We start from the raw sequence: 111,656 nt of genomic DNA on the forward strand, positions 1-111,656 counted from the left end.
ACTATTGATTTCTGGCTTACTTACAGTTTCCTGAATCAGACTGCTTGCATGAAGGATGTCATCCTGAACTTGATGATTTGAACGATCAACTTACGAGCTGAAGCACTGTGGCGCGTGTCTAATCTGTTGATCAAACGTTAAATTGTATACATGTTTAATGATGTACTTATTTCCCTCCTTAGAAAACATTTATAACTTTAAATATCTTGTTTTAAATTTAAACAAAAGTTATTTGTACAATAAATGTTAAGCTTATTAAATCAAGTACTCGCAGATATTTTAAACACCAGTGAAGTTTTAGAAATTAGGTATTTTTTTATGTTATTTTACGTTTAATTCAACTAAGAAGGTATTTTAATATACTGAGGTATGATTCATAAATTAAAAAGTTTAGAAAAATATTTATCAAAGATTTAGAACTTCAACTGAAATAGTACAAAAACAATTATGTCAGAAGCAAACTAATACCAGTTACTTACAAACAGTAACAGAATCTTTTTTTTACAAGCTCACATTTCGAGATACAGCCATTCTCTTTCTAGCCTAACTGATAACGTATGTTTACACAGGTAAGCTAGATACATTTTATCAAGTCTGTATGGTCTTTACGACATACTGATCTTTACACAAATCACGACATTTATAAAGCACCACAGTTGCTTGTTTCAGCTCTTACGATAATTGAAATAAGCATCAAAATTCACAACATAGGTTACAAAGAAAAACAATAATCGGGGTTGCATTGGCATAAAAGATTGGTTTGTTTTGAATTTCGCGCAAAGCCACACGAGGGCTATCTGCGCTAGCCGTTCCTAATTTTGTAGTATAAGACTAGAGGGGAGGCAGCTAGTCATCACCACCCACCGCCAACTCTTGAACTACTCTTTCACCAACGAGTAGTGGAATTGACCGTCACATTATAACCTCTCCACGGCTGAAAGGGCGAGCATGCTTGGTGTGACGGGGATTCGAGCCCACGACTCTCGAATTACTAGCCGAATGTCTTAACCACCAGGCCATGTGCATAAACGTACGATCCATTAGTTGTGATGTGGCATCTAATATAATATAGAATCACCTTAAACATACTGGGGCCCAGCATAGCCAAGCGTGTTAAGGCGAGCGACTCGTAATCGCGGGTTCGCATCCCCGTCGCGCCATACATGCTCGCTCTTTCAGCCGTGGGGGCGTTATAATGTGACAGTCAATCCCACTATTCATTGGTAAAAGAGAAGCCCAAGAGTTGACGTTGGGTGGTAATGACTAGCTACCTTCCCTCTAGTCTTACACTGCTAAATTAGGGACGGCTAGCACAAATAGCCCTCGAGTAGCTTTGTGCGAAATTCAAAAAAATAAACATACTGTACTATAAATAATCCCACCTACTTAAATGTTCTATATGCCAAAATTTTATTTTTCTAACGAAGCTTTTTGACTGATATAGTGCAATAGTATTGTTACACCAACACAGTCTTATCAAGAAAAATATTGAAATATTATAAGTAGAAATTATTAAATTGCATATTTTCTTTTATCTATCATTAAAAAGAATTATTTAAGAAGATGTACTAACGGACTTATTTTGCATTCTTCTTTTTTATTTATTGACCAGATAGCCCTTTGTGGCTTTGCTATACGAAAAAAACACACACAAACACACTCTTTTTTTATTACTACTAGTTACGATTTTTCAAATGGTACTACGAAGATAAAATATATCATAAAGCGAACTAAAAAATATGTAAGTCAGGAAACTGACATTAAGAAAACTTTCTTGTAAGAAAAGCTATGAGCTTATCCTTTATTTTCAAATCTTCTTCTCAGATGAGTAAGAAAAACGGAGTACTTAAGCAAGAGTGATATTTTCAACAGAGAACAATATTATTATATTCATTTTTACTAGTTATTATATGTATATCAAATTTTAGGATCAATTTCCAGTTAACAGAAGCCTTTATTTAGTTAGCACTACTTTAAGGAGGCGTTTCCAAAGCTGAGAACATAACACGCACTTTAAAATTTATACTTTAAAATATATATTTGCATCTGCTGTTATTCAATTTAGGACACGATACAGTTGTACTTGTAATATAATAAATAGATATGAAATGATTATTAACTTGAACTTCAGTTGAAGCTATATATTTGCGTGTACATATATAGAATTATGTGTATTTTTATGAATTACATAATGGTAGTAATACGTAGCGTGACTGTTCGTGTTAATTTTTTGGGAAATGAAAGATGTCAGGTGAAACTTTTTTCAGTACTATATGTTCTCAGGAAGAGTTTAGAGAATAAGGTTCATCTATGATGCGGAAATAGCACTTGTGATTTCCTATCACGTGCATCTGTCTAATAAAATATAAGACAGAACTTGAAGAATGACACTCTCAAGGTCTTAAGATACTTAAGCGTTCACATATTCTCTAGATCCTAAAAAAAATCTAGTTTAATTTTAGCAATGAATATTATAATGTATATTACTGTGGTATTCTTTTCACCTATTGTGTGTCACGGAAATTATCAAAACTCTACTTACATAAACAAATCTATCAAACATTTTCAAGCAGATATAGTAAGTATTTTTGTTACAGATTCGGAATTACCTGTAAGTTTGGAAATTATCAGGCCTACTTTAGAACTTGCAGCGATTGAAATTAATGAGAAGTATTCCAATATTAACTTTAACATCGTCTTTCGCAATGGCGCTTCTTCTTGCAAAGCAAATGTTGCTGGCGCATATGCCGCAGAAGAATATTTCTTGAGAAGAGTTACTGCTTTCGTCGGTCCAGCTTGCACCCTAGCACTTGATCCTGTAGGGCGGATGGCATCCTACTGGAATATTCCAATTTACACTGCAGGAGGTATCGATACCACAGTTTCTGACAAATCCATTTTTACTACTCTAACTAGACTTTCTTTCTCTTTGGAAGGAGCGGCTAATTTTATTTTAGAAATCCTCAAGGAATTTAACTGGCATCACATCGCTATTATTGTGGACGAGACCAACCTGCAAAAAATTCTAATGAAAAGGAGCTTGGTGGATATTTTCAAGGACATAAATGATTACGAACTTTTTTATTCAGTAAAAGAATTTTCTAACAAATCGGTGGTAGATGCTAACTTTACAAAGCTATTAACAGAAGCCAGTAAAGAAGCCAGAGGTAAGTATTTTATTCTAACCCTTAACGTTATATTAATCAGGATATTCTAACAACAGTTTAACTTTAAAGATAAAATGCATAACTTTGAATATATAAATTGCTTTAACATAAATGAATGGTGTGTAAAAAAATCATAGGTGTTAGCATAATATAACCATAATCTTCCAAAAGAAAGATGTTAAATTAAAAATCAACATCTCAGTAAAAGAGCTTTAAAATTTGAGATAAATAAGTTATTTAGCATTTAAAATTATGTTACTGCACATACATAGACTAAGTAATAGTTGAAACAACACACCACTTATAGTAATAAATAAAAACGATTAATTTACGTTACCGGAATTATCATACTTACATTGAAATATTTAATATCTGAAAACGTATTTTGGAAGAGGGCCAAGAGTACAAACTGTCGAAATATAGTAACTGAGATAGAATTGCCTCTAGAGTTAGAAACATCTACTCATCTACAGATATTATTATTACAAAAATAAAGACAAATCTTTATTTTCTAAAGTCTTCAAAGCATTTGCATTTTTTGTCAATTCTGTTTTCATATGATTAAATAACTGAAATTATCATTTACTAATTTACATTTTGTTCTTATTACAAACTATATGCCCTTTTACTAGAACTTTATGAACTGTAAATATCAGATTTGTTTGATGTATAACCATATTCACCAAACTTAAAAAAAGCAAAAGAGAAAGGTTACAACATTTAACAACAGCAGATAAGTTATATATGTTTTTAATCAGTTCGCATACTGTTCTATATTGATGTTATTGTCTACATGTATGAAATAACTATTAAATTAATGATCGAATAGTAAGACAGAAGGCAGAGTATTACTCGGACAAATATGTACGACTTGTCGTCCTGGTATGTATAAGATGTTTTGAGTATTTGTTTGTTAAAACACACATACGCATCTATTTTGTATAAAAGGGTGTGCTTTTAATATAATTTTTTCGAAACAAATAAAAGCTTTATTCAAACAATTTTTCTATAGTTGGTGTACAGTCATGGCTCGTCATGAACCAAAAGTTAAAGGGCGTCAAATAGCTCGACTGTTCAAAAATGGCATTAAGCAAACGGTAGGGTACCCAAGTGTACTCAAAATCCCGAAACGTCATCGGACTACAGGAAACTTTGTTCCAGTAAAGTCTACTAGTAGATACCGAAAAGCCACTTCCAGAGATGACCGTGTCTTGATATGATTAACGCGTCCAGGTAGAAAGAATTCTTGCAATACCTTACGACAGGAACGACAGCAACATTTTTATTCCAGAGTATACAGAAGAACAGTAAACAGGAGACTGACACAATAATGTTATTTTGCAAGAAGGGCTATTTCATCGCCACCACTGTTATTTTGGCAAAACAGCATGCAAACTTAAGTTAGGATACTGCTGACATGTTTCCAACTTGTTAAAGCTGATGAAAGGATTTTTTGTTTGCCGTTTGCTTGAAAAACAGATGAAGATAGACTATTTTTCTCATACGAAACACCAGGAGATGGTGCAGTACACGTCTAGGCTGTTATTCATCATGGTGGAAAAATTGCTTTTCATATCCTCCTGGGAAATGTAAACGGCCCACATACAGACATCATATGCAGACGATATTTCTGTCATAAGCTAGGAAAAGGCTTGGCAGCAACTTTGTGTTCCCATATGACAGGGTCACTGCCCACAGTGCGCGTATAGTACAGAAATATCTCGACCACGAGAACGTTACAAGATTGCCATGACCGATATATTATCCAGATTGTAAATTCATTGAGAGTTGTTGGACAGAACTGATACAGAAAATTTCTAACCACGATCCTAAAACAGTTGAGTTGCAGCGCCTTTTATTAACAAGTTGGAATAAAATCACTATGAATTACATCAATAATTTCATCGATAGCATGCTATGTCACTTTGTGGAGGTTATTAAAGTAAGAGGAGGACCAATTAAGTTTTGAATATTTGGTATGAACGTAAATAACGTTACAGACGCTATTCATAATAATCTGATGTTATATTTTGTCATTATATATTGTTTACTGTTCTAATGAGTCGTTCATGATGTTCATCGAACCTGTCTCATTATACAAATTACACATGTTGATGTTTAATATAACATCCATTTCTCAGTGTGACAACGCTAAGTATATTTGTATTCCATCTTAGTTATAACTATCTTATTTGTTAGAAAATATACAAACATTTTGGCTAAAACAGTATTTACAACGTCTGTTACTTAAGAATAAATGTCCTATGCTTTTTTATGCGTAATGCAAAAACAGCGATTTAGCTGAGCTCCCATGTGAAAATAAAATAACTGATAATGTACACACACATATATATATATATTTGAAATAAAACAAGAAATTAAAAAAATTACAATATCTGTATATTTATGATTAATAAAAGACTTGAAAATGAAATAACTAAAACATCATAGCGTTGGTAGTCTCAGAAATATCTTTTCCATGTCGTACGGCGCCATTGACGGTTCCCTGGAGGATATGAAGAGCAATTTATCCACAATGATGAATAGCTGCTTAAACATGCACTGCACCACTTTTTGTGCGTTTCCTGTAAGAAAAAAGTCTTTTATCATCTGTACTTCAAGCAAACGATGAACATGAATCCTTCCACCTGTTTTAACAAGCAGGAAACAAGACTCCTCTGATAAGATGATATGTTGCTAGTGTCCTAACTGTAAGTTGGCATGCCGTCTTGCCAAAGCAACACAATAACAGCAATTAATCTGGTTAATATCAGTTTAAAGACATCAATTCTTGCAAAATAACCATTTTGGTGAGTTTACTGTTCACTCTTCTTCAAGATAACCTGAAATGAATGATTTTCTGCCATTCCTATGGTAAGATGTTGTAAGATTTTTTTATGTAGATGTGGTAACCTAATCAAAACAAGGTCATCTTGGTTAGTAGTTTCTAGGCGTCTACCATCATACTTTCCTGGAACAAAGTCTCCTGTAGTCCAATAACGTTTCCGGATTCTGAGTACACTGAGGGTACAATACCGTTTTCTTAAAACCATTTCTGGACAGTCGAGCTATTTGACAACCTTTAACTTCTAGATCATGAGGAGCTATGACAGTACAGAGAAATTGTTTGAACAAAGCTTTTATCTATCTCGAAAAAGATCATATCCAGAACATGCAGCTTTATACAAAACAGACGTGTATATGTGTTTTAACGAACAAATGCTCAAAACAACTTACACAGACCAAAATGACAACTCGTACGTTTGTCAGTTGATACGCTACCTTCTCTTTTACTTTTTGGGCATTTACTTAATAAATGCTCGATACATGTAACAGTAAAATCAATACAGAAACGTATGCAAATGTTTTGGCCATGACTGTAAGCAGGTCCTAGAAGCAAATGCATTTGTTACCAAAACACACTCGTACATTATGACGGACGGCAAGTGTCTGGAGCCCCCCCTCCATATGATATGAATTATAGTTTTAAAATAACTTCATAGGCAATATACGACCAGCATTTCCCTCTAGCTTTCTGAAATCCAATATTTTAAACATTTGAGTTACCAAATAGCTTGATGTCCTCTCCAAAGTCTATTGGGGATCAATACTCCTTACCACACTCCACTGTGAAACTATATATCGAAAGAGTCATGTTTATGGCTCTAAATTTCTTGTGAGTTATCTGCCAAATAAGGTGATGTATTTCTCTTTATTTGGCTGATACATACTCGTGGACTATTGTAACGCGTAAGGATAACAATATAACTCCCTTGATTTTATATCGTTGGGGTATTTTTGTTTAATACGCCTATAATTGTTTAATTCTATATTACGGTATTTTTCAAGAAAGTTGTAAACTACTGTTGTGTTCATAACAAAATTCTAAATGTCTTTTCTTCTTTTATTTGGGTACGTATTGCCTATTCTTGCTTGAGGCGTTCATTTGGCTTGAAATAGTGTTTCGGTATTCCAAGTAGCGTTTATTTTTGTCGTCGTTTCAAAGACATATTTTTATATTGTGAGTTTTGTAGCAGTCTAGATGCTCTTTTCAGTTTGTGTGTGTTTGAGTAGGTCAGCAAATTAGATACAAGCGTTAATACACTATAATACCTTTCTAGCTATGAAGGGAAATACATTAAACGACTTCAGATGTTTTTGGAAAACTTATTGTATATTACATCAGATTTTGTACTTGTTATACAATTTTTATTAGATTTTGGTATATTTTGAAACCTATAACGCAAAGCTACTAAATAATGATGGCTGGCATAAAAACCATCATGTGGAACATTTGTTTCTAGTGTTTAAGCGTGATTAGAATCCTCTAGCACTGACAATAAAGCTCACATGCTTATATTTTATACACAAACAAAATTAGTTGCTGAAGTAAAAAACTTTTAATATTCATTACTGACTAAACAAAAATCATTCACTAGTTAGGGTTCTCGAGTCCCAATTTGAAGGGCTGGGTTTCAATCCTCGTCCCACCAAACATGCTCGCTCTTTCAGCCATGGAGTCGTTATAAAGTTATAGTCAATCCCACTATTCGTTGGTAAAAAAGTAGCCCAAGGGTTGGCGGTGAGTGGTGATGACTAGATGCCTTCCCTATCGTCTTTCACTGTTTAATTAGGAACGGCCTGCGCAGATATCTTTCTGTAGCTTTGCGTGAAATTCGATAACGAACAAACAAACGATTAACTGGATGTGGTATGGTATGGTGGTTAGAGCAACTGAGTTGCAATCTGGAGGTCGTGAGTTAGAATCTCAGTTGCAGTAGATGTTCGTCCTCTATGACTGCTGTCTAGACTGGCCACCCACGTGTAAAAGTTCTTGTTTTCAATAATAACCGTCCGTACCTCAACTAGTTATGAAATAGAAGAGTTAATTCAGTTATGTGGGAAGCTGGGGAATATAATATGGAAAATGTGATCACGAAATATAATGGAGAATAGGAAGGGCAAAAGAGACATGACCAAAAATGGAAGAGATACTGAAAAATTGTAAAATGTCTAATGAGATAAAGCTAAGCGTTTTGGGTTGTTATATTACATCACTTCTCAAGTATGTACCATAATGTTGAACAATACCACGAATTCTACAAAAGAGAATTGAAGGAATTGAGTTGTGGGTTTTTAAATCACACTTTGAAGGTATATTGGATAAGTCATACCTCAAATGAAGATATTTTGCAGGAGATAGATGCTGAATAACTACACAAAGAGACAGTTAGAGTTATTTAGACATGTTGCGGGGAAAGATAAATTGAAAGTCTGGTCGTAACTGGAAAGACTGAAGGAAGGAGATACTGTGGAAGAAAGAGGTTGATTTTTGTCAAGAATTTATCTAAATGGATGAATACACCGACACTAAAAATTCTTTTTGCCTCAAGGAGAAGAGATCTGTGGAAAAAATCTTTGTTACCAACTTCCTGTTTGGATATGGTACTTAGAGAGAGACTCGCTCTAACATTCTTACACGGACATCTAAATTTAAATCAGCTATATTCATAATATTATTATACCCTTGTACAAAGCTGCACGAGAATTACCTGCGCTAGCTGTCCCTAATTTAGCATTGAAATACTAGATGGAAGATAGTTAGTATCACAACCAACCATAATGGTTTTACTTGTAACTTTTATGATAGAGTTGTACATCGATGAGAAGTTGGAACACCTTGCGGTGTGTTTCTCATACTCTGCCTATACGAACACTACTTTCAGTAACACTCTTCACCTTTGTAAAACTATAGAATTGATAAGATTAAAATAACAGCTTCATATTTTACTAATAAAGTGAAACTGTATATACTAGTTGACGAAACTAAATTAAATTATTAATTTTAAAACTTTTTAATATGAAGTTAATTTCATGTTGAGCTACGTTTTACAAATGTTTCTTCTGGTGTCATTTCTTAGTCATAGCAATATAACCTCTGAAAGCAAACAATTTCCGCTTAGGAGGTCCTAACGATATAACTCAAGCTACACGTTATGTGGACAACTTTCGTTCTAATGACAGCCAAGTGACGAGCCCTTAGGTTCCACTTCGTGGAATTATGACGTCATCGTCTCTCTTGTGTGGTACCATGGCATCATCATTTTTATTCCCCTCCTTTCCCTCTGAGGTAGCCAATCAACGTGTGTCTAATGTATCCTGGTAACTACTGATATATGTAGAGTTTAAAGTTTCAACATATAATTGCGGATGTACCTAACCTTTCTTAATGTACAGAAGTATTATGTCTATAGTTATAATTTATTGTATCTTCTTCAACAAAAGCGATTATTATAGCTTAGTGGGTAAGATGCTTGAATCGCAATCTGTAATTCGCAGGTTCGAATTCCTATTATACTAAACACACTCACCCTTTCAACTGTGGGGACATTATGATGTACAGTTAATCTCACTATTCATTGGCAGTGATAAGTAAGTAGCCCAAGAGTTGACGGTGGGTGGCGATGACTAGTTGCTATCCTTGTAGTCTTACACTGCTAAATTGTATCTTTGCGGAAAATTGAAAAACCAAAAAAAACTTTGGGCAAAGGATTATTTGATATTGTAACTAACTATATATTGTAATAATGATACACATGAGTAGCTTACTCATATGGTTCACGATGACTTGCTGTAGCTATTGGCTATTTGCTTGTATCAGTTCGAGGTGTAAAATATCAACTTGCAACTGGAGATTGCCATGAAGATTCGTTTTAGAATATAGTGAGCATTTATAGTTTCCGTGTAAGTAAGTTATCTGTATACAATGCATAACAATGGACAAATATACGATTAGAGTGAGGCGCAACATTTACCAAGCGCAAATGAAATTTTGCCAATAGAAAAGCAGCCTCTTAAAATAAAATACATATATTTAAAAAAATCACTTGAAATAAACCTTCATTAATTATTCTACGACTGTGCGCAATCACATTTAATATTATGTTGATTTTTGATCCTTTACATCATACATAATACGGGAGTTGACTCTCTAAAGACATCGATTGAATAGCGTACAAAGCATTGAGTATCCGCACGTTACAGTCATCTAATGTTCATCTATTACTGACAACTAATGTCTGTTTCATCTTGTATTTACGCTTTTTTTAAAGACATCAGATGTTCGTATGAAAGTTAACTTCAAGGGATAATGATAACGTCGTCTGCACTAGAATTAATATTTTGTTTGGCTTATGTAACATTTCGAAGAAATAATTTGACTTTTCAATTCCCCTACGTCCTTTCTACGTCCAGTACCTTATATACTGCAAAAGATTTAAGTTTAATATACTAAGCTGTTTTTGCTTTATTGTTTGTTGTTGAATTTCGCACAAAGCTACTCGAGGGCTGTCTCTGCTAGCCGTCCCTAATTTAGTAATGTAAGACTAGAGGGAAGGCAGCTAGTCATCACCACCCACCGCCAACTCTTGGGCTATCTTTAACCAACGAATAGTGGGATTGACTGTAACATTATAACGCCCCCACGGCTGGGAGGGCGAGTATGTTTGGCGCTAGGCCATGCCGGGCCTGTTTTTGCTATATACTGGTGAAGGAATAACAATAACAATAATAATAATAATTTCAAATCGGCTATTTTAAGTGACTTTTTTCCCCCTTATAAATCTAACATACGTGATTTTTTATAAATGTCTATATGTGTGCAGCATTAACAATCAATAGCAAAGGTTTTAAAGTGGTATTTGAAGTAAATCTTTACTGTTTAAAGTGGTTTTTTTCCCAGAAGTTCTATTAGAGTTTTGTGTAATTCCTTATGACAGAGGTTCATAATATCTGCAATATGTATGTGTTCTAGCATGATATTAGATCAAATAGAATAAATAACCATGGCATATGTAAAATGAAATATTTACAATAAAAGTCATAATGTTTCTAAGGACAGCTGGTATGGGTATTAAAATAATTAAAATAAAGTACAGAACAACGTTTCAATCGTCTTAGGTAATCTTCAGGTTAACAACGAGTGTTTGCAAATGATTGTTGCTGGGCACATGTTTTAGGGATGAAAGTGTGTATGGGTACGAGAATGTAGGGGACATTGCAGTTAGATGTTAGGTTATTAATTAATATAAGTATAGGGGTGTTCCTGGATATTAGTTTAATTTTGGTTTGCGTTCTTGTATAAGTAGTGCTTCTATGATTTTGCGTTTGTTCTGTACGTCATTTTAATTAAAGTTTTAATACCCACATCAGTCATCTTCAGAATGCATTTTTACTTCAAGTGGGTTTCTCGTCATCATGAATAAAGGGCACAGTTACATTGGCAAAGGAATAGTATATTTTGTCTATAAAGTCAAAAAGGTGAAACTGCAAATTTGTGTGTTAAAGTATTACATGGTATTTAGAGATATAATGAAGTGTCCTTTTTAAACAAATAAAGTAAAATAATATTGATTAATTAATTATCCTACGAACTACTCAAACACTGTCCCGGGTATCATCATCCGTCTGTAGGACGTTAATGACGCCATCCTCCTATAGAAAAACATATAATACAGTTAGATCTGTACGTAGCCCTACATAAGTATAGTAACACTGTAAAACATTTGTAAGAAAAATTATATAATTGATAAGATTGAAACAGTAGATAGTTTTATTTATATGAGTAAGTTAAAGGTGGTAAAAGTTTATCGAACTTAACAGTGGTCGTGAATCTAGGCGAATACAAGGCGTCAGTTACCCTCAACTGCTAATAAAGAAGAAAGTTGTGTTTATAAAATGTACTTTAAAACTGTAAAGTTTTATGAATTTTAATTGATTTGTACTTCAGTATTGGCCCGGCATGGCCAAGCGTGTTAAGGCGTGCGACTCGTAATCTGAGGGTCGCGGGTTCGCATCCCCATCGCGCCAAACATGTTCGCCCTCCCAGCCGTGAAGGCGTTATAATGTGACAGTCAATCCCACTATTCGTTGGTAAAAGAGTAGCCCAAGAGTTGGCGTTGGGTGGTGATGACTAGCTGTCTTACACTGCTGAATTAGGGACGGCTAGCTTTGTGCGAAATTCAAAAAACAAACAAACAATACTTCAGTGTAAGTATTATAGAAAATAGTAAGCGTTAGTATTTTAAATAATTTCTATAATGGTAAGGTGATTGGCTAAACAGTAAATTATTCATTTGTTTCATTTAGGTGTTGCAAAATGGGGAAGTTAATTAGTTTCAGGTAGAAACTAAAATAAGACTCGTGTGCCATTAGCTCCAGTCATCTAGCTCTCATCAAAGAGGAAGCAATAATAACTGTTATTTACTTAGATCCTTTAAACTTTAGTGATCAGCTTAAAACTAAACATGAGATTTAATTAAATAAGCGTCTTTTTCAGGATGTTATATATTAATTATAGAAATGAAAGCATTTTACATATAAAACGTCAGGAAATGCAAAAATATGATTAGATGTACAAGCGAAAACTGTAATCAATATAGATAATAAAAACATAATCGACTTTCTTGTTCAATATTTATATAAAAAATATTAGTTACGATAAAAAAAATCAGCAGCAAGTTAAACGCATTAGTAACACTGTCCTTCTACGGATATACATGTAAAATGTAAATGAAAACGAAAACATAATGTAAGTTAAAGTGTGTATGCAATCCTACCGAAGTATAGTAGCACTGTTAATCTATAGAACCTTTAACCATTAACCTTTGTATAATACATGTATGTAAAAGATATAAAGAAGCATGAGCAAATTGAAATATATGTTAAGAACGATAAATATCATAGTTATATGTACACAGAAATAGCACATTTACCTTGTAAATACAAATAAGTTAAACAGAATTATTGTCCTCAACATAACGGTTTTACTTGTAACTTTTATGACAGTTAAATAAATCTGGACTTTGATGAAAAGTTCGGACACCCTAGTATGAGCTTATCATCCTCTGCCTATACAAACACTACCCTTAGTAACTCTGTCCACCTTTGTAAAACTTACGTGAGAGGAAATCTATAGAGCTGATAAAGTTAAACTAACAGTTTAAAGTTTTACTTATAAAGTGAATTTGTAAACACAAGGTTATGAAAGTAGATTAGATTATTAATTTTAAAACTTTTAATAGAAACTTAATGTCTTGTTGAACTACATTATTAAAATTTCAATGGAAATGTTTTAATATACCAATAGATAGTTTGGTTATGGAAAATATTTTATGGTTGACTACTGAAGAAGGATCGATATTTTGGTCTGGTAGTAAAGGTCCTACACTCAAAATCTGTCGGTCAAAGAATCAAATCGAACAGCTGAATATTCCTCGCCTTTTCAGACGTGGATGTGTCATAATACGACGATCAATCCCACTATTAATTGATAAAATGTAGCCTAGCAGAAGTTGATGGTGTGTGATGCTGATTAGTTGCTAAATTTGATTTTAGTTATAAAAGTGGAACTACCAGAACATGCATACAAGCAAATATACAGAGTTTAAAGTTTCACAATATGTAACGTAATATTAAACTTTACACATACTTTGATCACTCTTAAAGATATTTCAGTTTCTTATTAGTGGTTTTTAATTCACTCTTTAAACCTCTATTTCTTCAGTATTTGTCTTAGTTACTGAATGGGAAACTATTCGTAGCCTTCTTCTTGAAGCTTATAACCTAGGGATGGGCAATGGAGAATACACTTTCTTCACCTTCCAACTAAACAAGAACAAAAAGAAGTATGGTGAAATTTCCTGGTACATACCTGGAGATTATAGAAATAAGGTAATTTCAAATGATTTTGATCTTATCAAGTAAGATATTTTAGGTGTATATGGGATTATTTTACACTTAAATATCGTTTTATAATTTGTAGAGCAAGGAATGTTTGTAAATTATTATTATATGATTGTTTATGTTTTCAATTAATATTTTCCTGATACTTCTTGATTTACTTTTAACTTTATGATGTTGAAACAATCTTACTCACAACTAACTTCTGGTCCGATTACACAACAAAAATTGAACTTGACAATTCTAGCATGCAAATTCATCTATATTTTGAAAACTTTTTTGAAATTGGAAAATACATCTGATTTAAAAATAGGCATTATGTTTACTACAGACATGGAACTAAACACTAATATTCCCTTGGTTTTTGGAATTTAAATACAAAACACTTGGACATTCATATCCAATTTTTATATAAGTAGTACAACATAATACCGAAAATATGTTTAGCAAAGAAAAGATTTCCATAAAACCAAACGTTTCGTATATTCTTGAAACTCCTCGTTAAATTATTTAAAAGTAGCATAAGTTCTGCTAGGTTACTATAGGATAGTTTTATGCGTCTTATTCAGATTTTAAATACAGTGTATAACAAAAGCTTTATTGTGGCACGTTTCGATGGTTTATTATTTTCAATCCTTAGGAATTTAGCTTTTTTATTTTTAAATTTTTCTCGATTATAACGTGAATACTTGTTTTTTTTTTATAGTGCATACTTAAAAAAAATTTGGGCTACCTTATAGGTTTCAAAACAATGCTACACCACCATAACTCAAATAATAACACTAACATGTCGTCCACGTCAGTTTAAAGTTCAACGTGTTATGTTTGTTTAAATGTAAAGCTGGACAATGGGTTATCTGCGCTTTGTATGCTGTAGTGATCAAACTGCGAATTTTTGCTATAATTAGCTTTCAACTATGGTGCCGAGTCTATAAATGTCTAACCTTAGTAAATTTTTATATTTTTTGTTTGCTATTTGTCATTGATGCTGTTGATAACTTACCTGCTCTTATTTTTCAGTACAATATGTGGATATCTTGGGGGTTGACATTTTTTCCGGTTTTCATTCATTATTAAAGTAAACTTTTGCCTCCAGCTTCAACTGATCAAACATACTTGCCACGCCTACAAGGAAACGTTAAACAATAACATATATTATTTCGTTCACTGGATTGTTCCAATGAAAACATCTGTGATACCAATCAAACAAATCAGTTGTTTACAGTGTGCAAGATAAAGTTTTAAAATTTTGTACTATTTATTATTAAGTATTTTCTGCGGACATTTGAGCTATTTAGCTTTTTTTTCTGTAAGATTATAAACGTTTAGATAATAGATTAGCATTGTTATAACTGAATAAACAATATATCTATCTCGATATTAGATTTGTGTTTTTGTTGGTAATGAAACGCAATTATTACTTCAAGATTTAAAAACGAAGATTATTGGTACTTTTTAGGACGCCCGAAAAATGTACGAAGCTCTTATGGTAGTGACTCTCCGGGTTCCAGCTACTCTACAATACAAACAGTTTTCTGCAAAAGTTTTAGAAAATTCTCGACTAAAGTATAATTCAAACGCAGATGAAACTATGGTGAGTAGAACGGTATTTTGTGCCTAATAAACAATACTATAATATAGTGATGTATAAGCAAGTAACGTACATCACTGTTGTAAAGAGAATATAGCATTATGGAGCATAAGACCACGTGTGAAGGTGAATAATAATAATAATAATAATAATAATAATAATAATAATAATAATAATAATAATAATAATAATAATAATAATAATAATAATAATAATAATAATAATAATACACAGCGTTATAGTAAAAACACAAAATCTTATTTCAAAAAATACGTAGTCTTGGGGTGAGTTGTTTCTATCCTTATATTTAGAATTTTATCTTTTTAACTTCACAGTTTACATACAGTTATAGAGAACGATTCTTAATTTTAATATTCTATTTTTTATCACTGCATTAGATAACTTAGCTGAATGTACGGTTATATACTTATAAAAAAGAAGTCGCCGTACGTTACAGAGTTTATCCTATCGATAAACGTGTATGCTATTTTAAATCTTTGTGTTACTAAGGACGAGGACTCCTTGGTCACAGTGGTATGTGCCATCTTGGATTTCCGTTCAGCATGACTTTACGAATATTTTTAATTATGACTTTTGACATTTATTTTCTAAAATTAAAGAAAAGTTAATTTTTCACAATAATTAGCAAAATATGTTCATGCTCAGCTTATTAGCATGCGTCGCCTGCTTGCTGAAAATAGTCTGCTTCTGTACTGTTGTCGTGATATATATGAATTTACCTTCCTTCAAGTCAGGATAAAGCTCTTTCAAATTTGATTGAATATTTTATGATTAAATTATTTCGTCGTTGGACTGATTGAGGTAGTTTGTTGTTGTGTGTTACAATTTACGCTTAATACTAATAGTTTGATCGCCATTATTTTTTTAGCACCGAACGAGCAAAGTAGTTAATTTTACTTTATGTTTAGCCAGCCTTGCACTAAATAATTCACCAATTCATTGCGGAGTGGACTATCATATTTGTGTTTTGTATTTGGTTAATTATATTATTACCATTCATTGCTATTTTGTTTATTTGCTGTTGTTATCAGTTAATCAGATTATGTTCTTTGTCTTAATTTTAAGCTTTAAATATTTTATTAATGCTGCTTATATGGATAAACGTAGAATTGTATACTTATTATTCAAATTTTGGAATAAACTTGTGGGAAGATTACAGAGTTATTTAGGCCTTGAAAGTCCTTTTTATCAAAACCTTAACTTGGAGGTTTTAACAGCAGATTAAGATTATTAAAAGAAAAGTCACCTGGGCATATTCTATATCTAGCTCAAACCTCTAGCCTCTCTATTACCATTTTGAATTATAATCTTAAATTCCATTTGCTTCTCTCTCAGTCTAAAGTTGAGAAGTATAAGTTATTTTAATTGGAACATTTGCATAATATTTAGCTGTCATTACATTGAAGGTTTTACGAGAACGTAAGCACCTAAGAAATCATGGGATAGTAGGATGTTATAATACTGATTTTATTTGTTTTATTTGTTACAACTTATTAATATTAAGATGGGCCATGTAATTCACATCAAATATGTAATATGCTAGGAATCGTTATTTTCCTTATTTTTTGTCACTAAAATTTACAGAGATGGTAATTCATGACATGTTGGAAGATTAATTTGGTTTCGTACTTTCAATTTTTCAGACATTTCACACTTTTAACTTTCCATTGGTTAATATTGAATGAAGAAGAGACCATGCTAAGACTGGTTTCAAATACCTAAAGTGTATAACACTAGAAGTAGGAGTATGGTATTAAATCATCTTTTAGTTACTTTGAATACTTTATGTTAATAAATATATAAAATAATAAAAATGTTAAATAATAAACACTATCATATTAAATAAAATGAAATAGATATACATAATGAATAAAGAAGTAAGTGTTGCTACCAACTAGTTATCCCACTGTGATCATTGGTTCAGATAAAGGATGTTTTTTGTTGAATTAAATTCAAAACTACTCGAGGTTTACTTGCACTAGGTGTCCCTATGTCTGAAATAATAGACTAGAGGGAAGGCAGCAATGCTACACCAGCTACCAACGTAGCTTGGGCTACGTTTTATCAACAAATAGTGAGGGTTGGCTGCCACGTTTTAGAGCCTATATGGCTAAAAGGGCGAGCTTTCAACTTCATGGTATAAGATTGCTGGTTGAGTGCTCATTATGGATGACATCATGTTATTTGAACTGCACACTGACAGTGTACTGCAATGTGACTTTATTATTGGAGTTCTATTATTAATCACCTGTAGTGCCTAGCTGTGTGCAACATCAGAGTAAAGATGAATCTCTGACATGAGATTAAGCAGGGCTGATTGATATAACAGAGGCTTGTCGACAGTAGAAGGATATTTTTATATTCTACTTGCTAGTGTGCACCGACATCTATGACAGCCTTGTCCAGTAGGTTAATGGCGAGCCATTGTTCACCTACCTAGATAGGTTGGACAGAGCTGGGAATTGGAGTTTTGACAGCGAGTAGTTAATGTATTGCCTGTACATAATGATGCATTATGTTAATGGAAATCAATCTCATATTAAGATAGATTATTGCAACGACAAGATACACAGAAGAAGTCAAGGTAGCAGTACCTACTATGAATATTATAAGAACCATTAATGTAAGCTACAAGTTATTAAGATGTCTCACCAAAAGTTATCCACACACATTTGATTCACCGTTCTGAAAATGTTAGGTAATACAGCATGCTATACTTAAGAATAAAGGTTTCTTTGTAACCTGTCTGATAATTGCTTATGTAACCATGTTTCTGGTATTTATCTAGGATCCAAGTGAAAACACTAATGGCAGAGATAAACTCCCTATTCTACACGGTATAACACGAACACAACTAAACTCAGGTGGATCAAAAAGAATTGTTAAGTGCCAAATTGACAGAGACTCTTATACAGGCCTTGCGTTTGGTAGATTCCAGTTTCAGTGTGAGTTCTTTCTGATACAGAGGACATAATGTTTTAAGTAATAACATCGTGTGTGATGTGCACATGAAGATCTATGAATAACTGTTCTTGTCTTAAAGACCATCAGGTCATCATCCTGCAATGTCCCAGAGACGGCTGTAGTAATATGGCTGGCCAATAAGATTAAATTAATACCACTGTCGACATTATTACGTGGCTATCAAAGTGCAAGAGAAACCTGGATCAATGTTTGTGAATTTACAACTGATACGTGGAAAGCTTTTAAGTTAATCAGAAAAGGCTCAGAATGCTCACCAGTGTAAGATGCTAATAGCTACACTATCAACCAGAAAATGATTCATGAAGCATAGAAATAAGCATTTAAACTGGATTATAATCCACACTAGTTTGCCTCAAAGATCATCATTCATCCAAGCCTTCAACATCCACACCATGAATTTAGCCAGTCTTGAAATCGGAACCATTTGCATTTGCTAATATTTTCTGATGACTAAGTCCTGTTGAAACATGTTGGTGCTAATAGTTTCATAAGAAGGCGTAGATTGCTCTCAAGTCTATGGAAAATGTAAAAAAAAAGTATAAATCTTTTGCAATTCAATGAATTGTAATTGTACAAGAAATGAAAGTATTGCGTATTGCCACATTACACCAATTTCAGAAGCATTAACATAATAATTTACTATAGAGATTTAAAAACTATAAGAATTTATTTAAATGAAGTATATTCGGGCTCATATCTTGCATTTGCAGATTTCATTGCTATGCTAGTTGCATTTCTGTTTACAGAATTTGATAAGCTATACTTATATTACTATGAAACAACCTATGAGGCGATCACTCGTAAGGGAGGTGGCTTTGTTTTAGAAGAAGTTTTCAGTTTTTCGTGGAGTAAACAAACCGTTGTTTTTAGTGTGTTAACAGGTAAATATATTTCTTACCTACATACGGTCATAGTTATTTCACTGTCGTAAGCAATTACAAATTATAGTTTCTCCTTTAATATTTGAGTGAGATTTAGTATTTATTTTTCGGAGATAACATATTTTGAACTGCTATTTAATCTGTTCTTTTAGAGCATATAAATGACATAGTTAGAAATAACAGAACGTAGTCCTATTTGGTGCAATTATGAGTTAAACGAAACTTTATATCCACTGTCTCAACAGACACAGCAGGACACATGGTGATATCTATATTATTAGATTCTTGTTGAATAGAATCTGTTATGATTAATTAATTTAACTGCCTTTTTCATCCAGTGTGACTTAGAAGTATTATTCTTTTGGTAAATTTTAGGTAAAATATTAAGCAGAATTTGGAGAGATTCTTCATAGATTCTGTCTGGACATGCTTTCTGAACTATAGTAGAAGCACTAGCGAAGCTGAAACCAAAAACAAGATGTAACTATTTTTTAGTAGTGTAGGTAAATAATGCAATAATACAAAAATGGTTATTAGTGTTGTCAAAGTCACACCTATGCTTTATATACTCAACAACAGGACACGTTGATAAGGACAAATCATCATGCTATCCCTCTGCAAATAAACAATGAAGTACCCAGGAGTAGAGTTGGGCAATTATTAGTATTTGCTGAACGGTTAATCAATGGTTCCATCAATTAATCAAATGTAATCAATTGGTAAGTGTTTCTCAAACCATGTTACATACAAGCGAGAAAACAAAAGAAAAGAGAGTATTAGTAACTGGTACTGCTAACAAGTTTCCATCCCTTTAGCTAGAAGCTGTTGGTTGCAGGTATTGTCAAACAGTAGTTCACATTAGTAAAAGTGATAAATAGCCTAAGAAGCTTTGTCATAATAAAGACAGCGTGAACAAGTTTGGTAACGACTGAAATAAAACATAAGGCCATCGAGTCACGAACTTTTCACCTACTGATTCACCAGAGCTGATTACAGTAGAGACAAATAAAAAATCAACAACATCCGCTTACAAGGCTAAAATTGGATTGAGAAGAGATAGTCCGTTATGTACTTTTATGCTTAGTAACATACGTTTTTCGACCACTTGGACTGTTCGAATAATTGAAATTAGTAATAATTGTAAATTTCAATTTTGATTAGTTAATTATTACTGTGACAATAAGTGTAATCGAAATTTGATTAATCTATTTTTGGGATAATCAGAAACACTAATTTCGATTAATCGGTTAGTTTACATAGCACTAATCATTGCAATTGCTGCTTATAGGTAGTTGATTATGTTTCTTAAATGTTTAACGCACCCATCTGTATCTGAGATTGGGTGTAACATGTAACAGATGACAAAACACGAAATTTCACCAGCCATATTAACACTAATTATGAGAACTATTAAAGACATCAATGCACTAAAAAGTTGCAGCAGAAAAAGGAACTGAAGAACATCATCTGCCTATGTTCCAAAGTATTATTCATCCCATTCTTGATTATACAATATTAGTAGAAGAGCTATGCAGCTAGGTTAGACTATAAAGACGAAAAACGCATTGATTATCGGATGTATGTTACCCATCTCTACAAAACTCCTCTACACCTAACAAGCCTCAACAGTAATGGAGGACACCAAGAACGATTACAAACAATGTTGTTTCCTAATGCCGTAAAATGTAAAGCTCAGTCAGTGTAAGTAAATAGTGCAATGATAGTAAATAGATAATTGGTCCTGCCAAAGTCACACCTATGCTTTACGTACTTAATAACAGAGCTATTGATAAGGACAAACAACAAGGTAACAACCTGTATCACCAAGGAAAAGGAGAATCAACCGAAAAGAAGGTCATTGGCGAATTCAGCAAAGAAACTTTTTTGCATTCTGTGATGATTATCTGGTATTCAACTCCTTAATGAACCCTCGTTGTTATAATGAGCTTAAGTTAGATTTAAATAAGTTGTTTTACAATAAAAACAAATTCTAGTTTTGAATAAACTGCTGGGTCATGAGAAAATAAATTTCCCTAAAGCTTTCTTCTCATCACCAATATTGAGATGTAAGAGATTTTGTGAAATTCACTTCGAATGGAGAATTTTGTGAGGCTAATAAGACTGTATAAAAATGAAAATTACATTTCATGAAGACCCAGATGTTTAAGAATGTCATAACTGTGTTTAAGCTTTTTTTGTGTTTTATGAACGAGGATTTCACTGGACAGAATAAATGCTCTATGTTGAAAATTATGTCTATATCGTTTAAATATCCAAAATATCTCACAGAAAAATAAAATCGTCGGGTGATTGGGAAGCCAAATATTACAACAAAAATTTACAGTCTTGGAGAGTTTTAAATTCTTTTGGCTTTGATAATTTCTTTCAGAATATATTTCTTTAAGGCAAGTAAATTATTTTTGAGATAAGACGTTGGATATTACAAAAGGACCTACCTAGCAAAAAATGTTTTTAATTTTCCTGATTTATGATATTTTCAGGCAAAGTCGCTTTAAAAAATTTTTAAGGAGCGTGTTTATATGAATATATATATTTAATTATCACATTTGGTTCTATACTTTGGTTATCGCATTTCTCTCTACAGGTTGACCCTATCCTTGGAGCGTTTTACGACTGCGTCCTGCTCTATGCATATGTTTTAAACAAGACACTTGTAGAAGGAGGAGATCCACTTGATGGAAGAAATTTAGCGGAAAAATTATGGAATAGCACATTTTACGGTGGTAGAGTCATTGTTTTTCAGTGATTACATGCTCTATGTTTTATATAGTTCAGTCATCTTACATCATTGAATACAACCAACAAAACACTCCGTCACTAAAGAAAATTGCTCAAACATACTCAATCAGTAAATATTTTTACACAGATAAGGCATCTTTCATCATTGAAACAATTATTCATATACTTCAAACACCCTCTATCACCGAAGACAACTGTTTACTCAGTGCACTATACCTTTCATGCTTGATGATAATTGTTTACTCAGTTCAACTATAAATTTCATGCTTAAAAATAATTACTTACTTAGTGCAACTAAACTTTCATGCTTTCAGATAACTGTTTAATGAAGTCTATAATGTACCATGCCAGAAAATATTTATTTAACTAATCAATTGCCTTCTTGTTTGAAAACAAGTGTTTACATCCTTTGGTAGTAGAAGATTCTAGTTAGTGGATTATTATGTTTAATAAGAATATCTGTGATGTTAGTAAACAGTTAAAACATTTTACACCATAATACTTCACCTTCTTTATTGTCTTCCAAAGACTTATATAAATAACGTTTCAGCTAAGACTTTGCTTTGAATTCTGCAGTCTTGTAGATCTTTCTAGTTGTCCCCCAGTGGCTCAGCGGTATGTCTGCGGACTTACAATGCTAAACACCGGGTTTCGATACCTGTGGTTGGCAGAGCACAGATCGCCCTTTGTGTAGCTTTATTACTGGAAATCTGTATTGTGCCAATTAAATATGAATATAGTTCAACTACATTCCATAGTCAAAATCTACTACTGACTCAAATTTTGTTATTTTAGGCAAATTAGTATGAGTTGCGACAAAGACGAAACAGAGTCGTTTGTGGAAAATTAAAGAGGAATAATCATAATGAAATTCTATCAGTAAATAAAAAATAACCATTCATGATTTTACAAGAAACTCGCGAGACAGTGCTAGTTATTTTCATAACTACATCTTTTGTTTTCGAACACTGAATTTAATGGAAATCAAATTAATTTAAACTAACTTTGTACAATGATTCATTTTTGTTCCAGCTATTAATATAATTTTTCCATTCATGTTTAGTAATTCTCAATTATAATTCGTGAATTATCATAGTTTTTTCCTTTGTTTACATATGCATTCAAAACAAGGACAAAAAATCGTAGATGGTTTTGTAGTTTGAAAAATTAAGAATCAGTGGAAGTTTTCATTTTGTATCACCATCACTTCAAAGCAAACTTCAAGAACTTAGTGAGAATATTTTGTGGTAGTAGCTATAAATGTAGAAGTTACCTACACTGGAGTTCAGATATTCATTTGTACTGAGAAAAGGCTCAGAATACTCACCGATGTGAGTATTAAAGAGCTGCACTCTTTAACAGAAAATGATTGATGTAGGATTCATGAACCATGTAGCTCTAGATCTTTTTATATTTAAATATGATAAAGTTACAAGTATAAGATAGTTTGTGAATGTTAACATTAATGTATTGTAGACTCTTTTAAATTTCTTCAGTCGAAAGAAATAGATACAAAAAGCTGTCCATGCCTGAATTAATGAAATAACAGTGACAATGTGAATTTAAGATGAAAAACATTTAATTTGCTCTGAACTAAAATTATACAGATATCTTAAAAAAAGGGCCCGACATGGTCGGGTGGGTTAAGGCGTTCGACTCGTAATCTGAGGGTCGCGAGTTTGAATCCCCTTTGCAATAAACGAGCTCGCCCTTTCAACCATGGGGGCGTTATAATGTGACGGTCAATCCTATTATTCGTTGGTATAAGAGTAGCCCAAGATTAGCTGCCTTCTCTCTAGTCTTACACTGCTAAATTAGAGACGGCTAGCGCAGATAGCCCTCGCTTAACTTTGCGCGAAATTGAAAAAGCAAACAAACAATCTTAAAAAAAAGACTGGAAAATGTTGGAAAACGATCTATTTTTAAACAGGTAAATTCCGATGAAACTTTAAGTCATTATCGAAATTACATTTCAAATCTTAGAGTTAGACAAACTATTGTAATGATCATTTGGGATGTCTGTGTGAAATTATTTTATTCCCTTTCATATTTCTTTTCATTGCCTCAGGAATGACAGGGGATATTTTCATCAATGCTAACGGCGACAGAGAGGCAGACTTCACGCTAAGCGACCTGGACCCTGAGACTGGAATCATGAGGGTGAGATATTATTCCTTGAGAGACAGTATTGATGTTGGACTAGAAAAAATTAAAGCCAGTCCTTATCATTCAAATATTTGTTTAGTTTTTCTTAAACTCTCTTAACTGAAATGCACATTTTAATGTAATTCGTTTCAAATGCTAACTATATGTTATAACTAGCATATAACTAACTTCAAATGCTGTCTTAGCTGAAGATGATTCCTTCTCTGCCAAAATTAATATTTTGTTCTTTCAGCTTACAATTCTTACCATTATATAGGAAAATGAATGATGTATCAATACTACTGATTCCCTTAATAATATTAAACACCTCAATCAGATTGCCCAATTTTTCTTTGTTAGAGAAGAAATGTTCAAATATTTTTAAGCTATCCTCGCATGACAACGTTTTCATCTCAAGCCTGCATGCGTTACTCCAAGTGTGGTAGAACCAGTGACCTATACAATCATATTATAACATTTTTAGACTTGTGTTCAATACTTTTGTAGATATAACCTAAAATCCTATTATTCCCTGCCACTGTCAACAGCATATTACTTGGATGGTCTGATAGATTGATCAACTAGAACACCAGAATCATTTTTTTCCATAACATTGTTAGGTTATTTCCATCAACAGTATACTCATAATTCAAACTTTGATATACCATATGCATTACATTACATTTAGCTTCCCAGTGACAAAGAAGTATGTCTGCGAACTTACAATGTTAAAAACCAGGTTTCGATACTCGTGACGAGGTAGCTTTGTGTAGGTTTGTGCTTAATTCAAAACAACAACAACATTGCGTCTCTTGTAATTAATAGCCATCTGACATTTATTCGTCCATGTCACCACGTGATCTAAATCATTTCGCAAAACAGAAGCATTTTTTTAGAACTCTATTCCTGTTAAAAAACCTAAATCTCTGTATCTCAAATAGATTCCTGTCATCAAAACTGTCGACATTTCGTCAGGTTTTAGTTATTCTCATTGCTTTCAAAATTATTTGTTCCAATCAGTCGTTTAAATCATTCATTTTAATTTCTATACTTCTAGCATTACAGTAATAACAGTTATGACTACAATTAAAACTAACTTCTATCTTGCTCCTACACCATAACTAACCCTCTCTAAGTCTGTTCTTTTCTTCATTATTCTGACTCTAAGCACTGTTTAATCGTAGTTTAAAGTTACATTTACAGTCAGGTTAATAGCTCTTGCAAGCAAACCAGCCCCTTTATTTGAAAGTTAGTTATCCTTTTCAAGAAGCTCCTTTTTCCTACAAAATTGAAGTCACAAATCCAACTAAGAAATTTTCTCGTCCTTATAATAGTTTTGTTATTGGACATTTCAATTGACACATTCATTCTAACTTGTAATATCTTTGCTTTTGTAGCCTGTTGCAACGTATTATGGAGTCCGAAGGCGTTATGATAGGATTTCACGTCAATATATCCATTGGCCGGGTGGGTTAAAAGGCCCTCCGCCAGATATTCCTTATTGCGGGTTTACCGGAGATGAATTTCACTGTCTACCACAGAGTAGGTCTATCTTAACGTTTTAAACATTGTTTAAGTTGTTTAAACTTGGGTCAGTTATATTTCCTCATTGAAAGCTAGTAATTACTTTTTGTCTGACAATAACGTTTTCTGATATTACACGTATAGAACCATGAACTTGAGATTAAATTTGTTACTTACTGCACCTATTATAATTCTAGTAGTAGGCAACATTTTTTACTAAGGCCTTCAATATTTTTCTCTGTACAAGCACCAGCGGATCTCTTTATGCAAAAGCATTTAAAGTCTAGACGAAATTGTGATGCAACTTGAAAGATTTCATCTTTTCTTATAACTGTTCAATGATATATTTCAAGATAAATATTCGACATGGAAAAATATTGAATTAAATCCAAACTTATATTCATGTATATAATAAAGTTCCAAGTTTCACTCGCCTGTAGCATATTCTCCTAATTGAGTCCTAGAAAGAACGACAGTTGGTAGTGAAAGAATCAAACTATTCGTAATACAGCCTTAAGTTTAAGTTTATGCTGCCAGATTAGTATCAGATAAGGACACTTATTAAACGTTATATAATATTACTTGCTTAAGATAACTCTTGAGAGCAAAAGACCAACAAAAGAAAAGAAAAACAAATACATTTTGGAAGACGTTGTGATTGTTTTCAGTTGCATTTTACGCGAAGTATGTTTCCTCGAACTTGGAAATTTGGTAATATTTCGATATATTTTATCTAAGTCCCTCAGTGTATAAACTATAGTTCTGAAAGCTGTTAATGTTATCAACCGATTTTCGATATCCGTGATTGGCAGAGCTATGAAAAGTGTAGCTTTGTGTTTAAACAAATCAAACAAAGCTTTAACCGGTGCTTATTAGCATTTTATAACATTTTCTATAAATTAAGCAGCTACAGCTTACATAAAACTCCATCATCAATCATCTTACTTATTAATAACCATAGTTATTTACCTCTTTTAGAAGATATGTATTTGTAGCTTTATGGTTAACTTGATCGGTTTGTGAATCTAAGGGTTTATGGCTCTCGTGTTGTTTCCGCAAGAAATATCTTCGCAATTTTGGGACATGGCTGCGTTACAAAGTTGGCTATTCAGTACCATTATTCAATTACAAACTAGTATTCCAAAAATTTTACTTGCTTTTAAATTTTGCGCAAAGCTACACGAAGACTACCTACGCTAGGCGACCCTAATTTAGCAGTGTGGGACTAAGGGAAAGAGAGGTAGTCAACACCACCCACCGCCAACTCTTGGGCTACTTTTTTATCAACGAATAGTGTTACATTATAACGTCTACATGGTTGAAAGAACAAGCATGTTTAGTGTGACGGGAATTCGAACATGAGACTCCTCTCAGATTGTGAGTCAAGCGTCCTAACCACCTGGCCATGTCAGACCCATCTCAGAAGTTGGTAGTGGATACTATTGATTAGCTGCCTTCTCTCTAGTCTATCATTTCACAATTAGGGACGAAAATGCGCAGACGGCCTTCAGCGCGGATTTCCTCGAAACTTTAAAAGAAACAAAATTCTTTATAAAATATATCTTTTTCCAGGACCTCTTTCTCTACATCTTTTTACGTAATTAATCTTTGATAGTTTTATTATCTGGATGTAAAGAAAAATCATATTTCTTGCTAGATGGTATCCCATATAGAAAATTCATACTATTTGATTTATTATTGACATTCAAAGTTACTTGCAGTACACTGGAGGACTGGAAAGGAAAGTACTTGAGCAAAGTTGAAATAAAAGTTAGCTAAGTATCACAACTTCAGTATGAACTTGATGTACAAATATAAACTAAAGACTAAACAGTTGATGAAGAAAGAAAATGTGGACGACTTTAAATTGATGAACATTTTAAACATTTCAATAAATATTAGTCCTCATTGTCTCAGCAACATTTGGGAACATATTTGTGCATGACAATAAATTACCAAAAATATGCAAATCTGCATTAAACTCTTTTAGGTTCATTTTACTTAAGAACATTTTACTTGCCTATCACCAAACATTTGATTCATAACAAAAATACTTAATGGAAATAGTGTGATAGAAATCTAACTAAACTAAGTTATTCATGCAGCTCATAAATTTGTTTATTTCAAAGAAGTACTTCATTAAAAAGAAATTTAACCTAAGACTATGATTACTCTAACTTAGAAACATTGAGGCTCAACTGTATATTTCCTTGTAAAGGATCGAGTTGTATCTATATACCAGCTTGTAATGTGGATATTTGATGATTCATTTCTGGTTAAGATTTCTTATAAGTAGCAATTTAGAAATGAAAACGAAGAAATACTGAATTGTAAGAAACAAGTTGTTTTTAGAAGAAAACCGCATGCTAGACAATCTCTGCTCTGTTCCTTGCAGGCAATCGGACCCCGAATTTTAGCGTTGTAAATCCGTATACTTCCGCTGACCAACCATGGGTCTTTCTTGTATTTCATTCTCATACATAAAGGCTTTGAACTAAGGATTATAATTCGGTTTGGTTGCTCCTTATTAGACTGTTCGAACTATAAAGAACACACAGGATAGTTTAGAACAGTCATTATAGACAAGTTAGGATATCCTGCTGCTGCCCAATGTAGTGTATATGTTTGCATACCTCCTTTGTGATCGAATTGGGCTATCAGTTAATTTGAAAAAAGAATTAAACGAGTACCTGATTCGAAGTTAAGAGCTCCAAAACATGATAATGGATTACAGTTTAGATTTGCAAGCTCAAATTTGCTTGTGTCGATGTAAAAGATGTGCAGTTCGTTTTATATAATATGCACATTACAAATAAGAAATACAGAAGTGAAACTGGAGCAAAATAAAATTTTATTTATTAGTTGTATTAGGAATAAGGTGCAATACTATTGCGAAATAGGTAGGTCGAATCCAGATTAAGCTAATGGCTGAAACACTGGTCTGTAATATGTTTCCTTTAGAGTGATTTTGACATTTATATAATATAGTACTACAATTTTGCTTGTCAATTAACCATTTACGAATTTTATTTTGAACGTCAGGGGAATTTAATTTCTGAAATCTGACAAAACAATTTCTTCTCATATCACCAGAAGCCTGAATTTTAAGGAAAAATATTATTCTTTAATTCATATAAATAAAATCATTGAACAATTAACAAATAAGCTCATAGAATAGCATTTAATAACTTAAACCCTTCCTTACCACAGATTTATATCAAAGAGAAGGCCAGTTACGTCAAAGTAGCTTTTCTCCTCAACCGAATCTAGTAGAAATTTATTGATTGATTATTACATGAGAAAACCAAAGCGAAAGATGTGTATTTAAATATTACCATTTAATGAATGTTGCTCATTGAAAAAGGTATACTCGGAATAAATGGTTTTGTGTTGGTCCAAATTACTTTTTCTTCTGATATGTCATTGATAAAATGTATATGTTAATTTCAAAACATGGATTGTAGAAATCATAATAATTGTTTGGTACAATTATTATTTGAATTATTCCATTAGATAGAATATAAAGTAATTAAGTAATTTGTTTTTCATTTGTGGAAATAATACTTTGGGAGATGACTTGAGATACTGATTACAACATTAAAATATAAGAAATTTAGCAATGTGATTTATATATTATTAATTTAATATGACGGTAGCTGTTTTGAAATAGTGATATATGAAGTAAGATGTGTTTTCCTTACCATTGGGTATATTTTGCTTTTAATTTTAGAAAGTTTTTCGGTTCTTGGATCGGTTGGTATCACAGTTTTTGGACTATGTGCTATTGGTTCTATTGCTGGAGCTTTATTTTACAAGTAGGTATTATTCTTATACATATTTTATGTAAGCGTTTTCCAATAAGTAAAATGATAAATCATAAAAATAGAAATTTAAGTAGTTAACCGTCTTATTGAGATGTTCAGAATGAATAAGAATCAGGTAATTAGTTGTTGGAATTAATAGCTAGTACATGACACACAACAATACGTATTTTATTGAATAAAGGTTGAACAGGTTATTCGAAAGCCGATAGTTGTTCTCAAAACGTATCTAAGGTTCGAGGATTCCAAGTAGAACGTTACGGATTTTTTCGGGGATCATATAAGAGGCAACGTATGACGATCTTTACTAGAAAATGCGTTAAATACAAAAACACGTTAGCATTAACAAAGAAATGGCAATTCAAAACGGTATTCAAAGTACTTACTGTGCAGTTTTTAGACGAGTTTCAGTTATGAACAAATAAAAAAAATTAGCACAATTATTTCGCACTAAATTTTACCAGAATTCTTGATTAATTGTGCTTGTTATCTGTTTTTATAAGAACAATCTTCACCATTTTTGTCTAATAAGATCTCTGATCTTTATGTATTTTAAACATGTTTTTTTCTCTCATGAAAGCAAGCTAGTGCTAGAATTTCACAGATGAACTTTTGCATAGCATTCCATTGACAATATATATTACATTGTACACTTCAATAATGTTAGTCATTTCACCATAATCAACCATATTTTTTGTGTTTGTGAAAGATTTAAATACCTATTCTGAAACAAAGCATGTACTAGGCAGACTGCAACTTTAATGTGAAAGAATGAATAATCCGTGTTGTGAATATAATAAAATACTGATATTAAGTTGTTGAAAAATTACATAAAATAGCAAAAAATGAAAATACTTATATTTTCATAAAGTCGACACATACAATGTTTTCGCTTAGTGTTATTTAGATAAAGTTTCTTTCCATCAACTATCTTTATGTCTTGAAATTCAATGGGTAAAAAAATCACAAAAAACAAACACTGATAATCCGTTGTGCTTGATAGTCTACAATAGAGGGAGAATTTTTCTGAAATTTTAATACTAAATTTTCACATGAATGTTTGGGCCTTTCTCAGGATTTACTGATTATAGAGCAACAAGTTCATATTTTTTGACGCAAGTCTTAATTTAGTTTTTTTTGTTACTTAACAATCGCGGATAAATGGTAACTTCTCCAGATTTGTTCTCTAACTTTGTAAGACTTAATTGATAATTCAATGATACTTCTGAAGAGCTCTTTTCGAGCAAAATTTCACAGATATTATAGTATTATTATTGGTTTTCTGCATAAAGAAAGACAACAATTTGTTTTCGTGCTACCGTAGTCAATTTCATACATTTGAAGATTCTTCAGAATATTAAAATATTTTGCAATTAGTTTATCTGTTCTGACAATAAGTTGACAAGAGTTATTTTATACCATTTTTGAATGGCTTAGAAAACTATGCTTAAATTATTCAGAAAAGGCTTGTTTTTTAAATCAGGTTTGACAAATCTTGTAGCGCTCAGTTCTAGAAATTTTATTTTTGTTTGTTTATTCCTTCCTTATACAGGCTCTAGAACAATGCGTTCTGGATTCATATATTAGTAACTTTCTATAAGTACATAATTAGTTCAAGAAGTTATGTAAAAGTACGAGTCAGAAACACTCACGATCGAAGCTGTTATATAATATAATCTCGTACATATATTTTTTCGTAATTGAGTTTATCAAAACTACAAGTTTTCATACATTCATATCAAATTTCCTCACAGGATTAGAACTTAGGCCGTCTTTGTAATCCTCTTTTTGAAGCGTTTCTCCTCCTTAATCTTCTCGGCGAATTGTAAAAGAAACGTTTTGAGGAATAGTTTTCCACACGAGTGAAAATATTTCTTGGCCATTGATCTGTTGACATAGTATTTTTTGTTTACTCTCTTTTTCAAATTCTAAATAATGTGAGAGGAATATAGTCATATCGCCCAATTGTTTTCTGTTTTGCAGATCCAAAGTTGATGGGATATCTCAGCAGTAGTTTTATTTTTATCAAATGTTAGAACGAACTACATGAAGTAAATATTTCCCAAAAATATTCGCATGCAAGTTTATATTTCTTGTTAATACGTTATACTAAAATTAACTCTGTAACCCAGAGTAACGCAACACTCATTTTAGGACCATACCGTTACTTGGTTTTTATCAATGCAAATTCAATTTATTGTCACATATTTTCACATACATATGTGTATCCTAGTAATAGGGTTGTTAGACTCAACAACATATTTGAGTAGAACTATGAAAGATGAAAATACGAAAAGGGAAAATAAAATTAAACTTTTTTAGCATTTAGCATTTAATATAGATATAGATCCCATATATATATAGTTCATGGATGTGTCACCACAAACAGCCTATCAGATAAAAAAAAAGATTTTATGCATTACAAAGCAATCTTAACCCAATAGAAAGCTTGAGTCATTTTCGATTGTATCCGCCTAGAATTGCTGAAGAATTTACAAGAGTAGCGATTCGTGAATATGATAGATATTGTGCTAATGTAGGATTAGATAGAGATGATGGCGATGAACCGAAAAGTTAAAAGTCAGTGCGTTCACAAACAGTAAGATTACCATTCATAGAAGTTAACCTGAAGAGGACCTAAGAAGGTCGAAATGTTGTTCTGTGCTTTACTTTAATTAAAGTGTTAATACCCATATAAGCCGTCTTTAGAATACCTGTAGGCTTTTTGCAGACTAAATACGTGACAAGTATTATTTACCATATTGAATACGTTACAAGGTTCTGTGGAGCAGAAAAATAGCAATGGTAATTATGTATTCTTCTTAAATTAGCGTCAAATTATGTTTATATTATTATAGTTAAAGTGATTTCTGTGTAAGATGTTTTATTAGTTTCTTTGTAGTGTCTTTTCTTAAGAGATGAGCTGTAACCTTTTATGAACACTTGATGCAAATGTTTGCTTCGTAGCATAATTTTGAATTCTTCATTGTAATTTAGAGCGTCAAGTATTACAATAAACAATAGTCAGTACTGGCTAGAAATAAAAGCAAAATACAGTGTATTAAAATTCTATACATATATAATTACTTGTAGACGCATCAAGGACAAGTCCACGTTGAGTGAACAATGGTGGAAGGTAAGATGGCAAGACATTGTGTTTCCAGACAAAGTGAGTAAAAAATCTGCTACAAGCCTGCCGCTTAGTGATGAATTTACAGCAAACGCAAAGTCTTTGGTAAGATATATATAAACCTTACTTAATATTAGTGAAATAATTTTATGGCTCAGTAAAATCTTGAAATCCAGTCATACTGGGAAACAGTTATTGGACAAATGATATCTTTAGCTTAATTCAGTATTTTCTTAAATAATGAAGCTAGTAGTTGAATATTTGTGCAGACATACATTATTCAACAATTTATTTATTCTAACAATTAAGAAAATAGAGAAAAATGTGAGGGAAGTTAAAGCCTGACAGATAAAAATGAAGGAATAATAGTAAAAAAGAATGACATTACAGTTGTAAAATGACTATACGCAAAATACTATGAAAAAGTAACAATATACACATTCTTCACCCTAGTAATATTTTATAATTGCAAAGTTAATTATAGTGTTTTTGAAAGTAAAGTTTATTTTGCAATTCGCTATTTTGATGTTTTATGTAACAAATATTGTATATCATCTCTTTACTATTTATATTGCTTAAAGATATAAAAGTTTGGTATTTTAGCTCATGTAAACTAGCTATCTCGTTTAACTAAATCTAATATTCATGTGCATAACATATAAATAACATGATAAATAATATATAACGATAAGAATAGTCTAACTAATTCATTATCCATCAATATTTTTAACTTCCACTTTAACAATGGACACACAGCCTCAAGTTGCTGAGAGCAATTATTATTATTATTTTTGGCGATGAAGGATGGAACATTAGCTTTACAACCCATCAGGCTGACCACAACAACTCACTGAGCATTCATGTATCTGATAATAACATTGTTCATTCATATACGGCAGCTCAACTCATCATATTTTATCAGTATTTGACAGGAATGGGATTATGAAAATGTGTTCTTTGTCAAAAAATTAAACACCATTGGGAATATTCTCATCGAACGCAGGCAACCTGTTAGAGTTCGTTTGTTTGTTTTTGAATTTCGCACAAAGCTACTCGAGGGCTATCTGTGCTAGCCGTCCCTAATTTAGCAGTGTAAGACCAGAGGGAGGGCAGATAGTCATCACCACCCACCGCCAACTCTTGGGCTACTCTTTTACCAACGAATAGTGGGATTGACCGTTACATTATAACGCCCCCACGGCTGGGAGGGCGAGCATGTTTGGCGCGACGCGAGCGCAAACGCGAACCTGCGACCCTCGGATTACGAGTCGCACGCCTTACGCGCTTGGCCATGCCAGGCCCAAGTCGTTGTTACCCATTATTTACTAATGACTTGAAGATTTTAAATATTAGTAAATATTTTATTTTCGATGAAAAGCTAATTAAAAATTGTTTTCAATTGTATAACCAGTGGCTTGGGAATTTTAAGACACAGTTTTTAAGAGATAAGTTTCAGATCAACCCAGAGTTTATGTGAAGTTTTAATAGATAACGCTTATCAACATGTCACTTACTGTTGCACTTGTAGCGCCATCTGTCTTGAAGAGACTGACAACTGAAGCTATCTCTTAAAATATATCTCCATTGCTACAACAACTTGTCTTGCATCATTCACTAAATATTTTGATCCATTAGTAATCTTACCTCCAGAAATTGTTGTAACAAAAGCGCTTAAAAGAATCACGAGAGAAAAAACACCGAATTCGAAAAGATGATGTAATGTGTGTTTTTCTTATAGCAAAGACACATGGGGCTATCTGCTGAGCCCACCGAGGGAAATCGAACCCCTGATTTTAGCATCGTAAATCCGTAGACTTACCACTGTGCTAGCGGGGGGCCAAGATGATGTTAAGAGAGATCATATTACTTAAGTATATACGAAAAATTACTCAGGATAACAGCAAGCAGTTAATCATAAAAAATAAAAATAAAATAGCTCACTGACGATCCCTTGTTGAAAAACTACACGAAAGTTGTGGTTTATATTTACTAGTATCGAAACCTCTGCCAGTGGAATAGATTTATGTTTATTAGTACTGACACCTCTGCTATTGGTATAGGTTTATATTTTCTAGTATTGGCACCTCTGCCATTGGAATATGTTTATATTTTCTAGTATCGGCACCTATGCCAGTAGAATAGGTTTACATTTACTAGTACCGGCACCTCTGCCAGTGAAATAGGTTTATATTTACTAGTACCGGCACCTCTGCCAGTGGAATAGGTTTATATTTACTAGTACCGGCACCTCTGCCGGTGGAATAGGTTTACATTTACTGGTACCTGCACCTCTGCCAGTGGAATAGGTTTATATTTACTAGTACCGGCACCTCTGCCAGTGGAATGTTTAAGTTAAAACTAGGCGACTTCACAAATGCTGCAATTATGAAAACTATGTAATTTACTGTCCATCTTCTATACTAAAGAGTAACCTACTCGGATTTCAAAAATAGTTTTTACTGTATGTTTTCGCATATTACGTTAAGTCGTATATATAAAAAGATTAGCGAAAAAGACCACAGGAAGAGATTGTAAACATATTTTACAATATTGCCTAAAGCCTCAATTTTTTCACTACCATTGCCATGAAGATTTTAAAATCTTAGTTTGATGTAAAGAGATAAAAGAGAGATTTTTCTTTAAAAAATATATTTGTGCGTAGTACATCTACCACACAAATCACGTTTCATACGTTTAGTTATTTAACTAAACTATTTAACTACCTGCACTTGAGTTTACTCCAAATCGTCTTATGTCTTCTGCCTACTTATTATCTAAAACCACCCGGACAACGTTTAGCTGTTTTTACTAGTTAATTTATCATACGTACATATTTTCCATTTCTATTAATTACATATTATGAACAATATTTTGTTGCATACATTCTCTTATAACTTTTAGTTTGTTACCTAGATTTGGTTTGGTTTTGGAATTTCGCGCAAAGCTACTCGAGTGCTATCTGCGCTAGCCGTCCCTAATTTAGCAGTGTAACACTAGAGGGAAGGCAGCTAGTCACCACTACCCACCGCCAATTCTTGGGCTACTCTTTTACCAACGAATAGTGAAATTAAACGTCACTTTATAACGCCCCTCCACGGCTGAAAGGGCGAGCATGTTTGGTACGACCGGGATTTGAACCCGTGACCAACTGATCACGAGCCCAGTGCCTTAACCATCTGGCCATGCAATTTGTTACCTGAGATACTAAGTATTTACTGTTGTTAATTATGTTATTTTTACTACAGTTGTTCAAATAGGAATTATTTTAAGATATGCAAAATAATCTGTTTAATCAGACATTAACTCACATCGTAAGAGAAACCAAAAAAAAAAAAAGAACAACATCAGCTTAAATACTTACTAACAAACAAAAATATCTAACAATTAAATACATAAACACTTACTTGGAATGTAATATTATAAACTGTTTACAGAAATTTTGACGTGAAACGATGAGAAGACAAGGTAGTTGAATAATGTACATGAGTTAATATTAATCAGCAGCATGTTTACGGACTCACAGCGCTCGAAAACAGGTTTCCATACCCGTGGTGGACAGAGCACAGCTATCCCATTGTGTACGTTTGTGCTTAATTCCAAATAGTACGTCAGTAATTGAGTACTAGTGTGATATGTGAGAATCTCGTCTTTTAAATTACTTATTAAGTTTATTATTCTACCAGGATATCTTTTCCTAATCAAATAAAAATATTCATTACGTTTTAGTTTATCTTCCTAGGTATAAGCAACTTATTACGCTTTGAAGTTAAGCCTTCATCACTTAAAAGTAAACTTTAAATATTAACTATAAGGTTATAATAATTATATAATTAAATATAAGCTTCTAATCGTGCGAATGTTACTTTTAAAGTTTTATATTTTATACACAAATAGAGTTACATATAAAATTTTATCTCTCTTCATCAAGCCCAGGGACCGGCATGGCCAGGTGGTTAGGGCGCTCGATTCGCACTCTGAGGGTTGTGGGATCCTAATCCCCGTCACACCAAACATACTTGCCCTTTCAGCTGTGGGACATTATAATGTGACGATTAATTTTACTATTTGTTGGTAAAGAGTAACTTAAACGTTGGCGGTGGGTGGGGATGACTAGCTGCGTTCTCTCTAGTCTTACACTGCTAGATTAAGAAAGACGTAGCTTTGTGTGAAATTCAGAAAACAAACAATCAAGCCCAACTGTGTAGTTCTGACATTAAGCTTATAAACTTCTGTGCAGTGACTTGTAAGAGAGAAAAACATATGTATTTCAAATACTGTTTTAAACACCTACGATTTAATATTTGTAAAAGGCAAATTAAGTGATATGTGAAATAAACAGACAAAAACAGTAAAAACAAAACCAGTCAAGTTTTATCAGAAACCTTTATCCTTTTTGCAATATAATGGCAGAACATTAACCTTGTATTTTTTGCCACAATTTAACAAGCAGGTCAAGTTTGACTTTATAATAGAGATTCTTTTGTATGTGTGTTTGTATATATATATATATATAATATTTTTATTTTTGTAAGATTGCTTAATGCTCCTTTTATCTAGGTGTTGCCATATGAAATACATCCGTTACCAGCTTAAGAATTTCTCAGTTTGACTGTTGTTTAGCGCAAGCTGCAGAATGAGCTATGTGCTGCGCTATGCTAATCACAAGTATTAAAACTCGATTTATAGCGTCAAAAGTCTAGAGACTGCTGAGAATCTAGGAGTAGGGAGAGCTCAGCGATAGGCCTTTTTACTTATGATGTTAAAACACTGATTTTATTTCGTGGTAGCAAAGCACAAAGGGTCCATTGTGTAGTTTTGCGCTTAAACATATGTTAGATGGTTCCTTTGTGTTGAATTTATTTTAGTGTTTTTTATCATGTCGATTGATCAAACAATCCTTATGGATATGTATTTATTTAGTAATCACATATTCAAAGGAAAAAATAAGCATAATTTAAACAACAACTTTTAAAATGAACAGAAAATTATTTGGAGAATCACAAATAAAAGTACGAAAAACAACAACATTGTCTTTCATACCATCATTGTGTCCATATAATTTCTGTTGACACGTTATCTTTTAAATTAATTTGAACATGCTGTTTTAATAGACTTAGTTTCTTAACAGGTTTCATTAACATACGTTAATTTCTTCTTTATTACTACGGGTAACTACTTTAATGTATATTTTGTAACCAAATAACTATATTTTAAATAAGATGATTAAATGCAGCTTTTAATTTGTCGATAACCTTCTAAACATGTGCAAAAGTGTAGAGGAAGATATCTGATCTGGATAGGCACTGAAAATCTATTATCTGAACAAAAACTAAGCATAGGTCACAATTCAGTTTTTTTTAAACAGTAGGAGACTGCTTTGCTATAGCCCCATCCCAGTGGTACAGCGGTATTTCTGCGGATTTACAACAGTAGAAACCGGGTTTCGATACCTATGATGGATAGAGCATAGATAGACCATTGTGTAGCTTTGTGCTTAACTTCAAAGAAACAAACATATTCAGTGATGTCGAGAAACCCACTTGTTGAGAAATTTATATGCAAAAACGGCTCGTTTGGGTTGAGAAAATATTTTACATAGAAAATATTTATGTAAAATATTTTCTCAACCCAAACGAGCCGTTTCTGCATATAAATTAAACAAACATATTGCTTTATTCTGTTAATGTAAAGAAACTCACTTGCGTTTATGTTAAACATCTCTATTGACTATAATCTAATTCTTGATGTATTTTGTTTTTCTAGTTGAAACATAAAATATAGTACTTAATTTTTTTAGAATCCAACAATATCCAACGCAAGTTCTCCATTAGAGCTAGCTGCAGTGTTTGGTGTGATTATTGGGTTGTACAAGGTAACGTTAACACTAGTCTATTTGTTGAAATATGTATTTAAGGTTAAGTAATCGGGATGAAAAACAATGTGCTTGTATACTGTGTTAAAGCACGTATTAAGCTTATTTCGCAGTTTCGTACGTTAACTTGACTGAACGTGGCCGTCGTAAACGACATAATAGAGTTTTACTGCAACACAAATGTATAATTTTCCTACACTGGAGCACGAAATAACTTTTATACTTAGAGTATCATTACAAACCATAAATACATTAAATTTATTAAGCCACCTCCGCTGATAAGGTAAAGCAACAATTTTAGAGTTTCGTGTATTCTTTAATCCAAACACTTTTCTATTAATAAGGCTATTCTTATATTCTATATTTTTATAACATTATGAAAAAATAACTTTTAGGTAAATTTAAGAGCTTATAGTTATAGAATGAATTATTAACTTAAACTACATTTTGTATAATCGAGATATAAATATAAACATTTTGTGTTGTCGAAAATGGATGAGAGTAAAAATTTTCAATAATGCCAACGAATTTATGACATGTTATTTATATAGCGTTTCTTTCCTTATCACTTTTGGTTTGAATGTTTTTATTGTGATATTTTTATTACAGAGTTGATTTTGCATTTTTTAGTTTAATATGTAGATTTAAATTAACTAAGTTTTCCTGAGATGACAGAACCGCTTGAAATATTATGTTTACGGCCGTAAATTTCGCTAATAGCGAGAGTACCCAACGAATAATACAATGTAATTTTTATAATTGGTTACACTAAATACTAAGTTAATTTTTATTTTTCATGTCATTAGATAACTTGCTTTAATTGGAACTTAATAATGATTTGCTCTCTGTTGCAATACACATTGTATCTGGATTTTTGCATCGTAATGGCCTGGCATGGCCAAGCGCGTAAGGCGTGCGACTCGTAATCCGAGGGTCGCGGGTTCGCGCCCGCGTCGCCCTAAACATGCTCGCCCTCCCAGCCGTGGGGGCGTATAATGTGACGGTCAATCCCACTATTCGTTGGTAAAAGAGTAGCCCAAGAGTTGGCGGTGGATGGTGATGACTAGCTGCCTTCTCTCTTGTCTTACACTGCTAAATTAGGGACGGCTAGCACAGATAGCCCTCGAGTAGCTTTGTGCGAAATTCCAAAACAAACAAAGCATCGTAATATTGGTCGTAACGCCATCTCCCAGATAATATTCATTTCTCTAAGAAGTAAGGTAACTGCTGTCTATTTTCAAACTAATGTGGAGAGGGGACAGCTGATTATAACTTAGCATCTACTCGTGTGCATTTTTGTAATTAACATTATGAAATTCTAGATTCTATAATTTCATTCGAATGCTGGCACATGTAAGTGACGTATTTAAAATTATTGTCGTTATCACTCATATTGATCAGTTAGAATTATTGTATCTCAGGACGGATGGTATGGGTATTAACAGTTTTACCAAAATTAGCAAAGAACAACGTTTCGACCTTATTCGTTAACCTGAAGATGACCTAAGAAGGTCGAAACGTTATTCTCTTTTATATTTTGGTAAAAGTGTTAATACCCATATCAGCCGTCCTGAGATACGTTTTTATTTCAAGTGGGTTTCTCGTCATCACGAGTTAGAATTATTGTTCTGTTGTTTGGAGGAAAAAATTATTATGCATGTGCGACAGCTAGAATGACGAGAAGGAAGCCTTATGGTGCATGCATAAAAAAAGGAGGGCGAAAAACTATAGTTCATCATTAAAGGTACTTTAATAAGAAATTATTAGTATGTGTGCGTGATTTGTTTGTATAGACATCTTGTTAGAAAAACAAACAAACAAACATTGCTTTTAATTTTTCTCTCCTTTCAGGGAAATAAAGTTGTAGTAAAACCATTACAAGTTAGCAAACTGAGCTTGTCTCGCCAAGTTATGGTCGAATTGAAACAGGTAAGTTTACCACTGTTTAACGTTGACATATATATTTCAAACTTAAGTAACAGCATTTTGTCTTTAAAGATAAATTTAATATTAGTAAAAATAAATATATCCTTTTTATATATAATCAGTGAACTAGATAATAAGTTATTTCAGGGTATAATGTTTAAGTTTATAGTAACCAAAATGGTAGGCATTCTGAGGAGTAGTGTCACAAGGTTGGAAGGGATGGAAAATTCGTTTGAAATGTTTGTGAACAAAAATGATGGGAAAGAGAGAATTACAGTTAAATCCAAACCGTTGAACCATTGCTGTATAGTGTGGGAAGTGAAAGGGCGATTAGCGCATGCACATGCTTACCAACACACACACAGCTAGCGTACATCTGCAAGCTGTACATGTTCTATATGAGGTTTTACACAATTATATTTACCCTAACAATCACATCAGATAAAGTCAGCAAGAAGCCAGGAAAGTAGACAAAAAAAGGAAATAAAAAAAGCAGCCATTACTGCTTCTTACCAAAGCCTGCTGGCATAAAGCTAAACTTGAGAGTTTATAACGTTAAATTAGATCTTCACAGTGGACAAAGATAGCTCATCGTACAAGTTGGGGCTTTACAACAAGCAAAATATTGTAATTTTACGTTAATTATAACATTCGAATCCATAAAGTAATCTTCAAACTGAAATTAAGATATATGGAAAAATAATTTAAACTAATCTCGTTTTTCAAACTACTTTTTTCTTATTTTTTCTTTACATTCTGATGCTAGTTTTCTTTCAATAATAGATCTGGTGTTAAGTCCAAGCATTCATGACAAATATAATTTAATTCTGTAGCGATATGTTTGCTGAATAGTATGAAACTTTAAATACAAACATTTTTGAAATTGATATTTCTTTTGACTTTCAAAGTTAAGAATGATATCTTAAACCTTTTTTTTTTAGATAAGATAATTTTTCCTAAACCAATATGTTTTTATACTCTATTTCTCTTGTCTTACGAATCTTTTATAATTTTCTAACAAAATTCTTGGACAGTAATAGCGTTTATTTAAGCTATTTCAATTGTGTAGTTGATATTTGATATCATTCTTGGTGGCATATGATGTAAAATACATTCTTTCAAAATTTTGTTTCATGGTTATTCAAGAACCAGAAGATGTTCATTAATACTACAAGAAACTCAGACTTGAATACGAACAAAACGATAATCCAGATTGCAAGCAACACCGAAATGTCAAAGAAAATACCGATGAGCAACACAGAAAACATCAGGCTCAGATAACATCGACAAAAATACTCAAAAAATTAGCATTAACCTTGATTGTTGAAGACATTAAAATATCAAAGACTTTTCTGAGTAATGGTCACATAAAAATAATAAGTTGAGTTCTGACTAAGTATGTCAAACGTCCTCGATCAGCGCAAGTCATCGATGATAATTAAAAACCACATTCGGTCTTTATAACTTGGATACACTGAAAGGTCCAAGACAGCTCTATTACTGGTTATACGGAAAGACCAGAGTCAATACTAGCTACGATTACATCAAGAGTAGAACCAATAATGACGATTAACTAAATGAAAAAACAAACAAACAGATTTCAAAGAATATGGAAAAAAGATAGTAATTACTGAATTTGAATTAAATATATATTCATGCACATTCTTGACTACCGACATCACTGAAAAGCAAATGCTTGTTAAAACATCACTAACTGCTGGTTGCAATGAAATGCCAGGGTTAAATAACTAACGAAAATATGTAAAACTATTTTTGTTGTCTTCGTAACTTTTGTTTTTGCTTACTTTACAGATGGGAGAACTTTCTCATGAAAACCTTGTACGTTTCATAGGAATGTGCGTTGAGGAACCAAACTATGTTATTCTCACAGAACTTTGTATTCGAGGAAGTCTTCGGGTAGGTGTAGTTTCTTTACATCCATTCACAAAGTAAATTAACTCTAGTTTCTGAATACATTATTGTGGTTGATGTTATCAAATCAATGAAAACTTAAATCAAGTAATGAAGCAAGACTAACTATTGAAAGATGTTTAATTATACTTATTCATTGTTAAAAATTATGATGTGCAAATCTTGCTTAATCAACTTTTGTTTCAGAATAAGAATCAACTTCTGTTAAAGGTTCAAAGTTACCTTTCTTTTCTGCCTAACGAACCAAATGTTTCTAGGTTTCATATTAAACTCTCTTTTTGGAACAAGTAATAATAAAGTTAAAGAATCAAAATTATATTTCTTCTCTGCTTATTTTTTCTCCTTTCTCTGGAGAACATTTATGTATTGCCTGAGTCTATTTCTTCCCCTTTCCTAAGCCCAATCTGGAGTTTGATTCTGTGCGGTGACTTTGTTTTTGTTTGTTTTTTAATGTCGGACAAAACTACACGAGAGCTATCTACGCTAGCCGTCCCTATTTAGCAGTGCAAGATTAGTGGAAAAGCAGCGAGTCATCACCACCCGCCGCCAACTCTTGTAATACTCTTTTACAAGCGAATAGAGGGATTAACCGTGAACTTTTAACTCCCCCACGGCTGAAAGAACGAGCATGTTTGGTGCGACGAAGATCCGAGCCCACGACTCTCAGATTACAATTCAAGAGCGCCCTAACTACCTGGTCGTGCCGTGTGCGGTGGCCCAGGGTTGCTTTTCTATAAGGCCCCCGCTAGTACAGCGGTAAGTCTACGGATTTACAACGCTAAAATCAGGGGTTCGATTCCACTTGGTGGGCTCGGTAGATAGCTCGATGTGGCTTTGCTAAAAGAAAACACACACTTTTTTATAAAAAAGATAAACCCTATTACTATAATATGGTAATTGTAAATGGGTTTTGCCTAATGGCAATTTTATCTTTTATATTTTAGTTATGTTCGCACGCAAAGAAAATATGAATGTTTGATAGAATGAAAATAATAAAAAATAATAGCCAATTTAACTACAATTTAATGAAATAAATAGAAAAAAATTCAAAACTAAGGTAGCATAAATAACACTTTTAAAATGTTTTATGCAGGTCGATAACTTAAATTATATATATAGTCTTCTCATAAATACATTATAATAACGAAACCTTTGGTCTAATATTTTACTAATGAGAATTTAAGAATTACAGGAAATTAGGAAGAAACATATAGCACAAATTAAAAACATTAACGAATTAAGTAAACTAATACCGATATTATGATATGTCTTAATGATATAAAATCCCTAACCTACGCAGAGGAAAAAAAGTCACACATCAGACATAAAAAAATTGGTTAACGACAATAATCAGTGCACCCAATCCTTACTTCACTATCCTCAACAAGCATAGCCTTGTTGGATCCACTGAGCCTTCCCATCTACTATTCGTTATTGTTAACACTTGAAGCTGATTTATTATATTACGGGAGAGACAGGGAGCTACTGTTCACCTTTTGAACATACTGAAAACACAAATAAAGTCATTCTGTAGGAAGAGTAACTTATGAGTTAGCAAAGATCAAGTCATACAGTAAAAAATCATTTAAATTTGACTAATAGTAAAAGTATACACGTAAAGAAACATCCACCTAAGTCGAGCTAACAATAAGCAATCTGTTTGAAGAAACATTTACAAAAAATCTCTTCTCGATAAATATTAGCACGATGACAAAAACAAGAGAAATTAAAAAGGAAAAGTTAAATTTAAGAGAAAATTCAGATCTTATGAAAAAAGGAAAAAAACAAAAACTTTGTACTTTTAATTATGTACCAGACGTGTTATTCATAAATGTAATTTTTCTATCTCGTAATTTAGAAAAAAAACTATAAAAATTGGCTTGATTGTTTAACAGATATTTCTTCATTTCTCTAAACTCGAAATGTGTCAGTATTCTGCCTTCTTTTCAATACATGTGATGCGTAGAATTAGATATATCAGAATTCAGTAACGTGTTTTTGGTTTTTAATAGTTTTCTTTCTTGCGAAACACCCCAAGACTTTTTATGGCCAAACCTGGACACTTCTCTTTCATAATAGGAAACAGGACTTCTGAAGATTGGTATCCTATTCTATCAGTCATGCCGTGTAATTCGATTACATAAAAATTTTGTTGAGAGATACTTTCTAGAGCTTTTCCAACGGCACAGCAGTATGTCGGCGGACTTAATATGCTAGCATTGCTAGTAACCGGGTTTCGATACCCGTAGTTGGCAGAGTAAAAATAACCCATTGTGTAGCTTTCTGCTTAATTACTAATAAATAATCAATAATTTCCATGATAATGCCGGCTTTTTTCACATATGTATTACTGTATTCAAACTCTTAATACTTTCATTTTGTTTTGATAAAAAATGTTGGTGAAAGTTCTGAAGAGTTCTTCCTGGACACAAGCTAGAAGGAAGTATCAAACTTGCTTATTCTCTCACATACATGTGTTATTTACTGCATGAAACTTTAAATGTAAAAACACTATAGGAACACAATATTAATAAACAGATAGTTTTATACAAGATATTATACTGATCTTGAAAGTCTTTAACTGTTATAGTAAAAAAAAAATACTAGTGGACCGATTATATAATTGCTTTTTTTTCTGCATTCAGACTCTTTATATAAATTGATCGTAAAATAAGTTGCTTCAGTTTAAAGTGATATTTCTATTTCCTATTTCGCTGATTATCTGCATCTTGAGACCAGAAACTTTGAGGAGTTTCAACAGAAGCATTTCTTAGCGACTGAACAGAATTTCAAACTAGCATAGAACTAATACCATCCTTTTCCAGGTAAAAACAAAACTGTGTTCTATATATGCACCTATGGTAGTGGAAAAGTTAAATGGTTATCACGATTACATTCAAATACGAAGTTAACTGCACGTTATAAGAACTATGTTTCAGGTCCCTTGCTGCACTTTCAAATATTCTCCCTTCATCAATCTGGGCTCGGCCCTCCATAACCAGGTGAGTAGGGCGCTCCACTTGGTTATGGACTCAAATCCCCGTAAACATGTTCGCCCTTTCAGCCGTGAGGGCGTTATAATTTACGGACAATCCCACTATTCGTTGGTTAAAGAGTAGCATTAGAGTTTCCGGTGCTTTTCTTCTAGCCTTAAACTGCTAAATTAGAGATGGTTAGTGCAGATAGCCCTTATTTAGCTTTGCGCGAAATTCAAAACAAACCAATATAAATTGATCTGTGTTTAGTCTATTGATTATAATTATTCACTCTTGATATCACACTTTCTATCATTACCAGCTTCTACAAAGATAAATATTTGCAAACGTATTTCATAACCTTTTAAAACTAATTTTACGAAAAGGAGTCTACTGGGGTTTCATTGCACGACTTTTAAAGTTATTTGGATGTATAGGACTACTATAATTTTGGATTATTTGATCAAATATCATATGGAAATGGACATTGGTTTCGAAGAGGGGGTGGAAGTTTGTGAGCGTTCATCTCCATCATCAAAATCTTGTTTATTATCCTATTAAAGAAGTCAGAAGATGAGTTTCACCATGAAGTTCGGTTTCGTATCTACAGCCTCCACTTTACGTATGAAGATATTTCTCTGGATTAGAGTACAGTTTGAGAGTTTATTTGGATCCTAAAGGCTCTGCTGTACGAACTTTTGGTATCCGTGCAGAGAACTGACGTGTCTCTCTTTTTAAATGTTGTGGGCTTTAATATTTTGTCAATAGGCAATATAATTAATGAATATTTATTTTTGAAGTATATATATATATATATATATGTTACATATTCCATCATATGTGGGCGGACTGTTATTGTTTCAGTAGAAGTATAGTGACATGTCAATAAGAACCGCCTGAGTTGAAAACTGCATGATTATATTTTCTTAAATGTTAGATTATTAAAATTAAAAAAGGAAGGATAAATTTGGACCATCTTGTATATTATCCATATTCTTATACTCAAATACAATTAAAGTAATTCTATATTAAGTGGTATGACTGATGCTGATAATTTGACTTTTTCAAGGATATGTTGGAGAACGATGCCATGAATATCGATTGGACATTTCGATATTCAATGATCAGTGATGTCCTAGAGGTACGTTTACTTCACTTTGAATCATAAGTGTAACAATCTTTTAAAAGTTTAGCATTGACGGTGCTGTTAAGTTATATGTCGAGTTTACATTATTATTGTATTATATTATTAGAGAGCTGATTACGTCGTAAGTGCTATAAAATCATATACTACATCTTCTTATACTTTGAAATATAAACAAATAATAGTGAAAACTTTTAAATGTAAGCAATATTTAGTGTAATCAAGAAAAGACAGAAAAATACAAATAATTAAAATAGAAACATATGTATTTAAAAAAACGAACTTAAAGCTTATGAATTCTCTCATTGTTGTTGCTTTCATCTTAGATACTGAATTATTGAAGGAGGATGGTTGGTTGCGTTTTTATTAATATGCCTACTAATTGTTTCATAAACCAACTTCACTTAATAGTACTAGAAGGGTGAGTTATGTAACTAACTTCTGATGTTTTACAGGGTATGAAATATATTCACGACAGCTCACTTGAATATCACGGTCGCCTGAAGTCAACCAACTGTGTGATTCACGGACGTTTTATTGTGAAAATCACTGACTATGGCCTAAAGTATGTACATGAACAGATTGACGTAGATACTAAAACAAATCCACGTAAGTATCATACAGAGATTTGTTACTACGTGTTGGACAACGATTAGGGCATAAGAGACAAAAAGGCTTCTTAAAACATAAAAGTTGAATGACAACTTTACGTCTTCTTTAATATATATAATTTTGTTTTTAAAAATAATTCAATGGAATCGCTTGCATTAAAGGTAAACAGATTTGTAATTGTTGAATAAAGAAATGTATAAAGTTTTTAACGTTTGAGCTAATTTTTATATCAAGTATACATTCTAATGCAATAATATTCAAATATAGAACTGTTAGTTCTATACAAAATCACTTTTTAACGTTTATTATAATTATAAACTTTCAAAAAGATGCTTAGAGTTGTAATTGGATATACTCCCAACAAGTCGAATCCATGTTTTAACAATATCGTGATTTATGGAATAAATTCAACTCCACTAATAGATCTTGAATGTTGAGTATGAGCATATTCTAGAATACCGTGTGTAATATTGTTCTGGTACACTATGTTATACAGGTTTTTCTTAACACTGCAACCCTCTTCGAATCTATTGCTTTTTGCTTCTTTGAATTAATTGAGGAAGCTCAATTTCTTACTGTATATTTTGTCAAAATTATTTCGCTGTTCCGAGTATCACAATTATCTTTATAACTCTGAAATATATGTATATAATATATCTATATACATTTCTTTCAAGGTGCTAAACCAAACACTGTTAATAATGCTTCCCTCTTTCAAGGATCTCTCTTTTGGATGGCTCCTGAACACCTTAGGGAACCTTTTCCAACGAAAACGGGTTCAAAAAAGGGTGATATTTACAGTTTTGCCATTATACTTCAGGAAATAATTACTCGATCAGGACCATTCGAATCAGTAGAAAGACATGGGCGCAACAGTATTATAATAGATCCTGAAGGTTAGTTATTCGTATTACTAATACCATTTGCCACAAAAACAACAAAAAACGCAGAGACAAACTTAACATAATTTGAAATGACATTTAATGCAAGTGATATAAGTATAAAGAAATATTATTTTTAACTAGAAATTTTGGACCGTGTCAGAATGGGAACAACGCCACCATATCGCCCGGAAATTGCTTATGATGAATGTTCAGCTGAACTAATGGACTTGGTTCGCGCATGTTGGTCGGAGCTACCAGGATGTAGGCCTAGCTTCGCAGATATTAAAGTCCAATTCAAGAAAATCACCAAGTATGTATAAAGATGAATGAAATACAAAAGAAAAAGAAAAGAAACATATTGGCTTTGTTGTGTATTAGGGAACGTTTCTGTAAAACGTGCATGTGACTAAACTATTGCTCATGACAATAGGAATATTACATTATTGTTAAATTTGGATAAGATTTTGTATACTTCTTACTTCTTAGTAGCACCTTTTAAAACTCACGTGTTTTTGAATCGAATGTCTGTGATGAGGAACAGATCATTTATTTTCTTCAAAAGAAACCCAAATTACATTTGGTGGAAAAACGAAAGTTTGTAGAGTCTTAAGCCATTTTATTAGGCTGTCCAGTTTTACACGACACTAGTAATAGTGATGTTTTGAGTATTATCTTTCATTACTTACCAGTATTAGCAAACCAAAGTGTTCGAAAAAGTTGGAATATTTGACATATTTCATAAACTCTTCTAGAATTAAAATATAATTTTTATCGATGGAGAAACATAAAGTGTCACTTAATGGATCACACGTCTCTGATACACATGAAATAACAAATAACATTTTAATACTGCAATATGAAGGTTGAAGCAGAAACCAGTTTACGTGCAACAGAAATATTAGCTTTATTTTATTTAAAAAAATGTTTAAAATATGTTATTCATGTGGTTTTTATTCATTTTAAGCCACTGTATGACATTCTAAATTAATGTAGGTTAATCAGAAACGTAATGAATATGTGTGGCGCCTGGGGGAAAAACATAATTTGGCGCCTTCACCCCAAAAAAACCCTCAACTCATTTGTTCACATAACTGCTAAGCGTCTTATGAAATATGAGATGTTAGCGTATTTTAATCAGTCTAACACTGAAAACCAAGGAATTTATCTAGTAATCAGTCTGACACTGAAAACCAAGGAATTTACCTAGTAATGATATTTCTGATGATATGTTAATATTTGATGTCAAGCATAAAAAAATATTTTAATGAACTACAGACTAAAAGGGAGAGGTTAAATTATGGGTCATCCAGTTGTTAATTTGGTGCTCCCAGGGCTCTGGTGAGGGGGCAAATGCCCTCTGCATCCCCTTCACTCAAGGTCGGATTAAGGGTTTTATTAGCCCTTATCTTTTCAACTTATAGAGGCCCTTCGAGACAGAACCTCTACATCCAATATTTTTACAATCATAGCCTTTTACAATTAACCCTTCTAATTGGTGTGTGGTACTGGAGTTCAGCACGGTAAGCCCATGCTTTAAACAGGGGTTGCCTTCACCATATCACTGAGGGTAATCGGGGTGTGTGAATAATATTATGGCATTCAGTATAATTTGTTATAAATATTATAAAATTACTTAATGATTGTATTGTAGATTTCTTATCCTCAGAGACACAGTTTAAAATGTAATCCGTAAAGAGGCTTAATAAATTATTGTTTCATTGCGCCCTCTGCTTTAGACTGCAGTTTCGTCTGTTGGAGGCTCATCAGTACGACTTGAGCCAGTAAATTAAAAAAGATACAATTAAGCTTCTTATCGTAATATGTATACAACATATACGTATTTTCGGGTCATTTTTAATTCACCACATATGGTACGACGAAATAAAGAGCACATTAACCCTGTATCACAGATTATGTTTTCAATATGAATTTCGTTGAAAAAAAATCTAATATAATAATTAGACAGTTGGCCTCTTATATAGTATCGAACAATAAACTATGTCATAATATTATTTACACACACAAAAACTGCTTTAGCTCAGTACACACACACACACGTACGTAAAATATCACCAGTATACGATGCGGAGCTTAGTTGTATTTATTAGATTAGTTGATCCAGTCTGTGCTGATGTGGCCTGGCATGGCAAAGTGTGTTAAGGCGTTCGACTCGTAATCCGCGGGTTCAAATCCCGGTCGCACCAAATATGCTTGCTCTTTTAGCCGTGGGAACGTTATAATGTGACGGTCAATCCCACTATTCGTTGGTAAAAAAGTAGCCCAAGAGTTGGCTGTGGGTGGTAATGACTATCTGCCTTCCCTCTAGTCTTACACTGCTAAATTAGGGACGGCTAGCGCAGATAGCTCTCGAGTAGCTTTGTGCGAAATTCAAAACACATTCTGCTGATGAGATTTGAATAGACAAAACTTCAGTCATGACAGAGACGACGAGTCAAAATGTGTGTTTTGCCTCTCTGTTATACATTATATTTTCAATTTTACTTTTGGTGGAAAACAAATATATAATAATATGTTCAAAACTGCTTTTCGATTTAATTTATCCTACAAAAATTGCATAGATAAAAACAGGATTAATATGTTTACAATAGCAATCTTTACCTGGAAATTAAAGAAAGTTCACCATTTAAAAAATGTAGGTTGTCATGGGAAATTCTCAGCATAAGAATTTCCAACAGAAATGCATAAAGTAAGTAAATATATCTATAAAAAAGTAATACATTTTAGTCTGAGGGATTTTTTTCCCAACTAAATATTTTACAGCTAATTTATAACATATTTGTCTAGAGTTGCCCAATGACAAACTTTTAACACGTACAAAGTTTTTTGGTGGAAGACCATTCAATTATGAGCCTTTCCTTGGAGAATGTTACTGGTACGGCTATTAATGGTGTTTACTCCAGTGGACTCATCAAGTATTTTAATATACCTTTTTTCGGGATTATTTCCTCTAAACGTTATTGATCGGTCTTAAATCATTGAGGAAATATGTTGATTTTAAATTATTAGTATCTCGAAAGATATAGTATCTTGGCCATCATAAGGCTCTAGAAATTCTGCATATTGACGAATCCACACATTTTACAAATAATACTATCTGTGTAAAATATAAAAATCGGTTTCAATAGTCGTGATGAGCAGAGCAAAGACAACTTATTGTGTACTTTTGCGCTTAACAACAAACAAACAAGGGATAATATAATGAATTTGCGGAACAAAGAAATACTTTGATTGGTGAATAAACCATTAAAAGAAAAGCCAGCCGATGCGTGAGAGAAAAGTTATTTTTGGTTTTATGTTCCTTGTCGGAAGCTATTGGAGGGTTATCTGTGCTAGTCGTTCCTAATTTTGAAATGACAGGCTGGAGGAAAGAAAGCTAGTTAACACCGTTCATAGTTAACTCGATGGTAAAATTTTACTACACCATCAAATTATAACTCTTTCTACAGCTATAAAGGCGAAAATGATTGATGTTGTGATTCGATCCCACAGTTTACTCCTTAACCACCAGATTTTGTTAAGTGTCGTTATTGATTGTAACCAGTATTCCTTTCAGTACGTAATATTATATATTCTTCATGTGATAACTTCAAAAAACTCATTTAAAAAAATAATGATTTAAATATTAATATAAAGAATATATAAATGATCGAATGTGGAGTAATGTGAATGTTCGTGGTTCGCGTTAAGTTGCTGTAACACAGGTTCCATAATTTATGAGATCACTATAAGATTGACGGTCAAGACACACTATTCGGTTTTAGTGGCGTAAGAAATGACAGTGAATATTGCTGAGAAACCACTTTTTTGTAGTCTACTAATTCAAAATTAGGGACAATTAAGCGCACGTAGTCCTTCGTGGCTTTATGAAAATGTTAGAGACAAATTTTAAAGTTTTTTTATACCATGTTAAAAATGTTATTTCAAAATAAAACGTAAAACGTAAATATACTTGATTAAGCAGCTTTGTTTCATGTACACTAAGCGTCAGATTATGTGGATTTTTGCAACACTATAAATGCTAGAGAGAGTAACTAGCACATAGAACTACTTAAACATCAGAAACTGTACTATAAAGAAATGAAGGAGTGTCTTTTTATGTAAAATGCGCGATAAATTTTATTCAAGTTGAGGACATTAAAGCTTTCAGCAAAAAGAGTTAATCAGCTTGACTTTCTGTTAGAAGTCATAAAACGAGAATGCTTTTAGTTCGATTATGTTACAGACTATCAGATGAAGCTGACGAAATTAACGTGAAACTCTATTTTGAGATAAAGACTTCAGATGTTGAAGGGGCTATAATTAAAGAAGATTTTAAATTCAGGCATACAGTCAAGTTATAAGGGAAGCGGGGTTTTTAGAAACTTCCGCTATGGCTTTCTTCACCAACAGGTCTTGAAAACTACTAGAAACAATGTATTTTAGGTATTTTAAGTCTAATATAAAATTTGCTTAGAGAGTAAAATTTGGGTAAAATCCTGGTGAAAGTGATTATTTATCAATTAGGTTTGGTGTTTTACTGCACATATAAATAAGAAATGATAAATTGGATTCCACTTTTCAAAAAAGAGAATTTTAAACGGATGAAACAAGAATTATCTGCATGAAATAAGAAAATGAGTTAATTGAAGACATTGATTAAATGTTGAGAACTTTGAAAACAAAATTTCTTAAATATTCATGATACTCATGTTCTTTTTAGAAAAACACATGGTGGCTGCAGATGAAAATATCAGGTATAAATGATAGCAATAATGAGAGGTTTGGAGGATTATGAAAGATAGAGATCGTTGGTCAAGCTGGAGATGAGGAAATGAAAACTAATTGAAAAAGGGTTCGCTGAAAATGTGAAAAGTAATATTTCTTCAAATGCGTTAACGGTTATAAATGGTATGATGGGTGTGTGATATTTGAAGGATGATATAGGAAAGTTAGTATTTAATGATTACAGGATGGCTGGGTTATTAAATTTTACATTTTTCTTCTTTTTCTTACTAATAAAGATTTAAGCAATATTCTTCGTTCTGAACAGTTGCTAGATGAAAATAAGAATAAAAAAGATTATCAGATTAATTCTGAGCTTTTAATGTTTGAGGTTAAAGAATGTTAATGCTCCAGAAACAGAACATTTACTCAGTGGTTTTCAAGGAAGTTAATAATACGATATGCAAGCCACTTTTTATTTTATAAAAATCTCTCTCTCTATATATATATATCTTCAGATATAGGGAATAGGTTGGCTCATTGAATAAGAAAAATGGCTGGAGAGGTTTATTTGTTCGAAGTTAAGAAAAAAAAGCTACACAAGTAGCCCATTTAATCACAATGAGGAATCTCGGTTTTAGGGCTTTTACTCTTTTTTTTCAGCTGATGAAGGAATGACATATAGATTGTTTAAATTTGATGACAGTATTAACGTTTTGGGTTTTGCTGGTCATGAGAATACTGCTGCTTTACAATAGGATTTGGAATATTTTTTATTTAAGTAAATAAATGGCACTCGGTGTTTGGTTATAATAAACAGAAGGTAATGTGTGTGGGATACAACTATTTGAATTGTGAGTGTAATTTTGACTGCGATAACTTTAATAGTGTTATGGAAGAAACAGACCTTTGTGTTCTGATTGCTAAGTCTCTTAAACCATCTAAGCGATGTGCTGTTGCTAGTGATAGGACAAACAGGATTTTAGATCTACTTACAAAAATGTTCCACTGTGCTCAATTTTAGTATTTATTTTTGCTTTATAAACGACATTGAATTGTTAGCAAAGGTTCAGAGGAGGACTAGGATGAAAATATTGTCATAAGGGGATACGTTAATACCTCTGAAATTATTTTATGTTGGAAAAAAGAGAAAAAGAATAGCTAGAGGTGATATAATAGAAGTGTTTGGCAACGTTAAGGTGATTGAATATGTTGATGCATCATTTTTTATTTTTATTTATTAGTCAGAATGATAAGACTAGAAGGCAAAAACTTTAAATGTGCAGGGAAGGATTCATCTTCAGCGAAGACAGCTTTATTTTTAAAACACGATGAATGTCATTTAGAATGTGCTCCTTCAAATGTGTTAAATGCAATCACTTTAAGGACGTTTAAGAGAAGGCTTGGTGAATATCTGAATGGTAAGAGCTGGATTTTAACCTCATTTTATAGAGCTGTCTGGGTCTTTGAATTGCGGATGTTGCATACTACAATTACAAGAGTTTAGAGAATTGGCTTACTTCTTTACCTACTAAGCTCATCTGGAATATTTCACTGTGTTGAAATTATAGCCAAAATATCTCTAAAACCTATCGTTAATAATATTTGTAAATTCATACAAAAATTATACTAGTTTTGAAAACAAAAGGTATATTATCTTTGTAAAGAGGCTTACAGGAAACTTTGCGTTTTTGTACGTTTTCAGAGGTGTATCCAATAAAAACTTGCTTGATAACTTGCTGGCCAGAATGGAACAATATGCCAATAACCTTGAACAGCTAGTTGAAGAGAAATCAGAGTCACTAATTGAGGAGAAGAAAAAAACAGATGAGCTTTTGTGTCAGCTCCTTCCAAGGTTAGCTCAATAATATACTAATAGTTACTGAATATTTTGGGCTATTAGTAATGCAAAACGTTTTCAGCTACTAAGATTTAAATGTTTGAAAGTTTTCATACTTGCAGTTACGGCAGAAAGTGTTCGTACCCCTGAGTTCCGAGTAAATTTTTACTCATAACTTAAAAAGTATCACGATTCGGCTAATATACGTATTGCGTATTATAGATATTATACTAACACACAGCTACATACATTTTTATGTAAATTAAACGACAAATAAACTACTTATAAACAAATAGCTAAAAATAGGAGGAGCAGAAAGTGCTCGAACATTTCAGAACGTGTGAAAAAACTGATATTCCCGTAAAAAGTTTGTTTAGTTTGGCGAATAAACTACGCTATACCATTCCAGAACGAGACACTATGTTCATAATTATTGGAATTTAGACAGCAGATATGTACTTCCGGCAATTTAGCGTCGTCGCCGTCATTATCTGCTTGGTCATCATGGCGAACAACTGTCCAATGATTTAAAAAACACCGAATTATTGTAAAATACAAGTCTTGTGTGTCTCTTTCCGGTATTGCTACACAACTTAATGTGCCGAAATCTACTGTGCAAAGCATAATTGCCAAGTTTAAGCTTACAGGATCAACTGCTAACCTCCCTCGTTCAGGACGCCCCATCAAAATTCCAGAGAGAATCAAGAGGAAGGTTCTCAGAGAAGTTAGTAGTAATCCTCGTTTAACACATAATGACATACAGAAACTGGTAAGGGAAACTGGGGTTGAAGTAAGCACCTCTACAGTTACGAACATGTTACGCTCTTCTGGGTTCAAAGCATGACGTCCTCGTAGAACTCCATATTTAAAGCCTGTTCATTTAGAAGCACGATTGAGGTATGCAAGAAAGCATGTAGATAAACACTTTACCTATTGGAAGAGTATTGTTTGGTCAGACGAGAGTAAAATCGAGCTTTTCGGCCACAATAATGTTCGCAATATCTTCCGTAAGAAGGGGGAACGAAATCTTCCAAAGAACATCATCCCTACAGTTAAACACGGAGGTAGCTCGATCATGCTATGGGTATAGCAAGAAGAGTACGTTGATATATTAGGCACTTATATCAAGAATGATGGTCGGAACTTGCGGTTTGGGCAGTCGATGGATCTTCAAGTACGACAATGACCCTAAGCACACATCGAAATATGTGCAATCCTGGTTTGCAGAGGAACCATATAAGCCTTCTGGAGTGGCCATCGCAGTCACCCGATCTCAACCCAATTGAAAACGTTTGGCATGAGTTGAAGACCAGGGCTCATCAGCGTCATCCGAAAAACTTGCAAGAGTTGGAGGCCTTCTGTGAAGAAGAATGGAAGAAAATACCAGTCGAGTACTGTCAAACGATCATGGAGGGTTATGAGGAGAGATTGCGCCGAGTAATTCCCCTGAAAGGCTACACAACTGACCATTAAAGTAGACACACGAACACTTTCTGCCCCTCCTATGTTTGGTGATTTGTTTATAAACAATGTATTTGTCGTTCAATTTACATAAAAGATTCTGTAGATATGTGTTAGTATAATATGTATCATACATTATACTTTCATTATTCTAATCGTGATACTTTTTAAGTTATGAGGAATAAACTACTCACGACTCAGGGGTACGAACACTTTCTGTCGTAACTGTAAATTGTTTTGCTCTAAAGACTATCTGGCTTCCATCTCTGGAATCTCTGATAAATTGTTATATCGTGCACAACACAGTTTAGTATTTAAAAATAGCCTAAAAATTAAAGGGTTTTCAAACTTCGAATCCCTCCCAATAAAACATATTGTTACTTTTCTTATACGTAAATATACTCTTCAAAACAAGAAACGCAAAAGGGATATTTTTGTTATTTTAAAGAGAAATATATGTAATAACGTTACAAGCTCAGAGTATGTGATGTTACACGTGTTAAGGCACTGATTGTCAAACCAAAATGACAATAAAAGTTGTGCACTTTGAAAACGGAGGAAAACATCGGTTTTTTCGCCAAAACGCATGCGTGTCCAATAAATTTGTTTGAGAGATCTGCATGTTCTGCAAGTGCAACGTGTGCAAAATCCATATAAAAGTGAAGGGTTCTCGGTTTCCATAGCTCAGTGTTAAGCCACCAACACGCAATACAGTTACGCCAATACTGACTGAAGCACAACGCAACAACGCCATTGGTCGCTTGGAAGCAGGCGAATCTCGATCAGATGTTGCCAGAGCTGTGAATGTCCACACAAGCACCATCACAAGGCTATGGAATCGTCACCAACAACATGACTGTCCACGATCTGGCAGACCTCGTGTGACCACGCCCGCACAAGATCGCAACATCCGGTTACGTAACCTTCGGGATAGGACTACCACTGCGACATCTACTGCCTCAACCATACCAGCGCTGCGTGGGATTTCCGATCAGACCGTACGAAACCGTCTACGAGATTCTTAGGCCCCATGTGCAACCCATCATGGTGAACGTCAACGACGTTTTTCAACATGACAACGCCCGTCCTCACACAGCCCGACTCACCACTGTCTTCTTGAGACACCACGACATCAACGTTCTTCACTGGCCCTCCAGATCACCAGATTTAAACCCCATTGAACATCTTTGGGACGAGTTGGACTGACGTCTGCGATGGCGACAACCTCAACCGCAGACTCTACCTCAGCTTGCAGCAGCTTTGCAGGCTAAGTGGACAGCCATTCCACAGGATATGATTCGTCATCTCATCGCTTCCATGGGCAGGAGATGCCAAGCAGTTATTGATGCTCACGGGTGGCATACTCGTTATTGACGTTGAGTAACGTTAAACTTCACCTAGTGAGCGTGGACTTCGCCTTTGCAGACTTTGCAGTGAATGTACAAAGTTTCACACATGTCATACAGAACTACCCGGAATAAACTTGTTAAGAATTTGTCTCATATTTTGCCTTTTACGTTTCTTTTTTTGAAGAGTATATTATACCCCATCTGTCAGATATTATTGTCACGATTTCTACTTTCAAACTCCCTACCAATTCCATTAGATCGGATTACCACCTCTTTAAGAATTTCTTTTTGATAAAAGCTTTGCTTTTCAAAATTATTAAAATTCAATGAGTTTTTGAATTTCTAGTAATTGTGAATAAATTTTCCTAACATTCTCTTTGTACTGTGATCAATGTCTACTTGATATTTATTGCACGATTATACATGTTTATACACGTTTTGACAAGGGATTTGGTTAAAAACACAAATTTGCTGGAGACATTTCAATGGCTATTTTGTTTTAAGTTTATACAGGTTATTGCATTGATGTCTAAGTTTACGTTTTGACATAAATGAGACCTAGTCACCTCAGTTGATTTATACGCTTTATAGGATTTTCTACGACGTTTTTTCTTACTTCAAGATAAAGCAGTAAAATATTGTACATATTTAGTACCTAGATGAGGTGTTTCCACTATTGGTAAAAATAACTCTTTCATTTCAAATTTAAAACTTATTTCTTCTTTCTTAGTTGAAAAACATTGTTATATATGAAAAGAATGGTAACAGTGAACTCACAACAAACGTCTGCTGTCATTACAGAAGCAAAATATTTTATCTTTAATGTGTTTTACAAAGAAGAGGAAATAAAATGATAAAGTTAGCTTAATTATCTGGTAAAAAGACTTTACTACAAGTTACAGCCATTATGTCTTTCGCGCTCGAAACTTTCCTCAATGTTTAGAAAAACGCGCTGTTGATATAAAGTCAATTCTCCGTGGGCGATAGTCTACTTTTCGTAGTAAAAGAAACTTTTAGAAAATTATTCTTCTACATTTTAGAATATTTTGTAATGTTGTTTCAAAAATATGACATCCTTATAAACCATTAGTTTCCCAATTTTTTATTTCTTTGTGAACATAATAGTGAAAAAAAAATCAAGTCATAATTCATAAATATGTGTTTGATCATTTGGTATTAACTTCTTTATTTGCAATGTTATGTACTTTGAGATTGTCTCTAATTTAGCAGTGAAAGACTAGAAGAAAAGCAGCTAGTTATCACACAGTCGACAATTCTTGTGTTATTTTTTACCAACTAATACTAGGATTGGCTGTAACTTTATAACGGTTAAAAGGCCAAGCAAATTTAGTGGAACAGGGATTATAATACGCGACCTTCATATTGCATGTTAAGCGCAAGCACACTAACCTCTTGGCCATGCAAGGCCTGGGTGTGGTGTAGTTTGTTTGTTTGTTTGTTTGGAAATTTCGCACAAAGCTACTCGAGGGCTACCTGTGCTAGCCGTCCCTAATTTAGCAGTGTAAGACTAGAGGGAAGGCAGCTAGTCATCACCACCCACCGCCAACTCTTGGGCTACTCTTTACCAACGAATAGTGGGATTGACCGTCACATTATACACCCCCACGGCTGGGAGGCGAGCATGTTTAGCGCGACGCGGGCGCGAACCCGCGACCCTCGGATTACGAGTCGCACGCCTTACGCGCTAGGCCATGCCGGGCCGGTGTGGTGTAGAGAGACGTTGGAAATCCCATTATTTAAACAAATGGGTAACAAGTTAGGGTTAAGTCATCATCGTATTTAAAAAAAAAAAATGTTAACTGATACTTTAAGGATAAGCTTTACGCACGTAAAAATGCTCATTAAATATTCCCGGATGCTTCATATAAACTTAGAGAATTATTCAGTAAAATATACAATTGGCGATAAACATTAAGCATCTGGACATTTTTCTTGATTATAATAACAAAACATATTCTGTCTTAATTTTTCAGATTTGTTGCAGAAGAGTTAAAGAAAGGTAATCACGTGAGACCTGAAGCCTTTGAATGTGTGACTATTTTCTTCAGTGACATTGTTGGTTTTACAGCTCTATCAGCGGAAAGCACACCGATGGAGGTACTTTATTTGCCTTGAAACTGTTCTTAATTTTTGATATTTCATTTGTCTGTTGATAAATTATTATATTATATTATATTACGTTATTATATTATTATATCATGTACCTAATGTTCGATTTTAACATCGTTTATAAACTTTGGATTTTGTAAATAAAAGAAAGATCCATTTCAGAAAACATGTTTATTCGTATTGACCTTTCGCTTTTTGCCTTCATTAGGATGGTTTTTATCTTGGTCTTTAAACTTCAATATAAAACAACATCCTAGAAACACAAAAGTTTAGAGGTAGATGTTAAGAAATCTGTGTTAAACTATGAAATTAGTTATTTTTTATTTGTAAGTAAGACAAAAAACTGAAATTAGGATTATAAAAAAGCGAGTTGCAGTATTTTTAACTGCAATCGAACAGTGTAAAATTCGTCTCATTAAAATTAGTCGTTTTAGATACACGAATGTGATTTAGATACAGTTTTCGTCCATTTTAGTAAAATGTGAATCAAACTGTTTTGAATATCTATGGCAATTATTTTGAAGGTATATTATAAAGGTATATGAGAGCTGTGTTCATAAGCCTAAATGACAAATCATTCAAACTATATCATATAATTTTGATCGTATACGACGGTAGATTTGAAGTTATGTGATAAAATTAACCTATATCACAGTAAGCGTCTATGAAAGCGCCTTTATGGTTGTCATGTTGTCTGTGGATCCAAGCTGTTGTTGCAGAAACGTTCTGCACACTTCGAAACAATGGTTACTCTATACGAGTAATTACTAATTCCCACTATTTGATAACACACTGTGTTGAATAACTGCATTTTCTCTAATTTATTATTTCATAATCAGAGACACTATACATAGTTAGGCTTTGCGTTGTTTTGAGAGAAATTCTGAGAAAAGTAGAAATATGGTAATCGTTGTGACATTGCAAAAATAAGCATTCTTAATGTATATTAAGAGCATTTTGAAGGTAAATGTTAACAGTTTTAAAGTTAACACAAAAGTAACATCATCATGGAGGCCTAATGGTATTTATTTAGTTTTCTTAACTAGGCTGTGCTGATGAGCCTCGAATAGGCGAAAATGCAGTGCACATCAAAAGGTATAGCCAGTCAAGGAATATATGTATATATATATACTTATTTAGGTTTACGACTAATGTTTGATTCAGAAAGAAAGGGTGAAAGTACTTAACACAAAGATATGCAAACATTGTATGAATCTGACCAGCTTGCTAGATCATAGACGTGTGGGTGGGTTCAGTACAAAGAAGCATAAATGTTGCCTTTTTAAAAATGTAATTGAAAACATTTAATACGTTCAGAGCAAGATATTATGGCAGATAGATTTTTCTATAGCATCTATGTAAATGTATAATAATACAAGTGAAAATGTTGTTGATGTGTTCTTACGTTGTTTTTACCAGGTTGTTGACTTTCTAAACGACCTCTATACTTGTTTTGACTCCATCATCGATAATTATGATGTATACAAGGTAATATTATTCGATAATCATTCCTTTAAAATTATTTTGCTTGTATGACACCTTTATTTTAACAAACATTTTATGTAACCGTTTATAAACTTATGACTTTCATAAAAGTAAATATTGATATTCAAATAATTACTACAAGAATTTAAAAAAAAACAAAAAACATTTATTATCAGAGTATATTTTATTATTATTATTATTATAAGATCATGTGATTAACTTTTAAGACTTATATGTCTGAACATTTGTTTCTAAAACACTTTAACAATATAATGAATAAAGAAATGTGGCTGTTTTACAGTAACCGTAATGATTATCAAAATATTTTTCATCTAATAATTTTATTTTCTAATTTTTATTTCACGTTTTGCCATTTTAATTTATAGAAAAATATATATTTTTCCAAACCACATGAACTGAGATTAGGTATTAATTATCAGAGGTTTTGTTTTCAAAGGTGGAAACTATCGGTGATGCATACATGGTGGTTTCTGGTTTGCCAATCAAAAATGGCATTGAGCATGCGCGAGAAATAGCTCGCTTGTCCCTTGATTTGCTTGTTGCAATAGGAAATTTCAAAATTAGACACAAGCCTGAGAGAAAGTTGAAATTACGAATTGGAATCCATTCGGGTATGATATTTGATAATCTATTAACACAGTTGCTCAGTATTGCATAAAAAAAACAAAAAACATTACATATATTTCTCAGGTAGTATTAATTCTAAACAGTAATCATTATCTCTAATGCTATTTCAATGTTAACCAGTTGTGAGATTTGCTGTAGTTATTGTATCATAATTATTTTAAGATGTTTGTGAATTGAAATATATTTCTGATCATGTATAGTTTACGTGATTATACAGTTTTTGGAAAAAAAATATTCTGTATAAAATCTTTAACAACTCGATAAAGTAATCCTATAAAACAACCATTTACACGTGTTAGAAATCATGTGAAATGTAATATATATATACTGCTTTTATATACTAGACGGAATATAACATTCAGTTTAAAATATTTTTCCTATATGAAGATATTTCAAAACATGTTTATATTTTTTCTGCTTTCTGCATTTTACATTTTTCATTAGGTCCTTGTGTGGCGGGTGTAGTCGGCCTTAAAATGCCACGATATTGTTTATTTGGTGACACTGTAAACACAGCGTCCAGGATGGAGTCTAACGGTGAAGGTAAAAACTGTTTTGTGAACAGACCAATTATGTAAAGTAGAGAGCAATAGTATGAGGTAAGGTCTATTATATTGTTAACAACTTGAGTAGGACTGTCTTATAAATAAGAAAAGAATGTACAGCATCGGCGATGATAATACATCGTTATATTGTTTGTGTGTTTGAAATCAAGCACAAAGCTACACAATAGGTTACCTGTGCTCTGCCCACCACAGATATCAAAACCCGATTCCTCGCTGTGTGACTCCGCAGATATACCACTGTACCACGGGGAGAGGTGTTATATTGTTGCTTACTTGATAGAAATTTAGAGAAATTAAGAATTCTGTTAAAATCGGATCAGTTATACAATATGGAGAACATTGGTAATGATAAGGCAGTATTGACATTTTGGTTGCTCAGATGTAATGTAATTATGAAAGTAGTAATTATGTTTGACATGTGTCAAACCTTTACCATGGAAAGTAATATAACCATTAAAAATTAAATATCTCTAGAAAACGTAATGAGCAAGAATAATTACACGTCCCTATGATGTAATATGTGTGAACGTAGTTTAAAAAATAAATAGTAAACTTTGTAGAATAGTGTTAAAGTGTGGAAAAGAAATATTTTATGTTAAACAACAACGAAAACAACTATCTTCATTAAGTTTCCTGGAATAACGTTTTGTTGAACATTGGCAGTGATAACGCATTGTTATTAGCATCTATTAGCATGCTTTAAAATTACCACTAAATTAAAGAGGCCAATATTAGTGAGCGAATGCAGCAATCTTCGCAACATAGTCCCAAAAATGTAATAAATTCCATGTAAATTGGCCAAAATATGGCGGAGTAATTGTTAAGACCCCAAAAAATTAAGTTCTTTTTGGAGCATCTTGACCCTTCTATGAATACTAAAATGGGAAAATCAAGCATTTTGTGTTTGTAAATGTGTCGGATCAGTAGAAAAGTATCAAAAAATGACTGAGAAATTTACCAAATCTCCAAAATTATTTTTTGTGAGCTCTTAATTCCCCTAAGAAGATTTAAAATGGGTAAAGCCAACTTTATTAGTCAGTGTGTTGGGCGCGTGAGGATTTATATATCTGTTAATTTTCAACTTGATTTCTGTTAATATGACTGCACAATATAATATATATATATTTTGAGCTGCTTGACCACAGAATATGTAATAGTAGATATAATTACGCACTTTAAACTAGGTTTGTGTGCATACAGTGTTAGATAAAGGTTAAATAACCATTTTAGGTTGTTTTTTTTCTCAGTTTTAAGCTAAAGGTAGAAATATATAGTTTATTTCTAATTACACAGTATATTTAAAACATTTTGCTTTATTTTCATAAATATTCCTTATTAGTTCTAGAATCCCTAAGTTATTGTTTAGCTGTTGGAAAAGATAAAGGTGGAGCCTGAATTTATCAAAAATTTGATTTGTTTAATCACTTGTATCTGGGTTGAGTGTGGTCTAATGCTTAAGTATTCGTCTGGTAAATTCTAGGATCTCTTGTTTAAGATATGGCATTATCAAACACCGCTTCCCTTTCAAGGCTAGGTAGTTAGGGTCTTTGATTTGAATCTCGGTCACACCAAATATGGTGTGGAGGTGTTATAATGTTTCGGTCAATCCCACGATTCGTTGGTAAAAGAGTAGCCCAAGAGATAGTGGTGGTTGGATTTGATTAGTTGCTTTTCTCGTATTCTTAAAATACTAAATTAAGGACGGCTAGCGCAGATAGCCCTCATGTAGTTTTGCACGAAGTTAAAAAAAACCAAGCAAACATTCTCAGTTGTAGATGGGATTGTAAGAGTGACAACCAATCTGGTTTCTTGGGTAGCTGCAGTAAGTTTAGGCGGACGCTGCTGAATGGTTGTGTTTCCTCTAATCAACATTATGAATGGCTTTGTTTAAATCGAAACCGGTTTTCTGACTCACCGCTTAGCCCATTTTTTTTTTCTTTTATAAGGTGTGATCTAGGTAAAAAAATAAACATACCAGCTTGCATCTGATAATTTGAACAAAGCACTGAAAGTGGTTAAGAGAATGAAGTTTAACTTTCCACAACTATAAGATTTCAAATATTGCGCCTAAATCTGATTTCTATGATTCAACTAATACATTTTTTTATTTTGCGAAGAAAGTCTATAATGGATGTGAAAGAGCGCTAAAAAGACAGTTTGAAAAATATTTTGAAAACTTTCAGACGACATTTGACTCTTACTCTACAAATGACACATGTTACGTGTTATAATTTATATCGTAGTTCATTTGCAATGAAAACATATTTTCAAGAAATTATTAAAATCTTGGAAGGGTGTTACGAAGTATAAGATTCGAGTTCTTAAAAAGGATGAAATAGAACTGAAAATAGAGATGATGGTTGAAGTATGAAGAAATTAATCTGGGGTTCAAGATGACGTAAGGAATTACAGAGGGGTGGTTTGTGTTGAACTTCGCGCAAAGTTACACGAGGGCTATTTGTGCTAGCCGTCCCTAATTTAGCAGTGTAAGACTAAAGGGAAGGCATCTAGTCATTACTACCCACCGCCAACTTTTGGGCTTCTCTTTTACCAATGAATAGTGGGATTGATGAACACATTATGACGGTCCCATGGCTGAAAGGGAGAGCATGTTTGGTGTGACGGGGATACGAACCCGCGACCCTTGGATTATGAGTGGAGTGCTTTAACCACCTGGTCATGTCGGGCCAGCAAGAGAATGTGTGCGTGTTTTCTTATAGCAAAGCCACATTGGGCTATCTGGTGAGCACACCAAGGGGAATCGAACCCCTGATTTTATCGTTGTAAATCCTTAGACTTACCGCTGTACTAGGGGGTGCGAATTGCAGAGGAAAAATTTTGTTATCAATGGCTTATGAATTATTTGCAGTCATGCTAGAAGAAAAGAAGGCTATAGAGAATGAAGCAATACCTGTAGGTCAGATGAAATTTAAAATAGGGAAGGTGTCAATTGATAGTAAGCCAGACATGCAATTTGTGGGTCGCTGGTTCGAATCCCCGCGACACCAAACATTTTCACTTCCTTGCGTCATGGGTGCGTTATAATGTGTCGATCAATCGCATATTTGTTAGTAAAAGAGTAGCCCAAGAGTTGGTGGTGTGCTATTTTGACTACATTTCTTCTAATCTTAAACTGTTAAATTAGAAACGGGTAGCGCAAATAGCCCACGTGTAGCTTTGCGCGAAATTCAAAACCAAAACAATTGATAACATTTATATAATCTCACACAATAATTAAGAAACAGTTTAAAAGAGAGAGAGCGAAGTTTCATGTTGCATGCAGACTTGAAAGATATGTTTGACAGAGTAAATAGGCAATTGCTAATTCATAAGTTGGAGAAAATGAATATGAAATTAGGAAAATTTGATAGAATACACGAATTCGTTTAGACCAGGAAAATGCAAATTGTGCTTCATATGTCATGTGAAAGCAAACTTCCTGACGCAATTGTTTGCCGCATGTATTCTTCAACGTTACTCTTTTTATACAGACATATCTTAATAAAATTGAAAATACTTATCGAGAACTGAAAATTATTTATTAGACGGTCTTAATGTTGTAATTGTTATCTGTATACAAGAAACATTTATCTAACTGTGTGTATTTGAGAGCAAATTGTCTTTATGTATAGCTCTGAGAATACACGTGAGCCACGAAACCAAGAAAATACTCGACATTTTTGGAAATTTTCATCTATCTGTCCGAGGAGACATTGAGCTAAAAGTAAGTAATAATAATATAATTGTTTGCAGGGACGTAGATTTTTTACACCCGATGGGGGGGGGAGGATTTTTGCAATCACTTATGTGAACTGTTCAATTTGCAAATTGGTAATCTCTGATTACGTGAACCTGAAAGCTGTAAACATCCAGTCACAGAGTAATCTTGTTGCCACGATACTTCAAGGTTTCCATGTAGGTTTGTATAAGTGAGGTGTTGTGAACAGTTTTCAAAATGTTAATAGAATAAAAACAAATGTGTCAGAAATTAACTGCCACATGAATTTATTCCTGCACACTGCACAGTATAAAAGATGGCCATTATACTTGACAAAGTTACTAATAACTTTCATTGCATGAATTACGTTTTCAAATATTAATAAAATTAGTAATTACCCTTGGTAAGTTTATATTTACTGAAAAACTGTTCATGTTGTTTGATAAAAATAATTAAAATGTATTTGCGAACTCTTGAAAATTACACATCAATACAATGTAACACATAATTATTCAGACTTTCCATTGAAGTAAGATTCATGTCCTCTAGTCTACATGTTCTCAAACGTAGACCTCCTTTGTGATTATCTGTTTATGAATTCTTTCATAAGCTCTTCTATAATTATCTTGTCGACCTCATCTTTGTGAGTGTGACAAGTTGCCACATGGTTGAGGCGGCACTTAGACATAGTTGACCTTAACCACGTCTTTAACCGTCTTAATGCAGAAAAGCTCCGTTCACATTCGCAGCTGGATTCTGGACATACAAGCAAAATTTTCATGAGAAGAAACACTACACTAAACATCTGCTGGCTTGGTTGATGCATTTTACAGTAAACATCCTTCGCACCTTTCAGAGATACTGCTTTTGTTGTTCCTTTGAACATGAGAAACTGAAACTCGAGCCGTTGTGCAGAGATTTCTGGATAGAAGTTTATAACCGAGTTGTCAAGCTTGCCAGATGTGATCATGTTCTCAAGTGCCAGATATTTCCTCAAGTCATTGTTGTCTGCATAGTGGTCAGATGTTCTATTACTGTGTCCACAAATTCAAAATATTGGCTTCTGTAGTAATCTCTAGCTGTTGCAGAATGGTGTGCTGAGCCATTACCTGTGATCCTTCATGGGGGTCTGCGAATGCGTGTTAGTTCAATAGGCACTAGATCTAGGAAAGTTACCTTTTTCTCAGATTCATCAAATATGTTGTTGTAATTTTCCTCTATTCGTAATATCCGCAATTCCTCAACTGTCATTGCAGATGCTTCAATCATGCTAGATACTGTCGCTGATTTTGCTTAGAATGCACGGTTTAGTTCCTCTTATGCAGCTAATGGTTGCTGAGCATCAACAATCCTAAAACTGTCTTTCCATTGACAAATATGTCCAGCAGACCTCGTGCTTTCACTGCTACATCTGATTTTTCATTTGCTAATTCAGACAAAGAATCAACAATGTCACTGTAGTGATCATTAGCACATGTAATTGCAAATAGGCAGCACAACCAGTGTGTTGGGCACAGTGGGCGGATGTATTTAACTGGACCATTATGGCTGTCTGACGATACAATATTTTCAAAGATTGTCTTGTATTTGCCTGACCTCTGAAGCAAGACACCAAGTTCATGTACCCACTGGAAAGAATCTCGAACACATTCACAAGCTTCAACTGCATGTTGCAATATTAAATGTCGTTAACTGTACACTAAACGTACACTATGGTCATCGGCTTCAGCAGCTAAGGAGAGTAAGGCGTTCGACAATAAAACCAGCTAGACATGCATAAGAACAAATGGCGTAGGAAAACCGCACAATATACACATAAGATTGATGCAGCTACAAGCTACAAATAGCCTGCCAGATCTAGATCACAGGAGTTTACGCTTGGGAGTAATATTTTTGAATTTCATGCTCTGTTTAATCTGTTGTGATGAAAATTTTACTTAATTTTACACTACGTACAAGACGTAGGTAGATTCTGTGATAGTGCTTGCAAACCTTGCATGTATACTTAGGCCTACTGACTGATACTTAGAAACTATCGCTTAGATCGAAAAGCTTAGAAGCACGCCTATTTTAAAGATGTACATTTCGGCTACTGAAAAAGGCTACATCTTGGCCTAATTATGTAATTCGATTGGCAAGAACACGAGAATCACAAGAACAAACACACAACTTGTAGGCCTGTGATGCAATAAAACAATTCAACAGACCAAACTGTAGGGGGGTTGATTGTATGCACCATACCTCCCACCTAAAATGAAAGGGGGATGTATCCCCCATCCCCCCAGGATCTACGCTCCTGAATGTTTGTTATAAAGTTTTCATTTTTGTGTAATGTTTTACATTTTATGACCATTATCATATCTAATTGGTAAAATTCGTTGTAATATGTATGTAATAATTATTCAATTAAAAGTGTTCAAAATAGGCACCAGTTACTACTATTTATTATTTTCCCTTTCTTATCGCTATCATCATTCTTTAACAACACTAAACAGCTTAGTTAACTACGTTAAAGCACGATTTCAAAAATTATTAATTATAAGTTCCCTAGCTTTATTAATACCACAAGAAAAGTTTAGTTCACAAATGGTGGCGAATTTACTGATCGAAGAGCAGAATCATTAAAGAAACATATACATTTAATACTATAAGGTGGTTTATTATAGGTTGACAATGTAAATTTAATCTTTTGATCTCATGTGATATACATCTGTGTAGGTTTCAAAAGTTTTCTTTTGTACTCAGTTTAGAATTTTGGACGACACGAAAATCAAATTATTTATAAAGCTCTAGATGCTATGATTTCAAACACTGGTTATATAATTTGTTTCACCGAAAATAAAATACTTAGTTTTATCTTAATAGAGTACAGATGTAGGATTATAGATATAAGTCACACAACCGAACTAGTATTTGAATGTTTGTATAGTAAATACTCGATTTTTTTCCGAACATCTTTCCAGTATTATTTTAGAGTATTTTATTATTTAACACGTTATTGTTGGAATTTGAGTTAACGCCCTTTGCAGTTATTCTCTAAATAACGTTAAGGCTACTTAGAAAAGCAAAACAAAATTGTAACTTAAAACTAAGTGCGACACTTATGAGCCAACATGCAACACTTAAAATAATCAACAAGTACTTTTTATATATATCAACCAATATTTTAAAAACTTTTATTTTTCAAACAATAATACTATGCTAGTGAAAGAATGCGTATCAAATATCCTCTAATAGGTAAACAGACATATTTCTTGATAGATTGAACTAACTGCCATCAAAACAGATTTCAATCAATCTGTGACACTTTGTCTCTATTACAGTAACTTAAGACTCGGTGAAAATAAATACGTACATGTAATGTAATACATGTGAATAAATTACAGGGTAAAGGATTAATGCGGACCTACTGGCTGGATGGTGAAGATACCCCAGTTCAAAAGAAACCGATATTCGAATAAAGTTCTTCACTTACACATCAATGGAAAGAAGAAACTTTTATGTATTTAGAATTAGCTGTGGACCTATTAGGTGCTATAGTTTTGAAGATGAATAGTGGAAATCCGGTTTCTTGATACATTATGATTTTTTAATAATATCCGATTTGCTCTACATGATGCTAGGGAAACACGCTGATAAAAATGAATTAAAGATAATAATAAGAAACTATATCATATAGTGCTTTGGAAAAATAGATATTTTAGGAATTACTAAGTTAAGTAAGGCAAGAAGAAAGGTGCAAAGTTAGATTACCACGATAAGAAGTGTTTTCATTAATTTTCAATAGAACGTTGCAATGATGACTAATTTCCTTGAGAAATATAACAGCAAACGAAAATGTTAGATAAACAAAAACTTAGACAGGTTTTTTTTGTAAAAACTTAATTTAAAGAGGAGTTTGTTTATCTGTGAATTTCCGGCAGAGTTACTCTAGTCGTCCCTAATTTAACAGTGTAAGATAGTGGGAAGGTAGTTAGTTATCACCTCCCACAGTTAACTCTTGGGTTACTATTTTACCAACGACATAGCGGGATTGAACGTCACATTATAACGTCTCCATAGCTGAAAGGGTGAGCATGTTTGGTGTGACTGGAATTCAAACCTGCGACTCTCAGATTACGAGTCGAGCGCTCGAATTACCTGGGCAAGCCGAGCCCGTTAAACAGAGTTTAACTATTGAGTACTTGATAAAGTAAAAAAAAAAAAAAGTATGATAAGAGAGTCGATTAACAAGAAAATATTAAGTAGAAAAAAATTAAAAAAGATATACAAAATCATGGAAATCGTCATAAGTAAGCAGTAATTATTACAAGTTATTATGGTAAAAACAAAGTACTTTCAGTCACATAAGAAAGGAAAACAAATATATTCAGACATGAGGCTAGCTAAGATTTGTTCTAGTTTATACTACATACTGGTGATTGCATCTTAACACTGTGTGAATTAAATTGTGCTGTGCAAGTAATTTCTTTGTTACTTTTAAAGCGCTTTTGTTCTTATTTGTTGAAAAAAAGTTGGAAACTTTTATATACTTGAAAAATAACCAACGAGCTCTATTGCACAAACGAAAAGAATTATTTCTGAGTTATAATTTATTTTTGCATGAACAAGAACAAATTTTAAAATTTCTACTCATTTAGAAAGAGACAACGAGAACTTTAAGAAGAATTAGTTTCGGCGATCATTTAATTGTAGCAAATGAACGTTTGTTGTTTTTATCACAATACAGAACACGTTTCTAAGCTTAAAGTCATAGGAAATAATGAGAGGAATTCTGATTTTTTCTTTAGTATTACATCTTATGGAAATATTTTTAATCGAGCATTGCTAGATTTCTTAGTCTCTCTTTCAGTATTGGCATCTTTACAGCTCTTCACTAATATGGTTTATTTTAGGATTTCAGTATTTTTTTTGTAATTTATTTCATCAATACAGGTTACTTCATAATTATTCTGCTTGGCTGTATTATTCTGTTTAGTGTGGGTTGAGTGACATCTTTTATAGTGACGAAGTCATGATCTATCTCTAGGTTTTATGTATAAATCAACGTAATAGCAACCATTATTTAGACATTGACTTCATGTTATCTTGGTTAAATTGATTGTTAGTATAAGAAGAAAGTAAATAAGCGAACAAAAAACGGTTGTTTAAATAAAAAATGTAACTTTTCCAAGAATAAAATTTCAGAGGGTTTTGCTGTAAGAGGGAGCTTTTAGTACGATATACAAATTTATTGACATGGTTAGGGTCATTTTATCGTAGTACCGTTGGTTGTGCTTGAATTAACAATTGTTGGAGATAAGACAAGATTGACAAATTCGGTTAATTTTTTAGCTTAAAGTAGATTGTGAGGTTTAGGGCAGTTTACTTTAGAATTTCAAGTTCTTCATCGTGTCTTGTATAAGCAAACTCTTAATCTCTCTTAAAACGTATTTGTTTTTGATATTTTTCAATGTTTGTTTTTATCTTTGAAATTATTTCTACTTGACGCTTTCTTGTTAATCGATTTTTATTTTATTAATATCCAGTACAGTTTCCCTTTTAAGTTAAATTATTTTATAAACGAAACGTTAATAAACTCTTTATATCTAACATTTTCGCTTATTGTCGTATTGCACAACGTAAACTAGTCACACTTGCAACAGTCCTTTGAAAGCTAATCAAAACATTTCTGGGTTGTCATGGAAGACCACGTTGCTTAGCTGTTGCGTCACTTCATCTTTTTTTACACTTAACTTTGGCATTTCCAGTTTTCTTATTAGTTGGTTTTTTTATTGAGAACAAACCCGCATGCACAATGGGATATCTGTATTTTGCTTACTTTGAGTATCGAAACCCCGATTTTGTTGTTATAAGTTATCAAACTTATCGATGAACTACTTGGAGCCACAGTTCACCCCTGATAAAGAATTATCTACCTTTCCAAAGCATTTAGATTTTATGGTTTCTTGTGTTTGGCATGTCATAATACAATTTAGAGAATAAATATTTCTCTGTGTAGTGATAGTTTTTCTTTATTATTGTAAGGTAAATATTTCTATAATATAGCATTTTATGAATTGTAATGTCAAAAGTAATGATTGTTTAATTGTTTAACCATAAGATTTAACAATGCATTTAAAAATAAAATCTTTAAAAGAATTTTATGTGGATTATTGTTATATGAAAGTGTTGTATTAATTTTATTATTAATAAAATTATTAATTGTTGTATTAATTTTATTATTAATAAAATATCAGTTGTAGAATAATAGTAAAGGCTTTAGTAAATGCAACAATAAAGGAAATAATAATATTTCATGCATCGTTTTTCTTCTTATTTTACTTACAGATCGATATTAATGATTTGAAAGAATATGATAAGGCCATTAACACTGCATTATTAGTGTTTATCTGTTAGTTTACGTTTGTGTAAGATATATAAAAATGGAGTTGAAAATCTGAAATAATTACGCAATATTTACACATAAAAAGGGACAGAAACATTTAACTTTAGTGGAAGTGGATATTTTCTTAAGAGATATGTATGCTAAATTAAAGAGATAAATAAATGAATCCTGGTAGGATAGCGTTGAATGGTCGAACATAAGAATACTAAAATCCATGACTTGATTTCTTGCAGTAAACATGGGAGATAATTTGGTTTGGTTTAGTTCTGAATTTCGCGTAAAGCTACAAGAGGGTTATCTGCTCTAGTCGTCCCTAAATTAGCAATGTAAGACTAGAAGGAACGCAGCTAATCATCACCATCCACCGCCAACTCTTGGTCTATTCTTTTACAAAAGAATAGTAGGATTGATCATCACATTATAACACCTACACGGCTGAAAGGGTGAGCATGTTTAGTGTGACAGGGATTCAAACCCGCGACGCTCAGATTACGAGTTGAGTGTCTTAACCATTTGGACAAGCCAGGTCTAACAGCAGATAGCCCAATGAGGTTTTGCTCAAAATAAAAACAAAATTAAAAACAAATAAACAAACCATTTTGTCATTTCTATTAAATTTAGTTTTTAATATTCTCAAACTTTATTAAAAGATTTAACTGTATAAAAACATTCTTGGACTGCGTTTTTAAAATTATCTAAGCATAGAAGATGAACATTCTGTCATTACTGAAAAAAAAAATCAAATACAGTGGCAAATCAGATTTATAAATTTGTGTTATTGAGGTGTTGAAAGATCTAAAATGTCGCGAATTACGTGAATTTAAAATCGAAGTTAGAAACTTTCGGCGTTATGTCGAATATGGATCCGCACAATTTCATCCTGATTGTGTTGTATTAATTGAAACGGATTATAACATTGGTGGTATTCTCTCACCGGATATTGGAATTATCTATGAAGGGCGATACCTTAACATATACTTGTCTGTGAGTTTTTTGAAATAGTTAAGTACTTGAGATATCAACATGTTACAAAAGTTTGAAATTGCGAAATTATAGATAATTTTAATTTTTGTCTCAAACAAGACAAGATATGACTTAAATAACAAACTCTGTGTAATAAGGTAATAAATTAAGCAAATTAATGATAGTTTGGTAAAAGTAAATAATGACACTTTGGTGGCTTCCAATTCTATAAATACCAATGTTTATTCTTGACATAATTTAAATGTGTCAATTATTTTACATTAATTAGTTCAAAATTTACGCTTTTTGTAATTTAAATGCCATTTTGGTGATTAGTGGTTGACACTTCCAATTAAAATACTTTGTAGTTCCATTTAATTATCTCTAATTAGAATACAGAAAACTATTACGAAAGTCAACGAAATTACTGTTATATCATCAGGAAGAATTAAAAAGAATTATAGGGAAATTTTTGAATTTGGTCAACTTTATTAAATCATTAAATTTCCCCCTACATACTTTACTGTATAAACCGTAAGCATGTTTGACCGTCACTATCACATTTCAAGGTTAAACTTTGTGACCATACGAAAAATGATTGTTTTGAAGCTGACGTTTCTCATAATCATAGAATCTAAACAAATACAATAATGTCTGATCTAAACTACAATTTATAAAAGTAAAGGATAAGTGAAATCTAATTAAAATGTAATAATTTTACAAAGATAATCAATCCGAGAACTTTCTTTAGTACCTTACTGAAATAAAGGCTATGGATTTTGGAACGGAAAAATACCCATCTAGTGGATGAAAATGGAATAAACTCCGTTACAAAAATTTAACTCGTAGAAGGGTTTTTCTTTTTCAGATATGAAATGCTATTTTTGCTAGTTTATGTTACAAAAATTATCATTTTATGCTTGAAGTTGCGTTAAGAATCAATTTATTAATAAAGCATAAAAATTGCAGAGTTACATTTCATTTTCAAAATAAAATGTGATGTATTATGTTTATACATGTGACAGCAAAAAGAGTACAGGATAATAATAAATTACTTCCAATAATGATCATACTGTAAAAAAAAAGTATAAATTAAAGCAAATCTGAAGGTAGCGGGTTTGAATCCCCATCTTACTAAACATGCTTGCTATTTCAGCCATGGGGGAGTTATAACATTATGGTCAATCCCACTATTCGTTGGTAAAAGAATAACCCAAGAGTTGGCGGTGGATGGTGATGACTAGCTGCCTTCCCCCTAGTGTTACACTGCTGAATTAGGTAGAGTTAGAGCAGAGAGCCCTTCTGTAGTCTTGCACAAAATTCAAAAGCAAACACAAGAAGCACGAATTCTGTCTTCTACCTTCCTTGTTCATTTATGCTTGTACTTTGATTGAGTGTGTTAGCCTGAATACAAGATACGTAAAAGTAAATACGAGCAGTATAGAAATACCAAGAACTTTACGTGCAGATACATGCAACTACCTCTCTAAGTGTCACATATTGGAGAATTCATTTGGTTAATGTAATTATTGTTTCGAAATTTAGAAACAAAATTGGTGGATTTTTATTTTTCTTCACCGAAGCCTACTCACAACTCAGCAACAAAGCTACAGCGAAAAGCAAAACAATAATGAATTTTAAAATATCATTAATGTCCACAAAATTTGATAAAATCACTCTGCAGGGAAATTTTTTATCTCCTCTCCAGAATCCATAAGCCCCAGAATTTTGGTCGTCCTCTCACGCCTAACACTATACAATTGCTAAAAAGCTATTTCTTTATGCTGACTATCACGTAAAAATATTACCTACACTGTTTCTTCTCATATAAAAGACACTTTTCATTTCTTTAAAACTTTTCAGAGATTATAATGATCCACTGCCTCATAAGAACCTTCTTTGCACCATAGACATTTCTTCCATATAGATTGATTGACGAAATTCCATTTGATAAATATCTTGAAACTCTTAAACATTACCCTAAGTGTTTTAAATAAACATCTCTTAATTAAATAAGGTCATTGACTTAGATGTAATTAATCAAATCATAAAATATTTTGAATTCAATAATTAATTTTACAATCAAATTAACTTTGGAAGCAACACACTGCTGGCCAAAGTAATAAGGCCAATGAACATAAAAAAATAAGCATTTTGCGTTGTTAGACTCATCCACTTATTTAATTAGAGCTTCTAAAGATGAAAAGGGAAAATAAAAATAAAAAACTTTTTAAGAATTTAATATGGAAAATGTGAACACTGTGAAATTACCCTAAATACCAGCTGATCAAAAGTTTAAGACCATATTGAAACGAAGCGATCGGTAAACACGTAACGAAATTTAGTCATTTGTGTTCAAGCATTAGCGTTGTCAACATTTTCCACTGACATCTCCTGTGTTACATTGGGTAAAAACATGGCAAAGGCTAAAAAGTTGACAGAGTTTGAACGTGGCAGAATTGTCGAGCTGCAAAAGCAAGGTCTCTCTCAACGTGCCATCGCTGGTGTGATTGGGCGTAGTAAAACTGCTGTTGGAAATTTCTTAAAAGACCCTGAGGGATACGGAACAATAATTTCAAGTGGTCGGCCCAAGAAAATTTCGTCGGGGTTGAGCAGGAGAATTTGACGGGTTGTCCGTCAAGACACCAACCGATCGTCGAACCAGATGAAGGATCTTACGGACGCAGAATGCAGCTCAAGAACAATAAGACGGCATCTACGAGAGAAAGGCTCTAAAAATCATAAATGTTTTCAAAGGCCACGCCTCCTTCCACAACACAAAACAGTTCGGTTAAACTTTGCTGAGAAACACCAAACATTGGACGTAGAAAAGTTGGAAGAAGGTTCTGTTCTCTGATGAGAAAAATTTAACCTGGATGGTCCAGATGGCTTTCAACTTCACTGGCACGATAAGGGTATCCCACCGGAGACATTTGCTACACGACACAGTGGAGGAGGTTCCATCATGATCTGGGGTGCTTTCTCCTTCAATGGAACAATGAAGCTTCAGATTATATAGGGGCGTCAAACAGCAGCTGGCCACATTGGCATGTTGGAAAGAGCATCCTTATTAACTGAATTCTCTCGCTTTGTGGAAATGACTGGATCTTTCAGCAGGAAAACGTTAAAATCCATAATGCCCGCAGGACAAAGAACTTTTTCATGGCGAATAACGTGATTCCTTTGAACCATGCAGCTTGTTCGCCTGAACTGAACCTCATTGAAAATGTTTGGGGTGGATGGCAAGGTAAGTCTATAGAAATGGACGTCAATTTCAAACAGAGCATGATCTTCGTGAAGCCATCTTCACCACTTGGAATAAAATTGCAGCCAGCCTTCTGCAAACGCTTATGTCGACCATGCCAAAGCGAATGTTTTAAGTTATTCTGCAATTACGGCCGTGTAAGTCACTACTGAGACCTCTTGTTGGGCATTTTCTACCCTGTTTAGGACTTCTTTTTGGTATGGTCTTAAACTTTTGACCAGCTAGTATTTAGGTTAATTTCATAGTGTTCACATTTTTCCCTATTAAATGATAAAAAAGGTTTTTATTTTTATTTTTATTTTTCCTTTTTTTATTTTCATCTTTAAAGCTCTACTCAAATAAGTGGTTGAGTCTAACAACGCAAAATGCATATTTTTTCTTTATGTTCATTGGCCTTAAGATTTTGGCCAGCAGTGTACATTGGTGAAATACCATATTTTTGTTCTGTCGATACTCAGTCCCTCAATACCTTTTCTCTTAATAAGTCTAATCTTTCTATTTTTTGTGCAAATATATACTTTCTTGCTGTCATTGTAGAGTTTCTATAATGACTGGTATGAAATACACAACAGACCACAATATCCTCATTACCAAAGCTGTCATTCAGACAACATGAAACGAAATATCACTTACAGTAAACTTTTGATAAACAATATCTGAAACAACAGTAATGGTAACAAAACACCTATTGAGACGTGAAAGCATTCATGAAAGTTATAAAGTTACTGAACTAGGAAAAAAAAATTAGACAGGTGTAAAAATTGCACATATTTCTATCTTCATTTAGTTTGATCCCAAACAACCTAACAGAATTCCTTTGGTATCACACCACTTTCACGCCATGTTGTATGAATCTTGACCCCGATATCAATAGCCCTTGTCATTTTAACTCAGGGTTTTTCTATAAAGTGTTAAAAATTCTGTTTTAAAACGACATTTTTTATTACTATATTAATAATTGTTTACTTTTTATTACTCTCTTAAATATATTTTTATTTCTGCTTTGTAATTTTCTTATTAATATCTGTTATTTATGTATTTTTATATATTTATTACTATCGGATCTAATATTGGCATTTCGCCCTTCTAGTTCCTATTTCATTAAGTGCTTTTGTTGCTATATCTTCCAATTGTTTTGGACAAAACAAGTCGTGGACGATCACCTACCGTTGTTAAGCAGTTTTTAAACTATTCTTTCTTTTTCTCTTATATTCCTTATACACCATACACTTATATACATAGGTGTGGGTATGGTAGTTTGCGGTTTATGTAATATTTTTATAGATGATCTCTTAATTGATCTGCGTGCTTACAGTGGTCATTCGTCACTTACTCCTAATGAAGAAAAGTGAACTTTTCTAAATATCCCAGGGTAATGAGTTTCTTTTTTGACTCGGAACATGATGCCCAGAATGGTGCAAAAATAATGGCTCTTATAGTGAAAAAGTCAAAGAGTTTTCTGATCATGGTATCCCTTATAAATCCAACAAACTTTTAACTAGCGGTTGCTCACGCACATGAGTAAAACTTCCATCAGTTTCTGAGTTAAAGTGTTATGTGACCAAAACATTGCTAAGCAGAAAAAAGAAGGTAGAATATCTTTCAACCAACTGTCAGGATAGCTTGTTTGTTGTTGGGCACAAAGCTACACAATTGGCTGTATGTAATTTGCTCACTGAAACCCTATTTTTAGCTTTATAACAAGCCTTAAGGTTTGCCACTGAGCCAGTTGGGGGATAAGGATGGCGCTGCAAAGCAAGACAGAAATAATATGAAATTGTACAGAAAAGTTTTATCAGTGTCAAGATACACTTTTAACACACTGCTACTACGTTGTAATATGGCAACAGTTCTTGACATTTTCCCACCATAGTGACATCTCAATACCTAAAGTTTGATGTCAGTATGGTCGTCAAGGTATAGAAGAATGCCTTTCTTAATCCATACATAGAACTACTGTGAGACTGAAATTTCAGAGGAAGTCTTTTGGCTATAAAACACCCATATAACTTTAATAAACTATTTCCAACGGACTAACAAACGCCTTATTGTTTCGTAGTATACATTTACGAGTAGTAAACTACTTAATGTGATAATCCAGTGCATATTTTATTAGCACAGCGTCTCTATTAAGGAATCCACCTAGCTAATAAAGTTCTCTAAAATATTATGTTTAAATCAATATAAATATGTACGTTTTAAACCCTAAACAACATGTTTGGTTATTTAGTTACATTCCAACGCTTAATGATTATATTACACATCTCTTTTGTCTTTTCATCAAAGGTAAAATATAACCCGTGAGAAAAATAATGCATTATTTGATTGCTGTAGGCTGCAGTTGCTCCTAAATAAGGCTTATCAGTAAAGTTTGAGTCAGCAAACCAAATAAATACACTTACGCCTTTTATAATAATGATGTGAATATATCATTATTATATCATTTATGGATTTTTTTTGTCTTCTTCAACTCACCATACAATAATCAAAATTAACTTAGGTGTGCAAATAATAAAATAATATTACGCTTAACGTATTATTCGATATTATAAAGTGGGACAGCTGTTTGATGATTGTAATACAGATTTCATTTCTTTTGATCAAAGGTTAAAATAAAAAATATATAAAAATCTAACGTGTTGCTAGCAATTACTCTCAGATTTATCCTAATCTTCACAAACGTCTGTACCTGATACATTTCAGTTAAGTTTTGAAAAAGTGATGACCATTATATTTATAGGGTGATAGATCTATGACCTTATTAACACATTCGTCGATTAACTTACAATGGCCATATGTGCCACAGACGTAAATAAAATAGAGTGATAAATCTCTATTTATAACAAGTACGTAAAAAAGAAAAAGTAGTTTCTCTCAAATTAGTTATTAAAAAAGCGTTTTGATATCATATTTTAAGTGCAAAATAATCAATAGTTTTTCATTTAAATATAGTTTAAATGATTGAATTTGGTAATAATATCTTTTCTCCAAATAATATATAATAATAATATATTTGTCGAAAAGTTTTCTAGTACACAGGATCAAAATAATACTTCAAATTACACATCTTTTATCTAAATATATTATTTTCTGGGTGTGAAATGAAAATAAACTTCAAGACTAATTCTTAATTTATACATGATGCTCATCAAAATAAATTAGTGATCGACAGTTCGGGGTATTATTTTATAATGCTGTTTAATGAAAAATACTTATCGATTACTTAATACTAGTGAAGAAGATTGACACATTTGTACAGTAATTCGGTAGCTTAAAACAGCTTGGTAATTCTGTGCTAAATTTATTAAAATATGTTCCAGGCTTTGGTTGGTAGTCCTTAGGACGATTTTTACCTCCTATATAAAGAAAACGTTAAATTATTTAGTGAGTGCGAGAACTAGCCAAATCGTCCAAAAATATGTTTACAATATTTTCTTAAATTATCATGGTAATGTAATGTAATTCGTAAATAGCTGAATTTTGATAAAAGTATATTAATGTAATGCCCTCCTTTTCCAGTGGTAGAGGGGTATGTCTGAGTGCTTACAACGTTAGAAACCGGGTTTCGACACCCAAGGAAGCAGAGCGAGATAGGCCAGTGTGTTGTTTTGTGCTTAACTTAAAAAAAAACACATTAATGTAATGTAATGTAATTAATACATTAATGTAATGCCATTTTTCGTACTGCAAAAAATACAACTAGATATTGGAATGTTCGTCTTTACAGCATCTTATGCTCAGGCTACAAAGCCAGGTTAGAGATTCCTAGGGTTCAAGCATGATAACTTAAAATGAATTACCTTTCACTTTTGTAACGTGCGATGCTTAAGGAAGATAGCGCGTTTTGCAGAACATGATATATTACACTGCCCTTTATCTAATATAAAAATAGATAAGAAATAACATTGTGCCGGCAAGTTCACTTATAAACTCTCTTTGTTAACCTGAAGATGACCTAAGAAAGTTGAAACATTGTTCTACAATTTTTATTAATTAAAGTTTTTATACCCATACCAGCCGTCTCGAGAATACATAACGTTGTGACTCTTATTTTAGTATGAGCTTTGTTGTGTACGTTTTTTCACATTTCTTTACATCGGTTTGTTCATTTCTAGTCAGTTTGTTTTGAATTTCGCGCAAAGCTACACGAGGGCTATCTGCGCTAGCTATACGTAATTTAGCACTGTAAGACTAAAGAGAATGCAAATAGTTATCATCAGCCACCGCCAACTCTTGGGCTATTCTTTCACTAAATATATGGTGTGATTGACCATCGCCTTATAGTGCCCTCACGGTTAAAAGGAGAGCATATTTGTTGCGACGGGGATTTGAACCACGATCCTCAGATTATGGGTCGAGCGCCCTAACCACCTGGTCATGCCTGGCCTTCATTTGTAGTTAAGTACAAAGCAACACAATGGGATTTGCGGGCTCTGCTTAGAAACCTGGTCTCTAACGTTGAGTTGGCCAAGGTGGTTCGAGCGCTCGACTCGTAATCCAAGGGTCGCGGGTTCAAATCCCTGTCACACCAAACATGCTCGCCCTTTCAGCTGTGGGGGCGTTAGAATATGACGTTCAATCCCACTATTCGTTGGTAAAAGAGTAGCCCATGAGTTGGCGGTGGGTGGTGATAACTAGCTGCCTTCCCTCTAGTCTTACACTGCTAAATTAGGGATGGATAGTGCAGATAACCCTCGAGTAGCTTTATGTGAAATTAAGAAAAACAAAAAACAAACTCTAGCATTGTAATTCCACAGACATACCGTTATGCCACTGCGGAGATTTTTACATAGGTCAAAATAATACTTCTCTATAAACTTTGAATCACGTTTCTTTTTTATTTACATTCATTTGTATGTAGAAAACAACTTAGTTTCAAAAATGTATTTTTAACTTTGGCAAATATCATCCAATTATTTTATCTGTTAATTTGCAGTTACCTTTCATCTTTAATGAAGTTTGCCAATTTAACCATTTCTTGCAGTAGCTAACTTACATTAATATCTTAACCAAGAAATGAAAAGAAAATTAAAACTAGAATAACATGCTATCTCACTTGATAAAAATATCTTTACAAGTAACAGCCAGAACATATAAGAACAACATGTTCTGGACTCTCCATTAAATAATTAATTACGTGAGCACATTTCAAGACCTGCTCCATCTGTAGATCTGTCATTTCTCTTGTTTTTAGTACTTACTTCTCCCCATACATATGCATAAACATGTAAATATACTGATAAAAAATCCAATATTTCACTAATTACAAAAACTTGTGGTGCAACTCAGGTTATGTAAGTAAGTATAGAGCTGTATGTTGGAGCACATTACGAATAATCACTTCATTTTTTAATAAAATCAGATAAAAATGAAGGCGGTGACTATCTGTAATCTTGTCAATCTTCTAATACACATCCCTACGATATATTCCGCTTCCCCAACTTTCTAAACTCTTATGTTGATAATAACCATAAGTTAACCACTATTGAAGTGCAATATATATATATATATATACACTTAATTTTAACTGTCTTGTCACTTCATTATCTTTTTTTTTTAAAAACAAAATTAAAACATAATAAAGAAATAACGTTTTCAACAGAATAAAAAATATAGAAAAATAATAAAACCAGGAGACAAGATGACCATACATGGAGTTGAGAGATGGATTCTAATGACTTAATACTTCTTAATTTTTTCTCGTTTACTTCAATCTGGAGGGCACATTATAGGCATCATCATTAACCATCATTCCAGAAGTTCCATAAGATTCAGGTATAGTAGTTCCTAATACTGGACTACTGATAAAGAGTATATCAGTAAGCAAGGAAAACGTACTACCATAATGGTTTTGTTTAGCTATTTAAATCGAATAAAGGAATTGATTGGCTGTCACCTTTATAACTCGTCCGCAGCTGTTTATACTTTTAACCAAGAGAGTTGTTATTACACCATGACATGGACAAACTTGAGATACTGACTTCCATTATTCAATGAACAGCGTTGTTTCTTCTTATATACTTATCATTCTATTCAAGTAATAAAATAGTTCAATAATTCATTGGCATCATGTATGCCATTTTCGGGTTTGTCCTCCGTTTCCTTATCCATGTAAAGTACTAAGGGAATACTGACCAGGAATGATGGGAAAAGGGGGTCGAGGAGTTAATTTTCAGATTTTCTAAACTCGAATCTGGTATCAAGTTATGTGTTCTTGCGTCCCTCATTAGGATTTTGAGAACTGTTTTTGAAACTGTGTTCTTACAACCATTTATAAGCTATCGGAACTACACTTATTACTTATCTAAGGTATGACGCCCAGTTGGATGGTATTAAAAGTAACTGGGATTGTTGGAAGAGGAACTTGATCGTTACATTGGTTATTCTGTGAGTCATTACAGAGCCTTTAACACCATAGCCAGTATAAAACAATCTCAGCAGATAACATAAAATACAAAATTTAAGAAAGAAAGTTTATCTTTAAATTAAAATCTGTGTTGAAGTTATATATATATGTATACATACATAAGCTCATCGATATCTTTTTCAATTACGTAATGGGTCTTTGATCCGTATAGCGTGACTGCTCGTTTTCTTCCTTGCAGGAAATGAAAGATGTCAGGTGAAACCTTTCTCAGCATTATATATTCTCAGGAACAACGTAAAAAATAACGTTTATCTTTGAAATGAAAATAGCACTCTTGTGATTTCCTATCACGTGTACTTGTTGAATCTAATATAAGTTTCAACAGAACTTAGAGAATGACACTCTTATGGGCTTGAAATACAGAATAATTCATATCTCCTCTAGACCTTAAGAAAAAGCTTGCTCTTTTGATGTTAGCAACTAGTACAATAACATTATTGTTGTGGTGTTTTTAATTCATTGTTGTCATGAGAATAGTCTATATTCGACTGACATGTGTACATTTCTCAAACAATTTTGAGCAGGCATAGTAAGTATTTTTGTTACAAACTCAAAACTAGGTGTAACTTTGGAAATCATTACATCTGCTTTAGAACTTGCAATGATTTAAATTAATTGGCAGTACACTAACATTAGTTTCAATACTTTCCCTCGCGATGGAGCTTCTTCTTGTAAAGCAAATGTTGCAGAAGAATATTTCTTGAGGAGTCACTGCATTCTTCGACTCAGCTTACACTAGCTCTTGGCACTGTGGGGAGGATGCTATTCTACATATACCGTAGAGGCTTTTGACACTACAATTTCAGACAAATCCATTTTTACGACTTTGACTTTATTTCTTTTTGGGAGGAACGACTGATTTTATTTTGGAATTACTGAAGGAATTTAACTGGTATCACATCGCTATTATTGTGGATGAGACCAACCTACAAAAGGTACTAATGAAGAGGAGTTTGGTGGATATCTTCAAGGACATAAATGATTAGTAATTTTTTATTAATTAAAATTAATTTTCGCATAAATCGGTTATAGGTGCTAACTTTGTAAAGGTGATGACAGAAGTCAATAAGAAAGCCAGAGGTAATTATTTAATTTTAAGTTTAATAATTTATTAATTACGTTACTTTAACCAGACTTTTAAAATGGAAGGCTTAGCTGTGAAGATAAGCTATTTTAATGTTGCAAGTATTAAAGGTTTGCAATTAAAGATTAAGTGTTAAAATAGAAAATTCTAATATTTCAAAACAATGATTTTAAATACCTTAATAGAAAGGCTTTACAATTTAAGAGAAAACATTCTTTAGAATAGTTTTATGCTGGTGTAAGTAAACTACACCAGAGAATTTATAGACACCACTCGAAGCAGTTACAACCCAATATAATAAGCACATTACTTAGTATTGTATAAAGAGAATGCTTTTTAGTTTAATATTTGGTATGTAAACAATTTCGATTTCAAATAATTAAATTTGTGTCATTGAAATTACAATGATCAAGCTAATGTAGTTAACAGACCTTATATTTAAGAATGTATTTTGAAATATAACTCACCGTGTACGTTATGGAAATACAGTAATCAAGATAGAACAGCCTTGATAGTTAAAACACCTGTACACCCATTGTTTATTTTATGCATGTTTAAATGTGATTAGTATCAAAATTGTAAGATAGATAGAAATGGTAGCAGTATACCCACTGACGTAGCAGCTGCTTATTTCGTAAAAAAATCACGTTTTAGTTCGTATAGCTCAGAAATGTTTTAAAAAGAATACAGTTAGAGTTCAAGTCTAGTCAAGTGTATGAACGGTTAACAGACCTTGGCAAATACAGCTGATGTTGCTACGACTTTTATTACGGTTTAGTGTCAGATCATTTTATCTGATAAGAATACCAAGATCAGAAAGTGAATTTTAGATATCTGCCTTAAAATAACAACAATATGAAACAGTTAATAAAATACTTTGGGATAAAATTCTTCTCCTACACCAGTCCAAAACTACATAAAGAAAGAGACTATTTAGAAAGTATAAAAACAATCAAAACTAACGATCTTTCACTAAACCGTGTTCATGACCTTAGCAACATCAACCGTATTTGGCAAGAACTATCCATTGTTTATATACCTGATTTCTACTTATATCCTGTCACCTAATGACAACATTTCCATCACATTTAATCTCCACGTTTTTTGTTTTTGTAAAACCTGTATTAATCAGTACTGATAACATCTGAAAAAGGCAAACCAACGTCATCTGAAATATCAATATAACAAATAAAATTATCGCGAGCGGGACGAAAGGGGACAATAATACCCCTGACCACCTCAGTTGAAGAAAGTCTATTTCCTTTAAAAACTACGTTCCTGTCGCGAATTTTCTTTTCTAAGAGAGACCAATGTTCTCTCAAAACACGCTCTTTGTTCCACTATCAATAAAACTATTCCTTATGTTTATAACTCGTTGTTTGTCTACCTATTATTACAATATCTGTTAGTCGATAATAAACGTCCGGTGCTGTTTTGGCTTGGTAATTGTGTGTAATGTGAGAACCAAAGATTTAATTGAGTTTCCATTCTCACTCTCGTATATTTTTTACACTTTACGAGTATTTAGCTTTCCTCAAAAATAAAATTATCTGGGCCTTTACTGCAAACATTCTTAATGTTAAGCATCAATTGAATTTAATTAAGATGAAATATTATGAACTTAAAAAGTTAAAACAAGGTATTGTTAAGTTAATCTTTTGGTTGTCATGCTGCAACATACGCTTGTACTGTATGAAACGACGTTTCAAGCTGATATAGTTATATCATAGATGCATTACAAATGGAAATTATGAAGAGTACTAAATCTAATATATAATGATTTCAAAAAAAATTCAGTTTATATTTATGTATATCTACAATAATCTGTGAAACGGCGGTCAGGTATGATACGCCTTGCACGTTCTGCTCCAGCTTACCCGTATAGATAGGCAGCCGAGGACCCGCAAAGTTTCTCAGTATCACAGCTTGTTTGGTTATTGTTAAGCGCAAAGCTACATAATGAATTATCTATGCTCTGCTCATCATGGGTATTGAAACCCAATTTTCAAGGTTGTAAACCCTCAAATTTAACGCTGAGCTATGATACGGTCACTAAATCATGAAAATTATAGTTTTTGTAAATAATCCTAGAGACATCACTATTATAACTTTCTCTTATCTGAACTCTGGGATAGTGGGTCAAAAATATGTAGTCTCCTCAATATTTATTGGGGTTCCTACCTCAGTGTAAAATAACATTTTATACGAGTTGTGTTTAAAGACCTAAATTTCTTATCAATTTTTTACAAAGAGAGTTGTTGAATGTATCTTTATTAAAGCTCTTTAAAACTGTAAGTCACCCTTGACCATATTTTTGGTTAATTTTCCTTTTTTTTTGCTTTTATATAATATTTGGTACTGGTCTATTTCTGTCAAGGAAGTTATAAACTACTGTATTTGTATTCGTAGCAAAATTTTTAAATACCTTTTGTTTGTGTTATTTGAACCTGACTTGAACTGTTCGTTGCGCTTTCAAATATATTGTTATTTCAATCAAAATATATTTTGCAAACAACGATTTTCATGAGCCATTTAGAAACAAATGGTTTGATTCATATGATGGGAGGGATTTTGACGTTAAATTTACTCATTGTTTTCTTGTGTTTATTCCAAAACCTGGTGAGTAAGTAACAAAGCCTTTCTATTTTGATTCCATGCTGTTATTTAGAATTACATTTTATGCAATCAAACTAGGGATTTGTTGTTTCAATAACTAATGTCTATAGTATCTCCAGCCTTGCTTGCTTACTTTTTGCAGGTTTTAAATTCCAGATTTCTCTTTATACTGTTTGATGTTTTTTTATGCTCAGCTGTGGACAAAGGATCACTGTTGTGGGAATGCATAGCAATGGGTAGATATATGCCAAGACTGATACACAACCTCCACTAATTTCGTATAAACTTTTACCAGTTGAAAACAGACTTTTCAAGTAAAACATATTTGTGTCTTTTAAAGTAATTATTCTAAAAATGTTTGTGTTATAAAATTTCTGGTCTATTGATATTTTTTACTCCTTCACTTCATACACAATATAGAGGTTGGTTATCTAAAGACACCGAATCAATAGCTTACAAAGCATTGAGTATTTACATGTTACAGTCATTTAATATTCCTTTATTATGGGATGGCAACAATTATTTTACTCTGTACTTAAACCTGTTTAATTTAACACCAGATATTTGTAAAAACAAACAAACTTTAGGGGTATAGATAACAGTTTCCATAAAACTGTCATTGAAAACATTTTTAAAACTTCAACATGTCAATATGTAAATTTATTTAAAAATTGCATAAAGCCTGAAACTATATCACGTTAAAAATTGACATATTATGATGTTTAAGTAAACACTACATTATTCAATTATGAGTCTCAAATGGTAAAACATTTAAAATTGTATAATATAAAGAAAAAATATACGGAGACTATTCTGTTTTCAATAGAAATCAGATACAGAATTATTTTAATGAACTGACTGAAATATGGTTATGATTAACAACTGTGGATGATCTGATTCTTTGACGTATAAAGTAGAGAGAACTGTAGTAACATTTGTCTCTTGCTAAAGCAAATTACTGGGAAAAAGTAAACCGATTCAGGAAAATTACCTCAGGTACATAGATTTTGAGAAATATTGCTCTAAGAAAAATATACTTACTCATGTCTGAAATATATATTTCATAAAACATATTCACGTTTATTTGAAATGTTGATCGTTAAACATTCAAATTAAGTGAATTATTGGCCGAAAACAATTAAATCAAGATTAGGTAAGACTGTATTTTAATAAAGTTTTATGTTGTTTGTTTGTTGTCAGACATAAATATTTGTAATTGGGCTATATGGGATACGCCCATTGCTGAGGTGGACGTTTATGAATTATTTCTTTTTCTTGTGATTTAATATCAATTATGAGAATTGGATTATAAGCAGAATAAAAAGTTAATATAAGTTTAATATAATCTATTTAAGATAATTTCATATAACAGTAAAAATTACTCAGGCTTCAATTTTCTTTATAGATATTTTAAGTTATTTTAAGCTGTACGTAAGTCACCCTTTAAACCTGTATTTCTTTAGTATTTGTCTTCGTTGCTGGTTGAGAAATTATTCGTAGTCTTCTTTTTGAAACTTATAAGCTAGGGATGGGCGACGGCGAATACACTTTCTTCACCTTCCAACTGATTGATTTGGTTTTTTCTTGAAATTTCGCACAAAGCTACTCGAGGGCTATCTGCACTAGCCGTCCCTAATTTAGCAGTGTAAGACTAGAGAGAAGGCAGCTAGTCATCACCACCAACTCTTGGGCTACTCTTTTGCCAACGAATAGTATGATTAACAGTCACTTATAACGTCCCCACGGCTGTAAGGGCGAGCATGTTTGGTGCGAGTGGGATTCGAACCCGCAACCCTCAGATTAGGAGTCGTGCGCTGTAACCATCTGCCCATGCCGGGCACGAACTGATTGAAAACAAAGAAAAATATGGTGAAATTTTCTGGTACAAACCAGGAGATTGCAGAAATAAGGTGATTTCAAATTATCTTGATCTTACTTGATGTATTTTATTTAAACGCAAACCAAACAAGACGTCTTGAGTACTGAGGAAGTTATTTTAGATATGTATGTGTGGTTTTGTTATAGCAAAACCATATCGGGCTATCTGCTATATCTACCGAGGGGAATCGCACCCCTGATTTTAGCGTTGTAAGTTCGGAGACTTACCACTGTCCCAACGGGGAACATTATTTTAGATAGAAGGGTTGTTAGGATAATAAGTGATTGTGTTTTGTTATTATTTTATTGTTTTTTTACAAGCGTATTTTTTATATTTACATAATAGTTGTAAAAATTAGTGCACTTACATTAACACAGACTCATATACAACCACATGTACATGAAAGTTTCTTCTACTCCACATTTAAATATAATGTTGGTGTTGCCTAAAACAAAACTACTATTACAACATTAAGGCACTTTTACTGTGAAATACAAAATTATTTTTATAATATTAGGGCAATTTTTTCTGTGAAATATCAATCTACATCAGAGCCTTTTTCCTGTGAAATGCAAATCTCGTGTTATAGAGTATAAATGGAGTAATTTTACATAAAACTATTTCGTATGGTTTTCAGGATAATATATAATCATGTTTTATTATCATTATTTGAACTTTTCTATAAGTGCTTTTTATTAGTTATATCAAATAGGTGCACTTTCATTAACAAAGAATGATTTGTCTTGATTTACATTTTAGTTTATAAGACATGAAACAGCTGACTTTTTAAATTGACTGCTGATCTCGTTACTCGACAAAAGTTGCACACTAATCCTTGCATGAATATTTATCTACAATTTGTAAATTATATCTGAATTGCAACATGCAACGAACTAAAACCTAAACTTAATACCAACATTTTCAATATAGAATTAAACAATAACATCCACTATATTGCCTGGAAATATGATACTATTATAATAGTCTGGTTTATCAGGTTGATTTTGCAATTTAGTCGCCAGGTTGAGATTTTCTATATTTTAGAAAAAGGGTCAGCAAAGGTTAAGTGGATTCATTTTCTCTTTCCTCAGAGTTCCTGAAGTTTCTTATTTGATTGATCCAGAATTCATACAATATTTTAATTACATTTATCATTGTCTTATGATAATAGTTTGCTTATTTTATCTTTTTCTTTTTACGATTTAAGTTTGTTTTTTGTCTAAAGCACTAGAAAAAATTAGATATAATGATTCAGCATATAAAGGTCCTTGCGGTACTGAGAATAATGTATCATTTTGTTTACGTAAATGATGCTTGTTTTCATTTTGAAATATTGCAAAATATATGTGGAATGCGATTAAGTAACAATAAGTAACATAGCTATACACAGCTACATAGAAGTATCATTCTCTTACTTATACTTTGACATAAAAAATACACACACACATGTATATAAGTTTGCCGTTTGCCATAAAATGTGGATATTAAATTTTGTTAGGTAGAAAGAACTACTATTATAGCATTAATAAACCTTTTTTCCGTTGAATATTTCCAAATTAGTTTTTGGAAATAGGGGGGCTGAACATAGAAATATATTGATGCTGAAACATGATTATCATTTGAAAACTATTGATTTTTATTTTAAAACGTCCTAAAACTGTATGATGCTCTTATGATAGTGACCACTGTTGTTCCAGCTATTCTGTAAAACAAGAAGTTTCATATTATGTTTTACAAAAAAGACCTCTAGTAAAGTATAATTTAATCGCAGATGAAATTATGGTGAACAATATTCACTCTTATGGTGAGTAGCACACAGTTTTATCTTATGAAGAGCAACACTTTCTTATGGTTAGAATCACAGTATTATAAGGAGAAATTCACAGTGCTATAGTAAATGATCTTATGTATAGAAATTACCTCATAACCCTATAGTGAATAAGGTACAACGTTATGGTAAGTGATCCACAGCTTTATTGTAACTAACACATAATCTTATATAAAATAAAACACGGTTCTGTGGAAAGTACCAAACAGTTACATGATGAACAACAGACAACAATATGGTGAGTCACATTATGGTAAGTAATAGAGACCATTATGGGAGTAATGTACACTCCTACAGTGAAGACCACAAAGTCTTATGGTGAGAAATGCAAAATATTGAGGTAAATCAACATACAGTTTTATGATGAGTAATAAACAGTCTTATGGTGAGTAATGCACATGATTATGATGAGCAACAGATAATCTTACAGAGAGTAATTTATAGTTTTATGATGAGTATCTCACAATTTTTACATCTAATGTAAAATTATAAGTAACGTCACAAAAAACAACGATGTTTCAAGAATGGAGACCACGAAATGGTTCTTTAACAATAACAAACTTATTAGTTTATAACTAGTAATAAAATGTCTGATTCTTTCTCAAAGTAATTTTATCAACCATCTTGAGATTTATAAAACAAGAACATACAAAAATAATACAAGGATAGACGTCAAACGAAGCACTAAAGTTCAGTGAGAACCTAAGTTTTATTATAAATAACATGTTGACCAGGAACTGTGTATTATAAATAACATGTTGACCAAAAACGGTATATTATAAATAACACGTTGACCAGGAACCATTTATTAGAAATAACATGTTAACTAGGAATCATTCATTATAAATTACCTGTTGACCAGCAACCGTGTATTATAAATAAGATACTGGCCAGAAACTGTGTATTATAAATAACATGTTGACCAGGAACCGTGTATTACAAATAACATGTTGCCAGGAGCTGTGCATTATAAATAACACGTTGGTCAGGAACCGTATATTATAAATAATCAGAAACTATGTATTATAATTAACATGTTGAATAGGAACCGTGCACCATAAATAATATGTTGACCAGAAACCGTGTATTATAAATGATATATTGACCAGGAATCATGTTTCCAAGATTTGCTGACCACTTTTTAAAATTACGTCATGAAAAGAAGTACAGGTATGGTCATTAGCTTCCACACTTAGAGAAACTGAAAATAAAACAGGAGTAAACGTCAATGTTATCTACCAACGATTTTGAATTGTGATAAAAAAGTGAGGTTTAATAAGCGGATGAATAGAAGCAAAACAGTTGAAATGTTAAGATTTCCATGTTGGTTTAATGATGTTGTAAGAGATGTTTTAGAAAGACGTGTTTCTTTCCTGTTACTGCCTTAATTTTTTCCAAAGAAATATTATTTTTTGATATAATCTAAATTACTAAAGGTTTGTCAATTAATAATTTGTACAACATTAATTAAGTACTTACTTTAATTAAACGTAATTATAAGTTAGTGTTAACTATTGATAATATAACTACCTTTCCTGGACAAGCTACAGTACTTTTTCGTAACTATATCATTGAGTGAAATTGTTTGAGGGTAAGACAGTATCGTACCCTTCAGAGTAGAGAACCACATTTTTAATTTAGGAAAATGTTGGTAAATCACGATTTTATGTGGCCTTAAAGTACGTAATAAACACCGTTGCGATTAAAACGATTGTAGATCGCTAAAACTGAAAAGATAGATAATTCTTTAAGGAAAAAGTTACCCTAAAATCAAACAAAATTTTCCTGTTTTTTTGTAGCGAGTAATAGAAGTTTTATGTAGATTAACAGGGAAGTTGGTCAGGTTAATTACCTGGTCTCGAATTAAACTATTAACTTTTAAAACGGATAACTTGGAACAATATTTTTTGAAAAACATAAAACAAATGCTTGCACTTACGTCACAAGGAATGCCCTTAAACAACTAGTGGAGTCACATTTGTTGTTTAAAATATCTCCTTACTTTCAGACTAACAGTTTGAAACCTTATGATGAAAGTAAACAAGTTTGTCAACGAAACAAAGTAGAGTAAGATATAAGAATAAAAACGCTGGAACGAGCCAAATGTTTGAAGGAGTGTAATTAAAGATACAATGTTTATTCATGTTACTGCAATTTTTATCAATCATAAAATCAATTTAAAAAGCACTTAAAACCTATAATAGGAATAAAATCAAATACGTTCTACTTTAGCCTGCTTCTTCTATATCAATAACACATAATGTATAGCAGAAAAGTATTTTGCAAATTAAATTTATGTAAGAAACACGTCAAATAACTAATTTCCATTTACAATGGGCCAGTTAACAAATATAGCTGTGTGAACTTACCAGATTCTAATTTTCACTCGAGCTCCTAAACATATTTGTATTTACCAAATGTGTGGATGTTTGGCATGAAAGTTGTAGTTTTGTGGTATTTAATCTTAGCCATGAGTACTACAACAAAGTAAATTGTTCATCTAATGCTTTATTTTCGTCAGCCTTTGAGTACATTTATATTTCTTAAACTTCCGCAATATTACGTCGCTATTGTTATTAGCACTACAATTACGAATGTGAAAAGTATTTAATAAAATGAAAAGTTCGGTTGACGTATACCACATGATTGTAAAATTAAAGCACAGAAGACAAATGTAAGAAAAATGTGAAAACTATTTCATTTTGTACAGTAGAAAAAAATTCGCTTACGTCATTTTATAGCTCTTGTTTAAACAAAAACAACACTGCAGGAATAATCAGAAAGTATACAGAAAAGGACTATCTGGCTATTGTCTATTACTAGAAGCTCGTTATTATTTAAAGAATCGTTCAAACGTTGCCAAGGTCACTGAACGTCATATTTTTTGAAATATTTTAAAACCGTGTATTATAGTTTATCTAGATGTTGACTACAGCAGCGACCTTAAAGTGTCTTATAACTGCGTCCTGATTTAAGGATATATTCTAAACAAGACATCTGTAGAAGAAGGAGGTTCACTGGATGTGAGAACCTTGGCGATAAAGTTTTAAAACAGTTTTTTACGGAGGTACTGAGACGTTTTTCTCAGTATTTTAAAGTTATTCATGAGGTAAGCATAGTTATGTTTGTACATGGTCACAAACTTTCTCCATCACTGAAGACACAATGTCTCATCAGTGAAAACGACTGTCTACAGAGATCAAACATTCTCCATCACTGAAGGCAGATATTCACACACTTCATACACTCTCCTTTACTGAAGTTTTCTTTTTACACAGTTTAAAAATCTATATCGCTGAAGATAACTGTTTACACAATTCTAATAATCTCCACCATTCAAGAGTACTGTTTGAACAATTCAACATTCTCCATCATCAGAATGATAACTGTTTACATAGATCAAACATCCCAACATCGAAGACAACTATTTACAAAATTCAAACATCCTCCATGACTGAATAGAACTATTTACTCAGGTCCAACATCTTCTATCGCCGAAGACCGGTGCTTTCACAGCTCAAACATTCTCCATCAGTGAAGACGACTTTTACGTTGTGCAAACGTCCTCCGTTATAGATGACAACAGTTCAAGCACCCTAGAACCACTGAAGACAACTGCTTAAATATTCCAACTACCATTCCTACTTAAAGACAAATGTTTAATCAACTCATTTCTTATTTTATACTTACATACAAGTGTATGCTCAGTTCAAATACTTTCATAGTTGAAAAGAATTGTTCAATTATACCTTGTATGCTTTAAAACAACTGTTTAATAAATTCAACTATACCATTCATCGGTGAGACAACTGTTTAATAAAGTATATGTTTTATCATGCTAGAATTATGTGCTAAATCAGTCACCTTCATGCTTGGAAACAAAAGTTGATATCTTTTGAGTGTAACATGTCTTATTTGGCAGACCATGATATTTAATAATATTATATGAATTATTAGTAAACATTCTAGGCACTTCGCAATTTAAGAAGTGCTTGTTTTAATAACGGCAAAAGTGGCAGTATTGCTCAGTACAGATGTAATGTAATGTACATAATCTAACTTGACTCTAAGTTCGAAAATTAACTCAAACACAAAAATTAAACCTGATATACGATAAAATTTTGGTTGGTTAAAAGATTCGCCACTCTAAAAATTTATTGGTGGCGCATCGACGTCCTTTTATAATCTATACGTTCTTGATAGTAACAATGGGGCCACTACCATAATGCTCCAAGAAAAAAAGTAAACATTCTCCAGTTATATTTCCAGGTCAAAGTGAATTACTACAATAAAGACGAAACATTGTCATCTGAAGACAAAACTACTTCCCGTGCCTGAAGATGACTGTTTAATCAACTCAATTATTGTTTCATACTTACGTACTATTTACAGTCAAAATCTACTAGTAACAAAAATAAGCGGCCATTCTTTTAAGAATAACTATCAAAACAATAACAATTATTTTCATAACGTTATCTTTTTTTTTCTCGAACACTAAATTTTGCAGAATATCAAATTAATTTAAAGAAAATTTAGACAGCAGTTGACTCTTAATATAAGTACAAATATAGCTCTTTCTTCCAAGGTGGTGAAATACAGTAGATGAAGTAAAATTCTGGATATATTATAGGTTTTTCTCTCATCTATCTCTTCAAAATTAGGGTCGAGCTTGTCCTATTATTCTAAATTAGGGAAGGTCATGCCTAAACTTTGAGGTTTTTCTCCCACCCGTTTTTCCAAGTATTCCGCAAGGTGCCGTCCACGTTAAAAATACCATATCATACTAAATCAGGCCATCATTATTTTGATTAATATTTAATAATTTGGCCTGGCATGCCTTAGTTCGATTAGAAAACTGCAGATTGCGAGATGAAATACCTTCTCCAAACACGCTCATCCTTTCAGCCTTAAAAACATTATAACGTGAAAAACAATCTTATTAATAGTTTGTAAAGAGTCGCCTAGTTGTTTTCTTTATAATTTACCACTTCACGATTAGATACAGCTAACGCAGATAGTCCCTGAGTAGCTTTGCGTCAAAGTTAGCAAACAGACAAACAAACATAATTTAATCACAGACGTTTTTGTGTAATATTGATAAAACCTATATCCCAGCCTAGATAATTTTATAATAAAAACTTAAGAATCAGAGAAATTGTACATTTTACATAAGAAAGAGTTCAACTGATGGTGGAACATACTACATGTATCGGTTGGAAGTTAAAACTGGCACTAAAATACTTTCAACGAAGACTTTAATAAAATTATTCTTTAATGGTTGTTTATTTATTTCTCGGTAATGTTTTCAGATTAACAACTCTGTTGTTTCACAGTTTAATTTATATTTTTATTTTTAATTGTGATTTGTTTTTTGTACTTTCGGCATATATAAAATCATTGAGAAATCTGAAAGCGTTATGAAAATTTCCAGGCCCATATATAGAAGGTCCTTATTGGGTTTTTGCTAAAGATGCTTTTCACTGCATATCACAAAATAGTTTTATCTCAACCTCTAAAAGCACAGTTTTATTTATCTAATTTTATTTAACTTTTAGTTTGGTCCTAATATGTACAGTAACTTAAAATATTCCAAACACATTAAGCAGTGAATGCAATACGTGCTCCCACTCACTGAACGTGTTCCCTATCCTATCTAAACCCCTCACTAATAAGAGGCTGGCGTCACCTCTGCAGACTAAATTTAGTTTGGCTTGTTTGGAATTTCGCGCAAAGCTACACGAGGGCTATCTGCGCTAATTGTCCCTAATTTAGCAGTGTAAGACAGCTAGGCATCACCACTTACCGCCAACACTTGAGCTACTCTTTTACCAACGAATAGTGGGATTGACCGTCACATTATAACGCCCCACTGCTGAAAAAGCGAGCATGTTTGGTGTGACGAGGATTCAAACCCGCGACTCTCAGGTTACGAGGCGAGTGCCTTAACCACCTGGCCATGCTGGGCCCGACTAAATGTAGACGTTAAACATGGAATTCAACTTTAAACGCAACAGTGTCATAAAGCTGGATTTACATATACGTATCCAAATGAAATGGTTTCACTGGTACAGTTAAATATTTCACTTTTTCTTACAATTGTTTGGCGATTTTAAATGTGTAAAGGAAATATCTGATATAGAAATATGTAGGATTAAATTGTAAATTAAGACTTAAATATAAACATTTCAAATTTCTCTCTGCTATATCATTCATAATTTAGTAATTGCATGCATGAAAAGTGTGAACCTAACTGAGTCATAGAAAAACGACTATTGATAGTGAAGGAATCAAACTATTCGTAACGTGGGGTTAAGTCTTTTCTGTTAGACTAGCACTTCAAATAATGGAATTTATTAACCGTCATACAATATTAATTTGTAAGAATCAGTTAAGAGAAGTGAGAGTGCGGCCGAGTTTGGTCAGTTCTTAAGGGATTATGGGATTACAGTAATCAATGGTTGGAAAATTAGGTGTAAAATCGCAAAAGAAAAGGAACTGTTGGCGTGGGGTTTCAGAATAAAGTACAATATACTGTCATTTAATAGGGAAACAAAAAAATCTTGGAGACCTGGGAGCAACAACAACAACAACAAAAACCGAGAGAGATGAATAAAGAAATAACATGTTAGTATGAAGCAAAACTTTGTTCTAAATCTATGTACTGTTGAACTGTTGTGTATATTAATATGAATTAGTTCCTGTTAGTAATAAGTACAACAATAATAAAGTTAAAGGAAAAGATAAATGCAAATATACCACAATCATGGTGTCAGAAAATCTCCTAAAAATAAATACATTTTAAATTCGTAAGTAGAGAATAATTGTGACTTGGTGGGTGCATTGTACTACTTACTTTTCCTTTAGTTTATCATTCAGTATTAGGGGAAGATATGTATATTTTCTTGAACATCTAAAACTTATAATATTACTAAGGCTTGGTTATCCCTTCCGTTTAATTACACTGGTGAAAAAAGGGAATATGGATCAATGTAAAACTCAAAAGTCATCCTCAAAGAAACCTGCAACAAGTCATACTCCAGCAGCAATGAACACAAAGGTTAGTAACGAAAAAAATAAACAAACAGTCTACTTCCCCCAGGCAACTTTTTGTTATTTTAACAAGTTACATTCACGACATGTCTAAGAAAGGAAGACTATTTGTATGAAATTATCTGAAAGGTACCGAGGCGACGGACAACTACATGCTACCTTAACAGTTGTATAACGTCTTAATCCAGTTTTTTTCGGGTAAATGGATGGAAAATATTTCTAAACGTTTTACACAGCATATCGCGAAACTTGTTAAGAGTTTTATGGTTATTTTTGGATACCATAAAAAGACAAATTAAGGATGAAGATAGTGAAATCAGCATAGCTTATAACTGTATTATAATTTAGATCACTCCCCAATAAAAATTCCACACTTTACTTTTATCTTTAAGATCAGTTGTTTTGAAATAAAGATTGTTTTACTTGTGCAAACTGTATCAAGTTTTTCTCCATGCAAGTTTCAACTTCAATGATCACACGATTAATAATGAGATATTGCTAATGTGTGGCACATGTGACAAAAGTATTAGTGATCTAAATGAATATTTTAATAATAATATTTTAATAATAAAGACAAATTAAGGATGAAGATAGTGAAATCAGCATAGCTTATAACTGTATTATAATTTAGATCACTCCCCAATAAAAATTCCACACTTTACTTTTATCTTTAAGATCAGTTGTTTTGAAATAAAGATTGTTTTACTTGTGCAAACTGTATCAAGTTTTTCTCCATGCAAGTTTCAACTTCAATGATCACACGATTAATAATGAGATATTGCTAATGTGTGGCACATGTGACAAAAGTATTAGTGATCTAAATGAATATTTTAATAATTATGTCTTATATTATTATTAGTTATGTGCAAAAGTAAATAATAAAAAACAAGCAAATAAAAGAGGAAGAATTATAAATATACAGAATTGTGTATTTTCAGCTCAACAGAGTAGCTTTAAGCCAGTGGCAGTATTAAAGTAATATTGAGTGTCTTCAAAGAAGTTAAGGTGGTTGTGAAGCAAATGGAAATATGGGACTACTTGATGATATTAATGAAGATAGAGTGTTTGAATACTTTAGTAAAAATAAAACCGGAAATACTGGAAACAGATAAACATAATGTATTTAAAATTAGATAATAAATTTCTAAATGTAACACTGAAATGAATGATCTTAAATCATTAGTAGACTTTTGTTCAAATATGATCGATGCATGTATAAAAATGATGTCAGAAATAATGGTCAACACAAGGGAAGTTAAAGAACAAAATCATTAACTACTATTTCAAAAGAGGAAGATGTAACCGGAAAAAAACACATCTTAACATTACAAGTAAATGACCTTCAACAGTATTCACGAAACATGCAAAGTGAAATTGAAGAAATACCATAAGTACAGCTAGAAGATAACACAAAACTTATTCAGGAAGCTGTAAGGGCTTTTAATATCAATATAAGGGAAGAAAATATTCAAACTGTTCCTAAAGTAACAGCAGGAAATATAATGAAACTAGGTTTATTATAGTATAGTTTTTAAAGAGCAACTTAAAAACTTATGGTTTGAACAAAGAACGAAGAAAGTGATTAAAAGAAGCGACATTAATGTGAATTATGAACAGGTGTAGTATTTATAAATGAAAATCTTATTCCTGAACTATAGTTTTTAAAAATAGTCACAGCGCTATGTCTGCGGATTTACAACGTTGTGTTGTTTTGAGTTTAACTTCGAATTAAAAGTGGAATGTTCTGGTATAGAAAGTAACTGGTAGTGAGGAAGGTTCAACTAAATTATAATACAGCATTAAAATTAGCAGCATTTTCAGATCTATGTTAAACGGTGATTCAGAAACGGACTATTGCTAATACGTATAAGAATAATTTTCTTTGTAGCTCAATTATTATTATTGAGCTACCCAGGAGTTCGCTGTTGGTACAGCGGTAAGTCTATGGATTTATAATGCTAAAATTACGACTCAGCAGATAGTCAGATGTGGCGTTGTTATAACAAAACACACTACCCAGGAAGACACGTTGCATTAATAATAATTATGACCTTTTTCTTACTTAACTATAATTAATTCCAGAGAAAACACGTATTATTGTTCTACAAATATTTGGGCCAACTCTAAAGAATTAAATTTATATAATATAAGGGGATTAATTTGTTTTGTTTTTTTAGTGCGAAACCACATCCTGCTACCTATTGTATCTATCTTGAGGAATGTGATCCCTGATTTTATAATTGTGAGTTCATAAAGTTATCTGTGACCGACAGAGAGACATGTGGAAAGTAGTTTGTATGTATTAGTAATTTGTGTCTTCCACAGAACAATCAAATTCGAGTTTTCATAACTGTTATTTTAGAACAGAGGAAATAGATTTCACACAAATAGTAGTCACAAGAACTAGAATTATAAACCAGTTTGCCACAGTTCTAAATATTAATGTAAAATAAAGCTCCGTATAAAGACAATGATAATTTATATAATAATGAAGCACTGAAAGTAAATTATAACAGGATTAATGAAGTAATAGACCAAACTGATTTCAGTGGTGTCTATCAAAAATTAAATATGCAAAATGCTTATAAACATTTTATTACAAAACTAGAAAATACAATTAAATTGTCTACTAAATGTGTAAAAATAAATAGAGCATACAATTTAAAACCGTGGAGGATAAATGGATTGTTTCAATTTATTGAACAGAAAAATTAAAATGCAGAAAAATATAAATTATCAAGCTATAGTAACAATTATCTAATCATAGACATAAAACAAACCAAAATAAATTATTATAAACCAAAAATAATTCGTTGTAATATAAAAAGTTGGACATAATGAGATAACAAAGAGACAGTAACAACAAACTGAAACATTTTAAAGTATTACAATAAATAATAAATATTTTAAGTTTACTAGACAACCAAAATTATATGTGAATTAATTCAATTAATTTTATATAAATATTGTGATGTAACTTAAAAGTAAACATCATTGTTATTTTTAATACAGATCAATTTGATGAAATATGGGAAAATTGACATATATGTAAATTTTATTTATCTATTATCAAATGATTAATGTGGAATTACAACATTATGAACTTTTTACAAAATAGGAAAGCTGACAGAAAAGATAAAATTAACAAAAATAATATCGAGTAACTGACGCCAGAAATTAAATATTTAATTAATATGTCAATGTAAAATAGATGTTTTCCAATAATTTTTTCAGAAATGTTATAATTGTACCAAAACTTAAATTGACAGGGATTTGAATAATTACAGAGTGATTGCTTTGTTATCAGCCATATAAAATATTCAAACAAATATTGTTTAAAAAAGAATAACATAATTTTTAGAATCAATATTTTTTCTCTCAAATCAATAATTTGGATGTCTTAAAAGCATTAACACAGGAGTTGCACCGAGTATAATGATTAATATATTATATGACTTGATTAATGATGATAAGATAACATACACTTTTCTAGATATACAAAAAGCTTTTAACACGATTTCAGAAGAAGTCCTGCTGAAACAATTGATACTCAATCCTAAAGTGACGAAAAGTTAATGGTGGTATGATTTACTGGTCCTATTGATAGAATAGAAGGATGAGCATATGGTATGCATATCGAGAGCCAATAATCATGATACTTATTTATGACAAGCGTATAAAAGATAAAAAACATTTCAATGTACTTTTGACTTCAGTAAAATGCTACATTTTTTCGTTGTTAAGCCGGAAATTCGTTATTGAGCTGGAATTAAAATCTTTAAATAACAGTTCGATAATAGGTTTTACGTGAAAATAATTCTTGTATATTTCCTTATGATATTGTGTAAAATAAACTTTGAAGTAAATATACGGACTTATAGAATGTAGAATTAAGTTAAAAAGTACATTTTTTACCACTGAATTTAAACATGATGAAAATGTTTTCTAATTACCGATGTCATATCATGCATTTCTTGTGTAATGTTTTCTTATTGTTATTGTTATTGAAATAATGGGCTGATTTTTATTTTCCAACTAAATAAATGTCTTGCTCCGTTCGGAACTTTATATTAGTAATGGTTTGGTTCACTATAATATATATATCTTAACATTTGTATCGCAACATGTATCGTAACGCCATCTCCCACATCGTTACAACGAAGCCATTTGTATATCTGAGCTTTTACGACATAACATTTCTCTAAATGGCTTTTTCTGTCCCTCAAATTAAGACTATGTTGAACCTTACAACCCAGAAATGCCATTACCTAATTAACAACACTCTCTTCGAACTCAGTGATGTCGAGAAAACCCACTTGTAGAGAAATATATATGCAAAAACGTCTCGTTTGGGTTGAGAAAATATTTTACGTAGAAGAGCGAACAAATAATAACAATAACATCTTAAACGATTTTTTCAAAGAATTTTCTCACAAAACTATCAACATAATTTCACAAAACAGAAAGCTAAAAAACAATCTTACAAAAGGAGACATAAATTCCATTAAAAACCTAAAACAAAACAAAAACAAAAAAATTCTAAAAGCAGATAAAGGTAACGCTATAGTCATAATGAACACGAATGAATACATCCAAAAAATGAAGAACATCCTATCAGATACGAACAAATTTAAACCAATACAACAAACACACACGAGACGCAACTAAACAAATTACTACTAAAAATTGAAAAAGCCAACACAATTTCACAAACACTTTATTCCTACTTACGTAAAACCAACTCACGCACACCACAAATATACAGCATCCCCAAACCTCATAAACCAGATTGTCCATTACGACCAATAATGTCCACATATGAATCGTTTAATTACAATCTTGGTAAATGCATAGCATGGGCATTCTCCAAATATGTAACATCAGCCAGCTCATTCATCAAAGACTCTCTTAATTTCAAGTCTAATCTAAATCAACTTAATCATAAAGCCTTAATGGCCAGTTTCGATCTTATATTCCTCTTTACAGACGTTCCAACCATTGAAGCCTGCAAGATAGCCTTAGAACTCTATATCCGAGTATATATAGACATTCCCAGTAACCAATTAGCAACCCTTATAGAATTCACCACGATAAAGAAACACTTCATGTTCAACAACCACAACTATATACAAAGAAATGGCCTAAGCATGGGCAATCCAGTATCACCAGTTCTAGCCAATATTTTCATGACACAAGTTGAAACACAAGCAATTAACACAGCATTACATCCACCACTATACTGGTACAGATATGTAGATGAGACGGTTGCGGGATTCACATCTACAGAACACACACTTAATTTTTTCAACCACATTAACTCTATACATCCCAACATTAACTTCACATGTGAACAGGAAGAAAGCAATCAAATATCATTTCTTAACCTCAAAATTACAAGAACCGACACACAATTTAAAACAGAAATTCACCGAAAAATAACCCATACTGGACTATACATTCCTTGGGACTCAGCACATGAAACAAAACAAAAACTCAACATACTAAGAAACCAAATAAACACAGCCATAAAACTATGCTCACCAGATAAAATTAACGATGAATTAGACAAAATAAAACAATACTTCATCAACATCAATAAGTTTTCTCCACAAACCGTAGAAAACATTATATGCACACACCTAGAGAGAAAGCAAAATCAACCAACAAAAGTAGATATATCTCACGAATCAAAAATCACGAAACCATATACTGCTGCATACCATAAATTCCCGACAACAGCAGACAAATAACCAACATTTGGCAAAAACTAGTAACAAAATATGACATTCCAGTTAATACCAAATTTATTCAAAAACCAGGCACAAAACTGAGGTCTATACTATGTAAAAACTACACTGACAAACACCACACCAACGTTATTTATAAAATACAATGTGATAACTGTCACGACTTCTATATTAGAGAAGCAAGTAGAAAAATGGAAACCAGATTCAAAGAACATAAAAAGTCACCTTCACACGTTTTCGAACACTGCAAGTCAAATAAACACAACATAACCATAGAAAACACTCAAATACTAAATAAAGAAACAAACATAAACAAACGCAAAATTAAAGAAGCCTTATTTATACAGCAACTTAAACCCAAAATAAACCAATATAAAGGAACGCCTTTATACCTTATTAAATATAATAAAATAAATAATATAAAATTATATATTCAAACATCTAACACTGCTCTCTACATTCCGACACTCAGTTACACAACCCCTTCCAAACATGTAGTTAACTTCCGGTCAGTTATCTCTTTCTTTCTTTGTGCACCTGACGATGACCGCAGAAGGTTGATACGTTGTTCGCTCTTCTAGGTAAAATATTTTATCAACCCAAACGAGCCGTTTTTGCATACATATTTCTCTTCGAACTAATAGATGGCGCTGCAATAGGCTCCTCGCTAAGACCAATGTTAACCAATACAATACATTTCTTTCTCATCACAGAAGGTAGGTGGACGACAATGTAATTACTTTTAATAGTCAAAATTACTGATCAAAATGCTTGGAATGACTACATGAACTCACAATATCCTACCATTAAATACATTTGAGAATAATAGTAACTTACCTTGTTTTGACGTCGTCGTTTAAGTATTTTACCCGGAATACGAATGGATTTCGTACATCGATCTGCAGGAAAGAGACTTTTACTTCGATAGCTTTATCCTGTTCACGTAGAAAACAACCCTTATAACATAATTACTAAACAGAATCTACAACCTGTGAGCCATGTATCTTACTCTAAATTCTGAAATTTCTTTCTTACGTCTTACACTACACATAACGGCTATCCACAACATTTATTAGATATAATTGTCAGTACATTTTAAACTAACAAACTCGCAAATAATAGGCTACCAACCACACCAACACTTGTTATACAAAGCTTAACTTCAACAAGTCAAAACAAATCGCACTTTATTGTTACTATCCCAAGTTGATTTCAGATTAGTTTTTAAATGAACATCACGCATAAGAAACTTTTTCTGTACTAAAGATCTTTTTCTAGTTCCTCATTGTTCTTGGCTTGTATATTTTTACACGTGTGAACACTATAGGATCTTATACCTTGGGAAATACAAACGTCATCAAAAGTTATAGCAAATGAGCATATAGGAAACTAAGTTAAAAGGTAAAAGAAATTGAGTAATTCTGTGCTTCCTGCACATTCTAAAAGGAAGGAAGACAACTCAATATGTATAAATATTATATGCGAGGCCAACACTGATAAGAAATGATTGATTAAGGGAACCATCCACATCAGACAACATTCTCCAATCGTGAATAACACAAGGTTGTAATTTAAATTGCAAGTTTTTAATACTTATAGTACTAGTTGTGTTACTCCTCATTTTTGTCTGATACCTTGTTCTAGTTTCTTCTCGTTTTTAATAGTGTTTCAGTGTCCCTTCATAATCAAGTTGTTGTAGTTTTAAAGTCGTATCCAGTTTTCACCAAACTAATCCCATTTGTGACACCAGCATCGTATGGTGTGTCCTTTTGAGTTTTTTGGTAAAAATAATGCCATGTCAGTCCACTTAAACTTCATTAACGCTCGTTACAGACTACTTTTTTCTGTACAACGCTGCAGATCTCAGTTTATAAATAAATATTGTAACATGAACTGCGCAACTAAGTATAGGATTAAAATCAAATACAATGTTTGAAATAGATGTGCTAACTTAGCTTATTCGATTTGATCGATAAACAAACACCTAACCTACCGAGCAATTGAATAGTAGAATAGCTATGATAAATCTACGAATTACTCACTTATCGCTCATACCATTCTTTCACTTAACACTTTATTCTGAAACTACTAAGTTCTCCACTCTGCTAACCTCTATTTATAACTAATATACTTATGTCTAGATTTTGGTTTAACTTACAAGATATTACCCTCATGCACCATCCAGCTAATGTCTGATTCAACATATAAAAATATAGCTTTCAACAATATTAATGATAAAAGATAAAATTTGGTTCAGTGATACGCCTCCGTACCTAAATGTGCCGCTAATATATTTTAATTACTTAAAAATTAAATAAGGAAATATAAATATTTTATTTTAGCCCTTGAGTAAATTGATTGTTTCTTATTATAAGGCCCGGCATGACCAGGTAGTTGGGGCGCTCGACAAGTAATCTTAAGTCGCGGGTTCAAATCCACGTCACATTGAACTTGCTTGCCCTTTCAATAGTGGGGGGCGTTTTAATGTACTAGGTCAATCCCACTATTCGTTGGTAGAAGAGTAATTCATATGGCTGGGGGTGGGTGGTGATGACTAGCTGTTTTTCTTCTTATCTTACACTGCTAAATTAGGGACGACTAGTGCAGATAACCCTCGTGTAGCTTTGCACGAAATTAAGAAATAAACAAACAAACCTAATTATATTGTATTATGAACACGAAAATAGGTGGAATAAAGGGATTTTAAAATCTTCAAACTATTCCGTCAACAGTAGAGTACTATGTTTTTAGAGTGTAAGAATTTCTAGACATGCGCATTATGTTAATGAAAATTGTTTTAAAAATAAAAAAACAACAAGAATTGTATTTATTATTCGTAGTTAAAACATTTTCTATAACGAAACTTTCTTACTGCATATGATATTCTCATTATAAGTAGAAACTTAATTTATACAAGTGATTTGTATTTTTATTTTACTGTAAATAAATAAATTTGGCTTGAAAAAAGAAGTCCCATCCCAACAATTTATTTATTTACAAACACCTTGTATGATGGCAAGGTAAGTATTTTAAAATAATATTCAACATTAAGATTTTAACATTTTCTGTTATTTAACAATATCAAACATTACTTTACCACATAATTAATTAAACAGTTTTATCCTTAATTCTAACCTCAAAGCTGATGTTATTTTATTCTGTATATTTTTGAAATACATTATTTTGTTGTCTTTTACCTTTGTCATACTAGAAATTATTATGTAATCTCACATTAATTCATTCTAGATAATTTCTATGCATTGAATATTTTACACATATTTGTTTTGTTATATAATCATATAATGATGATTGTTAATTCTAAATTCTAATCACAAAAACATTTTATTCAAATTTGGCTCCAATATTGTAAACATATTATTTAAACCACTAAGAATCTTTAATTAAAATAATATAAGACAGTTAGTGCCAATCAACAAATGAATGCTTACGTATGTAAAATTAACTTCTACGGTTGCCCATTATGAAACCAAATTTATTTTTAATTTAACTACTCTTTGAAGTCCATCGTATTTTTAAATGTAGTTTTACGTTAAGTAATGAAAAGATAACATTAAACTAGACATAGTAGCATCTTAAGATATTTTCTACACATCTAAGAAAACGCTGAATAATAATGGATATCTAATAATAACCAGATTTTGTGTAAAATGCTTTTAGCTAATCATTCACATTTTTATTTGTTTTGAAAAAAGTACGGTATTCTATTTCTTTTGAAAAAAGTACTGTATTCTATTTCTTTTACAAACTTTGATAATTAAGTAAAACCCTAATACTTTAAAAATATTGTACTAGAGTAACTATCAGTTACGACGTAAGTGGAAATTATCTCACTAAAAATTTATCTTTCAGGGTTTTGATCACATTGTGAAATGCAAGATTTTTATTCCTCTTGTGGTTCTGAACTTCTTACAAAACCACAACCTCCGTCAATGTGGTGCTGATAACAGAGGTGCCCTTAAAATACTTCAATATATTTTATTCTTAAATTGCTGTTCTTCTTAAGGTGGTTAAGCTGTAGAAGATGTTCTTATATTAGTAGTCTTTCTTACGGACAACGTTCGTATGTGAATCGATTATAAAATTTATAATAATATCAGAAATACTTGAGAGGGAATAAGACTTGAATTGTTGTCTAGTTTATAAACTGTACTTCAAGTATTTTTATCTTTAAATAGAAAGTATAATATAAATTGATTGTTTTAATTTTATTGCAGCTTTCCTTATTTTCAGGTATAAGTTAGTCTAACTAAAATAAATAATTTTAAGTTAATAAAAATATAAACAAAATTCTGATACATAATGACTTAGGTAAAATTAATAAAAATTACAGTTAACAAACGTAATCTAGTTTGCATTGAAGCAGTTGTTGCTCAAACAGTTTCTAGACTACTAATATGTTTGTTGTAACTGAATATTTTTGAACCAAAGACTTGTATACTTAACTAGCGTAAAATACCTGCAATGTATAATGAGATGTTCTAAAAACTCATCTTGATTTACTGAGGCCCAAATCTCCTTGTTGTGACACTCGCCCAAAGTAGGTAAGCAAGAGGGCCAAGTTTGACGCCGCTAGCTTGTAGATGGGAGTATGAACACAGTTTCAGGCATAGTACCTTTGGAATATTGAGAGTGTCAGGAACACAAAATCAGATGCCAGTTTGAGTTTAATAACCTTGAAAACCTACTCCTCCATCATATCATACCTAAGTAGCCTTTAATAGGGTCAACATCATACAGATGAGGACGCTCCCCCCACACCCTGAACCTGTATACGAAATGTGAGTCTGCTAGCTCCTAAACTATGCAAGTAATATACAGACGAACAAACAAACTTATATAGAACGTGAATTTAAGTAGAATGCTAATTACTGTAATTACTACTATAGTTGGTGTCATTAAAATCAGACTATTTACAAATCCCACACAAAGTAAACTTTGTGCAAAGTGAGCGGTCATTGTAAAGCGGAACGTCAGTTTAATAAAGGTTATATGTTTGAAAATGAAATCTTTACGATTCACAACATAATGTAGAGAAATCTGCACATAAACCTCAAAACTATCTTTGAGAAATTTTAAGTGGATCTCCAAAGAAAAATCCGTACAATTTCAAGCAATACAATGTAGATTTCTTAAATTTAGTGAGGAAGTAGATACCTTCACAATCTGATTTTGAGGTGCTGAACAGTATGCACGAAGTTATGAAACTTTATTTAGTTCAACAGGAAAACAGTATCAAGATTAAGGAATTAATATGGGGTATGGTAAGTAATTAGATGGATTTAAATTTCTTTTCTTTGACCTTACATTAAGTAAATCTGCTGGTGAACTGCACTTTAACCTGGTAAAGCAAACAAATTGAATTACATATTATAGGGTCATTGGATTGTATTACATTTGTAAAATTATCATTTTAATTTAATTTGTAGGTAATTTACAAATTTTCGAAGTTTAATTTTTTTAAACTGAAAGTGGAACTTACAAATGTAAAAATAAGTTCCTAGATTAATAGAGTAATGTTAATGTACATTCTGGTTCATTTAACTCATTTCATTTCATTCATTTAAATACAACGATGTTATCTTCACGAAATTACATATTAGAAGAAACAATGTTAGTAATGGCTAATTAGTTCGTTGAATAACTTTGTTTTAAAATTTTCATTTCTGCCAAGAGAAAAATTATATTTGTAAAATATTTTTCAAGTATTTTATTTACTTAGTGAGGAAACAGTTTCAAATCATATTATTTCAGGTAGAAAATCCTTATACATTTTTATATTTATTATTTGTATTTTGGGTCTGACATTATTTTCTTTGTACATATTCTATGCTATTAAAAATAAAAAAAAGCCAGATACCATATGAGCGTCAGTCAAATTCTATGAAGGGTTACAAAGTTATAATATAAAAACTTACGGTTTGGCATGGCCAGGTGGTTAAGGCGCTCGACTTATAATCTGAGAGTTGTGGGTTCAAATTTCAGGGGGCCTGGCATGGCCTAGCGCGTAAGGCGTGCGACTCGTAATCCGAGGGTCGCGCGTTCGCGCCCGCGTCGCGCCAAACATGCTCGCCCTCCCAGCCGTGGGGGCGTTATAATGTAACGGTCAATCCCACTATTCGTTGGTAAAAGAGTAGCCCAAGAGTTGGCGGTGGGTGGTGATGACTAGCTGCCTTCCCTCTAGTCTTACACTGCTAAATTAGGGACGGCTAGCACAGATAGCCCTCGAGTAGCTTTGTGTGAAATTCCAAAACAAACAACCAAATTTCAGTCGTACCAAACTTACTCGCCATTTCAGCTGTGGAGATATTTTAAGTTACAGTCAATTCCACTATTCATTGGTAAAAGAGTAGTCCAAGAGTTGCCAGGGTGTAGTGATGACTAGCTGCCTTTCCTCTAGTTTTACACTACTAAATTAGGGACGGATAGCGCAGATAGCCCTAATATAGCTTTGCACGAAATTCAAAAACAAATAAACGGACAGACAGACAGTTAATACTTTTGCGCTAAACAAAAAGCGCGAGCGAACGATAAAGGACCACCTACAAACTAGAAATCTTACAGATAGGGCAAAAGAATATCTATATATGTATACCAGTATATGGACATTGCCCTGAAAAAGGGTCGGAGTAATTCAGCCCACTTTGACCCAAAAAGCAGTAACTAACACCATCAAACACTGCATGACCACATAAGTAAAGGAGGAAGAGGTCAAAGAGCACCTGACCTTCTGGGGTACATATGATACCCAAACCCCAAGAGAGAGAGAGCTAATACCTAGTAGTAACAATCAAACATGTTTTTCCCCGCTGGTATAGATTTACAATTATGAGTTTGTTTCCCCTCGGTGGATCTAACAGTTAGCCCGGTGTGGCTTTACTATACGAAAAACACAATGCACACTAAATGCTTCATTAGGACATCAGGATAATGGAGAGAAGATATCAGGGAATAACTATGAAGGTTTGGGGTATTAGTGTTACTACGGTTCGAAATGATAAGGGTCTTATGTTACACATTGATAGGAATTAAAAGTAAAAACAGAAATTATGTATAAAAAGCTTGAACTACTTGTACAGTGTTGTTTTTCCGCGAGTACTAAACTATTTTAAAATAGATACACTTCGTTTCTAGTTTGTATTGCTATTACAGTCTTGAAAATCATGTTTATAAACAAATTGTGACAAGTATCAGATTCAGTTTGCCTTATTTGCTGTTTGAAGTGCACAGGCAGTTGAAGAAAACTGAATATCTATCGTTTAGTTTTCAATCAAACTCCTTCAGATTATTCCGTCATTTTACTGGGACAACTAGTTAGCCTACTTAATAAAAATAACTTTACAGTAGGGCTCCATAACATGTTCACCTTTCAATATTCATGCTCATTTAAAAGCTAAATACTTCCAAGATAAATCCTAGATCCTGATGCAGAATTTCACCAATGTTACAATCCGTCATAGGTGGTGCAACACAACCAAGATCAAATTAAGCAGATCTATATTTGTATTTGCACTATAAATGTGTAAAGTAACGTTTATCACTCAGTGTAGTTCACTGTACATAGGATAATGTAGTTTGTGTATTGCAGCCTTTCCAAAATAACCACATTCATACAGAGGGCGTTTCTCAGATCCTCGCCATATTAAGTAGTTGTATGTAACTGAAATAAATTCATTAAACTATTTCTGGCACTTTTACATAATTCAAGAAGAACCTTACTACCTCATACGTCTATGTACAGATTCCTTTGAGAGGATAGTACATGAAATTATGTTTTGTGATTACCCTTTTTCTTAAATTTCATACATTTTGAAAAGAAAATTTGCCTGAAAATGACGAAACAATATGAATAATAGGAACATTTCTTTAGTTATTTCTTTAGTATATTTTTTTGTTAAAGGAATATCCACTGCCTCTGAATTTAAATGTCATCATTCTTTCAATTTTGTTGTAAAAATTACCTAATTATTGCAGATTTGTATGTGCATGTTCCTATTATATCTCACACAAACTTAACGCGCCCGAGTGGCACATCACACAAACATATCGCCCTCTAGTGGCACAACGGAATGTCTGTGGACGTGAAAACGGATTTCGATATTCTTGGTGAGCACAGCATATATAGGACATTGTGTTTAACAACAACAACAAAAGAACAACAGAAATTTAAACGTTCAATGACAGTTTAACACTCGTACTGAAGCTTTCATAATCTTATATTTTTTTCAGACTATTAATATCGATTTGTAAGTGGAAAGAGAAGAAAAACAAAGCAAGAAACAGTTTTATTTTCTCTATGGTTGCATTTACTAAAACATTTACTTTTATTTTACTATGGTATCTTACGAATAACAGTATTCAA

The 111,656-nt window shown here is 32.5% G+C and overlaps 1 protein-coding gene across 1 annotated transcript; it reads left to right on the forward strand.

Moving 5' to 3' along the window:
• The first annotated feature begins 2,476 nt into the window (after positions 1 to 2,476).
• On the forward strand, positions 2,477 to 72,033 carry LOC143248127 (atrial natriuretic peptide receptor 1-like). The gene is made up of 20 exons (XM_076496559.1): positions 2,477 to 3,167; positions 13,732 to 13,898; positions 15,367 to 15,501; positions 21,991 to 22,129; positions 24,214 to 24,305; positions 25,688 to 25,832; positions 29,545 to 29,629; positions 40,431 to 40,566; positions 42,376 to 42,480; positions 46,540 to 46,611; positions 47,070 to 47,223; positions 47,946 to 48,122; positions 48,252 to 48,420; positions 54,538 to 54,687; positions 59,477 to 59,600; positions 61,032 to 61,100; positions 61,555 to 61,729; positions 62,190 to 62,288; positions 65,944 to 66,035; positions 69,416 to 72,033. The coding sequence occupies exons 1-20, from the start codon at positions 2,477 to 2,479 to the stop codon at positions 69,488 to 69,490; spliced, it is 3,051 nt and encodes a 1,016-aa protein (XP_076352674.1). The 3' UTR covers positions 69,491 to 72,033.
• Positions 72,034 to 111,656: the final 39,623 nt, after the last annotated feature.

This window comes from Tachypleus tridentatus, chromosome 4, assembly GCF_004210375.1.
Source record: "Tachypleus tridentatus isolate NWPU-2018 chromosome 4, ASM421037v1, whole genome shotgun sequence".
In the NCBI taxonomy this organism is placed as follows: Eukaryota; Metazoa; Arthropoda; class Merostomata; order Xiphosura; family Limulidae; genus Tachypleus; species Tachypleus tridentatus.

Coding starts and splice junctions, on each gene's coding strand:
- LOC143248127 (XM_076496559.1), top strand. CDS start 2,477: ATGTATATTACTGTGGTATTCTTTTCACCTATTGTGTGTCACGGAAAT. Junction 15,502..21,990: donor CAAACGCAGATGAAACTATG/GTGAGTAGAACG, acceptor TTCTCTCTACAG/GTTGACCCTATCCTTGGAGC. Junction 48,123..48,251: donor TATTATAATAGATCCTGAAG/GTTAGTTATTCG, acceptor ATTTTTAACTAG/AAATTTTGGACCGTGTCAGA.